This window comes from Saccopteryx bilineata, chromosome 2, assembly GCF_036850765.1.
Source record: "Saccopteryx bilineata isolate mSacBil1 chromosome 2, mSacBil1_pri_phased_curated, whole genome shotgun sequence".
Taxonomy (NCBI): Eukaryota; Metazoa; Chordata; class Mammalia; order Chiroptera; family Emballonuridae; genus Saccopteryx; species Saccopteryx bilineata.
Window position 1 is genome coordinate 303,402,157 of NC_089491.1, and position 142,534 is coordinate 303,544,690.

Consider the following 142,534-nt stretch of genomic DNA (forward strand, 5'->3'; position numbering starts at 1 on the left):
GAGAAAAAAAAAAGCTGAGGTAGCAATACTTATATCAGACAAAATAGATTTTTAAAACAAAGACTATACAAAACAAAGATATTACATAATAATAAAGGTATTAATCTAACAAGAGGGTATAACCCTTGTAAACATTTCTGTACCCCACATAGAAACATCTAAATAAAGCAAATCTTGATAAACAAGAAAGGAAAGATCAACAGTAATAGAGTCATAGTAGGGGACTTTAACATCCCATTGACATAAATAGATAGATCTACCAGACAGAAAATCAACAAAACAGCAATCTTAAAAAACACACCGGATTAGATGGTTTAATTGGTATATAGAGCATTTCACTCCAAAGCAGCAGAATATACATTCTTTTTTAGTGTACATGAAAAATTTTCAAGGTTAAATTATATATAGAACACAAAACAAGTCTCAATAAATTTAAGAAGATTGAAATCATATCAAGAATTTTACCCAACCACAATGGTATGAAACTAGAAATTAATTACAAGAAAAAACTAAAAAACACAAATACATGGCAGCTAAATAACATGTTACTAAACAATGAAAGGGTTAACAATAAGATCAAGGAATAAATTAAAAGATACCTTAAAACAAATAAAAATAAGAACACACCAACCCAAAATCTATAGCACACAGAAAAAAATTCCTAATAGAAAAATTCATATCAATACAGGCCTAACCCAGAAACAAAAAGATTTTTCAAATAAACAAGCTAACCTTACACCTAAAGGAACTAGAAAAAGAAAAACAGACAAAGCACAAAGTGAGTAAAAGGAAAAAAATAATAAAGATTGGAGTGGAAACAAACAAAATAAAATCTAAAAAAAAAACAAAAACAAAAGTAAAGATTAATGAAGGCCCTGGTCAGTTTGCTCAGTGGATAGAGCATTGGCCCAGCATATGGACATCTCAGGTTCAATCCCTGGTCAGAGCACACATTAGAAGTGACCCTTTACTTCTCTTCACCTTCCTCTCTCCCTTCTTTTTCTCTTCCTCTCTCACAGCCAATGGTTCCACTGGTTCAAGCATCAGCCCTGGGCTGAGGATAGCTCAGTTGGTCTGAGCATCAGCCTCAGGCACAAAGAATAGCTCAGTTGATTTGCATATTGGCCCCAGATGAGGTTGCTGGGTGGATCCCAGTCAGGGCACATGTGAGAGTCTGTCTCACTATCTCCCCTCCTCCCACTTAAAAACGAAATCAATGAAACCAAAAGTTGGTTTTTTGAGACAAAATAGATTGATAAGCCTTTAACTAGAATCACTAAGAAAAGAACTAAGAGGACCCTAGTAAGTAAAATCAGAAATGAAAGAGAATACCAACTGACCACACAAAAATAGAGGATCATAACAACTATATGCAAATAAATTGAACAATCTGGAAGAAATGTATGTTTCTAGAAATATACAATCCTTCAAACTGAATCAAAAAGAAACAGAAAATCTGAACAGATCAATTACAACCAACAAAATCAAAACACTAATAATCAAAAAACTCTCAACAAACACAAGTACTTGATCAAATGGTTTCACAGGTGAATTTTACCAAACATTAGAGAAGAACTAACACCCATCCTTCTCAAACTATTCAAAAAAATCTAAGAGCAGTGAAATCTCTTCAAGCTGATTTTATGAGGCTAGCATTATCCTAATTCCAAAACCATATAAAGACTCTACCAAGAAAGAATATCATAGGCCAGTATCCCTTATTAACATTGTTACAAAAATCCTCAACAGACCCTGACCTGTGGTGGTGCAGTGGATCAAGCGTCAACCTGGAACGCTGAGGTCGCCAGTTCAAAACCCTGGGCTTGCCTTGTCAAGGCACATATGGGAGTTCCTTCTCCTCACCCCCTTCTCTCTCCCTCTCTGTCTCTCCTCTCTAAATTGAATAAATAAAACTAATTTTTAAAAAAATCCTCAACAAATATTATCGAACTAAAATCAGCAATACATTAAAGAGATTACACACACAATCAAGTGAGCTTTATTTCTTGGATGTAATGTTGGTACAATATCTGCAAATCAATTAATGTGATAAACCACATGAACAAAATAAATGATAAAAATAATATGATCATATCAATAGATGCAGAAAAAGTACTTGACAAAATTCAGCACCCACTTAGGATTAAAACTCTCAGCAAAATGGGAATAAAGAAAAATACCGCAACATATTAAAGGCCATATACAACAAACCCACAGGTAATGTAATACTCAATGAAGAAAAACTAAGAGCATTTCCCTTAAGATTAGAAACAAGACAGGGACGTCCACTTTCACTTTTCTTATTCAACATAGTAATAGAAGTCCTTGCAACAGCAATCAGACAAAAAAGAAAATATAAGGCATCCAAATTGAAAAGAAAGAAGTAATGCTGTCATTATTTGCAGATGACATGATACTGTGTATAGAGAACCCTAAAAATTTTACCAAAAACCTACTAAAACTAATAAATAAATTAAGTAGCAGGATACAAAATAAATATTCAGAAATTAGTTGCATTTTTATATACCAATAATGAACTACCAGTAAATGTAATTAAGAAAACAATCCCATTTACAATTGCATAAAAAAACCTTAAAAATAAATTTAACCAGAGGTAAAAAACCTGTACTCAACAAATTATAAGACATTGAAAAGCAGTGGAAAAGCATCGACCTGGAAATGCTGAGGTCGCTGGTTTGAAACCCTGGGCTTGCCTGGTCAAGGCACATATGGGAGTTGATGCTTCCTGCTCCTACCCCTTCTCTCTCTCTGTCTCTCCTCTCTCTCTCTTTCTCCCTCTCCTCTCTAAAATGAATAAATAAATAAAAATTAAAAAAAAAAAAGAAAAGAAAAAGACATTGAAAAAAGAAGTTGAAGAAGATACAAATAAATGAAAGCATATACCATGTTCATGGATAGGAAGAATTAACATCATTAAAATATAAATACTGTCTAAAGCAGTGGTAGTCAACCTGGTCCCTACCGCCCACTAGTGGGCGTTTCAGCTTTCATGGTGGGTGGTAGCAGAGCAACCAAAGTATAAATAAAAAGATACATTTAACTATAGTAAGTTGTTTTATAAAGATTTATTCTGCCAAACTTAGAAAAAATTCGACATAAAGTACTTGGAAGTAATTATTATTACAGCAAGCTTTAACTTGCTGTAACTCTGCTTTATAAATTTTATAAAGTAAAGTTACTTCCCTACTTTATAAATCACCATTACTGTGGAACCAGTGGGCGGTTAGAAAATTTTACTACTAACAGAGATACAAAAGTGGGCGGTAGGTATAAAAAGGTTGACTATTCCTTATCTAAAGCAATCTATAGATTCAATGAAATTCCTATTAAAATATTTATGGCAGTTTTTATAGAACTAATTAATAATTCAAAAATTTATATAAAACCACAAAAATATATATGAAACCTGAATAGCCACAGAAATCTTGAGAAAGAAGAACAGAATTGGATGTATTATGCTAGCTGATATCAAACTCTGCTACTAGGCTATAGTAATCAAAACAGCATGATGTTAGCATAAAAACCACATGGATAAATGGAGCAGAATAGAGAGCCCAGAAAATAAATCCATGCCTATATGTCAATTAATATTTTACAGAGGAGGCAAAAACACACAATAAGGTAAAGATAGTCTATTCAAAAAATGGTGTTGGGAAAATTGGACAGATACATGCAAAAATATTAAACTAGACTACCTTCTTATACCACATACAAGAATAAACTGAAAATGGATTAAAGTCTTAACTGTAAGGCTTGAAACCATAAAACTTCTAGAAGAAAATGTAGGTAGTAAACTCTGCCATTTCTCTTAGCAACTATTTTTTCTGATATATCTTCTCCTTGGGTAAGGGAAACAAAAGGAAAAACAAACAAAATGGGACTATATCAAACTAAAATATTTTTGCACAACAAAGGAAACCATCAACAAAACAAAAAGACAACCTACTGAATGAAAAAAAATATTCACCATGATACATCTGGTAAGAGTTTAATATCCAAAAATTATAAAGAACTCATACAATTCTTTTTTTTTTTTTTTGTATATATATTTTTTTTCTGAAGCTAGAAACTGGGAGACACAGTCAGACAGACTCCCGCATGCACCCGATGGGGATCCACCTGGCACGCCCACCAGGGGGCGACGCTCTGCCCACCAGGGGGCGATGCTCTGCCCCTCCGGGGCATCGCTCTGTTGCAACCAGAGCCACTCTAGCGCCCGGGGCAGAGGGCAAGGAGCCATCCCCAGCGCCCGGGCCATCTTTGCTCCAATGGAGCCTTGGCTGCGGGAGGGGAAGAGAGAGACAGAGAGGAAGGAGGGGGGAGGGGTGGAGAAGCAGATGGGCGCTTCTCCTGTGTGCCCTGGCCGGGAATCGAACCCGGGACTTCTGCACCGGCCAAGGCCAAGAACTCATACAATTCAATGTCAAAAAAGAAACACAGGCCCTGGCTGGTTGGCTCAGTGGTAGAGTGTCAGCCTGGCATGCAGAAGTCCCGGGTTCGATTCCCAGCCAGGGCACACAGGAGAAGCGCCCATCTGCTTCTCCACCCCTCCCCCCTCCTTCCTCTCTGTCTCTCTCTTCCCCTCCCGCAGCCAAGGCTCCATTGGAGCAAAGATGGCCCGGGCGCTGGGGATGGCTCCATGGCCTCTGCCCCAGGCGCTAGAGTGGCTCTGGTCGCAACAGAGCGACGCCCTGGATGGGCAGAGCATCGCCCCCTGGTGGGCAGAGCGTCACCCCCTGGTGGGCGTGCCGGGTGAATCCCGGTCATGCGCATGCGGGAGTCTGTCTGACTGTCTCCCTGTTTCCAGCTTCAAAAAAATACAAAAAAAAAAGAAAAGAAAAGAAACACAATTCCATTAAAAAGTGGGAAGAGGACCTGAATAGATACTTCTCCAAAGAGGACATACAGATGACCAATAGACAGATGAAAAGATGCTCAACATCACTAATCATCAGAGAAATGTGGATTAAAACTACAATGAGATATCACCTCACACCTGTCAGAATGTCTATCATCAATACATCAACAAACAACAAGTGTTGGCAAGGATATGGAGAAAAATGAACCCTCATTCACTATTGGTGGGAATGCAGATTGGTGCAGCCAAGATGGAAAATCACATAAAGTATTCTCAATAAGTTAAAAATGAAACTGCCTATGAGTCAGCAATACCACTTGTGGTATGCATTAGAAGAAACTCAAAACACTAATTTGAAAGAGTGCATGTACCCCTATGTTTATTGCAGTGTTATTTACAATAGCCAAGATATGAAAGCCCATCAATCGACAAATGGACAAAAAAGTGGTGGTACATATATATAGTGGAATATTACTCAGCCATAAAAAATAATAAAAATCTTACCTTTTGCTATAGCACAGATGGACCTAGGGGACACTATGCTAGTGAGATAAGTCAGTTGGAGAAAGACAAATATCATAGAATTTCATTTATATGTGAAATCTAAATAGTGAAATCAACAAACAAAATTGAAACAGACACATAGGCACAGAGAACAGACTGATCATGACTAGATGGAAAGAGGATTGGTGGCTGTGTGAAAAGAGTGAAGGGATTCAAGTACAAATTGGTAGTTACAAAATAGTCATGGGGATATAAAATACAGCATAGGGAATATAGTGAGTAATAGTGTACTAAGTATGTATGGTGCCAGGTGAATACTGGAACTATCAAGAGGAACACTTTATAAAGTACATGATTATCTAACCACTATGCTATACACCTGAAACTATTACAAAGTTATATTAAATATAAACTGTAATTGAAAAATATTAAAAAATAAAATTTTTAAAAATGTAAAACAAACTAACAATAAATAGAGTGAGTGCCTCGTGAATGGGCAGTGAATTGATTAGAGTGATAAAGTCAGCTGGGTAAGAGTATCCACTGGGTCCCAAATGAGGATAGGTCCACGCTGGGACCCTGAGTTAGCCTGGCCATCCTCTCCTGATTCTCAATAATGACAACCATCTCTCTATCAGCTAGCGCAGCATTTCTCAGGAATCAAAACATGTCCACAGTTACAATCTCATTTGGATTTCAAAACACAATAGATGAGAAAATTGAGATTTTTAAAAAATTGTATTTACAAACAAGAAAGCTGAAGCTCAAAGAGACTTAGTGACTGATCCAAAGCCCCAAACTGATGTTTTCAGAACTTGAACCCACTTATCCCAACTAGCAGGCCAGGCTGATTCTTGGTTCTGACTAAATCTCCTGAGACTTGGCTTTGAATTTAACTTTCCATGTGGCCCCCACACGGAACACTCTCCCAGAACTGACCAGGCATGACTCCTGACCTCATTGCCAGACTTGTTAGAGCACATCCACCATGATGCTTGTAGGGGTGGGTCCAGAGATCGGTACACTCAGGAAAGTCTCTTTCTATACCCCAAGCCACTACCCTATGACCTCCTTGCTGGAATGAACTCCTAACTGGGATTTCTGTCAAATGTACCTTGTGATGTAGTGAAATGGTTGCTGGACTTGGAGGCAAAGCAACCAAGCATTAGTTCTGATTCCTATCTGGCTAAGTAACCCTGGGTGAGTTATTTTACCTCCTTAAACTCCAGCTTTTTAATTAATGTGCTAAGCACAGATAATAATACACACCACTTAGAGTTGTCGACAGTGTTAAATGAGATATCTTTTATGACGGGCTTACGAGCTGTTCTCTGTCATCTGCCGGTCCCTCTTCCCTCCTCCTTTCCTTCTTTCCTCTTTGCTGTAGTGCATCTCTCACCACACTCCCAGAATGATCTTCCCCAAGGGAGCGTCAGGCCGCTCCCTTGATCACAAATCTCAAGTGACTTCCCATTGCCAAGTCCTGTCACCTCTCCATCTGCCATGCAGGACCCACCGCTACCCCCCTTCCTCTCCATGCTCGGGGACATGGAGGTTCCGGTTGCAGCTTCTCATTCATGCTGATGTGTTCCTCTCTGCTGTCTCGCTCTCCTGGAATGCCCGTTACGGCTCCCCATCCTTGAAGATATTTCTCATTGCTACGTGGGTCTCTCCCTTCTGTTATCTCCAATTTCATGTACTGTTGGTATCCATTTCTTTGGCACCAAATCAGAGAGGCAACTAGGTCTTTAGGACTGTGTCTTTCACTTATCAATGTCACTGTTCCCCCAGGACAGACCAACGTTCCTTACTTCTCTAAGTCCCCACTGGGTCAGCAATGCAAACTCCAGACTCAAATCTGCAGGCCTGGGTTCAAATCCTAGTCCTAGTACTACTTACAACTATGTAATTTAGGGAATCTTGTTTTTCTCAGATATACAATGTATAATTTAACTTTTTCATTAGAAGATTGCTTTTTTTTAAATTTTATTTTATTATTTTTATTTATTTATTTCTGAGAGGAGAGAGAGAGAGTGAGAAAAAGAGAGAGAGAGAGAAGGGGGAGGAGCAAGAAGCATCAATTGCCATATGTGCCTTGACTGGGCAAGCCCAGGGTTTCGAACCGGCGACCTCAGCATTCCAGATCGAAGCTTTATCCACTGTGCCCCCACAGGTCAGGCTAGAAGATTGCTTTTTTAAAATATATTTTTACATTGGATAAATATTTACTGAGCATATATTATGCACTAGGTCTGTGCTTCTTTGACACATATGAGCTCATCTAATACTCATAATCTCAATCCTTTCATAAAGTTTATGGAGATTAAATAAATTAAGACTGTATGTGAGGTTGCATCATTCTTGACAAATAGTAGATGCTCAGCAGGTCTTTGCTGAATCTGAGCATTAGGCCCTCAATACAGTGGATGTGATGGACTCACTCATAGATAGTACTGAAGATACAGTACGAGAAGGACAGACCCGTTTCCTGTCCTCATGGAGCATTCACTCCAGCAAAGGATAGGATTGACATTAAGTGAATAATGACAATTATCATATGGAGTATTATGAGAGAGTGGAAGAGGACCTAATGTGGGGTGTAGTACTTGGACAGAATTAGCTAAAGAAAATACTGAGCTCACATATGAAGGATCTAAAGACAATGGGCATTCCAGGCAGTAGGAACACCAGGTGCAAAGGTCCTGAGACAGGAAAACACAGAACCTTTTCCAAAGAACATAAGTTCAGCTTGAGAAGCAAGAAAGAGAGTGGGGCAAGGTGAGGCTGAGGTGGGCTGTTCTAGAGCATGCAGAGCCTGGTGGGCCCTGCTGAGGCCTTTGGACTCCGTGCACAGCAGGGGACCATGGGGAGTTTTAGACCAGGGGAGTGATGTGATCAGGGTTGTGTTTTTGAAAGCTCACACTAGTTGCTGTGTGAAGAATGGATGAAAGGGCAAAAGAGAGTGAAACTGAATTAAAAACAAGCAAACAAACAAACAAAAACCACTGATGTCTGGAACACTCAGGATAAAGACCCAGAGCATCTGGGCCCGCAGGCTGACTTCAGGGACCGGAGTGCAGAGAGCAGCCGCAGCCCCAGTGCTGAACGCCCCTCTTCCTTCCTAAAGCACATTTGTCCTGACCTACCGCCTCCAGTGTTATGCACACTTCCTTCTCCATTGGACAGCCTGGGTCAGGGCGGAATAAAAAAAATGCAACCACCACCCCATTCTGAAGTGCAGGAAAGCCACAAACTGGTTTGAGCCTGTTGGTTCAGAGCTGGCTGCAAGGCAAAGACCCACCTGGCCCAGCTCAGAGTAGCCTCGCCGCATTTTTGTGCCCACACTCACCCTGGGGAGGCCAAGGCAGAGGTAGGGGCTCCTCCACCCCTTCCTACCCAGACAGGTGGCAGCGGCCCAGCCCCTGCTTACATAACCCGAGCCAGGACATTGTTCCATTCTCCTACTTGGGGCTGGGTGGTTTCTGGAGGTGGGATTAAGGTAGGTTCCGGATTAGAGATGGAAATAAGAACCAGTCTCTAGTCCCAGTAGCCCATGAAGCCCAGTGGTCTAAGCTTAGGGCGTATCCACAACTCAGACACTCTAGGCTCACATGAGTCCCTCACCGCTCACTGTTCAACATTCCTCTCTTCTGTTGTGAGAAATTGGAATGACCATTGACTGGGGCCAGGGAATTTTGATTTTAGACCTTTGCTCTGTCACCAACAAAGGCAAATAGCACAACTTCTCTGGGCATCGTTTTCTTCAAATGTAAAATAAGACAATGACCACTCGTGTTGTGTATGCCTCACTGAGCAGAGAGAAGATCAAAATGAAGGTATTTAGAGAAGTTGGATCACCATACCAGTGTAAAAGTATTAATAACAAGATGAATAAAAACAACAAGCCCAGTAATAATAATGTAAGTTCATTGTCATCTATGGCTGTCAAAACACTGAGAACCCTTTAATTAGAGTTCCAAAACCAGTGCTCCAACAACAGAGCTGAAGCCGCCCGCCTGGCCCTAGCCCACCGCAGTCCAGGCTGGGACAGCAGCTCCGCCCCTCTCACACTGATGCTGCACCTGGTCAGGGCAGCTTCCCTGTGGCCCTGAGGACTAGACCACCTCTCTCAGCTGAGGCACACCTATCCTGAAGCTCCGCCTGACTAAAGCAAGTGCTAAGGTCCTAAGGACAAGGGGGTGGAGATAGTGATCAGCTGAGAATGGCCATTGCAACTGATCCGGGCAGATTGAAACTGCCGCCTAAAATGGAGACAATTTGGTCCCCAAAGAGCAGGTAAAAGGCGAGAAAGAAGGCTAATCAGAGGACAAAACACAAAGTATTTACAGGTGTCTTCCAAGTCCTAACCTGGCTTTCCCACAAAAATGCTCCTTTTCCCAAGATTTAATGAGGTTTTTCATGTCCGGCCACCCTCCACCACTGTCCTTTCCTCCCACACATCCAGGGCTCTGGCACTACAGGAAAGCTCATGAGTTTAAGCCAAAGAAATGAATCTCTCAGAACACATACAGTATATCGACATTAAAGTTAATCAGCCAAGACCACCAGGCACAAACCTGTCCTATGACAAAACCTAGCTTACAGACCCAATGCGCCAAGGGAGGGCATTCCAAAGGAACTTCAGAATGAGGGAGGAAGAGGGGAAGCATCTTTCCTAAGACTTGAGTTCCTGCTGAAAATTTTTGAGGAAAGTGTCACGGTAGTGGGTTCAGTTTGAGTTAACTGCTGTTTCTGTATGCGGGTTTAGGATATTATGGACATTAACTAGGAACTGGATGCTGTCTTGAGCAGAGGGCCGTTGGCAATTGGGTCTCCCCGATAATAGATGAATAGAACAAAGCAATCTGGGAGCATCTCTGGTAAGAAAACTGTGGCCACTCAAAGAGGAGAGTCTGTATTCTCTGTGACATTTTATGTCTGCCGCATGAAACGCTTTCTGTTCATTTTGCAGCTGGTTTTATCTGACTTTGTCATCCCAACCTGATTAAGGGCAAAGCTGCTATTTTATTTTTTCAGTCTGAGATGAGTTTTACTCTCTGTTTGGGACAAACTGTTCAGTCTTTCATCTGCCACCATTGATTATAGGACCTCAGTTTGTATATCTATCACCTATCTATATATGTCACGTAATGATCAGGGATGTAGCTCCTGGACTCAGACTACCTGGTCCCACCACTTTCTTATCTCTTAGGTCTTTGGCAAGATATTTATCGCTGTTGTCTCTCAATTTCCTCATCTGTAAAATAAGTGGGAGGGGCTTAAGACCACTTGCGTCAGAGGGCTGTTATGAAGATTAACAAAATAATAGATGCGAAATTCTTAGACCAGAGCCTGGACCTTAGTTTGTGTCCAATAAACATTAGTTCTTTTTATTTATTTATTTTAAAGGTAATTTAACTTTTCATTAAAAGTGACAGGTCTACTACACACATCTTCTTCTTTCCCTTCAAATAACAATGGACCTCTCTAAATAATAATAAAGAATTAAAATGTATAAACCCTGAGCAATAAAGAGACTAGTAGAGAGGTTATCTGCAAATGAGAGGAATTAATAAAAACGTGGAAAAAATGAGGCAGATGGAAGAGTGACAACTGGTGAAGCTGAGAACGGAACCCACAGCCCGGAGGAGAGAGTGAATGGGGGAGACAGGCCAAAGAAGGGCGGCCTCAATCTGCAGAACCCAATGGACTTGAGTCTAGGAAGTGCCCAGTGGAATGAAGTCAGGAGTGAGACATGGACTTCAAAGGATTTGCTGAAATCCTGCTACCTAATGTTCAAAACATACAGGAGCCACGCACCTATCTCCAGGATGATAAAACAACAACCCCAAACTGAAAACAAAATTTTCAAACAAAAAAATAAATAAATAAAGGGCTTTTTTCTCTTGAAAAACTGAATGGCCCCCAGTTTTTAGAGAGAAAAGATAGTTTCAAAATGGCATTTAGATGTCCCCTAGTGTAACGACCGGCTCCCTGACTTTCCAGCCTGAATCAAGGTAAGTACATGTACACAGAACTAACAATCTGATGTTTTAAAATAGAAATAGGCGATCAAGGGACAACCAGATATCTTAGTAGAGTCTTTACCATTGGGGGTAGGGGTGGGGGAGAATTATAAACAGATACTTTAGAGAAGAAGAGAATTTTTAAAATATTTAAATTAATATCCTTAGAGATATTTATTACATCCATAAAGAAAGGACAGGCCACAAACTAAACATCAAGTGTAAGGATAAAAAAAGAGGGGGCTGACCGGGCAGTGGTGCAGCAGATAGAGCGTCGAACTGGGATGCGAAAGACCCAGGTTCAAGATCCCGAGGTCACCAGCTTGAGCGAGGGTTCATCTGGTTTGAGCAAAAGGCTCACCAGCTTGGACCTAAGGTCATTGGCTCGAGCAAGGGGTGACTCGGTCTGCTGAAGGCCCGTGGTCAAGACACATATGAGAAAGCAATCAATGAACAACTAAGGTGTTGCAATGCACAACGAAAAACTAATGATGCTTCTCATCTCTCCATTTCTGTCTGTCTGTCCCTGTCTATCCCTCTCTCTGACTCTGTCTCTGTAAAAAAAAAGGGGGGGGGATTTAATTTTTAGAAATTAGGAAATAGACACATAGATGAGTATGTATATCTAGATAGATAGGCAAGACAGACAAACTTATATAGATAAAAAGATAGTTGAAACTCACTTTAAAGGATAATACATACCGTTAAAATAATACCACTTATCTGCAGTGGCACAGTGAATGGAGCATTGACCTGGAATGCTGAGGTCCCGGTTTGAAACCCAGGCTTGCCCAGTCAGGGCACATATGAGAAAAAACTGCTGTAAATTGAGGCTTCTCACTCTCCCCCTTGCCTTTCTCTCTCTCTATCCTCTCTCCAAAAGTAATAAATAAAATATTTTTAAAAATAATACTAATACCATAAACACCCATTTACCACCAGTCTTAAATTTTTTATTTATTCATTTTTAGAGAGGAGAAAGAGAGGAGAGACAGAGAGAGAGAAGTGGGGGAGGAGCTGGAAGCATCAACTCCCATATGTGCCTTGACCAGGCAAGCCCAGGGTTTCAAACCTGCGACCTCAGCATTTCTAGGTCGACGCTTTATCCACTGCGCCACCACAGGTCAGGCATTTACCACCCGTCTTTAGAAGAATGTCACCAGTTCCTTTGGCATCTTTGTGTCCCTTTCTGATCCTGTACCCCACTCCTTCTAAGGTAACCACTAGCCCAGATTTTGTGGTGATCATTCCCTTGCTTTTCTTTACATTATTCACATATGTATCTATCTCTAAGCAATGCACTGTTTAATTTTCTTTATTTATTTTTTTAAATGTTTACTTCTTTTTTTTTTAAACCATTTCTTTTTTTTCATTTTATTTATTCATTTTAGAAAGGAGAGAGAGAGGGAGAGAGAGAGAGAGAGAGAGAGAGGAGAGAGATAGAGAGAGAAGGGGGGAGGAGCAGGAAGCATCAACTCCCATATGTGCCTTGACCAGGCAAGTCCAGGGTTTCGAACTGGCGACCTTAGCACTTCCAGGTCAACACTTTATCCACTGCGCCACCACAGGTCAGGCAATTTTCTTTATTTTTGATCTCTATATAATAAAATCACACTTTATGTATTTTTCTGTGACATGTTTTTTTACTCAGTATTGTATTTGTTTTTAAATACAGTTTTATTAAGATATAATTCACATATTAAAATTATCCTTTTAAAGTATACACTCAATGGTTTTTAGTATACAGTGGGTCTTCAGGTTATGACAGTCTCAACATATGACGTTTTGAGTTTACAGCACTCACTCCCATAACACTTTAAAAAGTTGAGACATGAGTGTTTCAGCTTATGCTGTTTGCATCGTACTTACAGACTACGTTGTACTTACAGACCAGCCTGGAACAATTCTCTAAGAAGGTAGAGAGGCCTGCAACAGATCCTGTATCCTCTACATCAGCTACTTTTTGAGATGAAACACCTGTAGTACAGGTAGAATCATCTCCAGTGTATTCTGCATGTTCCTTAGGAAATCCTGGTTCACCTGACCCAGTATCTCCAGCACCTTCTGCAGGTTCTCCTGCCTCTCCAGCTTCCTCCTCCCAACAGGTCACTCTCTCCCACCTTGCAATGCTTCTTCCAGTGTGTGAGCCAACCACAGGAATAAAGGTAAGAAATTTTTTTACACTCATTTTTTGTCATTTTTTACAGTACACTACAATATATTTATGTCCTTTCTCTTTTTCTGTGGCTTAGTTGTGTTTTTATGTTCAAGATTATTATTTTACAACTGTGTTAGGATAGGTAAGTGACTTAGGCTAAAGTGTGTTTTAACTTGCCCCAAAATTTGGGTTATTTCACTGTCATAGGAACGAAACTGTGTCATAACCCGAGGACCCCTTGTATGCACAAAAGTGTGCAAACATCACCACCGTTTAACTCCAGAATATTTTCATCACCCCAAAAAGAAACTAATACTTATTAGAAGTCACACTTTATTCCCCTCTCCCCAGCCCCTGAAAACCACTATTCTACTTCCTGTGTCTATGGACTTGCCAATCCTGGACATTACATACAAATGAAATCATACAATATGTAATCTTTTGCATCTGGCTTCTTTCATTTAGCATAATGCTTTCAAGATACATTCATATTGTAGATGTATCAGTACCGCATTAGGGCAATTCTATGGTAACGCTCCATTGTGTGGTTATACTACATTTTTGTTTTCCCATTCTTCGCTGATGCACAATTTGGGTTGTTTCCACTTCTGAACTATTATAAATAATGCTGCTGTGAACGTTTGTGTACAGTTTTTGGTTTTTGCATGGATAGATGTTTTGATTCTCTTGGAAAATATCTAGGAGTGAAATTGCTGAGTCATATGGTAATTCTATATTCAACCTTTTTAGGAAATGCCACACTGTTTTCCAAAGTGGCTGCACCACTTTACATTCCCACCAGCAATGGATGAGGGCTAAGATGATGTTTTGACATCCATCCATGTTGATGCCCGTGTCTATAGTTTATTCATTTAATATACACAGGTCACACTTTTTGCATTCTCTAGCTGAGGGACATTTAGCTTATTTCCACTTGTTTTGCTGTTATACATAACACTTTTATGAGCACTCTCTTACAAGTCATCTGGTACATATGTCCAAGAGCTTCTTCAGATTGTATGCCCGGAAGTAGGATTACTGGGTCATAAGATATGCACGTTTTCAACTTTATTACATAATTCTGAATTGTTTTTCCAAAGTCCCATTCTAATAAGCACTTTTATCTGCAGTGTTTAAGAGTTCCTGTTTCATCATCTCCAACTCTTGACATTATCAGATTTTTTAAATCCTGGCTAATTGGATGAGCATTCAATGTTCTCTTTTTGTGCTTTGTTTGTTTAACCGGCATTTCTCTGATTGCTTATTTTACTGAGCATCTTCTCAGAATTTTGGGGGCCATTTTAGGTGTGTCTTGTCCCGTGAAAAGTCTTTTGTCAATCCTCCTCTTGGTTTATTTTTTTTAATAATTTGTGGGTGTTTTTCTTATATTTTGGACATAAATTCCTTTGTCGCTTATGTGATGGCAAACATATTCTCTCCATTTGTGACTTTTCTTCTCTTTTTCTTTATGATATACTTTGATAAAATAGTATCATGTATTCAAATATATACAATGTATTTTTCTTTAGTTTGTGATTAGTGTCTCGTTACAAAAAAATAAACCTTTTCCTTCAAGTTATGAAATTGTTCTATATTTCTTCTAAATGTTTAATTTTTCATTTTTTATATTTAAGTTCCTAATCTAACTGTAATTTATTGTTGTGTATGGTGTAATTAGGGACTTGATTTCTCTATATGGGTAAATAATCAACAATACTAACTCTCTCATATATCAAGCTTTCATCTCTGCATGGAACTGTGTCTGGATTCTGATATTCTATTCCATTGATCCGTTATCTCTTAATATGACACTGCTTCAAAACAGCAATGAGATACCACCTCACACCTGTTCGATTAGCTATTATTAGCAAGACAGGTAATAGCAAATGTTGGAGAGGCTGTGGAGAAAAAGGAACCCTCATACACTGTTGGTGGGAATGTAAAGTAGTACAACCATTATGGAAGAAAGTATGGTGGTTCCTCAAAAAACTGAAAATAGAACTACCTTATGACCCAGCAATCCCTCTACTGGGTATATACCCCAAAAACTCAGAAACATTGATACGTAAAGACACATGCAGCCCCATGTTTATTGCAGCATTGTTCACAGTGGCCAGGACATGGAAACAACCAAAAAGCCCGTCAATAGATGACTGGATAAAGAAGATGTGGCACATATACACTATGGAATACTACTCAGCCATAAGAAATGATGACATCGGAACATTTACAGCAAAATGGTGGGATCTAGATAACATGATACGAAGCGAAATAAGTAAATCAGAAAAAACCAGGAACTGCATTATTCCATACGTAGGTGGGACATAAAAGTGAAACTAAGAGACATTGATAAGAGTGTGGTGGTTACAGGGGGGGAGGGGGGAATGGGACAGGGAAAGGGGGAGGGGGAGGGGCACAAAGAAAACAAGATAGAAGGTGACAGAGGACAATCTGACTTTGGGTGATGGGTATGCATCATAATTGAACGACAAGATACCCTGGTCTTGTTATCTTTGAATATATGTATCCTGATTTATTGATGTCACCCCATTAAAAAAATAAAATTATTAAAAAAAAAATATGACACTGCTTTAATTAGTCTAGTTTTATAATAAATGGTGATATGAGAGACAACATGCTATTCCAGTCCCATCACCAACCTTGTGCTTCTTCAGGACGGTTTTGGATATTCTTTGGCTCTTTTCTCTTCCAAATAGATTTTAGAGTAAACTTGTCATACTCCATGGAAAACCTAGGTAAGCTTTTAATAAGAATTTCCTTAGTTCTATAGATAAAGATGAAGAAAGTGAACATATTTACAAAATGGATCTTTCTTTTCCACAAATATATTGTGTCTATTTATTTAGGTATTCTCTAATATCTTTTAAAACATCCTTATTATTTTCTATATTAAGAACATGCGCCTGACCTGTGGTGGCGCAGTGGGATAAAGCGTCGACCTGGAACACTGAGGTCGCCGGTTCGAAACCTTGGGCTTGCCTGGTCAAGGCACATATGGGAGTTGATGCTTCCTGCTCCTCCCCCTTCTCTCTCTCTCTCTGTCTCTCTCTCTCTAAAAAAAAAAAAAAAATCAATAAATAAAATATTAAAAAAAAAAAATAACATGCAACTCTTTATCATTTTTTTCAGTTGAGAAGAGGGGAGATAGTGAGGCAGACTGCTGCATGCACCCTGACAGTGAGCCCAGATGGCAGCCCCCAACTGGGGCTGATGCTTGAGTACCAAGCTATTTTTAGCACCTGAGGCTGATGCTCTCAGACCAGCTGAGCTATCTTTAACACTCGAGGCCATGCTCAAACCAATGGAGCCACTGACTATAGGAGGGGAATAAGGAAAGAAGGGGGAAGAGAGAAGAAGCAGATGGTTACTTCTCCTGTGTGCCCTGACCAGGAATCAATCCCAGAACATCCATACACTGGGCTGATGCTCTATCCACTGAGCTCTATCCACTATCATTTTTAGATATGTTTTCTTTTCTGCTGTTTTTATACTTTGAAATTATATTTTTCTGTTTATTATTGATATAAAAACTTAAGTTAACTTTTGTATATTGATTTGTACTTGGCAATTTTTCTGAACTATTTTAATAATTCTAATAATGAATCTAGATTGTTCTGAATTCCCCATGTGGGTTTTTATGTCATTGTTGAATAATGAGAGTTTTATTTCATCCTTTTTCTATTCTTACACCTTTACTCTTCTTTTTCTTGCTTTGTGGAACTGACTAAAATCTTTACTGCAATCTTTATTTTGTTTCTGAATTAAAAGCAATACTTTCATTTTTTTTACCAATAATTTATAATGTTAACCTGTAGTTTTTTTAAAAAATTGATTAGGTAAAGAAATTACCTTCCATTTATAGTTTATTAAGAGGTTAGATTTTTACTAAATTTGTTGACATTGGTTAATAAAATTATATAGGATTTAGGTGTACCATTCTATAATATACCATTTGTATATTGTATTGTGTGTTCACCACCCCAAGTCAAGTCTCCTTCCATCGCCACTTATTCCCCATATCCTCTCTACCTCCCTCAACCCTTTCCCTCTCGTAACTTCCATGCTGTTGTCTGAGATTTGGGTGCATTTATTTATTTGCTTAATCCCTTCACCTTTCTCACCCAGCCCCACAACTCCCCTGCCCTCTGACAGCTGTCAGTCTGTTCTCTGTCAATGAGTCTGTTTCTGTTTTGTTTGTTAGTTTATTTTGTTTATTAGATTCTACATATAAGTGGTACTTGTCTTTCTCTGACTGGCTTATTTCATTTAGCATGATGCTCTCCAGGTCCAACAGGTCAAATTTAATATTTTTAAAAAATTAGATGTTGAGCATCACCTAATATTTTTTCTAGACCTTAAAGAAATGAATATCTTTTTAATTCTCTAACAAGATAAATGATGTTATGATACTTTCCAGTATAATTTCTCTGAATAGAATCATTAACTTAAAAAAACACACAGTTGGATTGTATTGGGAATACAGGTATTTAACTTAGTTTTTCATCTATATTAATGAATGAGACTGATCTGAAAAAAATGTTCATACTCTTTGTTAGTTTGGGGATCCAGGTTCCATTCATCTCATAAAATGAATCTGGGAGTATTGCTTCTTCTACCTTCTCTATGATTTTGAATACCTTTGAATTATCTACCTCTTGAATACATGATAGAACTCACCTGGACAATTGTTTGGGTCCTTGTTTTCTTTCTGATTCAATTCCATTAACAGTTACAAAACCATTTCAATTTTCTATTTCAGGTTGAAGTCATTGATACCAGTTAAATTTTCTAGGACTTTGTCCATTTCACCTAACAGTGTAAGTTTATTGGCATAAAGGTATTTACAACATTCCCCTCTTATCTTTTCTCTTGTAGTTGCCTGGGTTTCATTCTTGGTATTGTCGAACTGCCTTTGCTTTCCTGATGTGAAACCCCTTTGCAGAGCTTTGTTAATTAGTTTGACTATGTTAGCTCTCTCTCTCTCTCTCTCTCTCTTTTTTTACAGAGACAGAGAGAGAGTCAGAGAGAGGGATAGATAGGGACAGACAGACGGGAAAGGAAAGAAATGAGAAGCATCAATCATCAGTTTTTTGTTGTGACATCTTAGTTGTTCATTGATTGCTTTCTCATATGTGCCTTGACTGCGGGCTTTCAGCAGACCGAGTAACCCCTTGCTCAAGCCAGCGGCCTTAGGTCCAAGCTGGTGAGCTTTTGCTCAAACCAGATGAGCCCGCACTCAAGCTGGTGACCTCGGAGTCTCCAACCTGGTCTTCCTCATCCCAGTCCGACTCTCTATCCACTGCGCCACCACCTGGTCAGGCAGCGCTCTCTCTTTTATGCTTCTTTTTTAATTCATTAAGTGTTGCCCTTGTCTTACATTTTCACTCTTCACCTTTACTTGGTTTTCTTCCATGGTTCTTTTACTAACATCTTCAGTTGGATAGTTAAATCACTTTAATTATTTAATGTTGAATCTTCCTCCTCTTGTAATACAGCAATTTAAGGTTTTAAATTTTCCTCAAATTTCTACTTAATTTTGAAATTTAGTATTTTTATTGTTTAGATTTAAATATTTTAAATTAATATTATTGTTTCTATTTGAACTCTTTAGATATTTAGCTGTTTTAAGTTTTCCCAATTTTTTTAATGATATGGCTTTTAAAAAGTAGGTGTGTTTTTGTTGTGGAATTTTAGCCTAATTGTTTTGTGTTCAAATAATAAGCTCTGTTTGACACTTTTGGAAATTTGTTGAAAGTTGATTTATGATTTACAGTGGTGATCAATTCTTAAGTTTTTTTGCACATATATTTTTAAGAGTGTTTTCTTTAATTATTAACTATAGTATTTAATATATGTCTGTTAGTTCAACATTGTTAATTGTTTTATTCATAATGGTATTTTTAAAAATGCAAAGACTGGAGAAATTTACCTACAAAACCTGCTTACTGGCCCTGGCCGGTTGGCTCTGCGGTGGAGCGTCGGCCTGGCGTGCGGGAGACCCGGGTTCGATTCCCGGCCAGGGCGCATGGGAGAAGCGCCCATTTGCTTCTCCACCCCCACCCCCTCCTTCCTCTCTGTCTCTCTCTTCCCCTCCCGCAGCCAAGGCTCCATTGGAGCAAAGATGGCCCGGGCGCTGGGGATGGCTCCTTGGCCTCTGCCCCAGGCGCTAGAGTGGCTCTGGTCATGGCAGAGCGACGCCCCAGAGGGGCAGAGCATCGCCCCCTGGTGGGCAGAGCGTCGCCCCTGGTGGCCGTGCCAGGTGAATCCCGGTCGGGCGCATGCGGGAGTCTGTCTGACTGTCTCTCCCCGTTTCCAGCTTCAAAAAATAAAAATAAAAAAAAATAAAAAAATAAAACCTGCTTACTTAGTAAGCAATTGGAAATATGTTTTAGAAAATATGGAAGTTGGCTAAAACAGAGGAAAACATAAGACTCAGGAAACAGTGCCTCCCAGGATGACAGCTGTGCAGCAGGTCTCATGAGCGAGCAATACCCTCTGTGGAGCCGGACATCAAGGACTCCAGGAGGAAGACCTTCAGTAAAACAATCACAATACAAGAGACTGAGGTCTGTCCTCAAGACTGAGACATCTGACCCAGAACCAACCCCTGTGCACTGGTATGCCTGAGCCAGAGTCATTAGAGTTGAAGACTTGGGAGTTGATCACGGTATTCAGAGCACATGGCCAAGGCTGCATGGGTTTGCCTCTGAGGAGGGAGCAGCTGGAAACCCTGTGGGCCGAGGGGAAGCTGACTATCCAGTCATTGCCTGTAACTGGATAAAGGCTGGCATTCTCTAACCAGCTCAAGGGAAGAGTGGTCTCTAAGCTTCTAAAGTGAATGCACCTGGGATGTACAGAAAGCTCCAGGGAGTGATGGGAGAAACGGTTCAAACTTCTATTTATCTCATTCTTTTTATTTCTTTTGTGTGTATATAAATTCTAATGTACATAATAAATTAGTTAGAAATGTATACGAATATATGTGCACATATGTATACATACACACGAACACACACAGAGTGCATGCATACTCAGATATTTTTAGATGAGAATTGTAAACACTTGGAGAGCCCTGAGAAACAGCGGCTATGTAAGAGAGAGGCAGTTGAATAGCTTCCCAGAGTCAGACGGACTTATAATAATAGCTGTACAGTGATTGTGTGCCCAGTGCTATGCCGGATGCTTTTTGCTGATTCTTTCAGTTAAGCCTCAAAATCTTTCAAGATAAATACTATTTTTTTTCTTATACAGGTAAGACAACAGAGGCTCAGAAAAGTTAAGCAACTTGCTTCAAGTCACATAAAAAGCCACAAGTCCAGAACTCAACTGTAATGCTGGTGGCCAAGGCCAGGCAGGTTCATACTGGATTCGGGCAGACAGTAGAGAAACTGTGGAGCTGAAAAGCAGTGGGCCATTCCTGTTTATTAGAGTCTTGCAACAGCGAATGAGCAAACAGGCAGGGGAAAATGGCCTCTCATGGCAGCAGGCCAACGAACAGCAGAAAGGCCCCTCGCAGTGGCAAGCCGGCAAGCCGCAATCTGCCCTGAGGGCAAAGCACCCGTAGCCTTATGTAGGCTGTACACACATGGCTCTGCCACGTGCTCATGCAGCAATCATGCCAAGCGCAAACCAGCAGACCTAATGCAGCGGTTTTCCGTTGTAGCAGCCCTAGCAACATATACACCATTAACATTCACTTACTTTAGATGAGGTTAAATGGAATGTTTGGGGCAGGAAATATGTGATATTTTGACTTATAATAAGAAACATATATTTATTTGGTCTTCATTCCCCTTCCTGGCACAGAGCTCCTGGAACCCTTGTAACTCTCTAAATACTGAGAGCAGAGGAGCACCTTTTGCTCTAAAGAGGTGACTCAGAGTGGGCTCCTGGGTGGGGACTAGTCACCAAAAAGACCGAGTCAAGATAAGAAGCTTGGAATTTTCAGCCTCCCCCCCCCTCATCCTCCAGAGAGGGGAGGGGCTGGAAATGGAGTCAATGGAGTTAACAATTGATCGCATCCACAGGAGGCCAGTCTCCATAAAATCCCAGTAGTAAGGGGTTTGGAGAGCTTCCGGGTTGGTGAACACGTGGAGGTCCTGGGAGGGTGGTGCACCTGCAGAGGACGTGGGGCTCAGCACCCCTCCCCACCCACCTGCCCTGTGCCACTCCCCCATCTGCACCATCATCTGTATCCGGTACCATACCCTTTTATAATGAACTGCTAAGTAAACTGTTGCCCTGAGACCTGTGAGCCACTCTATCAAGTTAATCAAACTTGAGGACAGGAGTCTCTGGAAACTCTGGTTCATAGTCAGTTGATCAGAAGCACAGGTGACAACCTGAACTTTCCATTGGCATCTAAAGGAAGCGGAGCAGACTTGCGGGACTGAGCCCTAACCTGTGAGATTAAATGCTATCTCCAAGTAAATACATATGTAGTATCAGAATTGTGTTAAACTGTAGTACATCCAGCTACTGTCACAGAACTGCTTGGCATGGGAAATGCCCCACACGTTTGGTGACCAAGTGTCAGCAGTGAAGTGTTCTGTGTAAACGTGAAGGGAGCCCATAGGATGACTGTAGGTCTTTCTGACACCCAGTGGAATTGAATTTCTCATCAGTGTCTTCAAGTGCAAGTGACTTATTGGACAACAATTCTGTAGTCCTGTTTCTTCTTTTAAACAATTTTTTTAAGTGAGAGGAGGGGAGATAGAGACACAGACTCCTGCATGAGCCTGCTCGAATCAACCGAGCTATCCTCAACACCCAGGGCCAACACTTGAACCAATCGAGCCACTGGCTACAAGAAAGGAAGAGAGAGAGGAAGGGGAGAGGGAGGGGAAGAGAAGCAGAAGGTGGCTTCTCATGTGTGCCTTGTCTGGGGATTGAACCCACGATATCCGCACACCTAGCCCAGGCTCTACCCCTGAGCAAACTGGCTAGGGCCTATAGTCTTCTTTCAAATCACCCCAAGTATATTACTAATTCATCAAAAAACTTACAAAACAAAGGCTAGTATTACTAAGATGAAGTAAATGATTGGATGTGAATTATACCAGTCATCTAATCATAAAACCACCTAAAACTATAAATTATGGCAGCTAAGAACCATTTCTCCAGAAATTGATAACATGGGAGCATGTTCAGGAAACCTCCCTGACAGTCCTGGAGCTGAGCAGCAACTCCCCCCCCCCCCCCCCCCCAGCTTCAGCGTGGGCAAGAGGCGGAGCAGCAAAGCCCTGAGCTACAGCGTGGGCAAGGGGCGGAGCAGCAAAGCCCTGAGCTGCAGTGTGGGCAAGGGGCGGAGCAGCAAAGCCCTGAGCTACAGCGTGGGCAAGGAGCGGAGCAGCAAACCCCTCAGTTGCAGCGTGGGTAAGGGGCGGAGCAGTAAACCCCTGAGCTGCAGCGTGGGCAAGGGGCGGAGCAGCAAAGCCCTCAGTTGCAGCATGGGCAAGGGGCGGAGCAGTAAACCCCTGAGCTGCAGTGTGGGCAAGGGGCGGAGCAGCAAAGCCCTCAGTTGCAGCATGGGCAAGGGGCGGAGCAGCAAACCCCCCGAGCTGCAGCGTGGGCAAGGGGCGGAGCAGCAAACTCCCGAGCTGCAGCGTGGGCAAGGGGCTGGGCACTGGCCACAACAAAGCGGGGTGAGAATCAAAATGTACTTATCTAGAAGAACCCTATGTCTGCTGGAGTAGATACAATATTTTATCTCCACTTTGTCCCAACATTCCATTAAAATGACAGTCAAAAAATTTTCTAAATGTAAAAATCAGCAAAGACAAAACAAACTGAAGAGGAGATGGTGGAAGATGAATGGCAGGCAGAACTGACCCTGCGGGCAGAGGGAATAGAAAGGCAGTTCAGCCTCTGGAATTAGAAGAACGTGGCACACAGAAAAGGGGAGGGGGGCGGTGAGCAGGAGGAATTTGGCTAAAAAATAAGAGAATTTACTCCAGATAACCTCTAACTTCAGAAGCATCAGGCACAGCGGAGAACTGGGGGACTGACCGTCATCTACATTGAATAGAGAAACGCCCAGCCTTTCTCCACTGGGTTTCAATAATGCCAGCGCAGGCTATGCCCCTGCCCACCCCCAGGCAGGGAATTGGAAAATTCTGTGGGGAAACCAGAATTTTCCAGCCCAAGGGAAAATGACCACTGCCACTACTAACTTGGAGGGTTTCTGCTAATTAAATGGCAGGGTCCCTGCCTGAAAAACAAAATGAACAGAACAAAACAGAAGAAACAGAAAGCCCACAGTGAAGTGTGACAAGTGGGTGACAAACTGCAGGAGTACGTGCAGTCTGATCGACGTCTAGGTGCCTCTGTCTTAAGTATACAGGGGCCACTGAACACGGGAGGAGAGCCTGGAAGACCAGAGCCAGAGGCCACACAGACAGAGAAAAGGAATTGGGGCAAACAGACACAATGCAGGATAACTATAAAATAATCCTTTTTAATAAACAGTAATTAACATCCCTGGAAACATGAGGAGATCTGGCAACCATAAATTGAGAAAATGATGTTGTATATTGAATAAGAAGGATCTGGAGCCTGACCAGGCGGTGGCGCAGTGGATAGAGTGTCGGAATGGGATGCCGAGGACCCAGGTTCAAGACCCCGAGGTCGCCAGTTTGAGTGCGGGCTCATCTGGTTTGAGCAAAGCTTATCAGCTTGAACCCAAGGTCACTGGCTTGAGCAAGGGGTCACTCGGGCTGCTGAAGGCCCACGATCAAGGCACATATGAGAAAGCAATCAATGAACAACTAAGGTGTCTCAACAAAAAACTAATGATTGATGCTTCTCATCTCTCTGTTCCTGTCTGTCTGGCCCTCTCTCTGACTCTCTCTGTCTCTGTAAAAAAAAAAAAGAAGGATTTGGAAAACAAGAGAAAGAGGGGGTCACTCACATATATGGTGACAGAAGGAGCTTTGACTAACACACAATGCATTTTAGAGATGATGTATTCTGAATTGTACACTTGAAACCTGTATAGTTTTATTAACCAATATCACCCTAATAAATTTAACTTAAAAAAAAGTTTTAAATAAACAAGGGAATGTTTTTGTAAAAGAAAAATACGAGGGCAGAAGTTTATAAATACAAATATGTACAATAAAGTTATAGAAACCTTATTTGGCTCTGCCCCTCTTACCTCCCTCTTCCATCTCATCAGTGTAACAACTATCTATGGCGCCAGGTGGGTGCTGGAAATGCCGGCGAGAACACTCTGTAAAGTGTGTGACTGACCACTACGCTATACACCTGAATGTAAACTATAATTTTTAAAAGTTAAAATATAAATATATATCTATATTTAAAACGATCCCTTGTGATTATATGAGGACTACCAAATAATCCAGGATAATTTCCCCAGATCATGATCTTTAATCAAATCACACCTGCAAAGTTCTTTTTGCCAGGTAAGGTAACATATTCACAGGTTCTGAGGGTCAGGATGCGGGCATCTTCATGGGAATTATTATTCTGCCTCCTACAGGGGCCCTTTTGGGTGGGATCTCAAAGCTCAATAGTCCATTTCTCCTTTCTGAATGGGCCACCTCTACCTCTGGCCCACAGAAAACTCATTATTTTTGCCTGATAGAATGTAAATTTGGCTTGTTCCACTCCCCAAGCAGCTAGCCAGCTGGCCTCACCTCGCCCCTGATTCCATGGGCAGGAGTCAGTCTTTGCTCTAACTGAAGAGAAACACACACACACACACACACACACACACACACACAGTGTTCAGCCAAAGCCCAGTCATCAGTTGAGCCAAGGGCAAGCACCACCTCTTTGCTTCCCTGGGGCAGGAGGTTGGTCTCAGCCCTCTGAAAAGAAACCTGCCCGGCTGTCTTCCAACCTCCACCCCACCCCTCACACCCCCTCAGGACAGGAGCCTCTGGGCCAGTTCTCTTCAGGGGATTTTCTGCTGGTCTGCCTCTCGTCTCACTCTTGTATCTTGGTGATCCACTTGAAATACCTAAGTTATGAAAACAACAAGAAAACTTGGCAGAGGACAAAAAAAAGCAATTCACAAAAGTCTCTCATTTAAAATTCATTCTCCAAGTGATAAGATGTATTTAAATGAATGTAAGATGCCCTCTAAAGGAGGAGTGGAGCAGGAGCCTAGAGTTAGGTAACTCCCTGTGCGGGACTGCACAGGCCCTCCATACAGCGAGGGGATGTAAACGCCTGGGATGGCATTGTTTCAGCATGCGTCAGTCTTTCAAAGTATGTTTGATGAAATCATGTAAGGGTACAAAGATGTATGAATAAAGATATTCACTGAATCCTTATTTTTATTAACAATAGTGATTGATTATTAACCAATAAAGGATTGGTTTTTAGTAACTTATAGTCTCTGTATATGAGGTAATGCTTTGTAACCAATTGAAGTGATATCACAGGAGATTAAGTGATATCATTAAGTAAGTCTGGATACACTGACAAATGAAAAAAGCATGGCATGAAAAACAATATTTATAGAATACTTTAATTTTGTCAGAAAATGCATATGAAATATAAACGTTCAGATGTTAAAATTGGGCATCTTTATGTGGTGGAATTATGGGTACATTTTAATTTTTTTTGCCTTTTTTGTGTTTTTTAAAATAAACTGGGAAACTACATTATAACTTTGACAATCAAGTCCATTTTAAAAATAGTAAACGTTTGTTCTGATCTCCTCAGCACAGCTGTGTTTGGGAATTGGTTTTGGTGTAAGCCGAGCCCGTCAGGAGTGGTCCCAGGTCTCTCTCCCTGGAGGAGGGGGCAGGAACATGGAAAATTGCCCAACAAGGACAGGGCGAGGGAAATTCCACATCAGGACTAGGAAGGGCGAGTGAGCGGATCAGACAGGTTCCTACAGCCGTGCTCTATTAATAGGTGGTATGTCTGTCCCTCAGGGGGCCCAGCAGCCAACACCGGTTCTGTGTCAGAAGGAGGGGAAAGGGGGTGTTCTGTTTGTGCTTCAGAAGGCTGGCTGAGGAGAGAAAAAAAATGTATGAAACAATTGCAACCTTATGCAGTAATACATTCAAAATAATATAGAATTATTGTTCTATGCTTGCTGGATCATACGTAGTCGGAGTGGTGCAGAGTAAATAATCAGAGTTCTGAGAATTTGTTGAGAAAAGATAGGTGGAATATTTGAGTGAAGAGATTGGTTGTAGCCAACAAGCGCCTTAAGGAGTGCCTCATGCCTATTAGGTTCTTATTAAGTGTTTGATGAAGGAAGGGAGGGAGGGAGGGAGGGAGGGAGGAAAAAGATAGTTCAGGTAAGAGGTTTGGCTAAGCCAGTGGTTCTCAGTGTGGTCCTTAGACCAGCAACATCAACATCACCTGGGAACTTGTTAGAAATGCAAATTCTCAGACCCAGCCAACCTATGGAATCAGAAACTCTGTGGGGAGGGGGGCAGCTTCCAGGTGATTCTGATGTAGCTAAAGTTTGAGAACCACTGGGCTAAGCAAAAGCAGAGAGACTGGTCTGAGCAAGTTGTGAGGAGCCCGGCTTCACTGGAGTTCGGAAGTCGTATTGAGACTGATAGGGGACCAGGTGGGAAATAAGAACTAGGGAGATTCTGTGTTATTAGAGGTAAAATAAACTAAAATCTTTTTTTTCACAAACAACATGGTTGGTATTTACATATAACAAATAAAAAGAAAATGGGTTTTTTTTTAAATCACCCATATTCTCTCTTCAACAACCATCAATTAGTTTAATATTTCCTTCAGTTTTGTATGTATGCACTGATCATTTTTACACAGTTATAGTGAAGCCATGTATGTCATTCTGGGGTTTTATTTGCTTGTTTTAGAATTGAGTGGGCTTTTTGGTACATTAATGAATGAGTCTGAATTTTTATTGTGGCTTGGGCTGTTGTATTTTATATCTTAGTCCATGTCTAAGGGTTGTTATATCAGAACCAAATAATGGGTTTTAAATTTCCAAAGTTGAGGTCCAGGCCAAAGGCAAACCCATTTGAAAGTAAAGAAACAGCCAGACCAGTTTTTCTCCCCTGAGAAATGATAACGTGTGCTGAGAATCGAAGGAGGATGTGTGACTTCCCCGCCCACCGGCTCCCCCAGGACCTGCTGGGCAAGACTCCAGCCGTCTTCCCGACAGGTGCCTGGAGACGTGACAAGTACGACAGAGGTCCTTCCGCTTAGCACCATGTGGGAGCGGCGGTGACCAGCTAAGACATGAGGACCCAACCATCCCTTTCACAGGCCCGGAGGCATTTGATGATACGCTGACTACTGAACAATGCCGGGGTTAGGGTCAGTGGCCCCACAAAGTCAGAAACCTGCATGTATGTTTGATCCCAAAAAAACTTTAGTTGGCCCTCAGTATATGTGTGGGGTTGGTCCCGGGACCTTGATGGATACCCAAATCGGCAGATGCTCAAGACCCTCTTAAAAATGGTGCAGAACACGTCGGCCTGGCGTGCGGGGGACCCAGGTTCGATTCCCAGGGCGCACAGGAGAAGCGCCCATTTGCTTCTCCACCCCTCACCCCCTCCTTCCTCTCTGTCTCTCTCTTCCTCTCCCGCAGCCAAGGCTCCATTGGAGCAAAGATGGCCCGGGCGCTGGGGATGGCTCCTTGGCCTCTGCCCCAGGTGCTAGAGTGGCTCTGGTCGCAGCAGAGCGACACCCCGGAGAGGCAGAGCATCGCCCCCTGGTGGGCAGAGCGTCGCCCCTGGTGGGCGTGCCGGGTGGATCCCGGTCGGGCGCATGCGGGAGTCTGTCTGACTGTCTCTCCCCGTTTCCAGCTTCAGAAAAATACAAACTCCCCCCACCCCAAAAAATGGTGCAGAACAGTGCATTCAGCCCTCTGCACCCACAGATTCCCAACCGCAGGCCAAAAATACTGTTTCCATTTGAGACTGATTGAACCCACAGATGGGAAACCCACAGATATGGACCGCGGGTTGTATACTTATTGAAGAAAATCCACGGATGATTGGACCTCACAGTTTAAACTTGTGTTGTTCAAGGGTCAACTGTATAAATGAGATGTATAGACTAGAAAATTCTCCGTTAGCAGAGGAGTCAGTGGACATTGTGCTGGATGCCAGCAAGAGCAGGTAATGACAAAGTTCCAGCCACAACACCAGGGGAAAGAAAGCAGCTGGGAGGAGGGGGTGACCGCAAGGCTGAACTGCCTGAAACTTCCCAGACTCAGCTTAATGGAGCTTGCCAGGGACATGACACTGAGGGTAAGGGGCACTTGGAAAAACAGAAAAGTAAATCTTACTACAGAAAATTTAACAAAGTTATTATTTTGGCACAATTGAGTATGTAGTTAAGATTCATACTTGCTACAATGATACATAGTTGTTGTTTTTTTCGTGTCTTACAATAATTATTTTAACTGACTATATCCCCATCAAGTGATTGTACTCTGTTTTATGTAATCATTCCTGTACTGAATGAGGACACTGTCAAGCTGATTGCGACCACTTTGGAGGTGACAGGCTCCTTCACTAGCATACCTTGCAGAAAGCAAGGGGAGGAGGGGGGAGAAACCAAAATCACACCAAGGGGAGGAGGGGGGAGAATTTAATGCAGTGATTAAAGAGCTCACTGCAAAGTCAAAACTAGAGAAGAGAGAGAGACAAGCTCAGCGAGCAGACGCCCTGGAGCTCACAGAGAAGCTAGACCAAGACTGGAAAGAAGTCAGCCTCACCCGGCACACAAAGCACCCACGTCAGAGACTAAAAGGAGAAACCCAAGCCTGATGCATATGACATAATGGTTCGTGAGCGTGGCTTTGAGAGGAAAACCAGCCCTCTAACAGGTGAAAACCAGAGGAATCGGCAAGGGAGGAACAGAGGTGGCTCAAGAACCTGGAGGCTGAAAGACTCAGAAAAATTCTTGGAAAGGATGGGGGAGAAAATATTAAGGAACCAAACATATGTCAGCAGAAGACTTAAGTGATGGTTTCATATTGGATAAAGATGACAGGCATTTGCTTTCTTACAAAGACAGAAAGACAGACGTGAAGGAGGAGCAAGGTGAGGGAGCCAGTGATGGACAGAATGCAGAGGAAGAGGGCGGGAACTCCAGCGAGGAGGGAGGACGACACACACATATAGCCCAGCGGCCGCTCACATAACCCCCGGACCTGGAACCCGATGTAGACAGCGAGGAGGAACGGGGATGCCACAGAAGGAGTAGCGGCACACTCCTGGGAAAAGGTGGACAGCGATGGTCAGGAAGCTCAAGACGCCGCCAGAGCTGCCCTATTCATTAGCAGCTCCTGAATCCGATGAGGAGCTAAAATCTTTATTATCAGGAAAGTCTCTGGAAGAGCAGCTTTTGGTGGAGAAAATTCAGAGACACAAGCATCCACATCTTGCAGTGGGAAGCAAAGCAACATCAGAGAGCTGGCGGGCTTGCGTTTGGAATACATCGGAGATTTGGCAGCAGGTGACCCTCCAAACCTCAGAGAAAGTGGTAAGTTGGTTGTGCAGTTATATACTTTTTGCCAGATGTTTCCTAAAGTTTGTCCTCCGAGATGCTGTGTACAAGATGGAAGGGGTGGTTGAGACAAAAGCCCAGGAAACATCTCCAGGGGTGGAAATGCTCATTTATTTGAACATCGCTGGGGTGCTGTTTTCAGCCCCTGACTTCCGACTCCTGCTCTGGTGCTAGGAGCCAGCGGCTCAGGAGTCCTGTGTCTCCCAGAGGCGTGAGGGTCTGTTCATGTGCTGCCTGTTCCTGGACTGCAAGTCTATAGTCTCAGAGGTTTTGACCCTGAGCTAATTTTCTTCTTGGGATTCTTTACATAGGAATTTCATATAAACAAAGCCAAGGCTCCACTCAGTGCACCCTCTCAGAGCCCTGGGGAAGGACTCGGAGTTGCTCCTGGTGTCTGAGGAGGAGGACACGCCACGTGGCCGAGGGGAGCCTGCCCTGCACCTGCTCCTGCCGGTGACTGAAGCCCCGGGCCGGGCTTCTGCGCGGGCTGTCTTACCACGCGTGGCCGGCCTCCCTAAGCCCGGCTTCTGCGGGGGCTGTCCTCCCACGCGAGGCCGGCCTCCCTAAGCCCGGTTTCTGCACGGCCTGTCCTCCCACGCGTGGCCGGCCTCCCTAAGCCCGGCTTCTGCGGGGGCCGTCCTCCCACGCGTGGCCGGCCTCCCTAAGCCCGGCTTCTGCGGGGGCCGTCCTCCCACGCGAGGCCGGCCTCCCTAAGCCCGGTTTCTGCGCGGCCTGTCCTCCCACGCGTGGCCGGCCTCCCTAAGCCCGGCTTCTGCGCGGGCTGTCCTCCCACGCGTGGCCGGCCTCCCTAAGCCCGGCTTCTGCGGGGGCTGTCCTCCCACGCGTGGCCGGCCTCCCTAAGCCCGGTTTCTGCGCGGGCTGTCCTCCCACGCGTGGCCGGCCTCCCTAAGCCCGGTTTCTGCGCGGGCTGTCCTCCCACGCGTGGCCGGCCTCCCTAAGCCCGGCTTCTGCGCGGGCTGTCCTCCCACGCGTGGCCGGCCTCCCTAAGCCCGGCTTCTGCGCGGCCTGTCCTCCCACGCGTGGCCGGCCTCCCTAAGCCCGCCTGACCAGCGCCTGGCGCGCGGCAGTCACCGCGACCCCGGCCGCTGTTTCCGAGCAGAGGGACAGAAATGGAAAACGAAGAGAAGCGCCCTCTAGCGGCCACCGCTCTGTGTCAGGAGAGCCGTCTGCGCGGCGGAAGCTCATCACCCCAGCTGCTCAAAGCTTTGGAGTTTGGAAGCAAACAGGGGAGCAGAAAGGGGGACAGGAAAGGAAAAGGCTGGTGCACACACACAACAGGGCATTGCAGGAGCCAGCCGGGAGGTCCGCCGGGACAGCCGGCCGCGGGCGGGGATGCGGGAAGGAAGAGAAAAAGAGCGGCAGCCGGCTACACAGGAGGGCACGGAAGGCTCCGAAGACGGGAAACTTCACACATTCAATTATGTTTTATAAATTTAAAAACATATATACCCCTATTGTGAAAAATTAAGATTGTTTCGATTTTTTAAAAATAAAAAAATACAACAAAAGTAGTTATTCTGCAGCGTTTATGTGCTGCCTACAGTATGCCAGGCTCTGGGCTAAGCGTCAGGAATTCACCGCGGAGGGAACCGTAGCTGCGGGCGTCCGCGGGGACTGTCCGGTGTGCGGAATGACGCGCACAGTGCAATGCGAACGCGGCTAGAAAAGGTCTGTATGGCTTGTCTTCTAAATTATTTTCTCAGGACAAGTTTCAAAACGTGAGATTCCCGGGTTGCTTTCTAAAAGGTATTGATTTATGCTGCAATAATAGTTTCTGCTCTGTAACACACGTACTATCCCTTGATTCTTATATATGCTAGCAATGTTTTCCAAATCTTTTGATTTTTTTAAAAGTTTATATTGTTTGGAGAGGGGATATTTTTGAAGCATTTGAATTTCATTTTACCTGTTTTATTTCTTCCACGACTTTAAAGCTTAGAACATTAATCCTCTCCCGTTTTTATTTTCTGCTGGTTTTAAAAATAATTTGATTTCTCTTCAATTGTTCACTTAATTAATCCATTTGGAATTTGTGTTAGCAATTAACCAGAGAAATCTCATCTTTAAATTTCTAGCTAAGACTACTCTTCCTTTACTTATTATTTGGCTACACTTATCATATGTAAAATATTCACTGCCATGAGATAATATTTTGGGGGCTACTGTCTCTGGTTGTGCCTTGACCGGTCAGCCTGTGGTTCCCATACATTGAAGCAATGGCGCCTGCACCTTCCTGGGTGCGGAAGAACCACTGAGATCAGGGGAGCTGCTATTTGGTTTTCCAGGCTATGTTGAGAAAGTGAAGAGAACAAAGAAAGAGCTGAAGGAGGTTTAGCTAGCCAGAGCTAAGGAAACTGATGATAGAACAGGTCATGGATCAGAGGAGAACGTGGAACAAGATGGTGATGAAGTTGCCACCGCATAGGAGAGGAATATTCCCCCTGGTGTTGAGAATAGGAGCTGGGTGCAAGGAGAGAAGAGGGGGAAATGTTCTGACTTCCTTCCTCACCCAGGAGGGATGCTGACAGAAGCCGCTGCAGGGCTGGACAGGGGTAAGTGGATAAAATGACCAGCCAGGTAGATTTGGGGACTCTGAGAACTTCAGGGGCTGGTGGCTTGCACAACCTGGGTAGAATCCAGGGAGATGACAGGGTATCTCACGGAGAAACCCTTCATTGGTGGGATGCCACGTCTAACCTGATACCAGAGAACGGATGGCCATGACCGAGGTGGGTGTGAGGCCAGCTGCTGGGGCCACACCGCAGCGTGTCAGAGAGAAAACACTCTGTAGCTTTCAGGTGCCCAAGAAGATGCAGAATAGACCTGGGTTCCAAGTAAGGAAGCTCAGAGTGTGGCCCTCTAGTCACCAGAAGCAATGGCAAGGACCAAGATGTTGGCTGCAGATGCCACTATGGTAAGCATGGGCCAACTCAGACCAGCAACACCTTCATGGGCAAGCAGGACCATATCTCAGTAGAGGCTATGAAGGATCAGGGGATGTCTGAGCAAGGTCACTGTACCCACACCTCATCCTGCAAAGACACAGGATGGACCTGTTCAAGCTGCCAGGAGTTTGAGCTTTGAATTAGCTGCTTTACCTAAAAGTCTGAGAATAAAAAGTTAAGTTACTATTAATTACCAGGTTGAATATCTTGCCAAAGTCACCTCATACTGCTATCAACAAATTTAGTATACAGAAGAAAATGCAATTATTCAACAAAAAGTTTACTTTTATGTTTCTAAGTAATACATATATTTTGAAAACACACACACACACACTCTCTCTCTCTTTTGAGGCCCTTTCTGGGATTTTTGTTTGTTTATTGATTTAAAATGTATCATTAAGCCAAAACAAAACTTTAAATGTATTTGAGGTATGTTGTGTCCATGGACTATGTGGAAAGATCTTTTCTCCCCCATTTAATAGGCATAGTTGGGATTTCTTTATACTTTGTGTCAGAGGAACTCAAAAGTCATTCATGCAGTATTCTTGTCATCCTCCTACGAGGCACTGATGGCCAGGGGGGCTGTACCAGAAGCTTCAGCTAGGAGTAGATGTGGGGGAGAAAGACAGTTTGGAAAACTGCCAGATTTGTCTCTAGAGAAGCCTTGAGCATCCTCTTGTTCCCTCATAGTCCACATGTCCCTGTTTGCCTGAGATAGTCCTGATTTACACCTGCTGTCCTAACAGAATGATTTAAAGCACCCCCTTTCACTTGACAAGTGTTCTAGAATGAGAAATAAATTGTATGATTAGCTGAGCCATGGCGTCTTTCTACCACAAGGTGGCAGCATCTACCCACAGTTGAAGAAAGGACTGCAGCTTGTGGGATCTTCCAGTATTTGCAGCAGAGAAAGGGGCCCCGCTTCACTATCCAGGACAGGGCTGGAAATAAAGCATCAGATCTAACTAAGTGAGGGTACCTGAGAACGCAAGGATCTGGAAGGGGGTCACCTTGTCCATCTCCTGCGGTGAGGCAGATGGCACAACCAGACCTGGCAGCTGAGAGAAGCTGTCCTCAAGGTGGGGCCTCTCTCGGCATGTAAAATTAGACCTGGTTCAAGCATTTTCTGTGTGACACCCATGGAAGGGTCCTGTCCACCAGCCGCTTCTGAGATCCTCACCTACACTAGTCCTTGCACTGAAGGTACCGACTGCTTAGGTATGTCTAACCGATCCACAAAAAAAGGTGTGTTTTTTTTCAGATGGTACTTTGTCAGCTCTTTTCTTTTTCATTCCTTGTTGCTGGGTTGAATTTTATCCCAAAACACATAGTTGAAGTCCTAACCCCCAGCATCTCAGAATGGCCTTACTGAAAATCGGGTCACTAAAGATGCAATTATTTAAGACAAGGCTATACAGAGTAGAGTGGGTCTTTAAGCCCATATCACTGGTGTTGGATAAGAAGAGAAGAGGTGTGGACTGGAGGATGCCACAGGTAAGGGAATTCCTGGGAGTACAAGAGCTGAAAGAGGCAAAGACAAATCTAGAGGCTTCAGAGAAATCACAGCCCTGCCGACACTTTGATCTTGGCCTTCCAGCCTCCAGCACTATGAGAACCTAAATTTCCATTGTTTTCAGCCACTGATTTGTGGCTCTTCCTTACAGCAGCCCCGGGAAACTGAGGCCCTCCATCTAACAGTGACAGGTCCTGATGTATTAGTGTCTCTCGATGCATAACAAGACTACCACATGTTTACCAGCTCAGAGCACCCACATTTTTTATCTCATGATTTCTTTGGATCCAGAACCCCAGCACGGCTTAGCTGTGTTCTCCACCAGGCTGCGGCCAAGGTGTCGGCCAGGCTGGGGTCTCACCCAAGAGTGCAGTTGGGAAGGCTCCACTGCCAAGTTTATATGACTACGGGTAGGACGCAGGTCCTCGTGGGTCGCTGGCCTGGCAGCCTTGGCTCCTTGCTGTAGGCCTAAAGCACCTGCATTTCCTCGCTACAGGGTCCTCCCCACAGAGCAACTCGCAGGACAGCTGGCTTCAGCAAAGCCGGCATGGGACAGAGTCCCCCGCAGGGTGGCATGACTATCTTTTGCCTCTTAATCACAGACATGACTTCTCATTCCCTTTACCATACTCAGTGGGCAAGACTGTCACACATCGCACCCACACCTGAGAAATAAGCGTGAACGACAGGAGGCAAAATCACAGGAGCCACACTCCACAAGGGGGGGAGGGGACAACACATCCCCCGAGGATTAGGGTTCCAGGCCGGATTTCCAGGCGCTCAGTCTCCGCAGCAATTTCTAGCCATTTCCTCCCCGTACACCCAAAAGATAAAACAGTAATTCTTCCTCCCCATTCTTAGGTTGGAAGTATCTTCTCACTGGTTCATGAGGGGACCCCCTCCCCAACTGTCCCCCTTTGTCCTGCTGCCAGTTGGACCATGGCATAGAAGGAGGCCCTTCCACCCTGGGGCAGGACAGAGGGTGTACGCTGCAAACAGGTGGTCCCAGGCAAGGGCCAGCTGTGCCCTTCCCCAGTCTGAGGGCTACCATCACCCCTTGAGCAGGAATGAGCTCACTGGCTTTTCCTTCCCCCTGCTGCTGGGCTTAGGGTCAGCCCCTCTTTCGGGCAGCAAAGTGTCCTGACAGTCCCATCTTCCTCTGCAGCAAGGCCAGGGCCACCTGACTAGGAGAAGCCAAGTATGTTTGGTGTGATACTTCCGGGATGAAGAAATTAAAAGCCAGGGTGCCTCCTCTGTCCCTTCCTTCCTGACTCAGCAAACTTGGAGGCCACGTGTCAAGAGGGCAGTGCCACAAAAGAGAGCGAGCTTGGTTCCTGTGAGGTGGTTCTTCTCAGGACAGAGCTCTAACCCTACCCCATGTAGAGCGTCCCTTGAAAAATAAAGTCTTCTGTATTAAAGCCACTTAGATTTTCGAGTTTGCCTGTTGCATCAGCCTGGCGATAAGTAGCCTACCCTGTCACCTTCGTTTGGTTTTTTTCATTGGTCCCCAGGCCAAATGTTGCCAAGAGAAACCCAGCCAGGCATACGTGAAGTCTTCAGGCCCTGTGCTGGGATCAAGAGATAGCCACTCGGCTAGTACCACTGACTGCTGATTCTTTTCTCTGTCACTTACAAGCTGAGTGACCTTGGGAAGACCAGTTAACCTCTGTGCCTCAGTTTCCATACCTGTAAAATGAGTTCTACTAGTACCTTCTCATATGGTTTTTGTGAAGAGTTAATATGTAGAACACAGAAGCAGTGAAACAGTTCCTACCTCGTTATCCATTTTATTGGCTGGTATGCATTCTGGGGCACTGGGAGGCACTCACTTTAACCTTATCCCCAACCTGTCAGCACAGGATCCTGGGGGCTTCTTTTAGCCAGGAAAAGGAGAAGTCCCATTTTCTCCAAAACAAATCCCCCCCTTAAATTCTTCCCTCTTCAACTGTCACCTCTTTCAGGCTATTATCTTCCTTTTCTTAACTCTAGAGGGCGCTTCACAACTGACACCATCCAAAACGCCTTGCAGATTCTCCCTCAGCCCGGCGGGCAACTGGCAGGGGCCAGGCAGGTGGCCCAACTTCAACTCGGAGCGTATCACTTGGAACAAGGAGATGGGCTGCTCGTTCATCAGAACAACACGCTTAAGTGTTGCTAGCATAGTCTGCTATTCAGACCTGTCCTGGACCACTTCCTTAGAGATCTATTCTTTTCCTTCTTAATAAAAAACATTTGTAATTATATGCTTGTTTCTATACTGATCAGTTTAATATACCTCTCCCTCCACCAGACTATAAGTTCCATGAAAGATGGGCATGCATGTTTCGTTCACTATGTATTTCCAGCACCCCTCATAGTGTCTGGTGTATGTGTTCTTGGTAAATGCCTAAGGATTCATTAAATTAATCCTTCTATTTCTTCTCACACCGTCTTTCCACACACCTACCCCCCCCCCGCCCCCGCCCCGGACATCAACCTGACCTGGTCCTACTCATTACTGCCATCTCAACTTCCTCACTATCGTTGATTATAGTCACAATTTCCTGACTGGTTTTGATTTTCCCAAATGTTTGCTCTCCAATACATTTTGTCACTCCACTACTTTGCTCAATAAAGCACTAGCCACAGGTTCCGTTCCCAACTGCTTTTAAGACATACAGCAAACAAATTAATCTAGAAGGGAGCAACTTAGAGGGTGGGGTAGGGGAAGGGACTTCCCTGTGGTTCCAACATCCTCATCTGTATATAGTGGAGATAGTAACACTGACTTAGAAGGTATTACGATGCTTAAATGAAATTGTGGAATGGCAGAAAATAAGGCATCTAATAAAGGACACGTGTTTGCATCAGTAACAGTCTATGATTTTAGTCCAAAGTAATGAGGACTGCTCAGGTGAGAAACAGAAGACTCTAGTGGACTAGTTCAGTGGTCGGCAAACTCATTAGTCAACAGAGCCAAATGTCAACAGTACAACGATTAAAACTTCTTTGAAGAGCCAAATTTTTTAAACTTAAACTATATAGCAGGGGTCGGGAAGCTTTTCGGCTGAGAGAGCCATGAATGCCACTTATTTTAAAATGTAATTCCGTAAGCACCATACAACGACCCGTGTACATTTAAGCATTATCCAATAAAAATTTGGTGTTGTCCCTGAGGACAGCTGTGATTGGCTCCAGCCACCCGCAACCATGAACATGAGCGGTAGGAAGTGAATGGATTGTAATACATGAGAATGTTTTATATTTTTAACGTATTATTTTTTTTATTAAAGATTTGTTCGCGAGCCAGATGCAGCCATCAAAAGAGCCACATCTGGCTCCTAATCTAGAAGTTCCCGACTCCTGCTATATAGGTAGGTACATTGTTATTAACTTAATTAGGAAACTCCTAAGCTGGCCTTTGCGCCTGCATGTGGTATTTTGTGGAAGAGCCACACTCAAGGGGCCAAAGAGCCGCAGGTGGCTCATGAGCCACAGTTTGCCAACCACTGGCAAAGGCCACTGAGGGAAGCGAGAGTGCATTGAATATTTCTCTTTCTAGGAGGCATAGTAAGCATTACCAATAGGTAAGAATTTGAAGTCGTTGGATGTACTGCAATTAAAATTAGAAATATTTGAAAATGAAAATGGTTTTGTGTAAATTCACTGTCACAAATGAGGTGAAATACACCTTTTTAAAGAAGTCTTGGAAGACATCTTGCATTAAGTAAATATTGAATTAGGTCACGTCTAAGGTCCCATAAACTTTGTGGTTTTATGAGAATTTATGATTTCATGAGAATCTTTTCCTAACTTCTTTGGCCCGTTCAAATATTCTCACTCTTTTGAGGTCTTATTTTTTGGAATGTGTAAGTTTGTGTTGATTTGATATTTGAGTTTTCATGTTTTCTTCCACAATTAGGTAGTACTTTTACCTTGCTGTCCTCTCCCTGGTGCACCCAGCATTGTGCTGGGATCACTGGGCGCTCAATACCGAGTTATTAGGGGGGAAGAGGGATCCAACCAGGTCTCTGTTTTAGAGAGAGAAGTGCCTATGTTTTTTATGCTAAGTAGGTGTGGCTGCGGGATTCCTTCCCCTTCTCTCCTTGGGGCTAACCTCAGCTTCATAAATTGAGCAGTTAAGGAGGAAATAACCTCAGGAACACTGGGGAGTCTATAAATCAGCTTTGAAATGCCCAGTGAAGCCTCCTTATTTTCTTAGGCATCTCCATGTAGAAACCGTGAAAGGGAGCGGGGTGAGGAATGAAAGATTAAGGGCAATGCTCTCTGCAGATAATTTGCCTCCCCAAATTAAGTAATTTTGTCATTGTAGAGCTTAAAAGGTGATAGTGTGAACACAGGCTGTATTTAGAACTTAAGTGGAAATGAATTTCCTCACCATTATGGAGGCTATCATGTTGTAGCAAATCTGGAGACTGAATACATCTGTTTGTTTCAATATTTGGTGGGAAAACAGTCCTTAGGAACCCCTTGTTTTCAGCTCCTGTGAGGTTTCAGGCAACTTGGGCAAGTCATTACCAATCTGTAAAAAAAAAAAAAAAAAAAAAAAAAAAAGCTGAATCATCCCTATTTCACACACATATAAAGGCTTAAGTCCAGAGAGAATGGAGACATTTTGAGGGTAAATGGGACTTTAGAGCTTAGAATTTGTCATCTGGATAGATGACCCATCCCCAAATTTTTAACTTTCAGATTCTTCTAAAAATCTCTGACATACAGAATGGGCTCACCTTTCCCTTTTAAAGGCCCCCCCCCTCTCTCCTGGAACTCCCACCTCCACTTTGCTTGAAGACATTACAGAGACTTCTCCCTCCATCTCCTCTCCTAATAACTAGACTGGTAACTAGGGCTAAGTCCCAGCATAATTTAGCTGGGATGCTCTGGACCTGATAATGGAGGAAAGAGAATAGACCTTGAATGAGCTGTGAGTTGTAGCCAGCAGGTGCCAGCCCAGGTCAGAGGAGCTCCTGCAGGACCAGGCTGACACATAAGACGGGACAGGGGAGAGTGTATTGGTTTGGGAGCACTCTCCAAGGATTTAACCCCCTAGAAGATGACTTTGCTGTTCAAATGGCTCCAAGAAATAGGAAAAAGGTGAGTTGAAACACCAGTATGGCCCCAGCAGGCTGTGGAGTAGAAATGGAAAGGCTCGGGAAGCAAGTGTGCCAGGATGGACATACTACCGGGAGGCTGGGCGACCTACCAGGTGACTCTGCTCCATAGAAATTACCCAGGAAACGCACCATTCACAGAAGCTAAAGAAAGTGAGCTAGAGAGGTGGACACCAGCCTCACCAGAAAGGTCAGCTGGGGGTCTCCTCCGTGAGCCAGGGCTGGTGGTAGATAAGGCGGGTAGAGACTTTGCTCAGTGACACCAATGGTGATGACAGTCCCAAAACCAAGGAGCCAGGTGGATACAGTTATGATTAACATCAGGGTTAGAGTAGCAGTCAAAAGGGCGATAACTGAAAGAACATGGTGTCTCTAGAGGCAAAAAAGACAACCAACCAATAAGGTATTTAGAAGTAAAGAATGAATGACAAGGAGTTGAAAGGCAGTAGCCCCAATAAAATGTCATGATTCCTTGACTGTTTTCTGAACCTGAGCCAACTTTGGGTTTTTTTGTTTGTTTTGTTTTTGAGAGAGGGACAGACAGGAAGGGAGAGAGATGAGAAGCATCAGTTCTTCGTTGCGGCTCCTTAGTAGTTCCTTGATTGCTTTCTCATAGGTGCTCTGACTGGGGGGCTACAGCAGAGCGAGTGACCCCTTGCTCAAGCCAGCAACCTTGGGGTCATGTCTATGATCCCATACTTAAGCCAGTGACCCCATACTCAAACTGGTGAGCCCGTGCTCAAGCCGGATGAGCCCGCATGGACCTGAGCCAGACTCACTGCACCAGATCCACAGAAGAAAGCCCCCTGCCATACACAGGAAACTTACACACTAATGATTCTATAAGTCCTCTGAGAGGAAGCCATGGTCATTTATTTGGGTAACAGTACACTGGGGAAAAAAGCAATTCCCAAGTATACCGAGGACTGTTAGACACAGGGTCCAAGCTGATATGATACTCAGAGAACCAGATCATCATCATGGCCCTTTCTTCTGGCTAGTGGGACATCTGGGGCCAGCTAATAAAGTCCTGACCAAAGTCTGGCTTATAATGTGCCCAGTGGGTCTGCAGATACACCCAGTGGTCATTTCTCCGGTTCCTGAATGTGTAATTGGGGCTAATATGCTTGTTAGTTGGATAACTGGGTTTCAGGCATGTAGGTTAAAAGCTATCATAATGGAAAGGGAAGGCCAGGAGGAAGCCACTGAAACTGCCTCACCCCGGCCAAGATAATAAATACAAACAATATCACATGGTGGGGGAATTGTTGATGTTAGTACCACCCTTGAGGAGCTGAAAGATGCAAAGTGGTGATTGCCATAATATCTCCGTTCAGTTCAATTGCTGGCTCCTGCAGAACCTAGGGCACCTTGGGGGGTGACAACAGATGAGTGCCAACGAGCCAATATTAGCCGTAATTCCAGTCACTGTATCTCTTTATCCACTACAGTCAGCCCTCCCATCTGCGGTTTCACTTTCCACAGTTTCAGTCACCCAAAGTCAGACTCGGTCCAAAAATATTAAATGGAAAATTCTAGAAAGGAATAATTTATACGTTTTAAACTACGCTTCATTCTAAGGAGTGTGATGAGATCTCAGACCTTCCCATGCCCTCCGGCCCAGGAAGTGAATCATCCCTTTGTCCGGCATCGTCATGTTCCCTGCTCATAAGTCTCCTGGAAGCTGGTGGGTCGCCAGAGGGACTATCACAGTATCACAGGGCTTGTGTCCAGGTAGCCTTTATTGACTTTATAATGGCCTCCAAGGACAAGAGTGGTGATGCTGGCAATTCAGATTTGCCACAGGGAAGATGTAAAGTGCCTCCTTTAAGCAAAAAGGTGCGTACAGTACGATAAGATATTTTGGGAGAGAATGACCACATTCACGCAGCACTTATTACAGTATATGGTTATTCTTGCTCCGAGTTTATTACTTGTTATGGTGTTAATCTCTTACTATACTTAATTTATAAATTAAATTTTTTTGTCAGTGTATGTGTAGGGAAAAACTTAGTATATATGTATGGTTTGGTAGTGTCCTTGGTTTGGGGCATCCACTGGGGGTCTTGGGATGTACCCGCCCCCCTGCAGACAGGGGACAGGGCCACCACTCAGCAGATTGACACGGCCTGGAGCACAGAGTATGCCCTCGATTTGGTGAATTCATTCTTTGCTATTCCCCTCAGAGAAGATGAGAGACCATTTATTTGCATTTATACGGGTGAATAACAACATATAGTTACAGTTTTGTCCCAGGGCTGTGTTACCTCCCCTGCCTTCTGTCACATTAGCCCAAAGGGATCTGGACCATCTGGACATCCTGAAGAATGCCACATTGATCCATTAGATATGATGTTATGCTAATCCGGCCTGTGAGCAAGACATGGCTAGCGCGTTGGAGGCCTTAGTAAGACACTTATGCTTCAGAGGATGGGAGAGAAACCTTGAGCAGATTCAAGGGACTGCTCTATCAGCCATATTTATTGTTAGAGGCCCAGTGGTCAGGGGTCCATCAGGAAATCTCACCCCAAATCAAAGACAAGCCATTACACATGACATCTCCCACCACAGTGAAGGAAATAACACACCTGATAGGCCTCTTTGGTCCTGGCAGATAGTCCACACCTAGGAATACTGTTCTAGGCCACACAGCAGGTGGCAGGGGAGGCGTGTACCTCTGAGCAGGGCCCGGAGCCCTGCTGCAGGCCCAGGCTGAGACATAGCAGCCAGCTTGTCCCTTCGTATCACAGGCATGGGTGTTGGGGGAAGATGCTGTGTAGTGCTATGGCAAGCTTCAGGGGAAGAATCCCAACCTAGTCACACAGCACCCTGTGGTCCCTCTGCAGGGCCGTGTCACCTGCAAGGGAGAATCATGCGTCTTTTGAGAAACAACTCCGGGCCTGATACTGAGCCCTGGCAGAGAAGAACATAGGATACCAGATGAGTCAGCATCTAGAACTGTCCATCATGAGCTGAGAGCTGTTACACCCACTGAGTCATAAGGCCAGGTAGGCCAGCAGCAGTCAGTCATAAACTGGAGGTGGTAGAGCTGAGACGAGCATGAGAAGGACCTGAGGACACAAGCAAGCCACGTGAGCACATGGCCAGCCCCCCACGTCACCACCGCAGTTGCCCCAGTGCCCCTCACTGGGCCACAAGCTCACAAGGGCCACGCAGGTGCCTCCTATAACCACACAGCAGAGGAAGGCAAAACCCCAGCTTTGTTTACAGATGAGCTGGTTTAATTTGTGGGTTCATGCTAAAAGTGAACAGTAGGTGTGTTACAAGGAGTGACCTTGAAAAACAGTGGCAAAAGAAAAAGCCTTTCAATAGGCAGGATCTGGGGCAGCACACCTGGTCATCCACTTTGTGTAAAAGGAAAATGGCCTGATTTGCACATACACGAAGGCCTGGTTGGAGAAAGACAGAAATTGGTTAGAGGAAAGTGGACAGACTTGGGAGTGAGTGGCAGGAACTGTGAAACTCTTCATATTATATGCTAATGCCCACTAGAGAGTATACTCCATGGAAGAGACATTAAATTACCAAGCAGACAGAATGACGTGGCCATCTGACGTCAGCCCACTCCATCGGGCACTATGGCGCTGGCACAATGGGCACATGAGGGAAGCAGCCGCAGTTACCGGGTACAGGGATGGGGCTACTCAGGGCTCCTGCAAAGAGCACAAGCTCCCACTAACCCAGTCTGGCTTTAGCCGTGTTGTTAATGAACATCCAACTTGTCCGCAACAGAGGAACACCAGGTACCCCACATGTTCCCATCACTCAGGGAGACTCACTGCCCTCTTTGTGGCTAGAAAATTATTTGGAGCAGTGTTTCCCAACCTTTTTTGTGCCATGCCCCACCTTAACCTTTCTAAAATTTTTATGTCCCCCCCTATGTAACATACATAATTTTTAACATTAAAAAATTGATTTGTTCACTTAATAAACATAAATGATAGGTTCTAGGAAGAAATCACTATGAAATTGTTAACAAAACACAGTAAGTAAAATTTCAAAACATATAATAAAAACCAGAAATTTAAATTTCAAATAATTTTAATACAGATTTTTCTATATTAATTTATTATTTTAATTTAGTGTGATCCTTGCGCTTGATGCTTGCTGCACAGAGATTTTATATTAGGTTCCAATTTGGTTAGCTTTAGTCTCAAGTCTCCACGTTGTGTTATATCCAGCCGATTTCTTTTTTTTAACCAGTAAATCATTTACAGCACTAAATCCACATTCAGCTAAAAATGAAGATGGAAACGGTAGCAATAGTTTTCTTGCACATTTGGTTGAATTTGGGTATTTGATTTCTGTTTCCTCACAAAGCCATGCCATCGCTCCTTTGATATTAAATAAAGCTTTAACTGACTCATCATTTTGCAATTCTGCGAGTTCTTCTTGATACTGCATATTTGATATATCAGACAAATCCACTAACATTGGCTGCATCATCCATGTTGGGAAATCAATTTGTTTTAAATCAGAAAATCTTTCTTGTAAATCAGCCGATAGAATATTCAAATGATTGACAATAACAAGTAAAGCGGTATCAGTTACTTCACATTTTTGGAGCCAATGAAACTGTTTAAAGTTTTTGTTGTTAATATGTTTCTGACATAACTCAATATTGGTAATGAAACCAAATATCTTTGCTTTTGCATCGACAAGAGTTTTCTTTGTTCCTTGAAGTTGCTTATTTAATATATTTAGTTTTTCAAAGATATCGGCTAAATAACTCACAAATGCTTTACCATCTATTGTTAACAGATACTTCATTTCAGGTTTGTCACTTAAAAAATCACTAAGAGTATCAAACAGTTCCATAAATCTTTTCAAACAGTTTCCTTTAGATAGCCATCTTACTTCAGTATGAAGTAAAAGTCTCACATGGTCTTCATTTTGTTCTTCACAAAATAGCTTGAAAAGACGCTCACATTTGGCACTAGCTTTAATAGCATTAACACACTTTATTACTGTATGTAATACTTCATTCAGAACAAGCGAGATGTTTTTAGCTACCAAGTTTTCCCTATGAATAACACAATGCACAAGAATCATTTCTGGATTCGCATCTTTCATCAATTTTAAGCAGCCATTTTTCTTGCCCATCATATTACGAGCACCATCTGCAGCACAAGATGTTATATTTTTCATTGGTATATCATTGACATCTAAGTAGTTTTTTAGCTTATTATATATATCTTTGGAGGTAGTGGTGCTTTCTAATCTTTTACAGAACAACATTTCTTCAGCAAAATGTCCTTTATCAATATATCTTATGTAAGTTATCAATACTGCCTCACTATCTCTCAAAGTTGATTCATTCATTTGCAAGGAGAATTTTCTTGTTTTCAGCTTTTCATTAAGTTGTTTTTCAATATCCTCACTCATTTCGTCTATTCTTCTGCTAACAGTATTGTCACTGAGTGCCATAGCTTTTACATCTTTGTCATCTTTTTTAAGAACTGTTTTAAGAAATGCTGATATTGACGGTTTTATTAAATTCTCTCCTATAGTGTGATTTTCTCCAGTTTTAGAGAAACTGGAGAAATTTGATAACTAGCCTCAAGAACACAATTATTAGTTGAAGTATGAGCAGTAAATAGAAACTTTAATGTTGTTCTTTTTTCAAAATTTTTCCTTAAAGTTTTAAAGTAACTCAACTCTGAATTAATATGAGCACTATGTTTCGCCCTCAAATGTGCCTCAAGACGACCTCGTTTCATTGATTCGTTGGTCAAGCATTGCTGGCATAAAAGACAAAAAGGAATCCGCTCATCGTGAACAGCGGGTATGAACCCAAATTTTAAATATTCCTCCAAATATTGACGAGTTTTTTTCTTGCTTGCACCACTCATTTTACTATGGGCTATAAGAAATAAAAATAAGATCAATTAAAAACTAATATTAAAATATGTGTTAAAATATATTCAATGTGACATAGAGTAAACGTATACTAAAAATTCATATTTATTTAAATGTATATAACACATTTACTGCACTACCACTGCAAATCAAAAGGTATCTATATTTTTTCCACTTGACAAAATTTTCTGGAAAGTTATGCTTCTAAAATTAAAATTGTCGTGCATGCACTATTATAGCCCCAATAATATTTATAAAATATTATTGCTTTCTAGCCCCGATGCAAGAAGTACTTAATAAAGAGTTTAATATTGATAAAAATAAAATCAAATACTTACCAATTATATCTATACAATATATATATGTATATTTATTAGATCAACGAGCTTTTACAACAGTCTTGACTGACACTATTTCAAATTAACACCAACTGAATGATGTGAAACACTACAGAAGCTGCGATGGGCCAATTAGGTGAGAATAACTGCATTGTTTAGCGAGTTTTTAAAACGTCCGGGGTTCCCCGCGGCAGACGGCATGCTCCGCGGTGAACCCAGGACGAAGTTTACTTGACGACACCAATCACCCAGTTGATATTTTGGTCTCGTCAAACGAAATTATACTTAATAATTATTTACTGCGATTATTTAAGAATTGCATTTTTTGTTAAATTTGGCACCGATATCTAGCATTGCATTTAAATGGCCCGGGGCGAAAGAGTTAAAGTCGTGTAGAGTCCATTTTCAAATTGCCCCCCTTAACTATCGAATTGCCCCCCTGTGGGGCGTGGGCCCCACGTTGGGAAACACGGATTTGGAGCCTCTTCTATCCTGCAAGAGCCAATGACTTATTATCAAGGGTAATGTCTATTCTAAATAGCATAATAACCAGATAATCCCAATCAGTAAGAAATGAATTCCTTTCCTTCCCAGACTCAAGCCACTTCACAGAGATTACACTAAGAGCTCTTGACCATGTTTTTCCACAGCAATCATGCCAACATGCTAAGCTGAGTTACAGTGTTAGACAATGTACTCCTATGTTCTAGAAAATGATCCCCTGGGATTCTTTACTTGGTGCTTTGCCAGCAGTATGTACATGAACATGAACCATCTTACACTCCCCTGACACCTTTGGAAAGTTTTCTGCGTTTGGAGGGGTTTAATGTTGCTGGATTGCAATCTTTGCTGTCAGCCACATGATGATTGAGGTTGTAAAAACTTCTAAATGCCATTATATAGCAGTCTTCTCTTATCCATAAGGGAATATACTCCAAGACCCCGAGTGGATGCCTGAAACCATGTATAGTACCAAACCATATATATAGTTATGATAAATCTTAATTTATAAATTAAGCACAGGAAGAGATTAACAGTAATAACTGATAATAAAATAGAACAATTAGAACAAATTACTATAATAAGAGTTTTGTGAATGTGGTCTCTATTGTAAAGCATTTACCCTACTTTTTGTTATAATGTGAGATGACATAATACGTATGTGAGGAGATAAAGTGAGGTGAATGGCATAGGCATGCTGACATGACAGCATTAGGCTCTGTGGGGGTTCCTTGAACACAAGCACTTTGACACCTCAACAGTCAATCTAATAACCAAGATGGCCGCTTCTAAGTGACTGATGGGACAGGAGTGTCGGCAGCATGGTGACGCTGGACAAAGGGATGATTAATGTCTCATCTGGGGCAGAGCAGGACAGTGCAAGATTTCATTGCACTACTCAGAATGGTGCACAAAATAAAATGTATGAATTGTCTAGTTCTGAAATTTCCCACTTAATATTTTCAGACCATAGTTGACTACAGGTAACTGAATCCCAGAAAGTAAAATCGCAGATGGGGGGGGGGGTGGCGTGGGGGGGAACTACAATAAAATAATTATTTGTGCTATACAAATATATACTTTCGCCTGACCTGTGGTGGTGCAGTGGATAAAGCGTTGACCTGAAAATGCTGAGGTCGCCGGTTCGAAACCCTGGGCTTGCCTGCTCAAGGCACATAAGGGAGTTGATGCTTCGAGCTCCTCCCCCCTTCTCTCTCTGTCTCTCTCTCTCCTCTCTAAAATGAATAAATAAAAAAAAAATTCAAATATATACTTTCTTCTGTTATCATTTGGAGAGTTTCTAAGTAAATGGTCAAGGACTTGCAGGACTTGTAGTAATCCAAGTGTTTTTAAACAACGTTTTCTTCAGCATTCAGTATTCTGACCAGAGCTGTGGTGAGGAAGGGAAAGAGGGGATGCGTCCTCCCACATACAACAGGGATAGAAAGAGCTCACATGTGTGGGCAGTGTAAGCAGAAAACAGCAATGATGTCTAAGGAGGAGTGTAAGCCTTGACTACCAGCCACGTGGATGCACAAAACATCTCTGTCCATTGCTCTTAATTACTCACTAGAACACATTTTTTAAAATAAAAGTGAAGTGGTTACCAGGAGGAGGGAGATGTGGGGGAGGAGGTGTGGAGGAGGGGTATGGAGGAAGGGTATAAAGAAGGACAATTATAAGGTGACAGAAAATGACTTGACTTTGGGTGATGGGTATACAACATAATCAACCATTCAAATGCTATAGAAATGTTTACCTGAAACCTATGAACTCTTATTGATCAATATCACCCTGTTAAATTTAATTTTCTAAATAAAATTAAGCTCTAGCCAGCTGGCTCAGTGGTAGAACATCGGCTCGGCATGTAGAAGTCCCAGGTTCAGTTCCCGGCCAGGGCACACAGGAGAAGCACCCATCTGCTGCTCCACCCTTCCCCTTCTCCTTTCTCTCTATCTCTCTCTTCCCCTCCTGCAGCCAAGGCTCCATTGGAGCAAAGTTGGCCTGGGCGCTGAGGTTGGCTCAATGGCCTCCGCCTCGGGCGCTACAATGGTTCCAATTGCAACGGAGCAACGCCCCAGAAGGGCAAAGCATCGCCCCCTGGTGGGCAAGCCAGGTGGCTCCCAGTTGGGTGCATGTGTGAGTCTGTCTCTCTGCCTCCCCGCATCTCACTTCAGAAAAATACAAAAAAAAATAAAAATTAAAAAAGAAAACATGTTTTGGAAAGAAAAGAGATCAATACGAATTGTTTTATAGTACAACTGGCTTTCCTTGCATTGGTTAGTTTTTTGCTTGCTGATTTTGACTCTTGTGTGTCTATTTACCAAATAAAATCCTTTGCTGAAACTGAGATGCTGGGGGTGGAGGGAATGACTAAAGTTCTTCCTAAGTCTGACATTTGGTTTATGTAACATTTAGCCTTTTCTTGGAGTCTGGGACCCGAAATCAGAAGATCACAGTGTCACGAAGCTATGTACGAGGCCCCCTGTGGCTCCGTGCTGGGCAAGGGAGTCCAGTTCACGGAGGAGCCGCCTGGGCTCTGGGACGGAGCTCTGAAAGCTGGAGGGGCCACCCGGGCTCTGGGACGGAGCTCTGAAAGCTGGAGGGGCCGCCCGGGCTCTGGGACGGAGCTCTGAAAGCTGGCCAGTGCTTTACAACTAGCAGGATTTTCCTATAATTTATGTTTTCAGTAATCAGAAAGTCTTCAAAGTGTCCAAAAAGAAACAAAATAGAAAATATATCCTTAAGGATCTAGAATGACTGCATTGTTTATAAAATAATACAAATTTGATACATATTTATTTTCAAATACAAAATCAATTCAGATATGTTTGAAATTGATTTTTTTAAAGGTTTGATCATTATAAGACACCAGCTCCCAGTTGCTGAAAGCTAAGCTGTTACTATTATCAGCTAATGTTTTCTGAGAAATCACAACTCACTTTGAATTACATGGATTATCAGATTTAATTCACATAATAACTTTATGAGGTAAATGCTATTATCTCTCAATTCACAGATTAGGAAAACGATGTTTAAAGAGGGTAAGTAATCTGGCTCATATCACTTTCTCAGTTAAAAGTAGGGTTGGGATATTAACTGGGAGGGAGTCTGACTCCAAAGTCTATGTGATCAACTGATCAACCCGAAAGGCTATTCTGCTCCCTGGGGAGCTGGAAGGGCAGGCTCCAGCCAGGCATTAACCCTTTCTACCACATGTGCAGGGCTCATCCTGTTCTAGAGACAGTCTCCGAAGGCAGGGCCGCCATTTGCAGTTCTTCAGGTAGTGCACTGTTCAGGCATGCCGCTGCTAAGGGTTCGTGTTGTAGCCATGCTCTAACTCCCAGGGAAGACTACAGGTGCTTGTGAGGATACTGAGCTCCAGGACTGGCTTCCAACCGAGTCCTGGGACAGCAGCACACACAGCCAAGCACGGTCACCGGGCCACACACATGCACAAGGCTGTCTTGTCCCAGCCCAGGTGTCCTGAGCAGTTGCTCTTCCCTCACTTTTTTGCTTTTAGTGACTCAAGTCCCACCCCCAACCTGTCTTCCAACCTGGAAGGGGCAAAGCGTGGAGAATTCATACTGCCACTATGGTTATTCAAGTCCTGAAACAATCTAGCAACTGAATTTCTTTTTCTGAAGGAAGAAGGGTCCTTTCTGATTGGCCCCAGGGTGTTACACTGTCTGGCGGGGTCTCTGTGAGAGTCCTGAACTCTAGTCTGCAACACCCGCATCCCCCTGAGCCCCTCAGTCGCCGAGTGCTTGGGCTGTGCCAGGCATCCTAAGGTCAGTTTAAAACCAGCAGAGGTAGGCAGATCACATCTTAGATGAGGAGAAAGCCCACCCATGAAAATATTTTCCAAAGAGAAATGTTGGGGGATTTTTTCAGTGTGTCATCCAGCAGATTAAGTCACACTTAGTGTTGTCTTTCCATGGAAATCAAATCATTTACTGTTTGGGGCTTTGTCCAGGGCATGAATTAGTAACTAGCGGGTGAGCAGTTGACTGCAGTCAGTGACCCAAAGTGCCCTCCACGGGGGTGGAAGGGGCCAGGTCAGCTGGAAGGCACCGGCTGCCTGCCAGTCAGCAGGGGAATTCTCCCGAATTCTGTCTCCTGCCCAGGCCGTTGCATCACTTGTCCAGGAGAGGCCTGAGGGGGCTGGGTCAGCTGGGGCACCCTGAAAAGTCTGCGACCCTGGGCTGTAGGGGTAAGGGAGGTGGAAGAATGTGGACCAGTGTGTTTCCTTATAAACTACTGTCACCACCCCAGGAGGAGTTCTGCAGGAATAAGTGACAGTGAGAACAACAAGGGACCAGGGCTGGCCCCCTACTACATAAAATAAAACCCAAGGCCTGGGGCGAAGGGACTGGATGCAGTTGTGGGAGGTGAGAGGCAGGGCTTCGCCTTCAACTCCATCTTCGGAGCTGACTCCAGCTGCCTTCCAACAACCCCCTCCAGCCTTCCCAGTCTCCAAGTCCAAAGAGAAGACACCAAAAGACGTCCAACCACCAGCATCTCAAACAGAGAAAAAGGGAAGTCCAGGTGGACTTTATTTCTAGACTGAGATGGATGCAGGAGCCCCGGCTAAGCCTGAGGAGCAGAAGGTGAGATGAGGCTTTCTGCCGAGAAGCTGGGGTCTTGTCTCCACCTGTGGGAGGCGGGAGGCGAGTCGCAGCACAGGCTGCCACGCGTGCATTCACACGCTTTCCCCAGCGCGGCTGGGCTCCCCCACAACAGGCCAGGGGAGAGTCTGGAATTGAGGGCACAGCATCGTCCTTCTACCTCTTTCCTCTCCCCAACCAACCGAGGGCATGATTCCTCAGTGGCCCCTGCGTAATTAAGAACCAACAAACACTAGAAAGTGAAGGAAACATGGAGATCATGTAGTTGAGCTCTTCCGTTGTAGGGGAGAGGAGAGGCATGGCTGAAGGTGGAACTTCCTTAATCCTGGTTCCCTTGGCTTATGTCCACGCCACACTGGCTCCTTCCTCTCCTGTTTGCTGTCTCCGGGGCGGGAGGATACAAGTGGCACTCAGGAGGGCAGAAAGGATTTGGGGGTTCTACACCAGCCTGTGCTGAATCTGAAGTAGATGCTCTTCCCAGCAGGACCAAAGGACAAGAGAGGTTCTGAATGTAGCCCTCATCCCCTAAAATGCTGTGCACAATAACAGAGGCCTGTGGCCCCAGGCTATGAGCTGGGGCTCTCTGCCCCTTGGAGAAAGGTTTTCTGAAGGTCACTGCAGGGTCAAAGTCTTGGAGACATTGTGTTCCATGTTATCCTGCGGCCTCCAATCAAGGCCGATAACTCCCCGGACATTTTATCTCACACCCTGGGCTTCCGCATTGGCACTCTAAGGCAGAGAGATGGCACCCTGCTGGACTTCTGAGGAAGTTGGCCATGTGGGGCAGAGATTTGGCTCCGATTTGTGCTGCGTTAGCACTTAGTTCTTCAGAAAAACTAGCCCAGGGCCCTGGGCACCAGCCTCATAATTAGCCTGAACTTGGTCAATATTAATTAAACAATGAGTTAGGTACAGGCACACCTGGGAGAGGTGCCAGGGAAGGGCAGGAGGCCAGCAGCTCTGGAAGGCAGGGACGGCCTAAGGCTGGAATCATAGTGCCCAAGACAGGGAAGGGGCTGAGGGGAGGGCACAGAGGGAGCCCCTGGACTTTTCCAAATCTGACTACTCTTGGGGCTCTACCTGGACAGAGCAGGCAGAGGCCTTGGCGGACAGGGCAGGACAGAGCCAGCTACACTGACAATAAATACCCACAGGTTCTACTTTCCTCTTGTTCTCTCCTCTCTCTTCCCTTCTTTTGTCTTTCAACTCCCACCCTTCCTTTCTTCTCTCCCTCTTCTTACTTTCTCTGACATCCTTCCTGCCTTCCATTCCCCTTTCTTCTCCTTCAGCCTGTGTCCCCAGACTGGCCAGTAGCCCTGTGTGGTTCAGTCTCAGTTGTGGAAGGAGGCAGGGCACTCCTGTCCATGGGCCAGACCTCTGACCCTCACCACGTGTTCTTAACATTGTTGCAGTCTGTGTTCGAGTAGGATGGAGAAAACAATGGCTCTTTAGTTTGCCTAATTTTTCATCTCTAGGTCCCCGGAACTGCAAGCAGTAGGTAGATTCAAAGAGCAGATTTTTAATCAATAAAGAGCAGCCACAAAAACCCTACAGAGAATACAAAAGAAGTGTGATGTGCATTCTCTGCCTTTTACATCAGCAGGCAATAAGAGACCACTGACTTGTGACCAGTATGGTGTCTATTAAGAGTGGTAGGGTCTCTTTCACAGTAGTGCACTGCGCTGGGTCCTGCTTCAGAGCCGGGAGCTGGGCCAGGAGACACACAGTCCTGTCTTCAGGGAGCTCCCAGGCCAGTGGGGGACCCCAGAGCAGGAAAGACAGGCGTGAACCGGGGGAAAGGAAGGGCTTTCTAGAAGCTATGGAGAAGAAAAAGAATAGGACCCATATGCAGATGGCTACTTGGGCTGAGAGTTAATTTTTAACTCCTTGTTACTGGCCAGAGGCACATTCCCAGTGAAACAGAAAATTCCCTGGATGGAATCCTTTTCCTTTCAAACAAGAAGGGGTGAGGAGGGCAGGGGAAGGGAACTGCTCTGTAGCAGTGACACGTGGCTCTTTTGACGCAGCCTCACTGGTGTCAGTAACCCCGCATGGACTCTCTTTCTCTGAGGAGGAAACTAACCCCTTCCACAGGGCAGCCTTGCCTGGGTCCCATAGTGCCAGCTAAGGCTTAAACCCCCAGCACGTAGTCTATCCACAGCATGATGCCCCCCCAACTCAGATCTCCACACCGGCAAGTGGGTGAGGAGGCTGGAATCCCACAGAGGGGGTTGTACTTCTTCTGCACACAGAAACCGCCAAGGTAGGAAACATGTTAGCCTTGGTGGTAGTGACCCAGGCTAAACATGCTTGCTTAGGAGTATGGAGAGTCCTGCTCTGTCAGAGAGGGTGGTCCCTGTCTCGCCCTCAGAGATACCCAAGCCAACCCCAGTGCAGAGCAGACAGAGACCCCCAAGCACAAAGCTGCTCGCCTCAGGCCCCTGCTGTTCCTCACTTGCTTCACACTCAGGCCTCTCCATTTACAGTGCATTCTGCAGGTCGCCAACCAGAGGGAAGGATGGAAAATATACATCGTCCTCCTACTGTGCCTGCTGCAAGGTGAGTCCTGAAAAGCCCAGATGCAGAGTTTGCACAACCAGACCCGGGCTTCCGGCTGCGAAGACCCCAGCAGGCGCCTAGGTCGCAGCAGCACTCCCTGGGCAGTCCAGGCGCAGCGTGGCTCTCCCCGGGGATCCGAGCCCGTGCAGCGGGTCCAGGGAGTGGGCAGACCTGAGCTCAGGGGGAATGAGAGAGCTGAGAGCTCACAGGAGGAGGAATGTGCCTGACTCAATGACTTCCAGAACATTCACTCTTTAGCTGTTCCCTATTCTCTGCTCTCTTCCATTTAAGTAAATGACTGAAAGTCAGCTGCATTTGCAGGATCAAAGTTCCAGGGTATGCAAAAGACCAGCATGGCTCATGACCACCTCCTCTAAAACCACTCGAGTGCCAGGCCCAGGACAAGGGACATACAGATGAAGACCCTGTGCTACTCTAACAGAATTCAGAGTCTACGGAAACCAGATGGATAAAGAAAAATTATATCTATACATAATCTTATTTAGTCAACATTTACAGAGGGCCTACCATGTGCCAGACCCCCAGGACAGATGGACAAAAGACAGGGTCCCCACCCTAAAGGTCCTGGTGGGGTTTTGAGGTGAGGCTAACCAGGTACATATCAGGCTTAAATAATCATGGTCCTGCTCTCCCCGGTGGGAGCCGAGCAGTGGGTAACTGCAGCCCCCCTGCTCTCCCGGGTGGGAGCCCAGCAGTGGGTAACTGCAGCCTCCCTGCTCTCCCCGGTGGAAGCCCAGCAGTGGGTAACTGCAGCCTCCCTGCTCTCCCCGGTGGGAGCCCAGCAGTGGGTAACTGCAGCCTCCCTGCTCTCCCGGGTGGGAGCCCAGCAGTGGGTAACTGCAGCCTCCCTGCTCTCCCCGGTGGGAGCCCAGCAGTGGGTAACTGTAGCCTCCCTGCTCTCCCCGGTGGGAGCCCAGCAGTGGGTAACTGCAGCCTCCCTGCTCTCCCCGGTGGGAGCCCAGCAGTGGGTAACTGCAGCCTCCCTGCTCTCCCGGGTGGGAGCCCAGCAGTGGGTAACTGCAGCCTCCCTGCTCTCCCCGGTGGGAGCCCAGCAGTGGGTAACTGCAGCCTCCCTGCTCTCCCGGGTGGGAGCCCAGCAGTGGGTAACTGCAGCCTCCCTGCTCTCCCCGGTGGGAGCCCAGCAGTGGGTAACTGCAGCCTCCCTGCTCTCCCCGGTGGGAGCCCAGCAGTGGGTAACTGCAGCCCCCCTGCTCTCCCGGGTGGGAGCCCAGCAGTGGGTAACTGCAGCCCCCCTGCTCTCCCGGGTGGGAGCCCAGCAGTGGGTAACTGCAGCCCCCCTGCTCTCCCCGGTGGGAGCCCAGCAGTGGGTAACTGCAGCCTCCCTGCTCTTCCCGGTGGGAGCCCAGCAGTGGGTAACTGCAGCCTCCCTGCTCTCCCGGGTGGGAGCCCAGCAGTGGGTAACTGCAGCCTCCCTGCTCTCCCCGGTGGGAGCCCAGCAGTGGGTAACTGCAGCCTCCCTGCTCTCCCCGGTGGGAGCCGAGCAGTGGGTAACTGCAGCCCCCCTGCTCTCCCGGGTGGGAGCCCAGCAGTGGGTAACTGCAGCCTCCCTGCTCTCCCCGGTGGGAGCCCAGCAGTGGGTAACTGCAGCCCCCCTGCTCTCCCCGGTGGGAGCCCAGCAGTGGGTAACTGCAGCCTCCCTGCTCTCCCGGGTGGGAGCCCAGCAGTGGGTAACTGCAGCCTCCCTGCTCTCCCCGGTGGGAGCCCAGCAGTGGGTAACTGCAGCCTCCCTGCTCTCCCTGGTGGGAGCCCAGCAGTGGGTAACTGCAGCCTCCCTGGGTAACTGCAGCCTCCCTGCTCTCCCTGGTGGGAGCCCAGCAGTGAGTAACTGCAGCCTCCCTGGGTAACTACAGCCTCCCTGCTCTCCCCGGTGGGAGCCCAGCAGTGGGTAACTGCAGCCTCCTTGGGTAACTGCAGCCTCCCTGCTCTCCCCGGTGGGAGCTGAGCAGTGGATAACTGCAGCCCCCCTGCTCTCCCCGGTGGGAGCCGAGCAGTGGGTAACTGCAGCCTCCCTGCTCTCCCTGGTGGGAGCCGAGCAGTGGGTAACTGCTGGGAAATGCGGGTGAGGGAGCAGGGGCACTTCTTCCACTGAAGGGCAGATGATTTGCAACAGGGTCCCCAGGTGGGCACCCCATCCATCCTAACTCGCTATCCCTTTCTTTAATTCTCACAGAAGACTAATAAAAAATTCCAACTATCTTAATTATATGTAACTAAGAGCTACCGATCAGTAATCCACCAAGTGAGTTAAGGCCAGTAAAATTTGGTTCTTATATTTTTATTTTGCCCTGGGCCTTGTAAATTATATAACCAGTCCTGGCAATGGAATATTAAACTAAACTTTCTTGGATTCAGAGGCACTAAAGACATAGAACAAATTGATAAACGTTGAACCACTTTGCAGGAGTATGGAGAGAGATTGCATAGCTGGCTGTTCCCAAAGTAGTCCATCGTGTCACCATCTGAGGGTAGAAGAGCTCACTGTGGGAACCGCGTTAAGCCCTGTAAGAAGGGACTTCTAGAAAGCCACTCAATAAGCGTGCCGTAGGTCCTGTTTTCTTCTGATGGCAGGACAAGGGCATACTTCCTTTGACCAAATGTGGGACCTACAGAAAGGATCTGGCTTGGGGCCTTCACCAAGGGGGCCACCCAGAGCGGATTGTGGCCACAAAATGCACCAGATGGCCAGAAGTCATAAGCTTGATGGTGGTGGAGTCACAGGAAGCCAGCAGGAGGAGGGGCAGTTCTTACGAGAAGGGAAACGCAGCCAGAGGCCACGGAAGTATCTGCGAGGCAACAGAGAAGGAAGCGGCCCTGGTCATCTGCCCTGCCGGGCGGGCACCAAGACCAGCTCACCCCTGTGCCTCTCCCCTCTCTCTCTCCTCCATACCCAATCCAAGAGGAGCCTAAAACAGCAGTTTGGGGTAGAAAAAGGGGAAAAGCAAAGCAACAAACCCCAACATGCCCTCTTTCTCCACGCAGTGACTGCACTCAACACTCCCCCCTCCTTAGACTTTTTTCTCTCTGCCCGCAGCTGCAAACGCTCTGAAGGGGCCAAGGCTGGTGTCTGGGGAGCCTGGGGGCACTGTCACCATCCGGTGCCATTACACCCCCTCGCCCATCAATAGGCACCAGAGGAAGTACTGGTGCCGCCTCAACTCCCTGACGTGGCTCTGTCACACCATTGTGTCCACCAACCACTACACTCACATTCGCTACAGTGGCCGCGTGGCTCTACTGGACTTCCCACACGGTGGCTTGTTTGTGGTGAGGCTGTCCCAGCTGTCCCCGGACGATGCCGGTTCCTACCGCTGTGGCATCGGAAACAGGAACAGCATACTCTTCTCCAACATAAAACTGACTGTCTCTGCAGGTATGAGCTTATGGGTGGTGGGTCAGAGTTGGTGAAGTGAATGCCAGGAACAGGGAGTCCAAGAGGGCTTTCAGCAGGAGGAGTGTGAGGGGGCAAGGCAAGGACTTTAAGAAGAAGGCTTTCATATCTAAGAAACTACCTTCAGAAGGAAGGCAGATTATTAGGGAAAACTTCCCAACTGAATACACATTAGCCCACCCATTCCCCCCAAGTGTGTGGTGTATACATTTCAATAGAGATCCAAGAAGCTAATGAATCAGATAATGTGGCTGCTTAAGGTTGTGGTGTCTTTGTTCAGACAAGCAGAGCAAGTCAGACAGGGCAGGACAGCATTGGGACTGGGCTCCACAGAAGGCTCAGCGCCTCAGCAGACACCTGACAGCTTACCAGGTCTATGCCTAAGTGGCCGGTTTCGGAGAACTGATCCGGAGTTGGAGACCCGGAGTCTGAGGAAGGCTGTGACAGGCCAGTCTACAGGAGAGACAGCATGTCCGGGAGCAGGTGGGCGAGGGTGCCTGAGAGCAGGCTTGTTTTATTAGGTGGTGCTTGCTGTCTAACCACCTGCTAAGAAAGGCTGCTGTATTATGACTGGACCTCTTTCTTTCTTAGTTGATGATAGAACATGGTGGGTTGTGGGCATCTGGGACAGGGAGCAGTTGAGGGCCCTGGACAGCTTGGATAGCGAATATATGGACATAAAAGTGAAGAGAACACCATAAATGTCTATATTGTAACAGTCTAGAGAATACATCTGGTTCCCCCCAATTTTAATTTTATCCAACATGTTGGGCAAAGACTGTGCCACTCCGTGAGGTTACATTCCGCGCAGCAAGCACTCTCAGCATGGCATCCTTTGCTCAACCATGCGGGCAGTGGGGTAGCCTTCCCGTGTTTCCCTCTGCTGTCCACACAGGTCCTGCCGGCCCCGGCCCCAGAGCCAGCCCAGCTGCTAGTGAGCTCATCAGGAGGTCCTTTGGAACAGCCTCTCCAGCGGCCAACAGATGGACCCCAGCAACCACCCAGACAATAGAAAAACAGGGGACAGAACGAGACAGTGTTGCTCTGACACCAGGAATCAGCAAAAACACAGCTTCAGCTAAGGGAATGCAAAGCCCGGAAACCCTTGGGGTAGTAGCTGCAGGGACTGTTAGCCAGGTAGAGAGCGCCATCCTGGCGACCATCCTTATTCCAGAGAGTTCGGCTTCAACACTCAGAGGCTTGTCCAATACGACAGAAGGTGCCTGGGTAGGGGAAACCAGAAGCTCAGTAGCAGACAGAGCCAGGGCCAGCTGGGAAGAGAGAGAGACAACTATGGAGGCCAGTAGGCCAAGAGAGGAAACAGAAAAGGTCAGCACATCACTGAATACCAACTGGACAGTCCTAGGGACCATTAGTCCATCACCCTTGGCCTCAGAAAAATGGGCATGGGAAACCCGCCAAGAAGCACAATTGGTTTCTAAGCCACAAACCCTCGGCTCCACTGAAGAAACTACTGGAGCTGCAGGTATGTGGACCTTGCAGCTCACCAGCACAGAGATGCCACCTGCTGAAGGCAGCACTGAAGGGGACCTAGACATCCGTTCTGCAGACAGTGAGCTCCCAACACCACCAAGCCAGGCCCCGGAAGCAGGACCCCTAAGGCCACCAGGCAAGGAGTCCTCCGTGAAGAGGTAAACCCGCAGGCCCTTCTTCTGGGTGGGGTTCACATCTGCCCTTTCCCCTGGCACACCCCTCAATGAGCTGACCTCTCAGCCATCCCCACCTACTCACTTCTCTACCTTTGTAACCACAACACAGTGAAGGTCAAAGGGCATCAACCCAGCCTCCCTTCCTAATTTGAGGTGCATGCTAAAAAATCTGAGTATTTTCACATAGTTTTCAAGCAAAAGATCTAAACAATGGAACCTTTGGGACTTTTTTTCAAAAATGAGGAACAAAAGCTCCAGAGAGTAGAAGTGACTCACTGAAGCCACAAAGAAAGATTGTGGCAGAGGCAAATGTCAAGGGGAGAGTCCCTGACTTTCACCAGCCTTCTCTCCCACTGTGACTCTGTAGAGGGGTCCACAGCAAGTGAGGGAGTTGGGAAAGGGGGTCAGGGCTCAGGAACCTGAAAACAGGGCTACTGGTCCCAGTTCTGCTACTAACCCACCAGGGGGATGAGAGCAGCCCGCTCACCTTGGCCTCAGCTTCTGACCTGTAAAATGAGGGGGACGGCCAAAGGTCCACTGCCTCTCACTCAGCTCCCCCTCCCCTCGCTGCTGGTTTCCCCTCCCCACTCCTGCTCCTTGCACTACAGAGCTTCTTCAAAAGAGAAAAACATCGCCCGGATCCTGACTCCTGTCTCTACAGTGCTGCTGCCGCTTACACTTGTGACTCTTGTTCTATTGCAAAGGAAGCTGTGGCTAAAGAGGACTTGTGAGTTCAGTTTCAGTAGCCCCAAGGTGGGGGTGGGGGGAGTGCTTGCTCCCATTTGACACCCTCAAGACTGGGTGGGGTCAGAGTTGGAGCCAGGACTTCCAGATGGAGAAGTGCTAAATTCTAGTCTGAGCCATTTAGCTATTCTTATCCTTGGTTTCCTTATCAAATGAGAAAATCATCTTTGAATTTATGTCTCAGTGGCATCCCAGAGCTTAAGGAGAAGCTCTTCTGAAGATGGGAAGGACCTATGCTAGCCATAGGCCCATGAACCACACGAGCACCCCCAGCAGCAGACAGCAGGAGTGCAGGGCCCAGATGTGGGACCAAACTCCATCTGCACCCTCTGCATGGCTCAGCTGAAAGTCTTTTACAGCAACGTGGCCCAGGTTTAAATATTCCTAAAATGAGTTTAAACTCCCTGGTTTTTAAATCTGGTAAAGAAAGAGTGAAATTTTCTGGAAGCAAGTTGAGGAAGCTAAAATTCCCAGACCAAATCAAAGGGCTCAGTTGCAATTCTGTGTCAGGAAGTTCTGGAAGGCTTTTGGTAGGTGGCAGGGAGGGGGGTCTCGGGGAATCAAGTCCAGTATCCGATACCCTCACAGCGTGCTGTCTGTCCAGCACAGGAGACAGAAAAGGCAGCAGGAGTCACCTTGATTCAGATGACACATTTCCGGGAGCTGAGCCTCCAGCCGGACCAGCTGCCCCACGTGGAAAGGAAGATCCTCTGGGATGACTCTCCTCCTTCGCATGACACCATGGCTATCCCGGAGAGGGACCCTGGATCCTGAGGAAGAGAAGGATGAGCTGCTCAGTAGCAGAAGGTCACCATGGAGGAAGAACTAGGACCGAACACCACGACCCCTCTCACCCTTCCTCTGCCTGTGCAAAAGGAAGTTAATGGAGTTGAGGCTGCATTAGGGGAAGCAAAGGCCGACCATCCTTGGTCCTACAGTGGTCAAGAATTTGCTGGTCAAAGATGACAGTATGACTCAAAGAAGTCTTCAGGAAAGAATATATTAAACACTAGTGGGGGTCACCTAGAGAAAGTGTAAAATTTTCATTTCCAGAGGTTCGAAAACCTAAGAGGCTTCCAATTGGTGTGGAAATTTACAAATTTCAACCCATCACTTCTAGCCCTCTTTTCTGTGACCCTCTTTTCTGACGTCTGTTAGCATTCAGCCACTGCACACATTGAATTACACCCAGGTACACTAGTCTTGCCTTCTCAAGTAGATCCTAAGCTCCTTTAGGATAATAATTGTGTTTTATCTCACTATGTCCCCAGAGAACTTCCAGTCCAGTAGGGCCTCCCATAAATATTTGTGACTGAATGGCTGACAGAAAGGACATGGGCTTAGTGGCCTTGGGGACCCTGCTCACACAGGTGCTCTGACTCTCCCTTTATTCAGGAGTCCCCTGGATGACTCCACAGGCAGGTGGTTTTTACGTAGAATCCAAAAAGACAGCCAGTCCTCAAATCATTTGGCCCATATTCATCGTCCCATAGTCCTTTTGACCCAGTCAAGATTTTCCGGGATTTTCCTAAATTCATGGAGGTGGAGGGTTTTTTTCAGTAGATTCTCACCTTCTTCACAAAGCTTCTCTTGTTCAGCTGCTTATAAACCCTTGCTAGCAAGGATGTTGACAGAGCTAGAAAATGGGTGGTGGGCGATAAGAGAGACGGTGCCTGGTAGGCAGGCTAGACAGTTATCAGAGCAGGAAAAGGGAAAGAAAGGGGGGTATCTCACCCACTGAACGAGGGAGTCAGCAGTCTGAAGATCTGCCAAACCAAAATTGCCAGATGTTCCAATGCCTTGAAACTCTGTGTGTCAGTCCCCGTATCAGGGAAGGGGAACCTTAAAACCCTATTAGCCTTGAAGCTGAGAGTATATAACTCCTAAAAACCCTAACAGGCAGGGCCCTCAGATGAGCTGAGTTGGCCCATTTGTGCCTTGTGCAACGTATACAGCTCTGCTTAATAAACTGCTTTCCTTGCTTGAATGTTGCAGGAAAAAAAACAAAAGAAAAGAAAAATAACAATAAAACCCAACCTTTCACCTCACTCAGGACTGGCATTATCATCTTGTTGCCTGGCCCTTTTCCTCCCTTAGAAAGTAATAAATTCTTTTGCTTTAGCATTTCTACTCTTTGTGAATTCTTTTCTAACCCACCTCTCTGGCTACCTAACAGTTTGGTGGCCCAGGGAGCTAAATTCTTCTGGAGTTCCCAACCTGGGGAGCAGTGGGCAGTAGCAACTTGTCCCAGGATTACCCCCCACCCCCGACCTACTCCCAGAAGGTCAGGACTTCCTTCAATTTTTCTACCTCTGACCTCACGGACAGCCTCCCTGATGTCCCTTCAGTGACCAACAATTGGTAAGTCCCACTGAATCCGGGGATGTTAACATCACTGGGTCAGAAGGGATGCTGCTTTCAGTTCGGGACTCATGGAGGACACTTCCTGACTGTTTCCCCTCTAGGACAGACCTCATCTAAGCTCAGGGATGCCTGACGCTAAGACAGGGTCTCCCAGTGTTGGTCTGTTCTGTGTCTCATGTATGCCTGAGCCATGGTCAGACCTCTAGGTCATGTGAATCAGGAGTGTCCTTCTCAAACTCTCCCTCTCCTTGGATTGTTCCCATCCCTGAGATATCCTCCTATTTTTACCTAGTTCTCATCATGGGCAACGCACAGTCAGCCTCACCTAAGGACTCCCCTTGGGATGTCTTTTGAAGAATCTGGTGGCTCTGGGTCTTACCAATTTCAAGCCCAAGTGCTTGATTTTCTATTGCAACAAGAGCTGACCGTAGTATAAAGCAGGGGAGCAGGAGGTTTGGCCTGAGAACAGATCTCTTTGCCTGAAATTCCTTATGTCCTTGCATTCTTTAAACTTTTGTAATCCTGATCTTTGCTCCTCTTGCCCACGCGCTTCTCCTAACATCTCTTCCCTTCTTCCCTTTTCCCCAGCCCCCCATTCTACTCCTACAGATCTTTTTTTTTTTCCTAGAGACAGAGAGTGGGATAGATAGGGACAGACAGACAGGAACACAGAGAGATGAGAAGCATCAATCATCAGTTTTTCGTTGTGGTACTTTAGTTTTTCATTGACTGCTTTCTCATATGTGCCTTGACTGTGGGCCTTCAGCAGATCGAGTGGCCCCTTGCTCAAGCCAGCGACCTTGGGTCCAAGCTGGAGAGTTTTGCTCAAACCAGATGAGCCCATGCTCAAGCTGGTGACCTTGGGGTCTTGAACCTGCGTCCTGTGCATTCCAATCCGACGCTCTATCCACTGTGCCACCACCTGGTCAGGCTACTCTTACAGATCTTAATATAAAGACTTTACTTGCAAATACTTAACAAAAATAGAAAGATTTAACCAAAAGTAGTATCAACTTAAGGTAGCCAAAATGGAGCTCTTTTTATGCCTACACTAATTTTATTGGCATGCAAAGTTAAAAAACGCCAGCTCTAAAATAAAACTAAATAAATGAAAAGCATGAAAATATACTGTACTGATTGTATATACTCTATAAAATAGTCTCATTCTTGTATTTAAATGCTCTGAACATTGTTGCTTGAAATTAAAATGTTTATGAAGTGCTCATTTAAATTTAAATAAAACAGAATTTTAGATCCTAAACTTGTTTTCTTATTCTGTAAGCTCTTGCCATGGTAATTGTTATGTTCTGTGTTCATTCTCTCCACTGTTGGGGGCCGAGTAGTAACTCTGCTATTAGGCTTGGTTCGATTTTATTTATGTCATTCATTACACATGTCCCTGTCCTGTGTCTGTCTTATTTCTATGTGAAGTTGTACTCAGGTCTGTAAAATAGGAGAAGTTGATTCCAGTTTAAGAGCTCTCATCTGTCTATCTGTCTCGCTGACTGTCCATAATTCTCGCTATTCTAGGTACACTGCGAATTCTCTGTCTCTGATGTTTGGGCCTTGTGTCATCTGGACCTTATAAAGGTCATTTGCAGTACCGGTTGGTGTGAGATAAAATTATAAGACTAGTGTCTCAGTCCCTCCTTCTGGAGGATTTGATTTATAAATGCTTATTTGTTTGAACTTTTCTTTGTTTTGGATTTTGTGTAGGTTTTAAAATAGGTGACTTGATCTCAGTTACACCAGAGTCCATTAGGCTGTATTCTAGCTGACTGGTCAACTGACAGCTATAAGTCAATGGCTAATCAAAATGGTTTTATATACCAGTTTTCATGTTGTTACACGATGAGAATTACATTCAAAAAGGAAATAAATTAATTGTTTGAAAAAGAGGGAAAGATCTCACTCCCCTCCCAGACAGTAAAGTCTTTTAAACATCTTAGAGCTTCCTCCTGGAGGTCTGCCGGCTGCTGTGGTTCTGAGACCAACAGGAGAATTAATACCACTCCAAATCTTGTGCAGGCTATAGAAACAGGAGGGGTGATATCATGACCTCAATGTAAAATAAATTTAAAAAAAAGGGGGTAAATGGCATTTTTAAAATCTAAGCAGCTCAAAAGTATTCCACGTCTGCCTGACCTGTGGTGGCGCAGTGGATAAAGCGTTGACCTGGAATGCTGAGGTCCCCAGTTTGAAACCCCGGGCTTGCCAGGTCTGCCAGGTCAAGGTTACATATGAGAAAGTACTATGAATTGATGCTTCCTGCTTCTCTCCCCCAGTTCTCTCTCTCTCTTCTTCTCTCTAAAAAATCAATCGATCAATCAATCAATAAAACTATTCTATGCCTGATATGCCTCCTTCTTCCTCTCTAATCTCCTTGGAAAGTTGTCAAGGACAACTGAAAAATCTTGCCTTCTCTACAACTATTAATAATACTATCTGTATGTATAGTAAAGAATAAATTATTCCAGATGTTTTTTTTAGAATCAGATGACCTATAAAAGCATTTGATATTACTATTGGTTTAAGTTTAATTAATGTCTTTTAAAGTTCTTAACAAAAAATATGTATTTGTTTTGCCTGGGGTTACAAAAGGTTCCTGTTACCTCTGTTATGTCTTTTAAAAATATAAGTGTATTTGCCAAAGAAAGAACCTGTTTCTAAAGGTTATAAAATATATTCATAAAAGTATGAATCTAAAGAATGCTAATTACTTTTAGTTGCCACTAAGGGTTAAGGTTTCTGAGAATTAGGAGTTCTAATTCAGTTAAAAAGAAACTATATGATTTTAATAATAAAAATACTGTAAAAGGTATAAAGGTACATTTTTAAAGAACAGAATTAAAAATACATTGTTCTAAAAATGGTTATTTCTAAATAAGTCGCAAAAGATTTGTAAGTCACAAAAGTTTTGTACAGGAGATAAAAGAAAAAAAATAAATATAAAAGAAAATGTTAAAATAAAGAGAGCTATAAAGCAAAGGGACATACATATTACCAAAAAGAAAAAAAATTCTTAAAACTTATTTTAAAAAAAGAAAGACCTATAAATAGATAATAAAGCTAAATAGTAACTTTAACTACTAATTAGACCCAGGATCTCTCTTTACTTTTTAAAACTGTTAATTTCCAATTAACAGAGAAATAAATTAATTAATTTCTTAGTCAATACTAAAGCCACTTATTCAGTTCTGATACAAAATTGGTCTAAAGGAATCAGACAACCTGACCTGACTATGGGGGCACAGTGGACAAGGGACTGCTCAGGATGCTGAGGCTCCTGGTTCAAAACCCTGAGGTTGCCAGCTAGAGTGTAAGGTTGCTGACTCGACAGTGAGGTCATCGACATGATTTCAAGGTCACTGGCTCAATTCCAAAGGTCGCTGGCTTGAAGCCCAAAGTCGATGGCTTGGGCCCAGGTTCCTGGCCTGAGCAAGTGGTCACTGGCTTGGCGTGAGCCTCTGGTCAAGGCATGTATGAGAAGCAATCAGTGAACAACTAAAATGAAGCAACTACATGTTTACGCTTCTCATTTCTCTCCTCCCCATCTCTCCCTTTCTGTCTCTCTCTAAAACAAACAAAAAAGAGGATTCAGACAACTGTCTCAGTAACAGAAGTTACTGAACAGACACAACAAAAAGCCTTTCTCCAGCCTTCCCAGCGTTTAAATTTTGAGAGACAAAAGTGACTTTAGTTCATCCCAGTAGGCCCCTAGAATATCTCAAAAACTTTGTTCTCTCTCCTAATAAAAGAAAAGTTTTAAACTAATCAGGCTTATTTGACATGCTTAAAATTACATAAAAGCTTTGCAAAATAATAATAAACAATAACTATATTCTGTTTGTATAAATATATTTTATAAAAATAAATGTTCTGAAATTTTTGTAAAAATGTCTATAAGATCCTAATATACTTTTGTTTGTAATTCTGATTGTTATCTTAAAATAGTTACAAAAAAACAAATTCTTTTGTCAGTTTTATTAGAATCAGGTTTATACCATGTCATTTTAAGTTTTTCTTTTCGTCTTTTAGAGACAGCCATTTTGGTCTAATACATTTATTAATATATTACATCTTCAAAGAGAGCCATGGAAAGGACTTGGATTTATTCTAAAATATAAGTTTCAAAAATAAATGATCAGATTATCCTTTTAAACCAAATAAAGATTTATAGAACTCTGTGAAATAGATTTATAAAAATACTGGTAAAGGCCCTGGCCGGTTGGCTCAGTGGTAGAGCATTGGCCTGGCATGCAGGAGTCCTGGGTTTGATTCCCAGCCAGGGCACACAGGAGAGGTGCCCATCTGCTTCTCCACCCCTCCCCCTCTCCTTCCTCTCTGTCTCTCTTTTCCCCTCCCACAGCCAAGGCTCCATTGGAGCAAAGTTGGCCCGGGCACTGAGGATGGCTCCATGGCCTCTGCCTCAGGCGCTAGAATGGCTTTGGTTGTGACAGAGCAATGCCCCAGATGGGCAGAGCATCACCCCCTGGTGGGCATGCCGGTGGATCCTGGTCGGGCGCATGCGGGAGTCTGTCTGACTGCCTCCCCGTTTCCAGCTTCAGAAAGGTACAAAAAAAAAAAATACTGGTAAATAATCAGAATAAATAAAAATTAATTATAAGGCTAACTAAACTAAAAATGATTATTATTGTTCTGACTTTGTTCAGAATATTGTTAATGGTTAAATTTTTTTGTTTTCCAAATACAAGAAAACTTGTTTCTTAATTAACAGAAATTTAGTAAAGCGTATCTTTATAAGCAAATTAGGGCATTTATACATTTTTCTCCTACTTGATCTCTTTTGAATCTGGCAACTCTGAATAAGTATTATTGTAATAATAATATATCTGTTTGCATAAATCCAATAAAAATCTGTTCTCTTTATAAGACACAGAACCAGTTTCCAGTTGTGGTTTTATTAACCAAGACTTAGACTGGAATTTTATGTCTGAAAAAAAACATGCCTGGATTCTAAATGTCACCAGAAAGCCATAAGGAATTGAGATTGATTTTTAAAAGCCAATGACATCCTTAGAAAAATGGCCTGGTACTTTGCTTGTTCACATGGTTCATGGCAAGTCATTCTAGGTAAGGCATGAAGGTCGCTTTCTTCGAAATGGCAAGAAAAGAACTTCCAGACATTTTGGGGCCCTCAAGGGCTTGAGGTATGCACCCAAACTTATAGGTACCGTAGGCAAAGTCTGATGGCAACGGTAGGGCTTGACTTCTTCTTCCAAACGGGCTAATTAAGGCTCAATCTAGAGATTTCTTGTAAGATTCCAACTAAGCAAATTTTAAAAAGCCTATATAGTCAATTAATATTTTTGTTATGTTATGCAAATAATCAGGCCAAACTGAAACTAGACTTAAAACAATAAATAAGTTAGACTTAATTTGGCTCCTGAATAAAAATAAGGGTAATTTTAGGGGGAAAATTATATTTCAATAAAACCTATAACAATTATAAATGTCGAAAACTAGACTGAATTCTAAATTTTTCTAATTTTCTTGAGTGTTCTGACTATTACCCTCTGAATTAATATTTTGCCTTTTTCCATGCTTTGACTTAAAATTATTGAGAACTAAATTTTTTTTTCTTCCATCAAATAATTCATCATAATTTTTGTCATTCTGGCTTTTGCCCCAGTAATACTAAGATTTGTAATCAGTTTGTCTCCACCAGGTTACAAGCCCTATTCGTACTCAGGGAACACCACCTCTAGACACCATGATGGCCTCCTTCGTGCCCAGGACTCATCGTCCCTCTAACAGAGGCAAAGATCTCTTGGCTCCAAAGGAGAGCATCTCTCCTCTTCATTAGGAAGCAGCTACTGAAGAGAACCTACACTCCTTTTCACTGAAAGAATTCAGTGCCACATCCTTTTTAGGTATTAGGTAGGACAGACAGTTATCAGGGCAGGAAAAGTAGAAGAAAAAGGGGGTTTGGGTTATCTCACCCACTGAACGAGGGAATCAGCAGTCTTAAGATTTGTCAAAACAAAATCACCAGATGTTCCAACAGCCTTGAAACCCTGTCTGTCAGTCCCAGCATTAGGAAAGGGGAATCTGAAAGCCCTGTCTATTAGCCTTGAAGCTAAGAGTATATAACCCCCAATAGCCCAACAGGCGGGGCACACAGAGTAGAGTTTGCCTGCTTGTGCCTTGTAAAAAGTATATAGTTTTGCTTAATAAATTGCTTCCTTTGCTTTAATGCTGCAGAGAAAAACAAAAACAGTAAAAACCAATTTTCTACCTCATGCAGGGCCTGCATTATCATCTTGGTGCCTGGCCTTTTCCTTTCCTGGAAAGTAATAAATTCTTTCCCTTTAACATTTCCACTCTTTGTCAATTCTTTTACAACCTGCATCTCCCGCTGACTTCACAGTGGCCAAAGGAAATTTTATGTAGATTCTACTTTATAATCACTTCATCTCATGCATGTTGGGGGACTTTTGCTCCACACTTGGTCCCATGGTCTTTTCAGGGGTGACCTCTGCTTTTTTATTTTGCCCAATCTGTTAACCAGCTGCCTGAACTTCATGTCTGGGCAGAGTAGCTTTAGAGCAAAGGAAGGGAAAGGAAAGAAAGGTTCTGATACCGAATGGAGAATTGTGGTGTAGACATTCCCAGAAGCCTCTGCTCTGCCTCCTAAGCTGTCTGTGGTGCCAGAAACCCTTTATCAATAATACCTTCTCATAGCTTGTGCTGAACACAGACACTGTCCCGACAAAATCAAGGCCATGCTGTCTTCATGGTTTGTGAGAGAGAAACCCATTGATTTAGGTAAGTAGGGTAGTTGTATGCATCTAACCAAAGGGAATCAGAATTTCAGAACTAATAGATACTTAAAGATTAACCACCCTAGCCTGACCCGGCGGTGGTAAAGTGGATAGAGCATCAGACTGGGAAGCGGAAGGCCCAGGTTTGAAACTCCGAGGTCTCCAGCTTGAGCGCGGGCTCATCTGCTTTGAACAAAGCTCACCAGCTTGAGCACAAGGTCGCTGGCTTGAGCAAGGGGTCACTCAGTTTACTGTAGCCCCCTAGTCAAGGCACATATGAGAAAGCAATCAATAAACAACTAAAGTGCCACAACAAAGAATTGATGCTTCTCTTCTCTCTCTCCCTTCCTTTCTGTCTGTCCCTATCTACCTCTCTCTGACTCACTCTCCATCTCTGTAAAAAAAAAAAAAAAAAAGAAAGAAAGAAAAAAAAGAAAGAAAAAAGACCCTCAGCCTAGTAGGAGGTAACTGAAGCCCCAGGGGGGAAATAACTTGTTTAATGTCACTTGGTTAACCAGTGAGGACTAGTACAGGGAACTGAGGACCTTGACCTAGTACCTTCTCCACGTCGCCATTTTTAACAATATTATATCAAAGAAAAATTAATCAAAAAAATAATTACACCAAGTCGTCTTGCTCCAGGCCATGTTCACTCACACTATCTCAGTGACCTGCTTGAAAAACCTGTAAGAGAGAACAGCCAACATTAACCCACCCAACCAATGAGGAAGCAGGCCCTGAGGGATATATAATTCAGCCAAGGTCACTGAGCTCATTAGGGGCAGGGAAGGGCCGAGAACCAAGCTATATAAAATCATTTTACCTAATTAGTGTTTCCACAGAATGCTAGCTTCTCAGGATTGTTAAGAGGTATTCTGAGATAAAGTAGGTTTGGTAGATCAAAGAAGTTTGGCAAATAGAGTTAAACAATAAACAGATTCTTCTGCTTAGGCTTTTTTAGAGCTTTTAATACACTGAAGTGGATTGTGAAGAGCTCCAGGAGGTGGGGACACTAAGTCTGTTTCCCAGCATTTTGGACTATAGTAGTTGGTGAAACAATTATACAAGACTGGGTTCCTCAGGTCACACCTTGGGGCAGGGGTGGGATTCAAATAATTTAACAACCAGTTTTCTGCCCTAATGACCATTTTAAGTAAAAAAAGAAAGGTATACTGAGAGGTAGTTTATTATTTCATGCATTTAATACTTAAATAAAAGCAATAAAAGAGGTGCACAAAACTAGGTTACATTATAAGAGTTTGAAAATATTAATGGAAAAATATTAAATAATACCTGACAAAAAACAACAAAATTGTCATTTAAGATATTTCTACATTGCTTCCTGATTGGTGTGCTCAGTTGCAATATTTTTCACCTTTGGACAGAATAAACATTACTATGGGTGCTTAGAGTATGCTGTTATACAGAGGAACATCAAAAAAGAGTAAGGAATGTAAATTTGTGATTTCCACATTGGGCGACTGCCCAGTCACCCACCTTAGAGAGAACCCTGATTACAAGTGCCATCTTAACAACCATTTCACTGAACTCAACCAAAAGTTAGGTATTGGTTCTGCCAAACTGGTGCGAACCGCCTGAATCCCACCACTGACTTGGGAGGAAATTAGATGCACTAACTATTTTTGTACAGCTGTCAAAAGGGAAGGGGGTTAGGGAGCTGGGTGAAAAAAGTGAAGGGATTAAGTGGGAGGGAAAAACTCATAGATAAAGACAACAGTATGGAGATGACCAGAGGGAAAAGGGTGGGGGAGTCAGAAGAGAACATGGGGGGATACATGGTGATCAAAGACTTGACTTGGGCGGTGAACACATAATACAATATACAGATGATGTATATAAATAAACAAATGGGAGTAGAACGCTTCCCTCACCCGTCTCCTTGGCAGTCAACAACAAACAGCAACCACTTTCTCCCCCTCCTGCTGATCAGATTTCTATCATCATGCCTATCTTGGACTTCACATAGTATATATTTGTGCCCAACTTCTTTTACTTAACGTGTTTTTGAGACTCATCCATGTTGTTGTGTGTCCCAATAGTTTATTCTTTTTTATTGCTGAAGAATATGTAATTGTACACATATACCCCAATTGGCCTATTCATTCACCTATTGATGGATATTTGTATTGTTTCCAGTTTCTGGTTATTATAAATAAAGTTGCGTTCAACGTTAAAAAGAAAAAAAAAGAATAAAGTGTTTTAAAAACAAAACAACAGGCCCATAATGGAGTCACTTATGCTAAGCCCCACATTATCAAAAATTATAGTTTCAACCTCTCCCAGAAATGGAATTTTAAACCAATCAGGAGTCATCTAGTCAGCACTAGTGAGGTCGTCTGCCTTCTGGATCCCTGACATTCCCTGAAGGAAAATGACCTTGCTACAGCCAATTCACTTTTTGCTGGTATGAGTTATCAGTCCCTCTCCCTTCTGTATATAATGTCTGTCATTTTGTACAATTCCTTTCTTTTTCTTTCTTTTTCTTTTATGGGGGGAGGGGGATGAGAAGCATTAATTCATAGTTGTGTCACTTTAGTTGTTCATTGATTTGCTCACACATGCTTTGACCAAGGGGCTTAAGCCAAGCCAGTGACTCCTTGTTTAAGCCAGCCACTGGGCTCAAGCCAGTGACCGTGGGCTCAAGCCAGCAACCTTGGGCTCAAGTCAGTGACCCTGGGATCATGTTGATGATGCCATGCTCAAACTGGCGAGCCTGCACTCAAGCAATGTGAGCCTGTGCTCAAGCCAGTGACCTCAGGGTTTCAAACCTGGGTTTTCAGCATCCCAGGTCAATACTCTATTCCCTATGCCACCACAGGTCAGGCTGTCCAGTTCCCTTCTATCTGTTGGATAGGATGCTGCCCAACTCATGAATTGTTGGCAATTCATAAAGCCAAGAAGACCTTTAAAATTTACTTTTTTTAAAAAAAAAAAGTTGAATTTTGTTTTTTAACAAAGGCCAACTAGTAAATATTTTAGACTTTGTAGACAGTTAGCCTCTCTCACAACCACTCAGTTCTGCTGTTATAGAATAAGAAGTGGCCAGAGACAACACATGAATGGCTGGCTTTGTCTGTCTTCCAGCACTTTATTTACAGAAACAGGTCAAAGGCTGGCTCTGGCTCTGGAGCCATAACTTGCCAATCGCTGCACTAAGCCATAAAGCCAAACATGACTTTCCTGTCCCTACTCGAATGTGTAAGATCAGACCCCACTCTTCCTGAAAAGCTCCACAGGGGCCTCCCCTTTCTACATACTTTCTGCCTGGGGTTCAGCAGTTAGCACATGCTGCCTGACCAGCCATCTCATGAAGAAGGAGGAGACCAGCCCAGCAAGGGTGTAGACCAAGTGGCTGAAGTAGGGCAGCTTCCGGAAGTAGAAATGGCTGGCCAAGTTCCACCAGCGGGAGGAGCCAGTACCAATTCAAAGAGCCAGTGCAGAGCCAAGATCAGAGTCTCAGGGGCAAGTTTGGAACTGGGCAAAGATAAGATCTGAGTGAATCTTTGCCAGGAAGGAAGCGGGGCAGCCCCCAGTGTTTACAGCTCTTTTTTTATGGGCTATTGTATTTGATGCCTGGAGTGGGGCAGGAGTGGTTGACTTAAAGGATCAGGCCAAGCAGGCCAGTTCCACCACTTGATACTGTCAGTGGTTTGTTTTTTATTGTATATCCTCAGCTAGTGTGACACCTTCATCACCAGGATGTGGGGCAGGGAGATATCCACCACTAGGCTGGAGGCAGGACAAGTCCATGGAGATTTCTAATCCCAGATCCAGGGAAACACTGACTTCCCTATGACCCCGCAGGTTCTCCCGGTCAGGTCACAGTTCTTCAGTTCTCCCCATCTATCATCAATGACACCACCACTTGTTAAAATGTCTCCACCCAGCAGACACTACACTAGGTATTTTTACAATACCTTACCGCATACGATGCAACATTTCAGTAAGGTAAGCATAATAATTCCCATTCTACAGATGAGAAATCTGAAGCTAGAGAAATTGAATAGTTACACTTCTAGGAAAAGGGCAAGTTAGGAATCGACCACAAAGTGAGCAATCGATCCCTACACCTTCAATCCTTGATTAACAAGCTACAGGGGGCCCCCACCAGGCGTAGGCAGAGTACAGAGGTCACAGCCCAGTGCTGTGGACAGCAGGGAGATGAACGCGGTGGGCTCCTGCCGTCAGCGCTGGGCGCGAGTGTCCCGCCTCGTCGCTTTCAGCGCGAACCACCGGCTCCACAGCACATCTCTGAGTAATGAAGAAAACTTGAAATTGTTTGGGAAATGCAACAATCCAAATGGTCATGGGCACAATGATAAAGATTGATCCTGTTACAGGAATGGTTATGAATTTGACCGACACCAAAGGGTATCTGGAGGAGGCAATTATGAAGCCCCTGGATCATAACACTCTGGATCTAGATGTACCTTACTTGGCAGATGTTGTGAGCACGACAGAAAATGTAGCTGTAAACATCTGGGAAAACCTCCAGAAACTTCTTCCTGAGGGAATTCTTTATAAAGTAAAAGTATATGAAACTGACAGCAGTATTGTAGTCTGTAAAGGAGAATAGTGCTTATGGGTTAATGCTATGGAAAGATTTAATTTCTTTCCATATTTGAAAAATATCACAATGGACTGTTAAGTCATCACATAATTATTGTATCTCCACACTGTGTGCTGGAGTGCCTGATTTATTGACATCATTGTGAGTAAAACTTGTTTTAAATTTAAATCCATTTTAAAACCAGATTTGTAATGTATCCCGAGTGTCATTTAGAGACTGTTTTGTATAAATTAAAAATCACTTCATTTCAGCAGAATGTTTTGGTGTAGAACTGTTTGAAAACAGAAGCAATCTATTTTCTTTATATAATTTTTAGTATTCATTTTTTTTCCGGTATACTATAAATGGCAGAAATGTTTATGAGACTTACAACAGGTAAATCTTTTAAAAGTTAAAATATGGGTGACTGCAAAGACTGAAAACCTAGGCAGCCTATATTTCTTAATAGATTGAGCTCTTGATTACTTCTAGGGTATGCGGGAGGCACAAGTTTATTCCATGAAAATTAGAAACAAACCATCTGCGGCAGTGCACTGGACGGGAATACAAAGTTGAATGGAAGTGCTGCTTTAGTGCACGCTGTTCAGTGCAGTTTTGCACGGCTTATTATTGAAGTGGGGATTGCCAGTGAGGAACAGCACATTGAAGATCTCACAGAATATCAGTAAACCACCTGTTATATGATTTGTTTGTTTCCAGACCTTGTGGCCACCTGACCAATTTTAACTCAGAAGACTGAAGAATAATCACATATATTAGACACTGTTAGGATAACAACATGAAAAAGATATATTATTCTATAAAGCATCTCCTGTATATATTTTTTTTCTGATTGATTTTGTTTTGTTCTGATCATTAAACTTACCTGCTTAAGTTAAAAAAAATAAATAGCCACAGTGCCTTCCTCTATGCTTGGATTAATTTGCTTTCTTTAGTCACCTAGCTGGCTTATTCCTGCCCTGGCTAAATGAAGTGTGAAAGCTCAGGGAGCTGGAACTGAGAGCTAAAGATTCAGTCACCACCGTAAGGTCCTTACTGCATTTGCACAAATGGAGCCCAGATCTTAATTACCTGCGGTTGTCCATCCTTCTCAGGTAATTCGGGGCCAATACCTGATCTCAGCAATTTTTCCTCGAGCTCTTCTAAGACTCTGGGGGGTTCTCCCTCTCCTCCAGCACCAGGGCAGTTTGGAAATACAGAATCACTTTAATAGCTGCTCTGTCACATGCAAAGAGGAGGTATTTCCATGGGAAGACCTATAATGCACTTCAGCCAAGTAAACACAGGTTATGTGATTATTATTCATTGATACAGGTACTCCAAGACAAAGAGCTTGACAGATATTAAATAGAGAATAAAGATTCTACACAAAAGAAAACAAACTCTGTAGGTGACCCTGCATGCAGGGTCCATGCCATCAAGCTTTTATTTCTCATAAAGTAACACAGCTTGTCTTACATGCACTGACCCTCCCAGCCGACCTGTCCCCTTTACTATCAGCAAGAGGATGAGCTGTCACATAGGCCTGCTCTTCAAGGGACCAGCTGAAACCTAGAGAGGCAGCAGAGAGCTGCCAGCTCTGGGAGGGGACCCTAGGCCACGCTTCTGGAAGCATGCCGAGGTCGTGAGCACTGAGGCTCTGGCCAGTAGGACACCATTTGCCTCCAGTTCCCATTTCTTTGCAGACTCACCTCCATGCTTTAATCAGCACAAGTATCCTTTGTGTTCTGCCTCTTCCAGCCTCGGCCAAGTTCCCACCCCTTGCTTATTTGCTGCCTTGATCTAGACCTACTAGTTCTGCTCTGAGCACAGAGGGTCAATTAAGGGCCACTGCTTTCTCTAATGTCACAAGTTTCTGGCTCCCATCTCAGAGAGGAGGGAGAGAACCAGGACTCCCATGACCAGAGCCATCTTCTAAGTTGCCCCACAATTTATCTGAGAAGGATGTACTTCTGGTCTCACAAGAGTGCAGGATAAGGGCATCAGGGAGTTTGTCTCTCCAGAGCCTGGCTGGCATGTAAAGGACAGACTGGTTTTTCAGTGCAAGGGGCTAAACTCTTCATTTTGCCAGCATTCTCTTTCACCTGTGTGGAGACAGGTGCAGAAAACGAGAAATCAATTACAGTACACATCCCCAGAAAGAAGCAGATTATATACCATTGTACAGATGGGAATGCTGAGGCTAAGATGGGCACAGGCTGCCGGGGATCATGGGATATTTTTCAATGTCTATCTGCCAGGCAAACCTTGGGATAAAGGCCAGGCTCAGACCAGGAACAAGGAAACATCAAGTCTTTAGAAAGACATCCATGTCTTGTGAGAGGGGCTGGGCCTTGTCACCCGACACTCCACTTGTTGACTTTGGATGCCTACTCCAAAAATATTTCCCCTTCCGCCCCACCCCGGCCAGGGTATGGAGGTAGGAAAAGGCAAGAGAGTAGCTTGGTAACCTCAGAAAAGTTTGGTTCGGGGTGGGGGGGAGGGGAGGGAGGGGGTGGGGGAGGGGAGGGGCACAAAGAAAACCAGTTAGAAGGTGACGGAAGACAATTGGACTCGGGTGATGGGAATGCAGCATAATCAAATATCAAAATAACCTGGAGATGTTTTCTCTGAATATGTGTACCCTGATTTATCAATGTCACCCCATTAAAATTAATTTAAAAAAAAAAGAAAAGAAAAGTTTGGTTCACCTGCTCCTGCCTTTCAGAACCAAAGTACTAAACGCTCTCTGAGACCCCAGGACTGGTCTGGGGAGTTGAGAGAGCCTTTGGACCAAGACCTGCTCTCCACGGGAAGGCTCTCTCAGGTTCCACTCGTCACTCCTTGCTCTCCACAAATGACAGCCTCCTCAGGGCGACACAGCCAGGCTCTGCCTTTATTCCTCCACCAGCCAGAATGATAAAGAGTACAGACACCTCCCCATCCTGGAAACCCCAGAAACAATGTTGTTTTCACTATCTGATTGGGAGTCAACAGAGCTAGGAAGACAGGTGAGGGATTGGATGGCTGGGCAGTGACACGGGGAGGTGGGCAGTCAGGGCAGAGGTGACTTGGTGAGTTCATGTAGAACTAAAAAAAACAAAAAAGATTTGAGGCTCACATGCATACATCTGGCCACTATGTCACCCTCTCCAGCACTATCCAATGACTAGAACCACTAATCTGGTCACAGCCCTCACCCCCTCTTTCACGCCCCCCACATGCCTCCCACCAGCCTGTATCCTGACTTCTCCCTCTCTAAGGTTGTTCTTGGCACTGACACAATGCCACCAGGCCATACATGCCAAGCTCCAAGCTCCTGAAGAAGGGCCCTGCAGAACCCTTATGAAGTCACCCAATAGCCAGGCAAATGTGGAGTGTTTATGATTAATTTTCTTCCTATTGAATACTTACTCCCTAACAGGGAAACTCACCTGACAAAAGCCTCCAGCCTCGAGCATAAGCCTGGACTCAGGATATCCCCAAAAGCTTGCCTGAGACCAGCCAACTAACTACTAACTGTGCTTTTCTGGTCCCTACTCTCTTAGTGGGATTCCAAATAGCAGGGTTTGGTTAGGGATAGGGTTAGGGTTAGGGTTAGGGTTAGGGACCATTAGGGACCACAAGGCCAGCCAGCAGCACTGAGCTGAGGAACAAGGGCAGCAGTCCCCATTCCATGCCATCTCCCAGCCCAAGAGTTGAGAGAATAGAAAGAGTAGGTCCTGTCCTCCTCCTGATGGAGACGCCGAGGGTGAGGAGATACGAGGTCATTATCTGCTGATGGCAAGGTGAGGCCACTTGGATATGGATTATCCCAAATAGTCAATATCCTTAAAAAAAAAAAAAAAAAGAGAGAGGAGGAGGAGGCTTGCTAGGTAGCTTTGGTAGAGTCACTGTCACAATTCTATTTTCCAGTGATTGATACTAAAATGTCTCTATGTTGTTGGCTTACTGAGGAATGCTGGATTTCAGGGCTGGCTGGCTAGAGATTAAACATTGACTCCAGACAGGGGTTAAACATTGACTCAGCCAAACATCTGCTTGTGGGACCAGAGGGCCGGCAGTAAATAACAGTGCTAGGCATTTCACCTCTCCTCCCTTACCTCATTCAAACATCGCATTCATAGGAACCAGCCACAGGGAGGGTTGCTGGAGGGCAGTGGAGACCTGGGCAAGAACTGCAGACTTAGGTCTCCTTCTATTGGGAGCTGGGTCAACCCAAGGTCTTGGAGCATGAAGCGAATTGTGCCAACCTGAAAGGTTGGACCTGTGGGGGCCTGTGTGCTTGGTCCTCTGCAACCTTCCCAAGAACAATCAAAGGTGCAAATGGGAGTCTTTTGTTGCCTGTGAAAAAACAATTTAAAAGATTTATCTGGACAGTTAAAGTTTTATAGGAAGTAGAGAAAAATGCCCAATGTTGGAGATCGTGATTCTCGATCTATCGGTGCCATAACCTCACTGTGCAAACTTGGGCAAGTCATTTTAGTTCCCTACCTTTGGTTCCTCATTGTTCAGTGGAGAATAACTCTTTGTTCTGAAAGCCTGTGCTGTCCCATTTACGGAAGCTGACTGATGAGCACCTAGTAGATGCCAGCCAATGTACATATTAAACTTAATCTTTATCTTTTATAATGTATGCAACAGGGCAGTTATAATTAGCTTCATTTTATAAATGAGAAAACTGAGGTCTAGAGACATTAGATAACTCACCACGGGTCCCCTGGCTAGCAGGCAGCTGGGCTTGGATGTGAACCCGGGGCATATGGGGTCTGGAGCCTGTGAGCTTTCTGCAAGCCTGCACTCCCTCTCCACGCTGGCCGCCGCCTGGCTGGTGTTCTCCTCGGCAGTGGTGGTGACCCTCTCCTAGACCATATGCCCTTCGGAAACAGGAATGCACACACTTGCGTGTCTCAAATCTGCCTGGACCTTGAACTGGTCATAGACTTAGTAGATGCCATGGTAGGCTGAAAAATGCCGCCCCCCAAAAAAACCACGTTCACCTCACAGTACCTGGAATCTATAAATGGGACCTTATTTGGGAAAATAGTCTTTGCAGATGTAATTCAGTTCAGGACCTTGAGATGGGATCATTTTGGATTATCCAGGGGGACCCTAAATACCATCACAAGAGTCCTTATACAAGAGAAGCAAAGAAACATTTCAGACACACAGAGAAGGCAAATGAACACAAGGGCAGAGGGTGGAATGATGCAGCTACAAGCCAAAGAATGCCAAGGAATGCCAGTAGCCTCCAGAAGCCAGGATACTCCTTAGGGCCTCCAGAGGGAGCACAGCCCTGTCCACACTGTGGTTTCTGACTCTTGGCCTCCAGAACTGAGACAGAGCATATTTCTGTTGTTTGAAGCCATCAAGATTATTTGCTAGAACTTGATGTGATTAGTGTAGTGCTCAGTCAAAATAGAATCCTAGAAGCCACTTGGCCCAACCCTCCCATTTAACAGATGGAAAACTACAGGCCTAAGGGAGGGAGAGAATCATCAGCCATCACTCAGAACATTTGAGGCAGAGCCAGAACCAGGACACAGGGTTCTTACCCCAGGCTGGTACTCTGCATGTCCCTACAGACTCATGCCAAGTCCCAGAGTCAAGAAAGTCAAATGAGAAACCGTTCTTATTGCTGTATGTTCCTCGTGTTACTATTTTAAAATAGGGGGTGGGTGTTGAATCATATCAAGTATGTTTTGGAAGGTATAATGACTGCTATTTGTCATTATTACTATTAAGCTGGACAGCTGGACTGTCTTGGTCTGTCTGACCTCCTTCCCCAGGACAGTGATGCAGGGGTTCTGATTTAGGGCCACCAAGTCCCAGATAGGAAAGCCACAGTGAGAGAGGGAAGCAGGGGCACTCCAATCACATCACTACCATGTGGCTGAACCCAAAATAGGATGCAGGGTTTTGACTTCCTGGTTCTAACCTGGGCTCTATTTCTCATTTCCTCTTTTCCCTAAGCTGGGTCAGAGGCCAGGTCGGCCAGGGGTTCCTGGGAACACATACCGGGACATGATCCAGGAAACTTCCACCAGCACAGAATAAGGGAACAGGGAAGGCAGTCCGGGGCCCCTGAGGCAGCATGAGAAGCAGCAGTTTCACGATGCGCTTCCTCCCCTCCCCACATTCACCTGCACTGCTCACACAAATCAGGGGATCAGGGACTGTGCAGATACTCCAGTACTTTCAGCCTTTTGTATAGTGCATTTTCACCAATGAAAGAAAAGTTGGGTTTGCATCTCATTTGCATAACTAAACTTTCTTTGACTTGTTTGCTTTTCTGATATTATTGTTTAATAAAAAAAATCAAATGCTTTTTGATGGCTTCATATTAGTTTTAAAATATCCCCTAATTTTTGTGAGCAGTATAGTTTCTGTCCTAGTATTCAGTGGGCCCACTTACCCCAGATTTAACATAAATACCAGAGGAGAGAAGGGAGACAAAGGAAAGAAAATCCAGAATGAGACTGAGTCTTAAATTGGTATGGAGTGACTGAGATACCACTGAACTGAAATCAGTTTGCCTGGAAGTGACGAGGTCATTTATTTCTTACGTTAGTCAAATTGTGGGTATAGGGTCTGAAATTAAGCTCCACAATAGAAAACATGTTTTCTTTACTTGCCACCCAAATTCGTGATTGTGGGTGGATACCCACTGGTGAGGGTGTGGTGAGCTAAAATAAGACCCCGGGTTCTGGCTGCCTGTGATTTCCGGGACTCTATTTCTCCTTTCTGCCTTCTGCTTCTGGGGTTTGGCCTGTAGGACGCTGCGGGGAGAGCCTGGATCTGCCCTGCACAGGTAGGAAGGGGCAGGATTCTTCGTAGGGTGGGCTGAGGGGTGGAGACATACATATGTGTGTATTGTGGAGTGGGCTTCCCTGTGTGACCCAGGACAGCTAAGATCCTTTGGGGAACACCTGGGAGCCCTAACAAGGCCATGACTAGATGACCAGGAACTAGCAGAGGTAGGGAAGACAGTTTCTACCCCAGCTGGGCAGATCAGCGCCTTCTTTGACGTGGCTCGGAGCCCAGGTCTAGACAAGATCGGGAAGTTCGCCATTTTCAGCGGAGCCCAACGACAGCCAGCATCTTTTATTCCTCTAGGAAGTAGAAAGGGAAGAGCCACTGTCCCCCAGGTTCCTGAAAGCACTGGAGCTGGTCAAGGGGTTCTGTGGAAGATGTGTAGAGTGGGCTCAATCCAGACTGAGCATCCTAGAGACTGGAGGGCAGTGCTCCTAAGTGAGTGGGAACTAGGACCAATTCCAGCCACCTGTGCCCCGTCCAATGCATATCAATTGCAAACCATGCCCTGGACCAGGTGTTTTACATCTACTACCTGGTTATATCCTCAACTACAGGCTTGGTTGTAGCATACTATCCCCATTTTCCAGATGAAAAGAAGTATGAAGGTGACGTGCCTAGGGTCTTGCAGCTAAAAAGTGACAGAAAAGCCTCTAAGACAGGGTACCCTATCTTGAATCCTGTAGCTGCAATGGTAGAGGATTCTTAAGTAACAGTCTCCCCAAGGTCAAAGGGAAGCAAATGGAGGTAGCCAGGAAAGCCCAAAGGAAAGGAAAGCGAGGGATCTGTGAGAGTCACGTGCCCCTGGCTGGCCGCCATGCCTATGGGAGAGTGTCCCTTTAAGAACCCAGGTGTGGGTCAAGCACTGCACATGGTTTCAGTTTTGGCAGCAGCATCCAGTGTCCTGCTGGCAGCTTTTAAAAAGGCCGAGGTTGTGGACCAGCCAGCAGGCTGTTTCCCCAAAACTGAGTCGACGGGAGAGAAGGAAGTGTCTAAAGTAAGTGTGGCTTCTCTGGGGTCCCCGGATGGGATGCCATCTGGAAGGGCCTGGGATGGTGGCTTCGGCAATCCCCTACATTCACAACTCTCAGCCTCCCAGAGTGCGGTGAGGAGGACAGGGCTGCAGTCTGGGTGGCTGAGCAGATGCCTGGGGAGTGGAGGTGCATGCCCGAGAGGGACAGGTGCGGGCGGACGGACGAGTGTGGAAGCCCCCACCCCTTTCCTGCAAAACATTAGCATGTGGGAAGAAGAAATGTCTGTGGTCAGCATGTGTAGTTATTCTTGTAAGTTCGGTCCTGGAATTCCCTACTAACTCCTCCATAAGTTAACTGTGCGACCTTAGGCAAGTCACCTAATTGCTCTCTGAGCCTTAGTGTCTTAATCTGTAAACTGTGGATAAAAAGTAGCACCTACCACTTAGGGCTGATGTGAGGTTGAAATGTGAGTTTCAAATACATGTGAAATGGCTTCAAAAACTCTAGAGCAAAATGACAATTGTTTCGTGGTTTTCGATTTAGTTCAATTGCACAGGGGCTTGTTGTTGAGCATCAGACAAACCTGGACGAGATAGTGTAGATCCAGCGCCTCGCACATGGCGGCCACCCTTCTAGCCTCTGCTGCTTTCGTCCTCCTCCACTTGCTAGTGAGGGCTCATGCAGCCCCCTTCTCTGGGCTGCAAAGAGGCTCTGAGAACCTTTTCAATGTCAACCCAGCTTTGCTCCATAATGTCTATCGTCACTGTATCATCCTGCCGTTGCTAAGGTGGGAAAAATGAGGTCCCCCCAAGGTGAGTGAGTAAGGTGGACAGAACCCCCTCCCAGGCACAGCCAGCTCTGGAGTCCTAATGTTCCTGCTGGCTCTGCAGCGAGGAGGCTTCAGACATAGGCCTCTCTCCCTCCGTGCTCTCTGCTTGCCCATCCTGACAGTGTCCCCGAGCCGGCACGGACCCGCCGCCCAAGCAGGGCATCTGTAAACTCCATCCCTCACCGCCCCAGTTCCTTTGTGCAACTGTCTCAGGCCTGGGGCCATCCGGCCTGCCACTGTTTTGAACATAGCCTTCGCCATCACTCTCCCCTTCACTAGGGGATTACAGGGTCATAACATCTGGAGAGAGAATGTGTTGATTCGTGGGTTAGAAGGCGGCAATCTGGTCTGCCTAAAACTGACTCTGGAACTCTATCCATCCTTCTCTGGGCCCAGATGAAGTGCTGTAGCAGAAAAAGCAGTGAACCAGGCGTCGGGAGAGCCTTTAACTCTGAGATCATTGCCTGTCCCTAGGCACCTCTTGATCTTGGTGGCTTTATTTCATAAAGATTGTGACAGTGGCAGCTGCCATATAGTAAATTCATCTACCCCAACTTTAATCTCATTTCCTCCTGAAACACACCTGGCAGGTGGGCAGGATGGGTATCACAGCCCCATTTTACAGCCAGGAAACAAAGGCTTCATGAGGTAGTATGAGTGGTGTAAGGTCACCAGCCAGTACAAACGACATTTTGGTGCAGCCATTTTGATTTGGTCATGGGGACATTTTGACATCACCTAAAAAACAAAATAACCAATTTTTTTAAGTCATATTATTCCTGCATGTGCTCAGCAGAGACTCCCCACAACCATGTCTTACCTTCTTTCTGAGTGGGCTGAGGCGAGGATCCCCACGAGGCGGGCTTTGACACAGTATGTCATAGTAGAAAGAAGCTTTTGAGGCAGTGTGTCTGGTTACAGCAAACAAATGTAACATGCCCTACACATGGCAGGAGCTGAATAAATAGCAGCTATTATTATTTTTCAGGAAGAAATTTCTTGTTGGCATCTACCTCTGGGTTCAGGTGTTCCTTCACGGGAACTAACTCTTCTAAGAATTAGTTCCCAGCAGAGAACTGAACTAACTTCTCTAAGATTGGGTTTACTTCTCCCTCCGCTCCCAACTGTTTCCCTTCAACTCCAAGGCCCTCTGTGGTATATAGTATACTGACAAAGACCTTCTACTTTTGATCTAGAGCACCTGGATTGGAATCCCATTGCAGTCACTTACCACCTGTGTGATTTGGGGCAAAAGTTTTTACTCTTCTGAGCCTCAGTTGTCTCGTCTTTGAAATAAGTTTGCCATTTTATACTATCTTTTAGGGTATTTTCAGAGATCACTTGTGTTAACACATGTAAAGCACTTGGACATGACTCAGTATGTGCTGGCTGTAATTACTGTCGCCCGTTCTATCTTAGTACGTGACACGTGCCTCCTCTTTCGGGCCATGCTGGTCCAGTCTGAGCAGTTCCACATCCTCTCCATCTTCAAAGGATGCCAGAAAAAAGGATGCCCCCAAAATAGAACTCTATTCTCTTTTCACTCTAAGATGAGAAAAAGATAAGACTGTGTTGATTTTACAGAGAACATAAAAAAGAAACTAACATCTTTTATTTGGTTTATGTTTTTGGTTTGGTTTGGTTTGGTGTTTTGAGAGAGAGGCGGGGAGGAGAGATGAGAAGCAACAACTTGTAGCTGCTTCACTTTAGTTGTTTAATGACTGCTTCTCTTATGTGCCTTGACGGGTGGGGGCAGGGAGGGGGAGACTCAAGCTGGGCCAGTGACCCCTTGCTCAAGCCAGAGACCTTGAGCTCAAGCCAGCTACTTTGGGCTTCAAACCAACACCTTTGGGTTTCAAGCCAGCAACCTTGGGGTCATGTCAATAATCCTGCTCTCAAGCTAGAGACCTCAGGGTTTCTAACCAGGGCCCTCACAGTCCTAGGCCTGTGCTCAATCCACTGAACCACCACCGGTCAGGTGAAACTAACATCTTTTTTGTTTGTTTGTTTGTATCAAACCTTTTTGTATTTAGAAAATTAAATTTAACAGGATGACATTGATCAGTAAGGGTACATAGCAGCCTGACCAGGCAGTAGCACAGTGGATAGAGCATCAAACTGGGATGCCGAGGACCCAGGTTCGAGACCCTGAGGTCGCCAGCTTGAGCGCGGGCTCATCTGGTTTGAGCAAAAGCTCACCAGCTTGGACCCAAGGTTGCTGGCTCGAGCAAGGGGTTACTCGGTCTGCTGAAGGCCTGTAGTCAAGGCACATATGAGAAAGCAATCAATGAACAACTAAGGTCTCACAACGAAAAACTAATGATTGATGCTTCTCATCTCTCTCTGTTCCTGTCTGTCTGTCCCTGTCTATCCCTCTCTCTGACTCTGTCTCTGTAAAAAAAAAAAAAAAAGTACATAGCAGAAACTAACATCTTTTAAATCCTGATACACTACTAAAGACTTTACATATGCTATTTCATTTCATCCTTACAGCAACTCTCCATACTAGGTATAGTTATCTCCAGTGTACAGATGAGGACTTAAGGCTCAAAGAGTTTAAACAGCCTGCCCCTAAATCACACAGCCCCTAGTGAGAGCGCTGATAGCCAGGCTGATGAGTCCAAGCTCTGTGCTCCTCTCCAAGTGCACAGCAACCATGAAAGTCGAGTGCGTGGATTCCAGTCTTCTTCTGCTTAAGTAATTGCAACCTCTTACAGTTGAAGAGCACTTTATACTGTTTAAAGTGCCTCTATATACATTATCCCCCTCCATATTTCCCCATCCCACAGTAGCCTTTCAACCTAGAAGAGTCAAGGACTATGAGGCCCATTTTACAAATGAGGAAGTTGAGCCCAATGGTAGAGGTTTTCTGTAGCCTGTGACAGAGCAGGACTCTGGGTTGTCCTCCATCCTCCCAGCTCTTCTTTATGCTACTGTCCCTTTAGTGCCCAGAACCAAGAGGGCATTTGACAAAGTGAGAGCAATCAGTTCTGACTTGGCCCTTCTCAGAGAGGAGATGTGAGGATGTAGCCATTCTCAATTCCATTGGTCCTTGCTTTGCAGCTTGTGCTTGCCAGGTATTCTTGTGCAAGGCCCTCTGGGGATGGGAGATTGATATAATTGGCCCCTGCCTTCAGGGGGCCTGCTATCTGGTTGAGTGGATGAGATAAATACCTACACATCAAGGTAGAGTGAAATGGAGTCAGTAAGGAGGGTTGGAAGTCTTTGTTGAAAAGTGGAAAATCGACAAGGCTTATTCTCAGAGTTTCATGGAGCTGGTATTTCAAATGCTTAAATTCTGCTTCAGTCTCACATTGATAGCAGGTTACTTAGAGAGGGGTGGGACCAGAAAGTCTTGAGTCTTTCTAGCTCATACACTCTTCAAAGCCCTCGGCTATTTCTCCTCCATCTACCTGCTCTCTGAAGTTGCAATTCCCTTCCCTCAACATTGCCTTTACTTGGAGACTGTCCTACACTCCAAGGCTTGCATAAACTATACAAACTCTCCTAAGCTCCTGCCTGTCATCACAATCTTAAGGTACTTCCAACCACACAGATTGCTCTCCTTCCCTACTGGTGCTGTGGTTTCTGGGCTCAGTCTAGTCTATACTTGGCCCCTGCACCCATGGGAGATGAGTGTGTATTCCCAAAAGGACTCAGGCATGTCTAGGGGAAATAGGGGAAGGTGTTGTTCAGTACAGGCCCAGGAAAGCCCCTTCTGCAGCCAGACCAGCTCTCTTTGCTCCTCTGAGCTCTAAGCTTCCCGCTCCTCCAAATTCACATTCACAAGTTGTCAGAAACTGCCAATTTGGCTTCAAGTCTCCATAGTGCATGCTCTCTGTCCCCTCTGAAGCCCCTGAGGGCTGTGAGGCCCCTACTGACTCTCTGCTCTACACCAAACAAATGAAGAGCCCAGAGTTGCTGAGGGCCATGTGGCTTATCAGTAGCCAAGCCAAGATCACAGAAGATCACTCTCCCTGTGAAAATGGAGGAAACCTAACATTAGATGGACAATGGTTTGGACTCAAACTATGATTCCTAAAGATCAGTCATTGATTGCAACTGAAGAGGAGCCAGCTAGATGAATTGTATAAGGAGACAAATACTACTCTCCAGCATGGCCTATACCCCTGCCTCATTGCACAGTTGTGTAGACATATGTTATGAATATTTCAGGGGCAGTGACTTGGTAAAAAAAGAATAATCTAGAACATGCCAGCCCCACCAGTGAAAAACAACTTCTGTTTTCAAGACCAAAAAAGGTACCTCAGCGCATGATATATTAGCTTATGTATATCCCAAAAGAATAGACCCTCTGTTCATCCAAGGACTGATAATAGGGTACTGATCCAATTCTGCTATGGGTCTTGGGACCAAGAATCTCTGTAACCATTACATTGCCCATCTGTAACATGAAGATAATATCTACCTCCTGTTGGGTTGCTGTCAATACAGATGAGATTATATAAGAAGAAAAGCTAGAAATGCACCAGATGTGCAGGAGGTGCCCAATAAATGTACTCTCTTTCCTTTCTTCCTTAAGCAAATCTTTAAATCCAGCCCCAGCTACTGGGGAACTGGCACCTCCATGGGAATCTCCCATGTTGGGAAAGAAGTCTGGTTTTCAGAGGAAAAGCTCCCTAGTAATTCTCTAAACCTAGGGTTCTTTCAGCTGTTAGCAGAGAAACTGTACTTCTAGTTTAGTTTGGGGCAAAGATTTCCTGTTCCTGAGATCATGGGTGCCCTTCCCCTCCCATCATCTCTCCTGAGACCAGATTGTGTTTTCTCACCAAGATCATCCTTTGCCAGATTGGCCCTTCCAGCTGTATACACCTGATGCTGTTATCCCTGGCCCAAGGCTATGCAAAGAGTAACAGGTACACACATGTGTCCTCCCCGCACATGGACACCCACAGCCATCCGGACATGTCACCATGTCATGTCACACTTGAGAGGAAGCCTGGGCTGGAAGTCAGGAACCCCATCGGGAAACCTCACAGCTGACTCTCTGTAACCCAGAGAGATCACTTTACCAGTCCCAAGGAGGGCTGCATCCCCCAGCTCAGCCCCTGGTAAGACCCACTCCTGTCTCACAAAAATATTTGTAAGCTTGATTATCTAAAGGCGAAAACAGGAACCAGAACCAACGAGAATCACTGCTGATTTGGGCTCTTAAAAAAGTGTGTGGTAGCTTGTCCTCCCATCTGCCATTGAACCGAAGGCCAGCACAAATGGCAGGTGGTAGATTCCCTGAGACTCTGCAGCCAACCCATGTGTTCCAGGCTGCTCATCCTTCTGACACCTACTCCCACCTGGGAGCCTCCCTCACAGTGACTCAAGTTGCTCAATTAGGTGGTCCCCCTGCCAGCGTCCCCTGAGCACATCCAGGTTGGCAATTGACGCTGGCATTTGGCTAAGGCCCCACTCTAGAGGTTAATCATTGGCCTGGTATGAAAGGTCCAGGGAAATTAACCAGAATCAAAAGAGCCTCAAGTTGCCACCTGACACCCATATCGTCCCACCTCCCCTAACCTGCTCCCTTCCTCTTCCAAAGAACTAGAGAGAAACAGAATACCTTTATCTCCACAAGGAAACAAAAAGGGCTTTTGCTGGGAAATTCCCCCACGGAAAGAAATAACCAAGATAAACAGCTCTATTGCCTTTGGCTCAAACTGATGAAGGGAGTCGCTGGAAGGCAAGTGGAAGCCTAGGTGGTAAGCAGAGCTCCTGCTTCAAGCTTCCTTATCTTTATGGGGGCTCATTACTGCCCAGGCTTGTTAATTAACATGGTTCTCCCCTTTAACACTCTTGTTTTCAAGTTCAATCCAAAGTCTAAAGCCTGCCAAAGTCTGTGGGAAAGTGGGGACTTCCCTCTCCTCCTGTAGGCCACATCTTGTGTCCTGAAAACAGCTGTGGTCAAAATGAGCCATGCGACCTTCAACTCTCCCCAGCCCTGGGTGGTGTCCGCAGACATTGAGCCTCTGAGCGGCCTTGTCTTGGGTTCTCCATCTTTGTCTGCCCAGCCTCACCAGGCAGGATAGCAAAGGCCGTCACACCTGACCCCAGAACCAAGTCTCTGGGAAATCATGGGCATGTCATTGAGCATCTCGAGATCTTGATTTTTTTAATCTACCAAACAGTTATAATTATATCTGTTCTGTCTTAATTAAAGGAAAGTTATAAATTTCCAGTGAAATAGCACAAAGGACCATGCTTTGCTAAACAATGGGGGCTCTGAAATAACAGAAATAGCACAGGATAAGCATGTTGCTGTATTTGAGGTGTAATACGGTGCAAGAGGAGAGGGTGAGAGTGTGTGTTTTGGAATCCAACAAAGCTGGGTTCAGATCTGGCCCACTTCCCCCACCCACACATCATCCACTCACCCACACACTGTATGACCTTGAGAAAAGCACTTAATCTTTAAGCTTTCATTTCTCCCTATGTAAAATTGGATAAGGAAACCTACCTCATAGGGGGTGATATCGAGTTTAAATGAGATAATACACTTACATTATTCCGCACAGTGCCTGGAGCATGCTAGGAGAGCAACTGATGGTGATTGTGCAGATCACTGTTACACTTGTACTTTGCTCTTTACTAGGCTTCCTCTGCGGGTCTTGGTTTACTCCTATGAATAGACCATAAAATACAGCAGCTCCCCTTCACCTCCCAGGGATGGCAGCTGAGATGGAGAGAGGGGCCACTTGTTGATAGTAACCAGCTATCCAGTGAGCTGTTTCTGAGTCTTACAGATCGTACTCAGGACTGTGCCTTCCAGGCAGGAATGCAGAACACATGGAACTTGTATCCCTATCCCAAAGGAGCTTGCAGATGAGTTGAGAAAATAAAAATCCACGTTTTAACTTCTGAGGCACAGAAAGTACTGTGGGGTGATGAGACTTTGGGCTCTAAGAGGAAAGGCGGGGCTATTCAATCTTTCAATAAGGTGTGTGTCCACTACTAAGCCAAACAGGCGTCACAGGAACTCTAAGGTCATGTAGACTTGGAAGACATAAGTGCTTCATTCCCTCACGCTATTTATTGTCTTTCAGCATCCAAGCAGGAAATCGGGCTGCGCCACACAGCCCGGAGGGAGCCTCCAGCATGACACTCCTCTTCCTCGCCTGCCTGTTGGCTGTCCTCCCAGGTGCGTCTGCCACGTCCCAGCCCACTCCCTGCAGGACCCGGTTCCCTGGGGACACTGAGATCAAGCCCACCCCCAGGGATGTCCCTCTCAAAATGTGCACTTCTTCGAGGAGGAATCACACAGATGATGCAGAAAGGCTACATCTGAAAATGGGTTGGGGATCATGAACAAGAGTGGCCATACCTGATTTATTTTTTTTTTTTTTTTTTTTTTTATTTTTTTTTTTGTATTTTTCTGAAGCTAAAAATGCGGAGAGACAGTCAGACAGACTCCCGCATGCGCCCGACCGGGATCCACCTGGCACGCCCACCAGGGGCGATGCTCTCCCTCTCCAGGGCATCGCTCTGTTGCAACCAGAGCCACTCTAGTGCCTGGGGCAGAGGCCGAGGAGCCATCCCCAGCGCCCGGGCCATCTTCGCTCCAATGGAGCCTCGGCTGCGGGAGGGGAAGAGAGAGACAGAGAGGAAGGAGAGGGGGAGGGGTGGAGAAGCAGATGGGCGCTTCTCCTGTGTGCCCTGGCCGGGAATCGAACCCGGGACTTCTGCGCACCAGGCCGACGCTCTACCACTGAGCCAACGCCATACCTCATTTCAAGGCCGGGGGCTGCTCTTTACTGGGAATTACAAAAAAGACCTTGACCAAACATCTCCATGAGTTACTATGGGGTTGGGGGAAATAACTTATTGTTCCTGGCTCTCAATATTTTTATCTGGAAAAAAAATAATCTACAAAGTGTTTTTAGAAATATAAGGAAGGAAATAACAGACAGCAAATGTAAAAGTGTTAACAGCCTACAAAAAGGGTTTTGTTTTTTTAAATAAACAAGAGATATCATAAAATAAGTTTGCATTTCATTGTCCTTCAAACAGTAATCATTAACAAATTACAGTTAGGATTTAATAATGAGGAATCAATTCTTTTAACCGGCAGAGCAGTCGTGTAGCTGTGGTACAGGTAAATAATCCACAGAAGGCCCATGTGAGAGGAAGAAAATTCATCTCCTCACGGTGGGCTCTCGGGATCCTCTCAGCAGGCTTTCCCTCCCACCGCCTCAGAAAGCCTCTCTCCTCTGTCCCCACAGTGGTCTCTATGAGGAGTCCCATCTTCGGTCCTCAGGAGATGAGCAGAGTAGAAGGCAGCTCAGCGTCCATCAAATGCTACTACCCAGCCACCTCGGTCAACCGGCATTCCCGCAAGTTCTGGTGCCGGCAGGGAGCCAGGGGCCGCTGCACAACCCTCATCTCGGACAGCTTCATCTCCAAGGACTATGAGGGCAGAGCCAACATCACCGACATCCCAGAGAGCAACATGTTTGTGGTAGACATTGGCCATCTCACCCAGAGCGACTCTGGGCTCTACAAGTGTGGTGTGGGCATTATTAACCAAGGCCTGTTCTTTGATGTGAACCTGGAGGTGAGGCCAGGTGAGGACCCTTGGATTTCTGTGGGAAAGTGAGAGGGAGTCACCGCAGGTCAATGGGAGGGCTTGAGGAGAGAGTCCTAAAAGGGAAGGATGGGGGTCCTCCTCCTGCCAGACACAAGGACATTTCATAATATATAGAACATGAGACAGAGGCACCTACTTGGGGGTGGTGAATGAGCCTTTCTAGGTCTTCAGGGTCTGCTACATTCAGGGTTTTACTGAAGCCCAAGCTAAGAAAGCAACAGGAAGAGAACTTCTCATGTGTTTGATGCAGCTGGGACAGGAGGTCTATGAACTGAAGAACATAGAAAAGGCAGGGAGAGGGCTAGAGGACTCCTTAAATTACTGCCACTAGTGCAGCCTTTAGATCTAGACCTCAGGTCACCAGAAGCCTTCTTTGAAAGTGCTTTTTCCACCTAGGATCCCTTAATCCATCAACACTCTCAGCACAAACTAAATGTCCAGTTCTTGCCCAAAGACAAGGGCTCTGAAGGGACAGGCCTCTGAACAAGCCTATTCTGAGAAAAGAGAAAAAAATAAGATTATGTGACAAGGTTTCAATGACAAAGGTGTTTTAAGATAATCAAGGGAAATTATTTGTGTTTTTTTTTATTTTATTTATTCATTTTAGAGAGGAGAGAGAAAGGGAGAGACAGAGAGGGAGAGAGAGAGAGAAGGTGGGGAGGAGCTGGAAGCATCAACTCCCATATGTGCCTTGACCAGGCAAGCTCAGGGTTTCGAACCGGCGACCTCAGCATTTCCAGGTCTACGCTTTATCCACTGAGCCACCACAGGTCAGGCATCAAGGGAAATTAAAAGAGAAAAATCTTAAGGAAGGAAATTTGGAGGGATTCCCAAAGATACTTTTTGCTCTTTTGGGATATGCTTAGTATTATCTACAGACAAACTAAAGAGTTTATTCAGGTGACCGTGGAGATTTATAAAACCAAAGAATCTTAAGAGCTAAATAGAGGTTAGAGTTGACCTTCTATAGGATGTGCAGAAGAACATTGGAGACAATGGGTATGCAGCCCCTGATCAAGCACTGTAAACGGCAGAAATTCATTACTTCACAAAGAAGTACATTCTGTTGTAAAGTGAACAGCGAGTTCCACAAAGACACCAAAGTTACAGAAAAATTTCAAAGAAGTTTATCAAGCCAGCGGAGCATGGGACATAATCCCAAAATCATGCAGCCATGAATACAGTTCTGAGGCTGCCTTTAAAGACAAATCACATACTGGTTGGGGGGTGTGGGGGGAGCATGCTACAAAAGTCACTAATCTTACTAACAAACTTATTGAATTTACTGTCTTGTTACAACGTTTGCCTATAGGATCTATCGAAAGGAAAAACATTTCTACACACTAAGACCATAAGATAACACAGTAGTGATAAATGTTTTACATACCTGACAAAGACATTCCCAAACATGCTGGGATTTATAACCTATCCCTGCCTCCACAACAGTGGGATATGTTTAATTTAAGATAAGGAGAGAAGCTAAATGAAGTTACTTTTGCTCAGAGTGTTGGGGTTAGCTTATTAGGAAGTCTAAAGCTAGTCCCCGCTTACTTAGTTACAACTTTTACACATACAAAGAATTTCAAAATGATGATTATTAGAAAACATATAAAATGTTGTCGAATACAGGTTTTTCATGCAAGGGGGGGGGGGGGGGAGGGCTCATGATCCCTTTGTCTAGAGGTATACGTCACTCTCATGACTCCAGGATGGAAGGGTGAGTCAGGATTAGTGTAAGAATTTTTAATTAAGGTACGTAAACATTGTTTCCCGAAGGCTTTTAAGAAAGGAGAAGAGGAAGGGGGTTTCAGATAGGTTCTATCTTCTTTGCTCTGTGTAGCAGGTGGCGCCAGTCTTTCCAGAGAACTATAGGAAGTAGTTAGACTCTAACTAGCTGACTCAGTTGCCCCTGCAAGCTCTTCTTCTTGTTTTTGCTCCCTCAGAAAGGAGAGGTAAGGGGGCCTGACTCTTCCTTTTGAAATACTAATGTCAACAGTTTTGCAGTTCCTTGGCACCTATCACAATTCCATGTTTAGATCGTTGTAAATTTTAGAAACTCTCTCACAATGCACTGAAATCCATCCCCTGGTACTTGCATTCATTCTGTTCATTTCAACACATGTTAATTTGGACACCAACTGTGTGTAGGCATTGTGCTGGGTACTGCATGTAGAGCACCTTTGCCTTCTAGGGAAGTCCAGTCTATGGGGAACGTAACTAACTATATGCAAGACTGGATGTATGTAATACAGGGGTAAGCATAAAGAGAACACAGGGAAGGGACAAATTAGTGCCAGCGTGGTGAGGGCTTCCTGGAGGAAATAGCAATAAAGCCAGCCTTGGAAGACATATTCTGACAGTGTCCTTTTGGGGAGGACATTCCAGGCGTTAGGTACACCCAGACCCTCACTGGGAACACTGAGTAGTCCTATGTCTCAAGAAAGTGAAATTATAACTTGCCCCCTACCCCTTATCCTGCAGATCCTGGGCCCTTAAATGACGCTAAGGTCTACATAGGAGACCTGGACAGGACAGTGACCATCAACTGCCCTTTCACATCTGCGAATGCCAACGAGAGGAAGTCCATGTGCAAAAAGTTACGTATAAATGAAAAGGAGTTCTGTGTCCAAATCGTCGACTCCATTGGCTTCGTGAACCCTGACGACAAAGACAGAATTAGCCTCATTGTTCAGCACAGCCAGCTAATGTTCAGCGTTGTCATCAAGCAACTCAAGCTCAGCGATGCTGGGATATATTCCTGCAAGACTGGAGAGAAACCTAAAGGTGACATACACGATGTTGACCTCCAGGTACAAGAGCCTAAGCTGCTTTATGGAGACCTGAGGGGTTCAATGACCTTTGACTGTGCTGCGGGCCCTGAGATGAATAAGGTGCCCAAATTTCTGTGCCGGGTGAACAATGAGAAAACCTGTGAAGTAGTCATCAACAGCCTGGGAAAGAGGGCTAAGGCCTATGAGGGAAGGATCCTGCTTATTTCCAAAAATAATGGCTTATTTAGTGTACATATCACTGGCCTGAGGAAAGAGGACGCAGGGAGATACCAGTGTGGAGCTGACTCTGATGGTGAGCCTCAGAGAGGCCCAGTCCAGACTTGGCAACTCTTCGTCAATGAAGGTGAGACTTGAGAGAGGGAGAAGAGGTGGGGCAATCCGGCCGGCGAGAGCCTAGCTCGCTCTCTGTGAGTCTATTCAATATTCATCAGTCAGCAATATCTGCTCATGGACAAGCCCTGAGCTAGATGCTATGTGGGCAGTTGTACAGGGCAGCTAGAAAACACAGCCTCTGTTTTGTGTTACCTTTACATTCTTCTTCTTGGTCATCATTTTGATGGCTGTCCCTGGTTGATAGAAATGAGAAGTCAAGCTTTTGATTGAAGCAAGACTTACAGATTGTCTGGGCTTCAGAGAGCCACAGTGAGGACGTGACATGAAGTCCCAGTGCCGTGGGAGGGCTTGCAGGAGCCGTCTCCCCCTTCTCCCAGACCCTTGGCATAATGGCACAGCATGCCTTACACGGAGACGGGAGAAGGAGTGGCTTATCTCGGTATCAAAAATGTTTACCTGAAATCTATGTCCTCTTATTGATCAATGTCACCTCATTAAATTTCTAAATTAAAAAAAAAAAGAAAGCTTTTCCAGGAAGGCAATTCCCTGCCTCTAAATTTTTCTCTCGAACAAATCTTAAGGTTCATTGTTATTTAGCAAGATCTAGCCAACTTAACTCTACTTTGGCAAGCCACTGATGTGGTTAAATACATAAGTCCTTGTTCCTTCTCACCCTGGAGCACTCTGCATAGAATTATCTTCATAAGAAACAACAAACCAGTACTTACAGTTCAATGTCACTGCCCTCGTGCCTTTTAAGAGGCTCACATTCCCTGGGTATCATTTCTCTGTCCAGCTCAGGGTGCTAACCACATTCCTCAACAAGTTCAGTCCCTCAGGATTCTCACTGAGCCTCAAAGTGAACTTCCTGAAGAAAGGCTGTCCTCTTTGAGAGGACCCTCAGGGTCCTCAACAATTCAACTTTTCTGGGCTGCAAATCATACCATTCTAAATATATATTCTTAATTTGAAGAATATCCATCAGGCTATTTTTTGTGGGACAAACCAATAAACAGACAAAAACATAGAGGAAGATTTTGTAAAAATCCCAAAGAAAGGAGCTGGTGGTCACCCTTTGAATTCTTTCCAGTCTCTGCTCAGAAAATGATGGGGGAGGGGAGCAAGATGTCTCAGGTAGTAGTGAAGGTTATGGAGGCTGTTTGGGGTGGCTCCAGCTACAGGCTCTGTGACATTAGGAAAATCTTGCTCATTTTCTGAGGAGGGTGAGGTGATTAGTCTGAACTTTACTCCCCACCCTGACTGAGACCATGCTGCCATTCTTCAATCCCATTTCTGTCTAACCTTCTAGAGACGACGTTTCCCCGTAGCCCCTCTGTGGTGAAAGGTGTGGTAGGAGGCTCTGTGACCATGCTCTGCCCTTACAAACCTAAGGATAGAAACAGCATGAAGTACTGGTGTCGCTGGGATAAGCAAACTGGCACCTGCTCAGAACTGGTGAGCAATGAGGGGCTGGTGACCCACAAGGAAGAGTACGAAGGCAGGCTCGCCCTGTACGAAGAGCCAGGCAATGGCACCTACACAGTCATGCTCAACCAGCTCACCACCCAGGACGCTGGCTTCTACTGGTGTCTGACCAACGGTGATGCTCGCTGGTGGTCCACAGTGGAGCTCCAGATCGTCGAAGGTGAGAGCTGAACGGGGGCGAGAGGGGAGGGAGGCAGCCCAGGACTCCTCCAGTCGGCAGCAGCAGCACCCCACCACCCTTCCTACCGCTTCACCCACCTGCACGCTGATGGGACAGGCCTCAGGAGAGAGCGCACCTGTGTGGAGGCCACACTTTCACACCTGCAGCCAGCGCCCTTCCCTGCACTCAGCCCTCACTCTTCAAACTACCACGCACTGCACGTCCTCACTGAAGCAGAACACAGCTCTTTGTAGTGAGTCCAGACAAGAAGAGCAGGGAAAGCAAACTGAAGCCAGTGTAGCCGTGTTCTGTGATAGACTGATTGATTCATGGTGGTCACTCCTAACGATTACTACATAGGTGCCTAATTACATTTCTGGTGTATTCAGTATAATGTTATTGTCCATAATGCTGTCCAAAGAGGAAATGCTCTGTGGACCAAGGTCCCCACCACAGTTGTTTCCCTATGGCAGCATTACCAGTGCTAACTTCTGTGCCTATTTCTCCCTCCCTTCCCGCCCCAGGAAAGCCAGACCTCAAGGTGCCAGAGAATACCGTTGCTCGGGTGGGAGAGACTCTCAAGCTGCCCTGCCACTCACCGTGCAAATTCTTCTCCTATGAGAAATACTGGTGCAAGTGGAGCACCGAGGGCTGCCAGGCCCTGCCCAGCCAGCATGAGGACCCCAGGAAGGCCTCTGTGACCTGCGACCAGAATAAACAGGTCGTCAACCTGATCCTGAACCCAGTCACCAAGGAGGATGAGGGCTGGTACTGGTGTGGGGTGAAGGAGGGCCTCCGACTTGGAGAGACCGTAGCTGTCCACGTGGAGGTCAAGGAGAAGGCGAAGGGTAAGTCGTCAAGGCCAAGACCTGCTCTGCCCTGCACCCCAGAGAAAGGCTCCTGCCTGACAGCTCTTCCATTGGGGTGGGGGTGCTGGGGCAGGGGAGATGTAGCCCCCACAGAGTTTCAGCCTTCCAAAAAAGGCATCCCAAATAAACATACAAACAAGAAAAAATTGTGGTTTGCCATTCAACCTCAGCTTCAAGACAAGCCCCATAGGCCTGACCAGGCGGTGGTGCAGTAGATAGAGCATCGGACTGGGAAGCGGAGGACCCAGGTTCGAAACCCTGAGGTCGCCAGCTTGAGCACAGGCTCGTCTGGTTTGAGCATAAGCTCGCCAGCTTGGACCCAAGGTCGCTGGCTCGAGCAAGGGGTTACTCGGTCTGCTGAAGGCCCACGGTCAGGGCACGTATGAGAAAGCAATCAGTGAACAACTAGGGAGTCGCAACGAAAAACTAATGATTGATGCTTGTTATCTTTGTTATCTCTCTCCGTTTCTGTCTGTCTCTGTCTATCCCTCTCTCTGACTCTCTCTCTGTCTCTGTAAAAAAGAAAAAAAAGCCTGGCCTGTGGTGGCGCAGTGGATAAACCTTCAGCCTGGAATGCCAAGGTTGCTGGTTCAAAACCCTTGGGCTTCCCTGGTCAAGGCACATACAACAAGCAAGCAATGAACAACTAACATGAAGCAACTATGAGTTGATACTTCCCTTTCCATGCTCCCCTTTCTCTTCTGTCTCTATAAAATCAGTAAATAAAGTATTTTAAAAAAGAAAAAAAAAGACAAGTCCCATAGTTCCCCTTTAGGTCATTTGCAAACCTCTCTATATGTAGAGATCTTCTTTTTATATAGAAATTTCCAAGTCACTGTCACATGCAATGAGCCCTGCCAAGGCCTGCTGACCACTCTAAAGACAGTCAAATACCTTCTCCTGCAAGGTCTGATAAAGAAGACTAAGGCAATCTCTTCTAATAAGTTTTCATTTTACATCTCTTTTTAAAATGTCATATGAAATGTTTTATCTCTAATGAGGATATTTTTAGTCCCTAAATCCAATGGTGCCTGGGTCCTGCCGATCTGCCTCACTGAGGGACCCAGTGCCAAGATACCACCAGGGGGCAGCACTATCTCACCCAACCCTGCAGTCAGGAGGCCTTGGGCAAGGTTTTTTTTTTTTTAACAGAGACAGAGAGAGAGAGAGAGTGTCAGAGAGAGGGGTAGACAGGAACACACAGACAGGAACAGAGAGATGAGAAGCATCAATCATTAGTTTTTATTGCGTGTTGCAACACCTTAATTGTTCATCGACTGCCCTCTCATACATGCCTTGACCACGGGCCTTCAGCAGACTGAGTAACCCTTGCTCGAGCCAGTGACCTTGGGCTCAAGCTGGTGGGCTCAAGCTGGTGAGCTTTTGCTCAAACTGATGAGCCCTTGCTCAAGCTGGCGACCTCGGGGTCTCAAACGTGGGTCTTCCGCATCCCAGTCTGATGCTCTATCCACTGCGCCACCGCCCGGTCAGGCTTGGGCAAGGATTTATAGCTGTGAAAATCCCCCTGTCTCTAAATGATGGGTCAGTCAACCCTTATGCATAGCTAGAACTATGATACAGAGCCTTGTAGATAAGAATGAATTTGATATTAATGGGACAGAGACCATCTGTGACAAATGAAAGAAGACCATTATTCCTCTGTGTCTAGTGTCATTCTGGACCTCACCCTAGCAGCTTTGAAATATTACTGTGACCCTGTGAGCATATTCAAGTCCCACTCCTCAGACTCACTGACCTCAAGAAGTGAGAGCACAGACCAGAAGCCATAATTCTGCCCTACTCTGCTCTCTCCAGCGTCCCAAGATGTCAGCCAGGGACACGCAGCCCCTGGAGAGGAGGTGATAGAGCCACGCGGCAGGGGAGCTGAGAACAGAGTCATTCAGGTTCCCAAACTTTGGGCAGAAGAAAAAGCAGTGGATGCTGGAGACCCAGCTGGCGGGAGCCAAGCATCTGCAGGTGCCAGCAGGTGAGGAAAACTGGGGACTCCCTGCTCAGAAAACATCCCTGAGAACAGGGACCTGAGGCTGGGCCACCAGGTCTGGACAAGAGAGCCTGTCAGCTTCCTGAGAGTGGGGGCAGCTCTTACTGCCTCTGCTCTGCCTGTGCTTGGGAGAGGCTGGTGGTGCTCCCTGCCCTTCTCCCATACCTGGGCAGTGTTGACCGTCCAGTTCAGTTTCCCAGGCCTGGGATACAGGGAGGACTCCACCTTTGCCTTTGCTGTGCCTGGGAAGATCTCTTAGAAAAACAGAGCTAAGGGGCTGTTTCAGGAGGGACTGGGTTAACCTGGAAGGAAGAAGTAGCCAGAGCCAAGCAGCCAACACATCATGGGATGCCCAGGTTTCCTTTTCAGTGACGAGTTCAATCTTTCTTCCAGCTCCACGCAACAAGGAGGGAGCTCCACAGTGCTGGTCTCCACCCTCGTGCCCCTGGCTCTGGTGCTGGCAGTGGGGGCCGTGGCCATAGGGGTGGTTAGAGCCCGGCACAGGAGGAACGTTGGTAAGCCCCAGGATGCTCCCTGAGCCCCACCTCCGACCTCTTGGGCTGCCACGGTCCCTCATCTCTTATAAGCTCCAGAAAGGGTTCTGGGAAAGCAGGGTGGGGCAAGATAAACCCACAGGTACCCAAAACTTTCAGTAAGTACTGCTGTCTCTGGAAGACCATCCCCAGTGGCTCAGGTCTAAGCTCAGGGGCAGGGCTGCTAGGAAGTGGAGGCAGGATGCCGGGGAGTCTGCACCTCCAGTCCAGTGTGAGAGCTAACTGAGTGTGTGGCGTTGGGTGACCCCGTTTCATGCCTCGTGGCTCAAGACAGAGATCATAATACCACCTCAGAGGCTGATGTGAGGACAAATGAGGTGCTAGCACTGAAAGGTCGCAGAACGACAAACAGGTCAGGGATTTTTGAGACTTGATTATTCGTGAAAAAGGGACGGGGGAGGAGACTCAGAACATTTCCAGTCTGCCCTGGGTCCTGGTCGAGATGAGCAAGCAGAGAGCCTGCCCCCACCCCAGCTGTCCTGTGGGGCTCCCTCGGAGAGAAGCGGCCCGTCCTGTAGCATACATCCCCAGCGTCGCCTCCGCACCAACTCCTCTTTGTCCTGGACAGACCGGGTTTCGATCGGAAGCTACAGGACAGACATTAGCATGTCGGACTTTGAGAACTCCAGGGATTTTGGAGCCAATGACAACATGGGAGCTACTCCGGTCACCCAAGAGACATCTCTGGGAGGAAAAGATGGTACGTGCTTCCCTGGAGAGGATGCCTGACCCTGGGTGAGAGTATGAGGCTAATGAGGGCTAATTCACCCCCTTTTCTTCACACAGAGATCATGGCCACCACCGAAGACACTGTGGAGATCAAAGAGCCCAAGACAGCAAAGAGGGTAAGGGTGAGGAAGGAGAAAGAGGCCTCACTTGGATGACAAGGACATATGTATGGCCTTAGGCACTGCAGGGAGACATCAGGCAAAACTTCCTCGAAGCGGGGCTGGTATCAGAGCAGGGAAGGTGGGATAAGCAGTGTGCAGAAGCAGCTGAGGGTGAGATGTAGGAAGTGGACTATGTTTATAGGCTGCACACACGCAGGAGGGAGGGAGGTTGGAGGGAGGGCAAGGGCATGGAAGATTCCACCCCGGGGTAGGAGGGTCAGTGTCAGAGGCTGGTGATGAGGTGGGTGCTCCTCCTGGGCTGTGAGGCCCATGGGCTTCATGTGACCTGCCCTCCCTTGAGAGTTTGCTCAGGACCAGCCTTTTGCCAGGGCCGGGAAGATATTTGCTGGTGGTGAGCAATTTGATAGTCACTAGATGCCCCTCGCCACCCAACCAAGTGCTACTTTATATGACATCCTATGACAGGTGATGCCTGCCTTTGGGTCATGCATTACCCTCTCCTCACGCCTCTCTAATCCCAAGGTGATACCGCATATTAGATCTACTCTCCCTGAAGCAGAGACCCCAGCAGTTGGAACAGTTAGGGGAACAAGTTAGTTCTGGAGACAGCCTTCCCTCTAGCCTGTGTTGTGTCCCTGGGCAGGTGGAGAAGAAAAGCAAGAACCACTGTGGCTGACCCAGGCCCCGTGCCCTAGTGAACTGTGGGGGCGGAGCTTCCGGGGACGGGCCCAGGCGCCCGGCCCAGGGTTCCACTCTGTGTGTCGGAAGGAGGTAGTGAGACAGAGGGAGATATTTTTAGAAGCTGCAACTTTCCGTTTCTCAAAATTAGTCCCTGTTGGTAAGCATGGGGGTTGGAATAAGAACAGTGGGTCGGCACAGGTTTGGGTTGCTCAGGCCACAATTATGAACTCAGGATATTTAGTTTACCCCCTCCTTCCACCCCCCCACCCCACCCCCGGCTGAGCCAATGCTCCAAACACTGATTCCTCTCCCCTCCCTCCTTAGTCGTCCAAGGAGGAAGCGGACATGGCCTATGGTGCCTTCCTGCTCCAGGCCAACAACATGGCGACCAGCATCCAGGGCGGCCACAGCGAAGCCTAGACGGAGCACCGCTGCCTCCACCTCCCGCCCTCGACAATCACCCTCAGAATCACGTTGATCATTAGGGCCCTCGGCTCGGGGGCTTCGCTGCCTGCACTCACACCCCACCTAGGCTTTCTCTGCCTGTCCTCCAGAGCGTGCCGGCCCCTCCTCGGTGGCCACTGAGCCTGGCCTCATTGTTCCTGTGGGGGTGAGGTGACGTGAGGTGTTCCCACCTGAGGGAACTGACTTCTAATGGGAAAACTAAGGTGTGGGAGGAGAATAGAATTTTTAGGGAGGCATCGTCGAAAAAAGAGAGCCCAGGGAGGGTGGGGAGCTACTTTTCAAAAGGAGGGCCATTCAGTGGTTCTCTGCACCCTCATTATGGGATGTCAAGCGGATTCTCCTCTTCACTCCATCCCTCCATCTCTCATTCCCACCCTTCCATCCATCCTCTCTTCTTTCCTTCATTGAACGTGCATATATGAATCCTCACTAGAACCCAGGCACTCTGCTCGACACAGGACCAGAGAGGCTGCACACCGAGCCTGCAGCTTTCCTGTAAACACCCCCAAGTCCTTAGAAGCCACAGCTCCTCACAGCGTGTTTGTGCTCACTCCGACCTGAAATCCTCATCAGGTGTACTCACCTCTTTGCCCATGGTGGGAGAAATGTCTGAAATCCTAAGGCATTAGGGATCATGTAACATGGGTATACATACAACGCATCATAAACACACATTCTTAACAATTTACAGGTGAGAAAACTGAAGTCCTAAGAGGTGACAAGGTTTGCTCAGGGTCACCAAGTGAGAGATACACTAGTGTCAAAATTAGTTTTCTTGGCCAGGGATGTCTCTACAAGAACCTCTGCTCTCCTGGTGAAAACAGAGTTCCAGAACAAGGGGGTGCAGGGGGAAGGGAAAGAGAAAACAGTAAATGGAGGCTAGTCTTTCACAGGCCCCACCTCAGGGAAGACAACCGTTTTCCATCTGTCACTCACATGGACCTAGGAGGATAAGGGAATGGTCAAACTCTCATAGCCCCCGTAGTTGAAGAGTTCTGAGTGGAAGGGGAAAATATGGTGGTATTTGAAGGTGCAAAGGAAGGGCTGGTCTCCAAAGAAGTAAGGTTTAAGGTCTTTTTCCTCTGAGCGCTGTACCTCAATCAGCAGGCACTTGCTAACAAATCAAAAATGTGACTTAATAATTAAAGACCATGATTGCCACCAGGGAGGCTCAGACTGCATTTGTCCCCCATACCTTCTGTTTCCCAGACAACCTTTTCAGAGCAGTTTGCTTGGGTCCTGCCTTTAGGCACCCCATGACATGTATCCAAACCGAAGTATCCTCCATCCCCAACACTGGGCTGAGCAGAGCTGTGAAACTCCCTACAAGTAGGACCGAGAGTATCTTCAATAAGAAAATAGTTTGAGAAGCCTGACCAGGAGGTGGTGCAGTAGATAGAGTGTCAGACTGGGGTGCAAAGGATCCAGGTTCGAAACCCAAGGTCACCGGCTTTAGCGTGGGCTCATCTGGTTTGAGTACAGCTCATCAGCTTAAACCCAAGGTTGCTGGCTTGAGCAAGGAGTTACTCGGTCTGCTGTAGTCCCCTGCCCCAGTCAAGGCACATATGAGAAAGCAATCAATGAACAACTAAAGTGCCACAACGAAGAATTGATGCTTCTCATCTCTCTCCCTTCCTGTCTGTCTGTCCCTATCTGTCCCTCTCTCTGTTTCTGTCACAAAAAAAGAAAAAGAAAAAATAGTTTGGGGTTTATATCAATGGTCAAGACCCCCAAACTCTGTGTTTTAGAACATAATTAAGACTATTTGTAATGTAATACACTGAAATTAGGTATAACCAGTGCTCCTCTTAAACATTAAAAAAAAAAAATCTTGATGAAATATCCATCCATAGAATACTTGACCTTGAATTTCATATCTTCCTAGGGTATCTTCCAAGATCAAGAGGCTGTTAATTAAAACTCAACTAACCACATGAATAAACTCCCTTCTCCATAGAAATATCATCTAAGGTAGTTAATGTACAACTTGGGTTTTAGAATAGTTGCTACAAAGTCTCTTGGGGGACAGTGATTAGGTAAAGGACCTCATTATCTACTAAGGAAATTCTTAGGTTCTGGCACTGAAACTTGTCATGTCCTATGAGCCCTCACCCCACCCCAGCCTCTTCCTCAGGGCCTCAATGCATAGAGTTCTCTCTGGGAAAGAATTCTTCCCAGCCTTTTATCCTGCCTGAGGTGGGGCAGAACCTTTGCTTCTACCCAGGCCTTGAACATAATGCTTCTAATGCCACATGCTTCCTAAGGCTACCCTCGACCAGACTCAAACACCAGTCCTCTTCAGTCTCCCCACCAGCCCCACCAACTGCAGTGCCCAGTCCTGAGCCTCAGGCTCCTCCCTGGCCAAGAGCAGTGGTTGTCAGGAATATTTTTCTGTTCTTTATAACGAGGATAAATATCTAGCTTCTCTTGGAACTAGAACAAATCACTCCAGGAGCACCAAAACTACAAGGTGTGACAAAGCCTAGCCTATTGCAGTTTTAACCCTGGGAGCTGCTCTCTGACCGGGGGCAGAAGATTAAGGTGCAGCTTCTGTGTTAATGCCAATAACTTGCAAGCCCAGCCTGAGCTCCTGCAGCTCATCTCAGTCCTTAAAATCAAAGGCCAAGAAATATCACTAGAGCTGCAGGCAATCTTATATTATTCTTGACTGATATTGTCAATAGGTGATAGCAAGTATAATGATGTACTGCCCAAAGTCCACCTGCTTCTTACACAGCATGTTGGACAGGGAAACCCTCCTATGGAGAAGGAAGCTGGTCTATAGCCAACACAGGATACTAGTAAGTTAAAAAGTCACCAGTTGGGGGGAGTGTACTAATATACTAGGGCTGCTGTCACCCCTGGGTTGCTTAAAACAGCAATGATTTGTTGTCTCACTGTTCTGGAGGCTAGAAGTCTGAAATCAAGGTGTCAGCAGGGCTGGATCCTTCTGGAAGCTCTGAGGAAGCATCTGTTCATGTTTCTCTCCTAGTTTTTGGTGGTTGCCAATAATCTTTGGCATTCCTTGACTTGTAGATGCATCACTCCAATCTCTACCTTCACCACCATATGGCATTCTCCCTCTGCGTCTCTGTCTTCACATGACCTTCTTATACGGATGCTAGTCATTGGGTTGAAGGCTCACCCTCATCTAGTCTGACCTCATCTGTAAAATTCTTGTTTCTAAATAAGGCAATATGCTGAGGTTTAAGCTGGACATGAATATTGGAGGAACAATATTCAGCCCAGTACACAGGGAAGGTCAAAGTCGGGTGGTGCAGTAGCCAAGCAGAACCAATAGTGACGATCTCCACCTTAATGACCGTGACCAATCTCCACTGCTCTCAGACTATATTCTAGGCACTGTGCTAAACCCTTTGCAATGCCGACCTCATGCAATCCTCACAATGACCTCATGAGGAATATTCTCTTTATCCCTTCTTTAACACAAGGAGGTTATAACTCCCAAATTGTTACAAAGATTAAATCTGCCCAGTGGCCTTATTACAATTCCCAGTGTATTTGGTATTATTTGTTGCCTCCCCCTACCTGTCATCAGGCTCTGAATTGTTCCATGGGGTTCATCCCTTCTGACAAGCAACATTTTTAGAGGATGTCTGGCCATTGAGCCCCTTCCATCAGCTTCAGCTTATCAGAACTTCTCCTGAGAGTAGCAGCACCAGGGCAATACAGCAGCCCTCGAGTCGGGAAGGAGAAATGAAATTTAGATGGGGGACAAATAAGAGAGGGGAGAGAATAAGAATGGTAAACTTTTCCCACTTTGCAATTTAGCCAGGGGTCAGCCTTCCCTTGGGAAGGGTCAACCTGACCCTGAGACGCTGGGGCAGCATCTGGAGGCAGAGGGTGGACAGGCCAACATCTGGCAGTTTTGAACACTCAGACTCCAAACATTCACTTCTTGCCCGGCAGCCCTCAGTCCTCTGATTCTTGCTCTTAACCCAGTGTGATGTTTCTGAGGGTTTTATTCGGACCACACATGATGTGAACATTTCCTCTACCCACTGATCACATACCCCCAGCACCTCCTGGCCAGTCCTAGCCACGTGAAGCCAACCCCTTATTTTCACACACCACATGTTCACACATCACACATTCACAACCACACAACATATATTCACAAATTACACAACACACACACAATCAGCCACATGTCACATACTCACACACCACGCACACACATCACTATGCCATACATCACACGTTTACACACTAGCCTTTCACAACTAACATATTTCCACCCCACTCTTCACTCTGTCACACACGACGTATATCACACACTCACATATCCCTGTTATTTACCACTCATCTCTTACATGTCACACACTATGCATTCACACTCACATGCTCCCTTGCCCACAGTCACCCCCAGGATACATTCATTCATTGGTTTTCTCTCTCCAAGGTAATCCCAGGCCTAGCGCCCAGCTGTGTGGCAGCTGGGGGGCACGGGGCAGCGCCCTCAAAGTCGGGAAGAGTGGAGGCTGAGGGGACCCAAGACCCCTGGCAGTCATTCACTCTACCCAGGACCCGGGGCTGCTCAGTGCCACGTTGGCCCAGCGTGGTCAGAGGGAGTCATGCGGACAGCTGCTCTGGGTCAGTGGAGACACGGAGAGGATGGGCAGGGCAGGCTGCCCGCCCCCGCGCGCTTCCTCTGCACCTGTGCTGAGCCTCACACTCGACTTCCACTGCGGATGTCATTGTTTTGTGTTCTGGAGAGCATGTGACAAATCTGGTGTTGGGGGCCAGTGGGAGCAGTGTGCACAGGACCACTGAGGAGCCCGCAGGCTGTTAGCCACCTCCTCCCGGAAGGAGGTGGGAAGAAGCCTGAGTCCCCCGTGGGCACAGGAGGCAACAACGCTTGGGAGTGTGGCCCTGGGAACACACCTAGGATGTAACATCTAGGAATGAAGCCCTGGTTCTCTGATAAGTGGCAGCCCCACACATCTCCATACTAAAGGGCTCTTAAAGCTCTTCCATGAGCATGGTTTCTGCCATGTGAGGTGGTCAGGGCAGGGCCATCCCTGTTTTATCGATGAGAAAACTGAGGCTCAAAGCTAGAACATGCCAAAATGGAACTTGAACCCAGGACTTCTGAATGGGACCCACAGCTCTTTCCATGAGCCTCACGGCTGATTGCCACGGAGTCTCTCTCTTCTCCGTCAGTCACTGAGCTGTGCCCTTGGACCCCTGAGGGCCTGAAGGGATAGCTGTACTACCTGCTGTGACTTCAGGCAGATCTGTCTGACCTATCACACCCTCTCCTGGCATTGTCCCTGTGGTCACAGGGGTGCTGGCCCCTGCCAGAGGGCAGCACTTGAGGGAGATGGTTAGGAGAGATGAAGGGAGGCTGATCTGAGGTGAAGGTCGTAGGAACAATGTTTTGTAGGAGGGAATGCCAGGGACCACCTAGTCCCACCTTCATTCCTAGATCAAGAAATCCAGGCTCAAATTTCATATATATATATATATATATATATATATATATATATATATATATATTTGTTAAATGAACTCAAGAGCTATAACCAGCACTCTGACTCAGGCCCAGGCTTCTGTCCACAAAGCCTTGCTCAGATGCAAAAAAAAGAAAAGAAAGAAAGAAATAGTGATGAGGCTCTATTATCCTGAAGACAAAGAAAAAAAGTCAAAGGACTCTGGCTAAGCCATCAATGAATACACATAAAGCATGGGCGGCCCCTCCAGGAAAAAGTGCCCAGGACAAAGAAACGTCACCTCTGGTAGTTTTTAATAGTCTGTAGGATCTGCCTAGAAGCCCTCTGCACCCTGGTGCTCTATCCTCGTTCAGCACAACATGTTTTCTCAACTCCTGACTTCCGCTGTGGTTTGCTGAGGTTTTCTTTTTTGGTCTAAAACTAGCAAGCACATATGAGGGGCTGTCATTTCCTCATTTTCAAGCCTTGATCCTCACATGGGCCGGAAATTTCTTTCAAACTCCAGATTGTGACAGGTTCCTGGGTGAGCAGTGGGTCTCTGTCCCCCTCTCCAGGGGCTCTTGGATGGGACCTCACTCTGGAAGGAGCCATGGACCTCTGGCTTTGGCTACTTTACTTCCTGCCAGGTAAGTGCTGTGGGGAAGGAGCTCACAGGTCTTATGCGGTTTGAATTGGCCACAGGTAGGGGAATGGCTGGCATCTCCAGCTCTGATGTATCTGGACAGATTTAGTTGCCAACTAGTTCCTAGGGTGGGACATGGATAGAGGCCACATGAGGCACTGGAGACCCCCCCCCCCACTCCCTGCTAGTGCCCCTCTCTCCACTCCAAGCACATCTCCTGTTCGGCTCACAGATTGACCCCTAATGGCTGAAGGTGTCACCTCTCCCAGACACATAGCCTATTAATAGGGTCTCTTAAAGCAAGTGCCACCAAAGTTCTTTCTTCTTACCTTTTCATTCTCTTTCTTTGGATCTTTTCCACACCTGATTTTCAACTTTCTTTTTTTTTTTTTTTTTTTCCTAGCTTAGTGTTTTTTTTTTAATTTTATTTATTTATTTATTCATTTTAGAGAGGAGAGAGAGTTAGAGTGAGAGAGAGAGAGAGAGAGAGAGAGAAAGGGGGGAGGAGCAGGAAGCATCAACTCCATATATGCCTTGACCAGGCAAGCCCAGGGTTTTGAACCGGTAACCTCAGCATTCCAGGTCAACGCTTTATCCACTGCGCCACCACAGGTCGGATGATTTTCAACTTTCAACTCTAGATGACGACTCCCAATCCCTTCTGTAGCTCTCTTCCATCCCGGGCTCCCTGTCCCAGTTTACAGCTGTCTCCTGGGCACGCACACTTCAATATCACACCCAGATCTGAAATGCAGCATGCCTAACACCTTACTTTAAATTTCTACTGGCCACCACCTGAACCATATGCCCCCATAACTTTGATCTAATCAATGGCCAATTCATATACTTCTTGATTTTCATTTTCCAGGCTGAGAAGCAATGACAGCCTCTACTGGAGAGAAAACAGAGGGAATGGAAAAGAAAAGAAACTCATAGTCATACCTTACCTACCTTTCCCACTTTCTCCAATTTGACCTGCCTATAGTTCCAGATTAATTTTCCAAAAAGCTTGACCCTAATCACAGAATGGGCCTTCCCACTGCCTAGTGATTAAACACAAACCTCTCCCTGTGCTTCTCTTACCTCTGAGCTTATCACACCCCTCTGCCCATCCCTAACCTCCAGCTAAACAGGGCTTCTCCTCGAACATGTGCTAGTCTTCACGCCACCAACCCTTGCTCGTGTCATTTCTTCTGCCAGGAACATTCTTCCTTCACCTCCACTTTCTGTGGCTCCTTCAAAGCTAATCTCGGCCATCATCTCCTTCTCATATACTTTCCAGAGCCCCCTCTTCCGAACCCCAATAGCTGGTCCCATTCTGCCTTGTACTCTGATTTGAGGCGTTGTCTACCTCATTTTATTGATTAAGTGGTAATCGCCTTAAGGGTCAAAGTGGATTTTTATTCATACTTGCTTTCTTTGTGATGGCTTGAATATGGAAGAAAGTCAAATGCTTGTCAAATTAAAGATTGAAAAACCCTAAAAGCCCAAGGGAACAAAGTTTACTGAAGTGTCAGGCTCGGTGAGAGGTAGTAGGACATATGTGAGCACAATGTGAGTACAATTAAACTCAGGCCTCAGAGGGGAGAGGGGTGGGTGACAGTGGAGGTCTCTAGAAGTGAAGGACACCTAAGTGGTACCACAGCCATCTGGCCTAAGCAGTCCTGTGATTCTAGCTAAGCCAGGAGTCCAGGCTCTGAGCCTGGTCCTTCTCAGTCTGTGCCTATGCTCACAGGGTGAGGAGCTCACAGGCCCAAGGGGATGTGGCCACTCCCAGCCCATGCCCATACCCCCTCTTCTAGACCTCGAGGTCTCTGTCCAAATGTCTCCAGGCCCACTTTCAATGACTATGTAAACCTCTACCCTGGGCCTTGTATCCTAAGGTGACTCGTTGGCCTATTGAGCACAGGTGGCTGTTTGAGAGGGAGATAGATGGAGCTTGTACCTGTAAGCTGGGGAATTCATCATGTATACACCAAGACCCTGTGACATTGGGAGGAGCCAGGAATGAGAAAAGAAGGGAGGAAAGCCAGAGGCTGAGGCAGGGAACTCGGAGCCTTTCTCTCCTTCATAGCTCTGAACATCCAAGGAGTATGTGAATTTGTTAAGATGGGGGATAGAACATACTTTATTTTACAGTTTATTAACTTGAGCTATAGCTTTAAAATAGTTAGACATATGATTTCGGGGCCTTTATTTGTATTCACACCCCAGTTCCTGCAAATGTTGGGCTGGTTCTGGTCCCCAGAGCCCAATGCGTGAAACCCAAGCTATAGCCCACACTGCCTGGAGCCTTAGGTGGTGCTGTGTAATGAACAAGGCAGTCTCATATAGTGTAGACTGTCAAACCTTTTTTACCTCGACTCATAATAATAATAATAATAATACACACATACTTACATAACTAGATGTTGTGACCACACACACACACACACACACGCACACCTATAATTTGTTCTTGATTCTTTCATATGGGGATGAGTTTGGGGCTTCAGCAGTTGGATGGATGTTGGGGCAATTTTCTGGGATGGGGATGGGAAGAGCTTGTGAAGGAATGGGTTTTAGAAGAGAAACCAAGGGGTGTTTTTGTTTCGTTTTGTTTTGTTTTTTGCCGTTTTAAGTTTGAAACACATTAGATATTCAAATAGAGTCCAGGTGTAGATATCAGTAAGTCTGGAGCTCAGAGGTAAAGACAAGGCTGGAGCTACATGTTTGTGTGAACTCTGTATAGAGTTCGCATTAAAAGCCATGGAAGTAAATCAGCTAGTGTGGGGGGAGTGAGGGGGGACAGAGAGGAACAGGCCCAAGCACAAAGCCCTGCGGGTGCCCAACACTGGGAGGTGCATGGGGAAGGAGAAGCAAGCGAGGAGACTGACAAGGCACAGCCACTGAGTGTGTGGTGTCAGGAGGCCATCCACTGAGTGTGTGGTGTCAGGAGGCCATCCACTGAGTGTGTGGTGTCAGGAGGCCATCCACAGAGTGTGTGATGTCAGGAGGCCATCCACTGAGTGTGTGGTGTCAGGAGGCCATCCACAGAGTGTGTGGTGTCAGGAGGCCATCCACTGAGTGTGTGGTGTCAGGAGGCCATGAGAAGAAAGTGTTTCAAGGGCTCAGTTTTATCACATGCTGCCAAGAGGGCGAGTGAGCAAAATGAGGACAAGAAGTGACATGGCAACAAGGACCACTTGGGTGGCCTCGATGAGTGCAGTTTCAGTGGAATGTTGGAGACAAACTTCTGACAGGTGAACATAGAAGAGGAATTGGGAGGCGTGGAGGTGGATCCAGTGATTTTGATGACTCGTTTGAGAAAGGGAACAGAGAGGGGCGGTGGCTGAAGGGGAGGCAGAAGCCAGCTGAGGGGTTTTCCCTGCAGGCATGGTGGCGCATGCGTGTGAGCCACAGCAGTGAGGGGAGAGGAAAAAGCAATGAGACAGGAAAGAAAGGTGAGCAGGGCAAACTCAGGATACAGTGAAGGCACTGGCTTCTGAGAGGAAGGGTGGACTTTCCATTCGTTACAAAGGGACAAAAGGCAGACAATAGGTCTGGACACACAGAGGCTAGTGTATGCAGAAGAGGAAATTCAAGTTGGATGTTTCTCACCTTTTAAAAAATCCATGCTCCATCTGATAAACATTAAAAGTCTCAGAATAGCTCCTTCTTCCAGGGTTTCTGCTATGACTTGAGTTGTAGGGTCCCCATCACCACTCTCTCCTAGAATATCATCGCCGTATGGAACCTAGAACCTATCTCCCAAGAACTGTCACCAGCCAAGGCCATGGGACTCTTTACCTGATTTTGCATTGTGGAAATTGTACTTTTTCTATGTTTCAAACATCTATTTATAGCTAATTATGTTATTGGTGACTTTTGAAATTGCATATATCCCTTCCTCCCCTGAGCACCACTGTAAATTAATTCACCAAATGATAGATTAATGTCACCTAAGACCTTGCCTAAAATACCATTAAACACCTTGGTTCCTTTATATCGCTTCTTTTATTCCTCCCTTTCTTCCCAGAATCATTTGAAAATGTAGTTATAGCCCAGAATTACAAAATTTTAAGGGCACCTGGAATGCTTATTTACAATGCAGATACCTAGGCCCCAACCCAGACCGATGCAATCGCCATGCCTAAGGGTAGGACAAGGTCAGCTGCATCCTAGCAAGTTCCGCCCACATGAATCTTAGCACACTGGGCATAAATTCTAAACCAGGAAGTTATACCTATCTTTCCTCTGTTAGGGAAATCTGCTTTTCTAAGCCTGGGATGTACGTTAGAAGCTACTATGAACTCTAAGGAGAGCTGGGTCCCAGTCATTTCCATCTTGCCAACTAGTGCTTCCTTGAGGCCAGTGTTCAGTGTACCCAGCAGCTTTGCTTGTGCTTTATCCATCCAGCATTTGCACAATGAGGATGTCTTTGTCAGCTCAGGCTGCTATAATAAAATGCCATAGAATGCATGCTTTAAACAACAGATGTTTCTTTCTCACAGATCAGGAAACTAGGTATCCAAGATCAAGGTGCCAGCAGATGCCCTCTTCCTGGCTGGCACACGGCTACCATCTCCCTGCGTGTTTATGTGACCTCTTTTTGTATGTATGGAAAGAATGTGGATACTAATCCCATTATGAGGGCTCCACCTTCATGATGTCATCTAATCCTAATCACCTCCCAAAGGCCCCACTACCTAACAGCCTCATGTTGGGTGTTTTGGAAGGACACAAACATGTAGCCTGTAGCAGAGGATCTGGACAAGCCAGGGGTTTACCAGAAGCTCATCCCTGAGTGGAGAGAGGCCACTGGGGGGGATGGGGGGAGTCTGCCTAGGGGATGAGCCCTCGCTGCTCTGCCACTCACCTGACCATTTTATAGCATCTTGCTCTTGAGAAAGCAATATTCACATCCATTTGTGGCTGAGTTGGTCCAAAAACTTTCACATGCTTACTCTCAGGTTCTGAGATTTACATGAGGATGTAGGCCATCTGGACACAGGGTGATGTCCCCACCCCTTGACTGGGTCGTTGTCCTTGGCATAGGTCACCCTTCCATTGCCACATTCTAGTCACAGAACTACCGCACACGTCTCAGTTCCCAGGGGATTTATAGTAGTGTTGGGTTCCTTGTGTAAGGGTTAGAACTTATGGATCTGACTGTCCGGCCTGGCTCTGCCATGTTACAGCAGCTGTACTTCTAGACAATGACATGCTCCTGGACATGCCCCTCCAGCCCCTCTCCAGGCTCCTCGCCCACATCTCACGTCCCCACGGCTGTTTCTACCTCTTTACATGTTTCTGTGTCCTTCCCTCTCCTTGAACGTCTTCCTTGGGTCTCTCTGCTCATCCAGAAGCCGCACACCCCACTTCTTTCCTTGAGTCTCCTCATTTTACCAAACTTCCAAGAGCTATTCTTAACATGTGGTCTGTGGATGGCTTTCAGGAAGTTTGTGAACTTCTCTTAACCCCACGAACATGCTGTGTTTTCTCTCATATCCCAGCCTTTATGGGGGCTGTTCTCATTGCTGAAGCATCTCTCCTCCTCTATTCAAGTCTCCAGCCCCACCTCAACACACACATGTCACCCTAGGAACCCATGTCCCAGAAATATGCAGGCACTAATTGTACCCCCTTAGTTGACAACTAACCACACCTGGCCATGCCTTCCTCTCTAGCTGACTCAACCGTGTTGGGCCTGCTTTCTTCAGCCAGAGCACAGCTTTTTTTTTTTTTTTTTGCTTTTTTTTTTTTTTTACAGAAAGAGAGGGATAAACAGGGACAGACAGACAGGAATGGAGAGATGAGAAGCATCAATCATTAGTTTTTTGTTGCGACACCTTAGTTGTTCATTGATTGCTTTCTCATATGTGCCTTGACCGTGGGCGTTCAGCAGACCGAGTAACCCCTTACTCGAGCAGTGACATTGGGTCCAAGCTGGTGAGCTTTGCTCAAACCAGTTGAGCCTGCGCTCAAGCTGGCAACCTCGGAGCTTGAACCTGGGTCCTTCCACATCCCGGTCTGACGCTCTATCTACTGCGCCACCGCCTGGTCAAGCCAGAGCACAGCTTTTGACGTCAGAGATTCATGAACCACTTCTTTTGTCCCTCCCTGCTCCACAACCTCCCTAATGCACACACAATGCACACTTGTGCAGACATGCACACACACAGCCTTGCTTTCCCTCTGTGTCCTTACTGCAGTGAAGGCAATCATTATTCCTCAGTTTCCTCCACACCCAGTCCTTCAGGTCATAACCTGAGATAGCACTTCTTCCAGAAAGCCTTCCGCAGACTACACCATCCCTCTGCAACAAGTGCCCCTAGATTAGGTGCCCCTGCCTGAAGCTTCCAAGGAATACTGTGTGTCTCTGTGTCTCTTCCAGGGATCTATGACACTGTGCTGTAGTGGCTGTCCATCTGCCTCACCCACTAAATGATTCCTTCTGTGAGGGGAGGAATGCCAACTATCTTACTGTCTCATGAAAGGCATTCAATAAATGCTTATTGAATGATTTAGCAAACAAAATTGGGTGTGAATGGTTGTTTTGGCTGAATGGATCTGAACAAAACACAACTAGACTAAAAAAAAAAAAACCACCCTATTGCAGCAAAACTGTACCATAGCTTCCAACAGCATACTAAAGTCAGCTAGAGGGTATGTGCTTTTCGGGGTTACCGCAGAACATTCTCTCTCCTTGGAGTGGAAAAATAGTTTTAAGTATATTCTTGGGGGGAGGGAAGGTATCTGGACCCTCATGGGTATGGGTTTGCCGATGAGGCTGAGGGTTATGCTCAGGCTGGGGCTGGGGAGAAGCGTGGCTGAGATGCAGTCTGGGCACAGAAATGAACACAGGGTTGGGCTGAGGATGGAAATAAGAGTGGGCATGGGAAGAGGCTGGGGATGAGGCTAGGGCTAGAAACCAGGATAGGACTGAGGCTGGGGGCTGGCTCAGGCTTGGGCTGATAATGAGGGTGGGGTATTCGAGGGGTGAGCATGCGGCTGCGTTGGGGCCTGGACTGGAAAGAGGGCTGGAGTTAGGGGAGGATGGCAGGGGATCAGGCCTCCTAGACATTAACCCCTCTCCCTGCAGTATCTGGAGCTCTGAGGATGCTCCCAGAAGTCAAGCTGGAGGGGCTGCTGGGCGGATCTATTACCATTGCGTGTCCACTTCCTAAAACGTTCGTGAGGGTGTATCTGTGCCGGGAGATGGCCGGGTCTGAAGCATGCATCACCGTGGTGTCCAACAAGAAGTTTATTAAGAATGAATACAAGCGCCGAGTCACCCTGGAGCTGTGTCCAGACCAGAATCTGTTCCTAGTGGAGGTGAAAGAGCTGACCGAGAGTGACCGCGGAGTCTATGCCTGTGGGACAGGTCAGAACACAGACCAAGGCAAGACCCAGAAAGTCACCCTGGATGTCCACAGCGGTAGGTACCCAACCTGGTGAGGCTCAGCTCACCCAGAAGACATTTCCACTCCGGAAGGCAGTCCCCCAGAGTCCTATGCTGTTGCCATACTAACCTGTTCAACAATAATAACTGGAGTCAACTAAATTCATGATCCACAGAATTTCCCATCCAAACAGATTAGGTGCTCTCCTTGTGCTGTGTGTATTCATCCTACCTAGGGCAGGTGGGGTGTGTGGGGGCAGGAGGGGTGGGGGTGAGATTAAGGAGAAGTTCTGAGGCTGGAGAAAATTGGAAGCAAAGGGACTTCATTTTCCCATGAGAAATAGCAGGGATAAATATAAAGGAAAAACAGTCATTTCTCAAGCCACATTTGTAGGCCAAACTTACTGCTTTCTGATCTGACCCTTTCCGTATTTCTGCGGAGTCCAGCCTTTCTCCTTGTCTCCACCAGCTTCCTCACACATATGCAGCACTAATTTTTTTTAATTATTTTTATTTATTTATTCATTTTTTTAGAGGGGGGAGAGAGAGAGAGAGAGAAGGGGGGGAGGAGCAGGAAGCATCAACTCCCATATGTGCCTTGACCAGGCAAGCCCAGGGTTTTGAACCAGCAACCTCAGCATTCCAGATCGATGCTTTATCCACTGTGCCACCACAGGTCAGGCTGCAGCACTAATTTAACAGCCTAGGAACCTAGTGGCCACTGATGGCTTTACAGGACCTGTGAACTGGCTTAGGCAAAGTTTTTCTTTCAGGGAAGCCTTCAGCCCCGTTCTCATTCTGCTTCTCTGAGCGGACCCTCTCCTCATCCCCTCACTGCCATCCACCCTGGCTAAGTCAACTTCAGCTCATGCCACAGTCCCTTCTCCAGGACTCGATCTCCTCCCAAGCTCACCAGTATATTCCTCTTGCTTCCAGTAGAGTATGAGTCATTCTGGGAAGAGGAGCCAGTATCTGAGCTTCCAACATGGTTTCAGAGGTTTCTACACAAGCAAATGCCCCCTTGGCTCCAGAACCTTGCTCATGCCAGTTCCTTCGAATTCACATCCAAAGGTCAGTTCCCCAAAGCTACGGTAGGAGAGGCGGAGGGGGTGATATGGCATTGTGAAAATGGAGGGGGGTTGTGTTCGGTTCATACAGTGATTGGAAGAGCAGAGCTGAGTCGCAGACGTGTATTTCTTGTATGTCCTTCAAGCCCAGCCAATAGCCTGGACACTCAGCGCTAGTTGCGGAACTTACATCACCACTAGGTGGCACCACAAGTAATGAAATTTGTGCTCCATTCATAAAATCTAACTCTTTTATGAATGACCGAGGAAACCAAAATTGGGCAGACGATTCCCAGCTGGAGTTCATTATGATTCCTGCTGTCCATAGGGCTGTCTTCCACTTGCTGGCATACAGTGATTTTAACAACTCCATTTTGCAGTGAAAAAAAAATAATGATTATACTAACGACACCTTTACATTTATATAGCATTTTCCTGTTTTAAAGACAATTTGACACGCAATATTCCCATTATATCCTCACATCTACCCTGTGAGGGAGATATATTCATTGAACATTGTGTCACTAGAGGATCCTGCTGAGTGCCAAGAGGGATAATGTAACTGGGCACATCGTGCACCCCAGGTTGTGACTGATAGGTGTGGTATGGGGGATAATAGACAAACTGATGGCAGAGGGGAATTGAACTACAAACAAGGTTTTCTCCATGCTTAGAGGAGGGCAAGCTGTTCTGCCTGGGAAGTCGGGGAAGGCTTCCTGGAGAACACGGTGTTTGAAGCAATATGAGTAGAATTTACTAGGTGTAGATGGCATGCTAAGAAGGCATTTTAGGCCATGCGGAGTGCAGAAACAAAGGTAGTCTAGGTGAAAGACAGGAGTGTGTTCAGGAAAAAAGATGATGGCCCAGATCTGCTGGAGATGAGAGGGTATGTATGGAAGGCCACCTCTTTTCTGCCATCTCCTACAGTAATCCAGCCAACTCCGAGGACAGAGGCTCCTCCAACCCACCACTCCTCTGCCACCACCCCAATCACCCACCACCCTCGAGTCTCCAGATCATCTTCAATAATACCTGCCCAGCCCACAACCCTCGTGCAACCCAGCACAGACTCAAAGACCTCAGCACCCGAGGGGCTGCTCAGGCCCCAGACAGCCAGCTACAATCATCAAACCAGGCTTCATAGGCAGAGGTAAGAGGCCTTCACCACCCAGGATGGACTAGAAACCAGGCAAAATCGTCTGGAGTTAGGAGATCCGCTGAATCTTCCCGAAATGTATACCAACCGGGACTCTCTTGGCTTTGTCTCTAGAAGGCCACTGTGAAATAAACTACCAGTGAGTATAGTACATTAACTCATTAGTGCCCTTAACATGAATATATTTGTCAATGCCCCAGCAGGTGATACCGTAGAAGCCAGACTCCAAAATTTTCCGTCACTCAGCATTCATTCAGATCTGTTTTGATGGGGAAAAACTAAATGAGAATAAAATTAAATACTATACTATTAAGTATTATAATTACATTCACGTGTTTCCTTTTACTTTTCCAATGTGGCTATTAGGAAATTTAAAATTACATATGTGACTCATATTTCTATTGGACAGCACTAGTGCAAAGGTTGGACGCACTCCAGGAAAGTGCTGCAATGGACCACTAGGGGGCAGCATTAGAAAAACCGCCAAGGAAAAACTACAATAATTGGAATTATTTTTACCTAAACAAAGATAAGTATGTTAGTGAGAAAAGGAACCTTCAACATTATTTGAGTTTTATAGATGAGGAACCTGAAACCATGAGAACTAAGTGACTTCAAACAGAACCAGGATTCCTGATTATTAGTTCAGAAAACTGCAACAGTCTACTAGTGAGGAATTCAGGTCAATTCAATCAACATTTTCTTACTATGGGCCAGGCATTGTTTACGTCCTAAAGATGTAGGAAAACAAAGACATACACTATATAGGTCTTATCTTATTAACTAAAGTCTGACTGTGACAAGGGTTGTAACTGCTATGAACACAAGAAATGGGGACAGAGGGGGGAAAGTGATTTTTGTTTACCATGATTAGGGAAGAAAAGAGGACTTATTCACTGCCCCTTGGTGAAAAGTAAGATTTGAATATGTGGAGAGAATGGAGAGAAGACCTTCTAGGCAGAGAGGTCACCATGAGAAAAACTTCCTCTTTTCCAATTAAAAGAAACTAACTCACTTAATATTTGCAATAATCTTGTGAGGAAACTGAGGGGCAGAAAGCTAGAAGGGGATCTGGGTACATTAAGTTTTTTTTATCCACTATTTGGTTCATCTTTAAACAGGTCTGTGAAATAGGTTTTACTAGACTCATCTTTATGGAATTGAGGCTGAGAAGTTAGGAAACTGGCTCAAGATCCCACAGCCAGTAAAAAACTGAATCAACATTTGAACCCAGTTTTCCTGACTCCAGAAACAAGGCTTTTTGTTGGGAGGGGTCGAAATTTTGTTAACGAAGGGACAAATTCCTTCCATCTCCAAAAAATCGACACTCAAGAGTGCTTCCTTAAACCTCCCTCCTTTACTGAACTTTTTCTGCTCTCTCCCTCTCCTGCTTCTCAGGGCCTTCAACCATGGCCCAGCGTCCGGAATGGAAGACCACGGATTTCACATCCTGTTGCCCACCGGCTTGGGCCTCATCCTGCTGACATTTCTGGGGCTGGTGTTGAAAAGGGTCATACAAAGGAGGAAAGGTGAGCAGTTCCGGGCTGGTTAGGGGGAGACGCCCAAAGAGCTCAGAGTATTTGTAGCCCTGTGGATCCCAGGGGAAGCGCAGGAGCTTTAGATGTGCAGCCTGGTGTATGAGTAAGGAGGGATTGGGAGAAATGGTCTGGAAATGGGGAGGGTGGGAGCGGGTGGGCGACAAGGAGAGCGGCCTGAGCCCTATGGTGGTGTTCGGTGGAGGGCAGGACTGCCTGACACATCGAGCCTTTCTCCTCTTTCCCTGGGGCTTTCTGCGGAGAAGCTCTCTCCAGGCGAGTCCGTCGACTGGCCGTGAGGATGAGCGCGCTGGAGACCTCCCAGCGGCCCTTGTCGCAGCGGCCCCGGGTGTTACAGCGTCCACGCTCCCAAAATAACATCTACAGTGTCTGTCCTCGGCGCGATCGGGGGACGCCCGCTGCGAGTAAGCAGGGGTGGTGGGTGAGCCAGTGGACGAGCGGGGGCAGGGACAAGGGCAGGGGTAGGGGAGGGACGGGTGCGGGTGAGCAGGATAGGGCTGCCGGTCCCGGGGAGCAGGGGGTGGATACAGGGTGAGGGAGTGGGAACGGGTCAGTGGAGGGTGGCAGGGCCAATCGGTCAGTCGGGCGAGCTGGGGCAGCAGAAGCAGCACGACGCCGAGGGTGAGCCCGAAGCCCGGTGCCCAGCGCCCAGCGCAAGGAGGAAAGCCAGAGCCGCAGGGTCGGCTCCTCGTGCCCAGGGCTCTGTGCCCGGCCGGGGGTGGGGACGGACTCTGCCACGCCCTCACCCCGCCCCGGGTTCCCCTAGGCCACCGCGAAGCACCAGTCCCGAGCCCCGGAGCGTCCGCGCCACCCGCCCCGCCGCAGGTAAGCTCCGCCCGGACCCTGACCAGCCGCCGCGACCAACCCGGGCTGCCTCGGGGCCGGGCGTGGCCGGAGCGCAGTTCCTCCAGCCGCGCGTCGCTCCAGGGCGCCGGCTTTCCCAGCAGTTCCTGGGCGGAGTCCGGGAACAAGTTGTATCAGTTTCCTCCTTTCTTGGTGTCAGCAGACGGACTCCTCAGCAACGTGGTAGACTGATTTACCTGGCTTTTAACCAAGCGTTTTCATGGATGCTGAGTAGAGGCTGATAGATGGTAATTCTACAATACATGAAGGGCTTTGGTGTGGAAGAAATTCGATTTCTAGGAGGCTTTAAAGGGGTGGAAGCTACACACTTGCACCTTAACGGGAGGGAGGACTTTCCAGTAACTCTCTGAGAGGAGCTAGTTTACCCATCACTGGAGGCAGTAGACCTGGCAGATCTAAGGATGTAGAGAGAGGATTCAACATCTGGGGTGAGGAGGGTTCTTCTTGAAATCTAGAAATGGACATAGGAAGCTCATGTTTCTATCCATGGCCATTGGCACATGGGTAAAAAGCCTTTAAACTATCCACTCATTTTTGTTTTCCCAAATTAAGAAGAAAAAATATTTTATTCTCTAAAGTAGCCCACAGTAACTAAAACACTCTTTTCGTAGGAACAAGGAAAAACTAAGTGTAGCCAATGTCCCCTTATTAAGCTAATGCAACAGACCCTAAAACCAGAGCACCAACAAGATGGAAGCCTGTTTCCTCCCAAGTCATAGCAGGGGGCCAGAAAGAAGTGGCCTGAGCTGGGTCATCCAGGGACTAAAATATCTTCTGTCTTGCTCCACCATCCTCTGGAGTCTTGCCTGGCCCATGGTCAATGCTCGATAGCCATATTCCAGCCCATAGAGGGAAAAAAGAAAGCTGCTTCTTTAAGGAATAATCCTGAAGTTTCACATATCTCTTCTTGCATCCATTGGCTGAGAAGCGTAGTCTTTGGCTAGACAGCTCTTGCCACAGTCACCTCCAGCTTCCTGAGTCTGCTGTCACTCCCCCTCCCTAGAGAGGGTTCATTATAGCTTAGGTAGGTCCAGCTGTGCCATTCACTCTACACACTCTACCCTTACACACACCCTTTTCTCTTGAACTGTTGTGTCCACACATGCCCTCACCTGGGCCTGTAGCTTGCTCAAATTTTATTTACCCTTCCTTCATATTTGAAACTCTCATTCTCACTAATAAGGACAAAAATCTTGATGAAAGAAGTTCACAACAAGGTACATATGACTAACGACTGAATATTTCAGCCTTCACAAGGAATATTTTAGTTTTTTAAGCCAAATAAATTAATCTCAAATGGCAAACTGTAACAGGCAATGGGAGATAGTTACAAAAAGTAACAGGTCCGTCCTTTTTGTGAGCACTTACTGAGTGCTACTGTGTTCAGGAGGCAGGACTCCTAGTTCTTGGCACTTGTGGTTAAACATGTGACCCATCATGACCACAGCTTCTTGTGTGGAAGTTACAATAACCGTGCCATGTTGGGATCACAACTCAGCCCTGTCCCCGGAACTGACCCATCTGAAGGTAGATGATTATGAAGTTTCTGTCCAGGTACAGCGAGCACTGCTGTACCCGCATCCCCTGCTGCCTTTCTCACTGTCACCACCCAGCCCCTTCCTGGAATACACTGTCAGGCCACGTCACTGCCTCTCCGAGCCCTTACAGAGGTGCAGGGGCTGACTCACGCTGCTTCGGAATAACTCCCTAAGGAGGAATCTGTTTCTTCTACTAGTCACATCATCTAATCCCCGAGGGGAAATCCTCTGGCAGCTGGGTCTCCTTCAGACTGATGCTTAGCCACGTGACTTTAGTCTGAGCCCCATTGAAAGCATTTCCTGCCCATACTTAATAGATCTAAGTATTTTCCAGTTATCTTAGGTGAGATGCCACCCTGAAAATCCCCGGGGCTGGGACACTTAGTGGAGCTCGCCCACCGTTGTGTCTTTGCCTTCCGGAAGTCAGCAGCCATACACTTGCCCGCTGTGCGAATCTACCTGGAGAGATACCAGAATCACCCTACCCGGATCCAGTGACGCTTCCTTGGTTGTTCCCAGGTGTCGGAAGCTCCCTTACCCCATGTGCCATCTCTGAAAACCAGCTGTGAATACATGAGCATCTACCACCAGCCTGCTGCCAAGATGGAGGACACTGATTCAGATGACTACGTCAATATCTCCTGCCTGGCTCCCCCCAACTGTCCCCCTGGGCCCAGACCTTGATGCCAACGAATCTTGTTTGTCTGCTGGTTTCTGATACCTGCTCCATCTGTTTTTGGAGTCCTCATTACTTCCCACATCCCATCCTGAGTCTTGTCCCTGTCTGATTGCCCTGGGCATAGCTCACTCCCCACCGCTCTTCTTGCACACCTTTGCAAACACTGTGACTTTCAGGTGGGCTCTGGCCATGCAGAGCATTTGTCCTGATGCCACCTCCTTCCTTTCCAAGCCATGCAACAAGCTGTGGGCTCTGCAGCCTCTCTTTGCTCACAGGGTTTTTGCTGCCTTGACTCTAGACCATCTGACATTGGGCTGGAGCATAGGCATAGCTATTGTTTCTGGAACCCTTCCCAGTCCTGGGCCTCATACCAATAGAAGGCCCCTGGACTGTACTATGAGGGCATGCCTTAGCTCTGCGAGTTAGGGTGGGGTCTGATATGAAATGCCCCTGGCAACATCTTCGCCTGATCTTAAGGGTGGCACTTACTACTGAGCTCTACTCATCTTGTGTCCTATGGTAAAAGCAATTTATTTTGATGTGACGAAGGATTCTAAATTTGCAGAACCACAATATCTCCCTAAGACCCTAAATTCTCTTTAAGTCTCCCTTCCTTGATGCACATAAGGACCCTAACTCTAGCATTTCTCCTCATTTGGAAATTGTTTTGTCACCTCTTTATCCTTCTTCCATTCTCTAGCACTTATCTTAATGTTGCTCTATCTTAGCCATCCAAACGATTACATCTATCTACTTTCAGAAATGAATCTTACCTCTTTGCCAGTTCCAAGTAATTATAGCAAGGTGGGGAAGCCAAGTGTCCTGGAATGCCCGGAAAGCCAACTGCTCTGCAGTAGCACTTATGTCATGGAGGAAAAGATGCCTCATCTCCTCCCTATACTTTTACAGTTAAGTTTTCTGAGCAAGGGCATAGGCAGACATTGTATCTTTAGACTGAAGTCACCCACAAAGCTCATCCAGAGCCTGAGAGTAGAAACTGCCCAGTCTCACTGTTAGGAAGAAGATCTTTCCCAGACACACAACTCAGCCTCGCGGGGCACTTGTCCAGAAATAGAAAGGAATGGCTGCCAGACTTGAGCTCCTTGCCTTTCATTTCATTAGCAGGGAATGTCATCGCAGGTTGGAGAATTCATCCCGGTATGATGGCACAGCCAATAACATCAGCTGGACCCTGGCACCCTCTCAAGTGGCAGATAAGGGAAGAACAAGCAGGATCAGAAAGGAGGGCACCCAAGGGGAAGGGATAGGGGGAGTAGGGTGGGGAGAAAGGGCAAGAAATGAAATGTTTAGTGAGCCTGCTTTGTGTTAGGCATTTAATACATTATATTTTATCAGTTACATTTCAAACTGTTGCCCTTCCCCACCAAACTGCTCTGTTCCTGAAAATGTCATGACATTGTGATTTCCACGCTCTAACAATCAACTTTATATCCCAGCATTCTTTATTGTTCTTCAACAATTCAAAGACAGACAAAACATCCAGTTTATTAGGCATTTACTGAGCACCTTCCGCTGCCTCCACGTGGTTCCCGGGATCGTGAAGGGTAAAAGAGAAGCATGGGGCATTGTCTCCGGTGTCTTCACAGAACTTAATCTCACAAATAAATATGACATCAGTTAAAACACTGACAAGAATTAAATAGTGTTGTAATAAATACAGGAATCGGCTTTAGAGATTGTTCACAGCATCTGAGGGAAACTTCCCTGACTGTTGTTGGGGCCACTTAAAGAATGAAGTCTTTGAGGGTAAACTTGGACCAAGAATGGGACCCATGGTCAAGGGTGTGACGTGCCCAGAGAACATCACAGGAAGGGACACTTTTGAAATGACATGGAGAGCGAGGAGGGTGTTCTGGTCTAGGCATTTAGAGCTGGTAGAATTTCTGCATCCAGGTCAGTAGAATGTCCACTTCTCCAAAGGCTTTGGTCTGAGCTGCTTCTCTGTCCAACTAAAGGGAAAGAAGAGTTGAAGATCTGCCACGTTAGCCACAAGCATAGGCTTCCTTCCGACCCACCACTCCCGGAGCTGGCCTGATCCCGCATCATGGAATGACCTGTGATGAACTTGTCCCCCTGCTTCAGGGTGAAGGACAATGGGCTAGTGGGTAGCAGCAGGTCAGGAGCAAAGAAAAAGCATCTGGAGCCTGTGACCGCAAGAACCCCAGAACCCCAGTGAGGGTGGATCTGGTCCACCTCCTGAGCCCCCTGTGCGGATGGGGGTGCTGAGGCCCCATGGCCCCTTTCCTTTGTGTGTTTCGCTCTTTATTTTTAGGCTGATGTATCTGTTTCCTTTAAAAAAGCGATCAAGGCCAGACCAGGCGGTGGCGCAGTGGATAGAGCATCAAACTGGGATGCCAAAGACCCAGGTTCAAGACCCCAAGGTTGCCAGCTTGAGCGCAGGCTCATCTGGTGTGAGCAAAAAGCTCACCAGCTTGGACCCAAGGTTGCTGGCTTGAGCAAGGGGTTACTCGGTCTGCTGAAGGCTCATGGTCAAGGCATATATGAGAAAGCAATCAATGAACAACTAAGGTGTCGCAACAAAAAACTGATGATTGATGCTTCTCATCTCTCTCCATTCCTATCCGTCTGTTCCTATCTATCCCTCTCTCTAACTCTTGCTCTGTCTCTGAAAAAATTATAAATAAATAAAAATTTAAAAACAATAAAATAAAATAAAAATAAATTAAAAAGTGATCAAAATCATATATGTTATACAAGGGGGAGGCGCTGGGGATGAGATTTGGGTCTTATTTGTTGTTTTAATTTAGGAGAGGCAATATAGTTTCCCATGATTTTTTTTTTCTCACAAGCTAGACCATTGAGCCTAATGGAAATACTCTGGGGGGGGGGGGTTACAGGGGTAGTCTTTCTTCTTTCTCCCTCACTTCTGACTCTAATTGTCCAGCTCAAGTGCCCATAAGCTCTCTGACAGGAAGAGAACTCAGTATTGAAATCATCTTGTAGGGAAATATGATAGCATTTTAATTTGAAAACTGGCAGAAAAATGTAGTATGTAATTTGAGGTGCTTATGCAAAGGAAATGCTAACTAATGTATTGCATTTTGCATTAGGTCTCTAAGGCATCCTCCTGAGACAGTAGGCAAGCCCTGAGCGGTTGGCCTTGATTACCTGTTTAAACGCTCCCCTGAACACCAGAAACCGCCTGCGTGCACTCTCCCTGATGGAAAACACCTCATTTTCCTGCTGGATAACAGAAAAAACCTAGAGCTGAGTGAGGGTCAGGTAGGAGCAGAGGCATGACCCCTCCCACCCCTTCCTTAAGCCAGAGCTCCTCCCTGCCCCAGGCCTGCCTAAGAGAATAGTAGCATTAAATCCACATATTCAAGGAGCCAGTGCTGAACACCACCATGTGGCGGGGCCACCACTAATTCCCACAGCAGTCTTGCCAGGTGAGGATGATCATCCCACTTTACAGGTAAGAAAACAAAAGTCCAGAGAGGTTGAGCACCTTGCAAAGGGTCAACCAGCTGGTTAGAAGCAGAGCTAGACTTGAACCCAGAACTGCTGGTGTCCAAAGCCTGTGCTCTTTTTCCCACGACTCCCCATTGTGGATTAAAAGCCAGAATCAGATAAAGGGAAGGGAATCCTCATAAAATACACCATTTCCCTGGGCCCCAGTCCCAGCTTGGTTCTACTCACCCTGGGTTGCAGTTTTGACAGGATGACAGTAAAATTGTTGGCCAGAGTAGAGTATGACTTGAGGATCCTCAATTCGGCTGCCTGGCGATAGTAGTTTTTGAAGACAGTATTCAAGTAGAAGTTCAGCAGGGCACGGACGAGGTAACAGCTTTCAGCGTCCTGGGGAGGGTCTGGGTCACAGCGGAGCCAAGGTCTCTGCCCACCCGGCCCTGGATAAACAACCCACATGTTGCCAAAGCAAGGTAAACACAAAAGAGGCAAGGATCTTCTAGGAGGTGTTGACAAACATTAGCTCTGAAGGAGCCTTCGGCACCAGGAGAGTGGTGCCTCTGGTTTCCTGGAAGAACCACAAAGCCAGTCCCAGGGAGAGGGACTTGCCCAGGGTCACACAGTGAGTCAGTGGCAGACACAGGCATAGTTCCCAGGACTCTGGACTCCCCATCTGCTTAATATTCTTCTCTGGCCCTGGCCGGTTGGCTCAGTGGTAGAGCGTCGGCCTGGCATGCAGAAGTCCCAGGTTCAATTCCCGGCCAGGGCACACAGGAGAAGCGCCCATCTGCTTCTCCACCCCTCCCCCTTTCCCTCTCTCTGTCTCTCTCTTCCCCTCCTGCAGCGAGGCTCCATTGGAGCAAATATGGCCCCGGTGCTGGGGATGGCTCCTTGGCCTCTGCCCCAGGCGCTGGAGTGGCTCTGGTCGCAACAGAGCGACGCCCCGGAGGGGCAGAGCATCGCCCCCTGGTGGGCAGAGCGTCACCCCCTGGTGGGCGTGCCGAGTGGATCCCTGTTGGGCGCATGTGGGAGTCTGTCTGTCTCTCCCCATTTCTAGCTTCAGAAAAATACAAAAAATATATATATATTCTTTTTTTTTAAATTTTTCTATTGATTTGAGAAAGAGATGAGAGAGAGAAGCATCAACTTGTTGTTTCACTTAGTTGTTCATTCAGTTGTGTACTCATTGATTGTTTCTTGTACGTGCCCTGACCGAGGTCGAACCCACGACTGTTGGCGTGCCAGGTCAATGCTTGGCCCACTGAGCACCCCAGCCCGGGCCTGCTTAATATTCTTTCTTCTACATCCCGTGACCTCCCTAATAGCCCTGTGAAGTAATAGACCCAGCAAAGCACCCGGAACCTGGTGTGAGTTGGCAAGGAAAAGGTTGGAAAGGAGAAGATTAAGGAGGAAAAGAACAGCATCCTTGAGCACAGGGATAGCACACCAGCTCCTCGGTGCCCCAGAGGAGAGCTCAGTGCCTCCAGGGAGCAGGGCAGGACCTGTGTTCACTGACTAGATGAGCAATGAGAGGACAGAAATGGGGGAGAAAGAAGAATGGAAATGCAAAGAGACCCAAGCAGACGCCAAAGAAAAAGGCTGATGGCAACTCTCTGACTAGATGGAGACAGATGTTTACGAGCCTTAATCCCTGCCTCGCCCCACACCACGACACACAGGCCCACAGAGCTCGGGTCCTGGATGAGCCCCATGCATTAACTTTTCTGGTTCATGCTCAGCCCCATCCTGTGTGGGCCCAGCTCGGGACAGAAGTGAAGTCGCCATCAGCCTCTCCAGACGAGCCCTCACCCCCACCCACAGAAGACCAGCCATCATCCTTCCCCAAGGAGGTCTGATTACCGAGACGTTCTGCAAAACCTCCCTCCGCAGCAGCTGGACACTCGTGATGTTATCCTGAGCTTGCTTGGGGAACAGAAAGAAAAGATGTCTTCAGGTTGGGGGGCAGCATAGAAAGCAACCTTGCAAACACATGCTGCTTCCCCAGAACTCTCCAGTCTGAGATCTCAGAGGTCAGAGGGTTACCCAGGAGGGCTAGGCTGAGCTGGCCCTTGGGGTGAAGATGAGGGTTTCCACCACAGAAAATCACTGAACTTGGCCCCCAGGGACAGATGGAAATCTTAAGAATTCTTAAAGCTTTGATCGGGGACAGAGGCGGATTAAGGTCCGTTGAGGTCCCAGGCACAGAAGGAAAGATTGGGTCCCTTAAAAAAAGAGAGAGACAGGGAAAATAAAAATACATGTTAATCATATTTTTAAATAAATAAAACATATTATGTACTATTAATGTTCAAATAACCCATATGAAACCCAACTTGGTGTCTGCTGGGCAAATGAGTTTGTAAAGTTTGTGTTTTTTGAGTTTGCTTTTTTTTTTGCTAAACATGGCACTGGGCAGCACCAGGTATGTGATCTGTGAAATTGCTAATTACCTTCCTGCTTGGGAAGAGTCAGTGTTATGCTAATGTGTGCTAGAGGAGAGGTTTTGGCTCCAGAAAAGTTTTAAAAGGAAGAAGAAGGAGGAGAAGCAGAGAGAAGCCATTTTTGCAGAGTGAGAAGAGAGAGAAGGCAGAGTACTGAAGAGTGGGAAGCCAGGATGGCAGAGAAAGGGAGAGAAGCCAAGAGGGCAGGAAAAGGGGAAGAAGCTAGTTTTGTGCAGAGAGGGTGCTGAGTAAGAAGTCATGTTGGCAGATGGGGAACCAGAGATGAGGGGCTTTGAGACTGGTGGGGCCTTTGATTCTAGGAAAAACAAGAGAAGATTCTCCTGGTTGTGGAAACAGATAATGTGTCAGTAGCTTTATGAGCTCTGAATGAATGAAGAGGGAAGTGTTTTTCCTATGTGTTTGCTTGTCAGCTGGTATAAGACTTGAATAAAGGAATGGCCCATCATTTTTTTGGCTCCACTGTTTCTTTACCATCTGCCAGAATCTAACGGGAACCTGCATGTGAATGGCCACGATGGTAGTGGCCCCTGGCCTTACAGTGTCTTTAGATAAAAGTGTAAAGTTAGGGTTTTACAGGGCCCTTCAGAAGTTGGGACCCAGGGTGCGCCTGCCTTTAAATCCACTTCTGATCAGGGACATGTTTCATTCCCTTGGTTATTTGACACAGGGCGAAATACCCTATTTGGTTTAAGAAACACTAGCAGCATGGTTTCACCTCCTTATTCCCTGAGGGTGGGGCTGCTGCTTCTCTCAGCCAGGGAGTTTCCCCTGCATCCCAGCCACTCATTCATTTCAGTTCTTGGATTTAGGATCAAAGAATCATTGAGAGGAAGGAGCTTTCCAGTTCCTTTGTCTTGCTTCCCCATTATGCAAATAAGGAAACTGTTGGGGGCGGATGCTGCAGGGGTTGGTTTCAATGTCTAGATCACACACAGATGTGCTATAGCCAGGGCAGCACTCTCCCTCCCTAGGCTGCCGCATGGAGCTCGCTTCCTGCCTTGCATCTAGATCAGTGGTCCCCAACTCCCGGGCCGCAGACCGGTACCGGTCCGTGGGCCATTTGGTACCGGGCCGCAGAGAAAGAATAAATAACTTACATTATTTTCGTTTTATTTATATTTAAGTCTGAACGATGTTTTATTTTTTTTTTTAATGACCAGATTCCCTCTGTTACATCCGTCTAAGACTCACTTTTGATGCTTGTCTTGTAAATTCGACAATTATATTTAAAAATACCACAGTTTTTACACAGGTCGCATAATTTTATTTTGTGCATTTATCCATCCCACCCTAAAGGCCAGTCCGTGAAAATATTATCTGACATTAAACTGGTCCTTGGCCCAAAAATGGTTGGGGCCCACTGATCTAGATTGTCCTTTAAGGAGTTGAGTGCATTTGTGAGGGCACATATGAGATCACTTGCAAGCCGGGAGAAAGCCAGTCACAGGACACAAGCTGCCCCATCCCACCTCAGTATTAACCATTCTTTCTACCTGTAGCCAAAGTGTGAGCAGGTGATAACAGACTAGCAGGATGCTGGCTAAACAGTGGGCGAAAACTCCGGTAGGCAGGACTCAAAGGACTTCCATGACTCCCCATCGTCCGCCTGGGATGCCGCTGAAGCCCAGACGAATAGGCTCCATTCTTTATGCCTCTTGGGCTGTGTTTATTTTCCTATAGACTGACCACATCTTTCTGAGCCTCAGTTTCCTCATGTGCAAAAGGAAATGTGGGCTTGTGATGCCTCTAACTTCGCAAAGTTATTCTATAGTGAAATGATTAGCAAGGTACAAAGGGCTCCATAATCATAAAATATTATCCTCTGCCCACAGTAACGCCCCACCGCTGGGTCCAGAACAGCATTTCACTCACCACAATGTCCTTCACAGCCTGGAAGGCCTCCCACAGTTCCTGGAAAACTACCCCCTCCACTAGGCAAGGCCCAAACTGGAATTCTTGGCCTTGGACCCCTGGACCCTGGCTCCAGATAAACAGGATGAGACTCAGGCAAGGGAGGGCAGCCTTCTGCATTGGAGAGTCCATGTGCCCCAAAGGAAGGCCCAGGAGGATCCTGCAGGAAGAAAGGAAGAGCCCACTGAGGCAGGTCCGCTGGCCCAGGAGTAGTGGATTCAGAACTAATTCTCCTTGCCCCAGCCAGCCTTGGACACACAGACAGGAAACCTGAGACCAGGATGGGTTCTCACAGACTACTGCAAACGTGTGGTGCAGTGCATGGGGTGAGGGTCTTTCTGCCCCCCATCTCATGTCCACTGGTCTCGCTAGCTCGCTATCTGGCCACCCCACCATGGCCCTCCACTCCACAGCACACACTTGGCACCTCCTTTCTTACCCCACAGAGCTCTCTCGAGCCAACAACCTGCTAGTCAGAATTTGACCAAGGAGAATGAAGCAACGGGGGAGCAGAAGGGTTTACAATGTGCCAAAGAACACGTACAGGGAGCCCAAACTCGGGAGCACAGAGCTTCACTAGGCGTTTGCTTGGCTGAGTTCTGCCCTGAAGGCGCGAGGCACACCTGGGCAGGTCTTTAGACCATCTCTGACTCCTCATCACGAGGGATCTGCGAGATCAGGCCTGGCCCAGAGGAAGGGGCACAGACAGAAGGTGCAGGGCACACGCTCACTCTGCCACCTCAACCAACAACTCACTTTTAACCCTAAGAATGAGCTTTTCTGATAACTGAACAAGAGGGAGGAATCACATATCTGGATGAATCACTTGAAAAACTTCCACAAGTGTGCCAACTGGGAATGACTGTGTAAAGAGGCCCCAGGCCAGAGGAAGGTGACCCATTATCTATTTATCATAACTGTAGGCCGAGCCTTCCTTTCTCCCTGTCTTCTTTGCCCTTCGCTTTCCTGCTTTCTTTCCTCCCTTCCCCTCTTCCCCCTTCTCTTTCTTCCTCTCTCCCTTTCTTTCTTACATCCTTCTACACTCATCTAAGAACCTTGCATATTCCAGGCACTGGTCTCACACCGAAGACACAGCCTTCTACCCCGAGACTGGGCAGGAAGATGGGAGAAGACTGTTTCTGGAATGACCACCAGCATAGAGACATAGACAAGGGGTTGGGGTGCACCCAGTAACCCAGTATCCTCCATCATGCAAGTCTGAGCTTCAGCATCTCCCTCGAGGTCTTTCCATTCTGTTCTAGCAAAATCCACCAGCTTCAAAGCCTCTCTTGAAAGTTCATCTCTGAGACTCATAATCTTCCTGCTCTTGCTCCCACATTATATCTTATCCTTACATACACACTGAGAAGGATGATGTCTGCCATCCCCAACCCCCATCTGCAATGAGGCAGCAGTCTAATGCTTCAATGCCAAGTGCTCAGGAATTCCCACATCACTCACCTCAGGGCCAGGAAGTGATGCTGGAGGTTTGCTGTGGGGAGGTGGCCGGCTCTGCTGCGGAGGGAGAAGTTGGGCAGGCACTCTCCCCACTCACCAATCAGGGTGTAACTGTGGGAGGAAGGTTCCTGTCCCAGCGGTGAAAGTGGTTTCAAAAGTAAAGGTGTGCAGGCCAGCAAGGTTCTGTGGAGATCCATATATATGGGGGCCAGAGGGAGGGGCGAAGGAAGAAGAGGGGGGTGGAGAAGGGAAATTGGTCATGCTTTCCTAGAGAATTGCTTCACTGCCTAGTCACCCTTCACTTTCAGACAATGGGCAATGGAGAAAGCCGCCCCTGAGGTGAGAAGAGACCTGGGTCTGAGTTCTGCCTTTGCCACTGCCAGTGTGACCGGGGGCAAGTCTCCTAGGTAATCTGAGCCTCAATTTTTGAATTTATAATATTGATACAAACAAAGAAAGAAAAGAAGAAGAAAAAGAAACTGTCCTCCCTCCCCCAGAGGCAAGTGTAAGGAGCAAACAAGACAGAGGTGCTTTGTAAAGTCTAGACAACATGCAAATACATTATTGTTGTGCCGAGTGCACCAGCCTCCTCACTGCCCAAATCATTCCATAATTATGCCCCCTTTTTTTTTTTAGTTTATAAGCATTTACTATTTTTTTGGTGACATTGGTTAATAAGCTCATATAGGTTTCAAGTGTGCCTCTCTATAACACATGATCTATGCATTGTACCATGTGTCCACGACCCAAAGTCAGTCATTTTCCATCACCGTCTATTTGGCGCCCTTTACTAACCCCACCCCTTTCCCTCTGGTAACCACCATACTGTTGTCTGTGTCTATGAGTTTAAGCTTTATATCTCAGATCATATGGTTTTTAGCTTTTTCTGACTTATTTCACTTAGCATAACATTCTCAAGGTCCATCCATCTTGTCATAAATGGTAGTATTTCATCTTTTTTATGGCTGAGTAGCATTCTGTTCTCTATATGTACCATGTCTTTTCTATCCAATCTTCTATCGAAGGACACTTTGGTTGCCTTCATGTCTTGGCCACTATGAATAGTGCTGCAATGAACATAAGGGTGCATATCTTTATGAATAAATGTTTTTGAGTTTTTTTAATAGATACCCAGAAAAGAGATTGCTGATTAATATGGTAACTTTATTCTTAATTTTGGGGGAAACCACCATACTATTTTCCATAGTGATTGTACCAGTTTACATTCCTACCAGCAGTGAGTGAGGGTTCCTTTATCTCCACAGCCTCTCCAACACTTGTTATTACTGTCTTGTTGATAATAGCCAATCTAACAGGTGTGAGGTAGTAGCTCATTATAGTTTTTTTTTTTTTTTTTTTTTTTCTTTTTTATTTTTCTGAAGCTGGAAACAGGGAGAGACAGTCAGACAGACTCCCGCATGCGCCCGACCAGGATCCACCCGGCACGCCCACCAGGGGCGACGCTCTGCCCACCAGGGGGCGATGCTCTGCCCATCCTGGGCGTCGCCATGTTGCGACCAGAGCCACTCTAGCGCCTGAGGCAGAGGCCACAGAGCCATGCCCAGCACCCGGGCCATCTTTGCTCCAATGGAGCCTTGGCTGCGGGAGGGGAAGAGAGAGACAGAGAGGAAAGCGCGGCGGAGGGGTGGAGAAGCAAATGGGCGCTTCTCCTGTGTGCCCTGGCCGGAATCGAACCCGGGTCCTCCGCACGCTAGGCCGACGCTCTACCGCTGAGCCAACCGGCCAGGGCTTCATTATAGTTTTGATTTGCATTTTCTTTTTTTCTTTTTTTTTTTTTAATTTATTTTATTTTATGTTCATCCAGTCTATTATTTTACCAGTTCCTCCTTCCCCACACACTTTAGTATTAATTAAGTACTTTCTAGAATTCCAGTTTTATTCTTATTTTATTTTATTTTATTTTTTACAGAGACAGAGAAAGAGTCAGAGAGAGGGATAGATAGGGACAGACAGGAACAGAGAGATGAGAAGCATCAATCATTAGTTTTTTGTTGCAACACCTTAGTTGTTCATTGATTGCTTTCTCATATGTGCCTTGACCGTGGGCCTTCAGCAGACTGAGTAACCCCTTGCTCTAGCCAGAGACCTTGGGTTGAAGCTGGTGAGCTTTTGCTCAAGCCAGATGAGCCCATGCTCAAGCTGGCGACCTTGGGGTCTCGAACCTGGGTCCTCCGCATCCCAGTCAGACACTCTATCCACTGCGCCACTGCCTGGTCAAGCTGCATTTTCTTAATAACTAGTGAAGTTGAACATGTTAAAAATCTGTTGGCCATTTATATGTCTGCTTGGGAGAGGTGTCTGTTCGAGTCCTCTGCCCATTTTTTAATTGGATTGTTTGGTGTTGAGCTATATGAGTTCTTTATATATTTTGGATATTAACATCTTGTTGAAGCTATTGTTTGCAAATATCATCTCTCATTCAGTTGGTTGCCTTTTTTGTTTTGTTGTTGGTTTCTTTTGCTGTGTGAAAGCATTTTAGATTGATTTATTCCCATTCATTTATTTTTGCTTTTACTTACCTTGCCTTTGGGGTCAAATTCATAAAACATTTTCTTCGACTAAGATCCATAAGTTCAATACCTGTTCTTTTTTTCTATGCAATTTAGATCTTTGATCCATTTTGAATTTTTTGTACATGGGAACAAAGTGTAATCTAGTTTCATTCTTTTGCCTGTGGTTTTCCAATTTTCCCAGCATCGTTTATTAAAGAGGCTTTTTATTTCCCCACTGCGTATTTTTGGCTCCTTTGTCAAAAATTATTATACGTGTGATTTCATTTCTGGGCTCTCAATTCTGTTCCATTGGTCTGTGTGTCTGTTTTTCTGCCAATACCATGCTGGGTGTTGTTTTTTTTTTGTTTTTTTTTTTGTTGTTGTTGTTTTGCTTTTTTTTTTGCATTTTTCTGAAGCTGGAAATGGGGAGGCAGTCAGACAGACTCCCGCATGCACCCGACCAGGATCCACCCGGCATGCCCACCAGGGGGCGATGCTCTGCCCCTCTGGGGCTTCGTTCTGTTGCATCCAGAGCCATCCTAGCGCCTGAGGCAGAGGCCACAGAGCCATCCTCAGTGTGCCTGGGCCAACTCTGCTCCAATGGAGCCTTGGCTGCGGGGGGGGGGGGGGGGGGAGAGGCAGAGAGGAAGGAGAGGGGGCGGGGTGGAGAAGCAGATGGGCGCTTCTCCTGTGTGCCCTGGTTGGGAATCGAACCCGGGACTCCTGCACACCAGGCCAAAGCTCTACCACTGAGCAAACCAGCCAGGGCCTACCATGCTGTTTTGATTACTGTAGCTCTGTAGTATAATTATGCCCTTTAATGATGGGATAGTAATCCAGAGGCTAAGTATAGTACTTTTATAATTGGTTAGGGACAGGAATAGGAATGTTTCCTGACACACAGCCATGCAAGGTTATAAATACTAAACCAAAATATGCATGGCCAGATCTAGAAAGCTGGAGGACTGGTGTCCTGTGGGCTAGCCTCAGACTGTGCTGCTCTGCCTGGGCATACCCAGGGGATGCAGCAGCGTGGCTTGTGAGGGCCTGACCGAATGTCAGCTAGCAAGGCACTGGGGCTTCAGCTTCCACATGGGTAAATGAGCGATAGACTGCAGCAGGCTTCCCAAAGCATATTCCACAGAACCTAGTCCTGAGGAATACTTGTCTGCAAGACACTCCACAAAACTAGAGATCCATTGTCAGTAAATTAGAGAAGCCTGGCCTGGCCTGTGCCAGCCCCTCTGGGAGGCACACACTACTCCTGAGAATACTGAAGACGGAGAAGTCCTGTGAGGCCCGGGGCGGGACGTGTGTTTAGCTTTGTTTAACCCAGCATTTCCCATGAGTGTTCGACCACACCACTCTGAGACATCTGAGGAAACATTAGAGCCCTATGACCTAAGAATGGTTTTTACATTTGAAAATATTTTTTTTAAACTCAAAAGAGCAATATTCTGTGAAATGTGAAAAGTTTGTGAAATTCAAATTTCAGTGTCCATAAATAAAGTGAGTTGGGAAACAGTTACAGTTGCCCATTGTTCACATATTGTCTATGCTGCTTTGTGCTTTGATGACAAAGACGAGTCGTTGTGGCTGAGACTGTGTGGCCCACAACGCCTAAAATATCTACTGTCAGGCCCTTTACAGGGAGAGGTTGCTGAGGTCTGCTCTAAATTACCTTCCTGCACAAACATTCTGAGTCTCCTTCAAGCGGGGTCCAGGAATAGGAATGTGCTATGAGGAGCAGGAGAACTTTGTCCAGCGCAGTGCAGAAGGCAGACACTGGGAGGAACAGCCTTTCTCGATCTCACCAATGGGCAGACCCTTCCCAGTCTGTCCAGCACCAGCAATCCTTCCCTCCATCACACACATAATGTTGCTCATGCCCTAAGCAGGCAACTGCAATCCCAGCCAGTAGCCTGGCTTGCTGCCGCTGCCTCCACATGGACCACCCACACCTGAGTCCTTTGCTCCAGGCGGACGGGAGTCTTGTCCTCTAGTTGTAGGCGGGGCCCTACATCACACTCTCTTTTTCCCCTTCAGGATTGAGGCTTTACTAAAAGTCCCCAACTGTTATAGGAAGAAGATGGCAAAAGGGAGTGAACAGACAGAAAAGAAGACAGTCTTCTTTTCAATAGATGAGGGGGAGGCAGGAGAGGGCGGGAGAGACTAGACAGTGAAGGCAGGAAGCTGACAGGGATTCAGCTGGGGCAGCTGCAATTCTACATGACTGTCTACTGATAGGCAGGAGGAATGAGCTACTAGCAGGGCAGGTTAGAACAGAGGCATGAGGTCATAGATATAGCTCATTAGGCTCAAGGATACCCACCTGGTATCATGAGTAGCTCATTCTGTCTAAGAAAGGATTACCATAATACCAACATTCCAGGCAAACACGTGCCTGAGTCTCAGTCTCCACCGAGCTTATCGAAACATAATTTCTTGGGAAAGGAGAGAACTCAAGTACCTTGGCCCAACATCAACTGTGACTGCCGGTTATGAGGACGAGCTCTGCGTGCTGGCAGATCTGGGTTCAGGGTGTGACTGAGCCCCTGCAAGCTCTCCAAGCCTCAGCTTCCTCATCTGTAAAATCAAGTCCACATCAGATGGAAAGGACCCCTGGCATAGAGCCTTGCTGCTCAGTGTGGTCCAGGGATCAGCAGCAACAGCTCTACCTGGGAGCTTGTGAGAAACACAGAATCTCAGATCCTTCCCTAAAACTATTATTGAATCAGGTGATTCTTTTTCTTTTTTTCTTTAAGTGCGAGGAGGGGAGGTAGTGAGACAGACTCCCACATGCGCCCAACCAAGATCTACTTGGCAATACCTGTCTAGGGCTGATGCTCCAATCAACTGATCTATTTTTAGCTCTTGAGGCTGACATGCTTGGACCAACTGAGCTATCCTCAGAACCTGGGGTCAACGCTTGAAACAATTGAGCCATTGGCTAAGGGAAGGAAAGAGGGAGAGAAGGGGGAGTGGGAGGGGGAAAGAAGCAGATAGTTACTTCTCTTGTGTGCCTAGACCAGGAATCAAACCTGGGATGTTCATACACCAGGCTGACGCTCTTACACTGAGCCAACTGGCCAGAGCCCAGGTGATTCTTATGTATATTAAAATTTGAGGCCCAAAGCCCTGCCCGGTTGGTTCAGTGGTAGAGCGTCAGCCTGGTGTGCAGGAGTCCCAGGTTCGATTCCCGGCCAGGGCACACAGGAGAAGCGCCCATCTGCTTCTCCACCCCTCCCCCTCTCCTTCCTCTCTGTTTCTCTCTTCCCCTCCTGCAGCCAAGGATCCATTGGAGCAAAAGTTGGCCCAGGTGCTGAGGATGGCTCCATGGCCTCTGCCTTAGGTGCTAGAGTGGCTCTGGTCACGACAGAACGACGCCCCGGATGGGCAGAGCATCGCCCCTTGGTGGGCGTGCAGGGTGGATCCTGGTCGGGCGCATGCGGGAGTCTAACTGACTGTCTCCCCGTTTCCAGCTTCCGAAAAATACAAAAAATAAAATAAAATTTGAGGCCCAGGCCAGTTAGTTCAGTCAGTTCAGCATCATCTAAAACACAGCAAGGTTGCATGTTCGATTCCTAATCAGGGCACATAAGGTAAGTGACCAGTGAATGCACAACTATATGGAACAACAAATGAATGCTTTTTTCTCTCCCTCTCCCTCTCTCCCTTTTTCTCTCTGTCTCTCTAAAATATATTAAAAAATAAAAAACTCAAAATTTGAGAAACATCTATATAAAACAAATGGAGGATTTAACCTACTGCCTTCCACATAATAAATGTTTAATAAATGAGGGCTTCAGGTGAAAGGGGAAAAGATTGAAAGCAGAAATATCAGAGTTTGTGTTGCCTGGCACCATTTCAGACAAATAAGTAAAGACAGGGATTAGATTTTTTGTGGGGCTTTATTCAGATAGCCAGCGATCTGAGGAGGCAGGGTTTATGTTCCAAAGCCATCTCAACCTCCTATCCCACGCCAACCTTTTTTTTTTTTTTTTAATATTTTTTAGTTATTCATTTTAGAGAAGGGAGAGAGAGAAAGAGAGAGAGAGAGAGAGAGAGAGAGAGAGAGAGAGAGAAAGAAAGAAGAGAGGAGCAGAAAGTATCAACTCCCATATGTGCCTTGACCAGGCAAGCCCAGGGTTTCAAACCGGCGACCTCAGTGTTTTCAGGTTGACACTTTATTCACTGCGCCACCACAGGTCAGGCCCACGCCAACCTTTTTATAAGGGAAAGAAAAAAATAAGGGTTTTGGAATTTCAAGGGAAAGTAATCAGATCATAATCAAAGTGAATTGGATTATAGTCAGCAGGCTTTGCTGGCAGACCCCTGGGACACAAAAGTGAACTACTTATAGACATCATTATTTAGTCATGTAGGCCCGATCAGGTACCCCAGTTCCTGGAACAAAGCCTCTACCTGCATTAACCATTAAGCCCACTGACCATAACCAAAGCCACCATTACTCAAGCTAAAATTTTAACTCTTGAGGTCCCCCTATCAGGACTACAGTGGTGACTCTATTTATTCATTTTTTTTTAGAGAGGAGAGAGAGAGGGAGAGGAAGAGAGAGAGAGAGAGAGAGAGAGAGAGAGAGAAGGGGGAGGAGCTGGAAGCATCAACTCCCATATGTGCCTTGACCAGGCAAGCCCAGGGTTTCGAACCGGCGACCTCAGCATTCCAGGTCGATGCTTTATCCACTGCGCCACCACAGGTCAGGCTACAGTGGTGACTCTAAATGGTGCATTCCCAGGGGACTTCTGACAATGTCTAGAAATATTTTTGGGTGTCATAACTGGGAAGTGGTGTGGAAGGCTGAAGATGCTACAGACCTGTAGTAGAATGGGCCAAAAATGCTGCTAAAGATCCCATAGTACACAGGACAGCTCCTCACCACCAAGAATTATGTGACCCCAAATGTCAGTAGTGTTGAGGCTAAGAGGTCCTGGACTAGAAGAAAGTCGTGGCTGTAGGGGAAAGAGCTGAAACAGGAACGGAGAAGAGTAAGAAGGGAACTGTATTAGGAAAGGAAATGAGCAGTGGGTTGATGAGATGGCCAGGGGAGTGGAGAAACAAGATGGCAACTTGGAAGCCAGTGCTCAAACATTCCTGAGTGGGGCTGGATGAGTGAGGCCTGGCCCCTGCTCACCCCCAGGGAACCTCTGAGTCCAGACTTTGAGAGGCGCTGGCCTTTTTGTCCAGATCCATCTGTTTTTATCCAAACTTCATCTTGGGTCAGACTATAAAACCTGAAGCTCTTCTCATCTCTACAATCTTTGTGCTTTCTGGAACTTGGAAATTTTCCTTTAAAAAGTATTGCATGAGCAAAAGGAGCTCTGAGGATAATTTTTTTATTTACAGGGCTACTTTCTTTTCCAAAAGATCCCTTATTAGATTTTAGATTTGGCATTTATTCTTTCTTTCTTTCTTTCTTTCTTTCTTTCTTTCTTTCTTTCTTTCTTTCTTTCTTTCTTCCTTGTGTGTGTGTGTGTGTGTGTGTGTGTGTGTGTGTGTGTGTGTGACAGAGACAGAGAGAAAGACAAAGAGAGGGACAGACAGACAGGAAGGGAGAGATAAGAAGCATCAATTCTTTGTTGTGGCTCCTTAGTTGTTCACTGATTGCTTTCTCATATGTGCCTTGACTGAGAGGCTGCAGCAGAGTGAGTGACCCCTTGCTCAAGCCAGTGACCTCAGGGTTTCGAACCTGGGTCCTCTGCGTCCCAGTCTGATGCTTTATCCACTGCACCACTGCCTGATCAGGCAGATTTGGCTTTTATTCTGATAATCTCATGCCACCTGTCATGTGGATCTATCCACAGAGCTGGAATTTTACATTTGAGAACTAAATCTGCTCCTACCACATCCCCTACAAATTCCCCTAAAGGTATAGAGAAAAGGGGATAACCCAGATGGAAAAGGGTCCCTTGCCACTTCTGGGGGAAGAATCAAGAGCTCACTCTTACATTGGAATGCCTCCCCTTTCTGGTTGATGGAGATGCCATGAAGGAGAGAAGTGATGAGCATATTAATTAGGATTTCCCAAGAGCCAAGAAATAAAAAGTGACATCATCAATTTCTCCAAGCCATTTATTTGACTTTGATCTTTACTCTAAAAGAGATTTTTATCTTCCTGTTTGGCTGGGAAGCTCATGCAGTAATAGACTGGGACCCCTGGGCATTTGTCAACCCTCCCCTGTATCAGCGCCACTATCTCCGGAGCGGAGATGCGAGGTGGTATCGTTGGTTGGCCCCTTGGACTTGCATGCTGCCATTCCCCGTTCTCTTTTGACAGGCATGTCAAAGGATGAAAGTAAAGCCAAACACAAGTTATTCTTACATCTGTACAGCAGGCTCAAATATTACAAAATACTTCCAAGGGAGTCTTCTCACTTGATATTTATGCATCATAACCTTTTGAGATAGGGAGGACAGACATTATTGCCTCGTGTATCAGAAAGCTGAGAGTCAGAAAAGTCCAATACTTTTTCCTAGTCACATAACTAAATGACAGAATCTGAGCCAGAAGGACAGGTTTTCTGGCTTCAGTCCAGTATTCTTTGCCCTGTTCCACCCTTCTGTGTAACTTTTTAATCTTGCATCCATTCATTCATGTACTGAACAAATATTTCTTAAGCACCTACTCGGTGTCAGAAGAGGCTATGCAAAAAAAAAAAAAAAAGAAGAAGAAGAAGAGGAAGAATTACTATGATAACATTTATACAAAAGCTTCTGTGGACGAAAAAGGGGCTGCATGCTGAACCTAACAAGTTCAGGGGAGGCCTACATGGTGGCCTTACAAACTCAGAGACCTAAAGTAACCACATAAGATGGCTTGAAATTAAAACTTTGTAACTAAAAGCAGTTTATGGCAGGCAGTCATGTCCTAGAGCGGTATTTTTTTCACCATAGCAAAGGTCAACACCTACCTTAACTGACCCTGTCTGTTTGTCTTTTTGCATCTACCATAACATATCTGATAACATACCTTTAAAATGTAAGAGTAACATGCCTTTGAAATGTGGGAGTAATCTCTTCCAGAACCCTCAGGGTACAGCCACTGCACTAGAGCAGAGACCACAAATCTCCTCCTGGCTGTTATCATGTTAATTCTTAACTGCTAACAACCCTGCACCTGCCCATGCAAAAGAAGTCTGTTTCCACTTGTTTTACTTTTTATCCAGTCCTGCAGGTCCTCCCCTTTGCTTTCTCCTTCCTCCTTTGTCTATCACCAATGAATTTCACATAAACCCTTAAAACTTCTCCTTTGATTCTGATGCATAAAAATAAGTGGTAGCCTGACCTGTGGTGGCGCAGTGGATAAAGCGTCGACCTAGAAATGCTGAGGTTGCCAGTTCAAAACCCTGGGCTTGCCCGGTCAAGGCACATAGGGGAATTGATGCTTCCTGCTCCTCCCCCCTTCTCTCTCTCTGTCTCTCTCTCCTCTCTCTCTCTCTCTCTGTCTCTCTCTCTCTCTCCCTCTCTCTCTCCTTTCTAAAATGAATAAATAAAATAAAAATAAGATATATTCTTTAAAAATAAGTGGTAAATTGTCGTTTCCCACAACGTTTTCTTAATCTATCGAGAGTTTGATTCCCAACAACTATCATCAGTTTGGCTCAAATAAACTCCTAAAAATTCATACAGATTTGGACGTTTCTTACTTTGACAGTCTAGTAAATACAAATCTGTAGGAACACAAAATAAAGTAGTCCTTGCCTAGGGCTTGGAGTTTAGTAGAGGCTAGGTGGGTGTAAGGCCAGGAGCCGCCATCATGGCCATTCACATGCAGGTTCGCATTGGATTCGGACAGTCGGTAAAGAAACAACGGAGCCACAAACTGGTGGGCCATAGTCTTTAATCCTAGCTTGCACCCGAAAACACACACTGGGCTCCAAAACCCAATCACATTCAGTGCTCACAAAGCCTGACTTATCCGAGTTTCCTAGAATCAAAGGTTTCTAGCTCACCAGACTTATTCACCTCTGTTCCCCATCTCCTTCCTTATCCTAGAAACAAACTCTGCACAAACTGGCATCTCACTCAGCACTCCACCATCTTGGCTGCTTCTCCTGGCCTCCTCCACGTGGCCTTTCTCTGCTCTCCTCTGCTCTCTCTTCTAATGATAATCTCAGGAACCAAGTGCCCAAGCTCCCGTTCTACCCCTATTTCATAGTGTAGAAATCAAAACCCTTAATCCAATATACAAAATAGAGAAGTCTCTAATACAAAGTCACTTTCTGAGGCATGATTGGATTGTACCGCCCCACATCAAAAAGGGTGGGAAAGGCTTAATCCCAAAACCAAGCCCCAGGCTACAAGGATTCTCAACACACATTAATATCACCTGGGCGATGGCCTCCTCGTGGGCAACGTAACCTTTAACAAAGTGAGCATAATACATTTTATCTGCCCAACAATGGGTGGCAGGAATGGTAGTGTAAAAAAAAAGTGTATTTTTTTTAAAGTGCTGAATTATTTTAATAAAGGTGATCGTGAAACATGAAGTAGATTGATTTTTATTAATTCTTATACCAGATGATGACTTCAAAGGTGTTCATGTTGAAATGTGGGTACAGACATGTTTATTAAAAAATGTTGAATAGTGTTTGAGAAACAGGACAAAATAAAGTATTTTTCTTTTACAGATACTTTTCTAAATCCATTCTCACCCCTCTCCCATTCAGAGAATTACTTGTGCAAATTGATGAGGCAAAAAATTAATTCCTTTAAAAAAAATTAAAAAAACCTAGAGTCTATTTACAAAACATGCAAAGGCAGAATTTCAAAAAAGTGTTGTTGCAGAACTGGTTAAAAATGAAAACAACTGTCCCTGGCCAGGGACTCAGTGGATCAAGTGTCCGCCTGGCATATGGATGTCCCAGGTTCGATTCCCTGTCAGGGCACGCAGAAGAAACGACCATCTTCTCACCTTCCCTACTTGTGGGTCAAATAAGTTTGCAAATATGATGTATATGTTTGCTTGCTTATAGTTTGCTTTGGGTGTGGGGAACAGGCTGTAAGCAGGCAGGGTCCTTATAGCCCAAGGCTTAGTTTTAAGACTAAGCCTTTCCCACCTTTTTAATACTAAGATCTTTTCAAAACTAAGCTTCTCCCCACACCCTTGATTGACTGTTGCATGATAGGGAGTGGTACACTCTCATAAGAAATCCCATCATGCCTCAGATAAGTGACTTTGTATCAGAGACTTCCTTATTTGTATATTGGATTAAAGGTTTGGATTTCTACACTATAAAACGAGACAGACCAGGGACTTGCTCACTCGGTTCCTGAAATTAGTATTGGAGAGGAGAGGCAGCCAAGATGGCAGAATGCTGAAGGAGAAGCCAGTTTGTGCAGAGAGAAGGAGATGGGGAACAGAGGTGAATAAGGCTGGTGAGGTAGAAACTTTTGATTCTAGGAAACTCGGATGAATCAGTGGCTTTGGGAGCCCTGAATGGAAAGGGAAGTGTTTTCCCACTGTGCGTATTTCTCGCCCACCAGGTGCGAACTAGGATTAAAGGTAATGGCTACTGGCCATACATTACTCCCCTCCTATAGCCAGTGGCTCTACTGGTTCCAGTGGTGACCCTGGACACTGAGGATAGCTCAGTTTGTCCAAGCATGGGCCTCAGGAGCTAAAAATAGCATTGGCCCTTTTTAAAGGCCAGTAGCCATGGCCACCATCACAGCCGCCTGGCCCATGCAGGTTAGCATTTGATTCCAACAGATGGTAATGAAACAACAGAGTCAAGAACTGGTGGGCCATTACCTTTAATTTTAGCTTGCGCCCGGAGGGCAAGAAATACACACAATAGGAAAACACTTCCCTATCCATTCAGGGCTCCCAAAGCCACTGAC

General features: G+C 45.9%; 4 protein-coding genes, 1 long non-coding RNA gene and 1 pseudogene across 8 annotated transcripts; 4 read left to right on the plus strand and 2 right to left on the minus strand.

Annotated features, from left to right (window-relative positions):
* Positions 1-45,419: 45,419 nt before the first annotated feature.
* On the minus strand, positions 45,420-79,261 carry LOC136323323 (uncharacterized). 2 transcript variants are annotated; one of them, XR_010728961.1, is made up of 3 exons: positions 79,151-79,261; positions 60,049-60,183; positions 45,420-45,547 (listed from the first exon to the last, which is right to left on the minus strand). It is a non-coding gene; the product is annotated as an uncharacterized lncRNA (long non-coding RNA). The 2 variants fall into 2 exon arrangements; XR_010728962.1 differs by lacking the exon at positions 79,151-79,261 and adding an exon at positions 74,225-74,318.
* FCAMR (Fc alpha and mu receptor) lies at positions 50,591-61,590 on the plus strand. Its single transcript, XM_066255148.1, has 6 exons — positions 50,591-50,992; positions 53,497-53,569; positions 56,643-56,981; positions 57,895-58,651; positions 59,278-59,396; positions 60,018-61,590. Exons 1-6 carry the CDS (start codon positions 50,954-50,956, stop codon positions 60,185-60,187), a joined length of 1,497 nt encoding a protein of 498 aa, XP_066111245.1. The 5' UTR covers positions 50,591-50,953; the 3' UTR covers positions 60,188-61,590.
* LOC136323321 (6-pyruvoyl tetrahydrobiopterin synthase pseudogene) lies at positions 72,745-73,159 on the plus strand (annotated as a pseudogene).
* A 1,523-nt stretch (positions 79,262-80,784) lies between the features above and the next one.
* Positions 80,785-101,700, plus strand: PIGR (polymeric immunoglobulin receptor). Its single transcript, XM_066261502.1, has 11 exons — positions 80,785-80,942; positions 88,804-88,898; positions 89,980-90,321; positions 92,826-93,479; positions 94,779-95,114; positions 95,639-95,962; positions 97,799-97,970; positions 98,379-98,500; positions 99,108-99,239; positions 99,326-99,384; positions 100,396-101,700. The coding sequence occupies exons 2-11, from the start codon at positions 88,856-88,858 to the stop codon at positions 100,489-100,491; spliced, it is 2,280 nt and encodes a 759-aa protein (XP_066117599.1). The 5' UTR covers positions 80,785-80,942; positions 88,804-88,855; the 3' UTR covers positions 100,492-101,700.
* A 4,769-nt stretch (positions 101,701-106,469) lies between these two features.
* FCMR (Fc mu receptor) lies at positions 106,470-123,587 on the plus strand. 3 transcript variants are annotated; one of them, XM_066261503.1, is made up of 8 exons: positions 106,470-106,636; positions 113,717-114,052; positions 114,953-115,087; positions 116,011-116,233; positions 117,638-117,768; positions 118,041-118,199; positions 118,562-118,620; positions 120,717-123,587. In XM_066261503.1, the coding sequence occupies exons 1-8, from the start codon at positions 106,600-106,602 to the stop codon at positions 120,879-120,881; spliced, it is 1,245 nt and encodes a 414-aa protein (XP_066117600.1). In that variant the 5' UTR covers positions 106,470-106,599; the 3' UTR covers positions 120,882-123,587. The 3 variants fall into 3 exon arrangements, with proteins under 3 accessions (XP_066117600.1, XP_066117602.1, XP_066117601.1); XM_066261505.1 differs by having other exon boundaries at positions 122,853-123,587; XM_066261504.1 differs by having other exon boundaries at positions 114,956-115,087.
* On the minus strand, positions 122,763-128,831 carry IL24 (interleukin 24). The gene is made up of 5 exons (XM_066261506.1): positions 128,657-128,831; positions 126,187-126,245; positions 124,558-124,716; positions 124,027-124,101; positions 122,763-122,846 (listed from the first exon to the last, which is right to left on the minus strand). The coding sequence occupies exons 1-5, from the start codon at positions 128,829-128,831 to the stop codon at positions 122,763-122,765; spliced, it is 552 nt and encodes a 183-aa protein (XP_066117603.1).
* Between the last annotated feature and the right edge of the window lie 13,703 nt (positions 128,832-142,534).

Bases quoted from the DNA above. Each gene is read 5' to 3' on its own strand.
- FCAMR (XM_066255148.1), top strand. From the start codon at position 50,954: ATGGATGCAGGAGCCCCGGCTAAGCCTGAGGAGCAGAAG. The intron at 50,993-53,496 runs GTGAGATGAGGC...CTCCATTTACAG, and splicing joins CTAAGCCTGAGGAGCAGAAG to TGCATTCTGCAGGTCGCCAA. The intron at 56,982-57,894 runs GTATGAGCTTAT...CTGTCCACACAG, and splicing joins AAAACTGACTGTCTCTGCAG to GTCCTGCCGGCCCCGGCCCC.
- PIGR (XM_066261502.1), top strand. From the start codon at position 88,856: ATGACACTCCTCTTCCTCGCCTGCCTGTTGGCTGTCCTCCCAG. The intron at 90,322-92,825 runs GTGAGGACCCTT...CTTATCCTGCAG, and splicing joins GAACCTGGAGGTGAGGCCAG to ATCCTGGGCCCTTAAATGAC. The intron at 93,480-94,778 runs GTGAGACTTGAG...CTAACCTTCTAG, and splicing joins GCAACTCTTCGTCAATGAAG to AGACGACGTTTCCCCGTAGC.
- FCMR (XM_066261503.1), top strand. From the start codon at position 106,600: ATGGACCTCTGGCTTTGGCTACTTTACTTCCTGCCAG. The intron at 106,637-113,716 runs GTAAGTGCTGTG...CTCTCCCTGCAG, and splicing joins GCTACTTTACTTCCTGCCAG to TATCTGGAGCTCTGAGGATG. The intron at 116,234-117,637 runs GTAAGAGGCCTT...CCTGCTTCTCAG, and splicing joins ACCAGGCTTCATAGGCAGAG to GGCCTTCAACCATGGCCCAG.
- IL24 (XM_066261506.1), bottom strand. From the start codon at position 128,831: ATGGACTCTCCAATGCAGAAGGCTGCCCTCCCTTGCCTGAGTCTCATC. The intron at 124,717-126,186 runs GTAATCAGACCT...GACCCTCCCCAG, and splicing joins AGGTTTTGCAGAACGTCTCG to GACGCTGAAAGCTGTTACCT. The intron at 122,847-124,026 runs GTAATCAAGGCC...CTTTCCCTTTAG, and splicing joins TCAGGGGAGCGTTTAAACAG to TTGGACAGAGAAGCAGCTCA.